General features: G+C 57.0%; 2 protein-coding genes across 5 annotated transcripts; one reads left to right on the forward strand and one right to left on the reverse strand.

The window, feature by feature from the left end:
• Window positions 1-44,210: 44,210 nt before the first annotated feature.
• Window positions 44,211-102,135, forward strand: LOC138381362 (maestro heat-like repeat family member 5). The gene is made up of 31 exons (XM_069465593.1): window positions 44,211-44,290; window positions 51,600-51,781; window positions 52,752-52,897; window positions 53,509-53,637; window positions 55,560-55,719; window positions 58,017-58,069; window positions 64,006-64,113; window positions 64,404-64,520; window positions 65,201-65,320; window positions 66,430-66,576; window positions 67,266-67,388; window positions 68,079-68,158; window positions 68,668-68,840; window positions 69,977-70,003; window positions 70,518-70,675; window positions 71,742-71,846; window positions 73,191-73,326; window positions 73,592-73,770; window positions 76,837-76,986; window positions 77,798-77,952; window positions 89,906-90,059; window positions 91,374-91,554; window positions 96,692-96,836; window positions 97,296-97,413; window positions 98,217-98,360; window positions 99,480-99,656; window positions 100,210-100,365; window positions 100,995-101,117; window positions 101,320-101,422; window positions 101,615-101,689; window positions 102,035-102,135. Exons 1-31 carry the CDS (start codon window positions 44,211-44,213, stop codon window positions 102,133-102,135), a joined length of 4,005 nt encoding a protein of 1,334 aa, XP_069321694.1.
• Window positions 102,136-105,194: 3,059 nt separating this feature from the next.
• Window positions 105,195-113,313, reverse strand: PTP4A3 (protein tyrosine phosphatase 4A3). Of its 4 annotated transcripts, none has more exons than XM_069465941.1 (5): window positions 113,154-113,313; window positions 110,766-110,858; window positions 108,379-108,470; window positions 107,564-107,638; window positions 105,195-105,410 (listed from the first exon to the last, which is right to left on the reverse strand). In XM_069465941.1, the coding sequence occupies exons 1-5, from the start codon at window positions 113,256-113,258 to the stop codon at window positions 105,293-105,295; spliced, it is 483 nt and encodes a 160-aa protein (XP_069322042.1). In that variant the 5' UTR covers window positions 113,259-113,313; the 3' UTR covers window positions 105,195-105,292. The 4 variants fall into 4 exon arrangements, with proteins under 4 accessions (XP_069322042.1, XP_069322041.1, XP_069322044.1 ...); XM_069465940.1 differs by having other exon boundaries at window positions 108,379-108,509; XM_069465943.1 differs by lacking the exon at window positions 110,766-110,858 and having other exon boundaries at window positions 108,379-108,509.
• Window positions 113,314-140,788: the final 27,475 nt, after the last annotated feature.

Consider the following 140,788-nt stretch of genomic DNA (forward strand, 5'->3'; position numbering starts at 1 on the left):
TCAAAGCAATGGACACACCTCCAAGGCCATGGACATACCTCCAACATGTTGGACATGATTCTAACGTGATGGGCACTCCTCCAGTGTGAGGGACATGCTTCCAAGGCAAAGGACATGCCTCTGATGCCGTGGACATGCCTCAGCTTCTGCCCAGACAGGAGCTTCTCTCTTCACCCGCCCCCACCATGGTTGCATTTTCCTCCTCCATTTCTCCCTCCAGATCCCAGACTTCCCTCTCCACCTCTCTTCTGTGGACCCAGGAGGTCTGAGGGTGGCCACGCCTCTGCCAGGTACTGTCTGAGCAGGCAAGTACACAGGCCCCCACCCCCCAGGGAGAGCTGACCATGGTGGCGACCAGGTGGTGAGGGCCACCACCCTTCCTCCAAGTGCATCCGCCATGCATTTTCTCTTTCTCTCATCCCCTTCCCCACTCCTTCTCTCTCTCTCCTAAATTTAAAGGCAAAATGACACTAAAAAGTAAAGGAAATAGCTGTGAGCTAAGTCATGGTTGGTCTCCACTGAAAGCTGAAAGTCGTGCTGGGGAGTCTGCCCAAGCCGGCACAGCAGTGAGACGGACCAGGACTGAGGTCTTCCCTGCAGTGGGGAGATGAGGTGGCCTGGTTCTGTCTGTGGACCTGCCCAACCCCAGCACAGTGCTTGGTGCTTGGGCTCTGAAAAGTGGATAATGCAATCCTATCCTTGTCAGAGGCCCCCAGCTCCCCTGATCCTGGCCCCTTAGCCCCCTCCCCCACTCCTCCCACCTCCTCCTGCAGCCTCACCACGCCCAGGCCAGGTGCCTATGTCTGCCTTTCCAGATAATAACAGACGCCATTTGCTGAGTGCTGAGCATGAGCTAAGGCTTCAAATTATTCACCTATGTTTAATCACCACAACAACCGATGAGCTTGGAATCTAATATTTTTAATCCTCATTTTTCAGCTGAGGAATCTGAGTCTTGGGACATTAAATGAGGCATCCAGTTTACAGCCAGGACTTGTCAGAGCAGGTTCTGAATCTAGGCTCTTTCTGCCCCCAAAGTTTGTTCTCTTAGCCAGTTCCCCAGAGGGAGTATAATGTCACTATCATAAGGCTTATCCAAGCAATAATTTTGCTGAATAGTGCTGTGGGAACACAGATGTGTCAGTTAGCAACTATGGGTAACAACCATCCCAAAACTAAGCAGCTTAAAGCAATAACCATTTCTTTGTTCACTCTCCTGTGAGTTGGTGATTTGAACAGGGCTCAGCTGGACGGTTCATCCACTCCACAGGCTGTAGTCTGGGCTCATGCAGGCCTTTTCAGTCTGCCAGCCTCACTCACATGTCTGGCACTTGGCTGGCTGTGGGCTGGGGCCATGGTGGCAGCTGGGGCCTGTGTTGTTGATTGCCCACCAGGCTAGCCTGGGCTCATGCACGTGGTGATAGTCACTGGGTGCCCAAGAGGGGCAACACAGGGCAAGTCCCAATGCTCAAGCACTTCTCACGCCTCACATTTGCTACTGTCCCATTGACCAAAGCAAGCCAAAGGACCAAGCCCAGATTACAGGGGTGGGAAAATGATGGAGGAGTAGCCAGGTCACATGGCAGAGGGCCAGGGATACAGGAGGGGAGGAATTTTGTAGCTATTTTTGAAGTCTATCACAATAGAGAAGGCAGCAATCAGCCTTACCCAGGGAACTCTGAGAAGGCTTCCAAGACATGGGGACATTTGGACTGAGTAGGCCTAAAGGAAGAGCAGCAGTAGCATTTATTGTCATAGCAGGAAGGCAGAGAATGAATTCCAGCCTCTGACTTCAAACCTCATACAAAATAAAGTCACATAGCAACAAAGATTGCTATTTGCATTAGAATTGTGAGGTGCACAAGCTGAGCGAGTGTACATGGCAGTCCTGTACAATATCACCAAGACTCTGTGACGGCACCAAACATATGTCCTGTGTGCTAATTAAGTATCTAGCCCTGAGAGAGGAATGATAAGTCTCCTCCATTTTCACCCAGCCTAGGTACCAAATCGAAGCCTTCCTGGCTGCATGGCCATCAGACTGCTCTCCCCCCAGACAGATGGTTCTTTGTCCCCTGCCAGGATCCCTCATACTCCAGCAAATTGACGTTCGCCATTAAGACCCACACAGGGGGCCCAGCTCCAGCACTCAGTCTTACCTGCATCATTAGAAAGATCCCCTTGGGGTACTGGATGGGTCGGCCCTCTGGCTCCCTGCACCCCAGGCAGTCAGCTGCCACCTGCAAAGAGCCAGTGAAAGTCCCTCTGGACGTCTCTCCTGGCATCATCCTGCCTTCGCTTATCACGGCAGATGCAGACACTGGGCCGGGTGACCTCCTGGCCTCCCTCTCACTCCAGCCCGGCCCGACTTGCTCAGGACAGCAGGTTCCTAAGGCCAACAGCTCCAGTGGCCCGTGCTGTGATGTACAGCTCCACTGCCCATGGCCAGAACCCAGGCCCTCGGGCCTCTGTCATCCCACCTGCTGGAGGCCTCTGTGGCTATAGTCAGGGCCAGGGGAGAGCCTGTACCTGGAGTCAAAGTCACAGAACCTCAGAGCAGAGAGGACCTTGGCAAAGTCGAGGCAGCCAGGCCCTGTGACACATGGTGAGACTGGGGACCAGGACAGAGGGGGTTTATTCAGAGCACAGAGACAGAGAGCAGAGCTGCGCTGCAGAGCCCCTGCTCTAAGCTGCCTAACAATGCTAAGATGTTTCCTCAGGGCCACCTACTCCAGGAAGCCCTCCCTGGTCTGTCCATCCATTCTTAGTGCCCACTGATGACCTTACCTCGGGGGCCAGATGGTGCCTGACACCTGCATGTTCAGCCCGACAGCCCAACCTGCCTGGGGCCCATCCTGGGCCTGGGCAGGACCCTCTTCTCTCTCCAATATCAGTCTCCAAATCTGTAAAATGGGTAGATACCCCCTGCTGGCCCCACTGGCTGATATAAGGACCTGGTAAAGTGAGATGGATGCAAAAGCCCTTTGTAAACTGGAAAAGGCAGCTTAAGCTGGTACAGTGACAGCGAGGACAATGAGGAAGAGTACGATGAAGATGGCTCTGGAAGGTTACACCTGGGGGACAGAGTGGGTTGCGCTGCCATGGTACAACACATCAAAGGGTGCTGACCCCACACCTTGGCTCACAGTCCCTGAGCCTCAGGATGCCCCCCAACACTCCATGTCCTACATCCATGTGCTCCCAAGGCCTGGTGGGTGCTGCTCTGGCACAGAGCCTTCCAGAATATGCCTTGCCTGACACGCTCAAGGCCCTGTGCCACGGCGGCTCACACTGTGTTGACGTCCCCTCCACCTTGGAGCATCTGTTTGCGTGGCTTAGCCCCACAGTGAGTGCCTGGGAGTGGGCACATGTCCTCTTTGTCTGCACACACACATGCCTGTGCCTGTACATGTGCACACGTGTGCTCACACAGGGATGCACACCTATGCACACTCACCCCCATGTACACATGTGCATACACACACACTCACACTCCAACTCACTTGCACACACACCAGGTCACACCATTAGAATGAAATCAGCCTCCACTGATGTCCCCACGGAGGGGCTGGGGACTGGCAGGAAACATAACTGCAGGGCTCACCGTCGCTCCCCTCTGGCTGGAGTCATGAGCAAGCATTTGGAATGGAAGCTGGGGCCACCTGCCCTTCCAGGCTCCCCAGAGCAAGAGGACAGAGGGACTCCTAGGGAGTGCCCTGCAAGCGTTTGTCGAGTGACTGAATGACTGAGTCTGCTCAAGGGCTGCCACTGAGCTCAGCCCGCTCCACCCTCTGTTCAGACGGGCCTGGCCAGGGCCGTGTGTCCTCCCTGTGAACAGTCCCACCAGCAGAGCACCACCGTGCCAGGCCAGCCACGGCTCTGGTGTCCCCTCTGTCCCGAGGCCCTGGTCAGCTCTTGGCACCCTGGGGAAGTGATGGCAACATAGGTTGAGCATCCCACGTCCAAAAACCCAAAATTCAAAATGCTCCGAAATCCAAAACTTTTTGAGCACCAACATGACGCTCAAAGGAATGATCATTGGAGAGTTTCCGATTTGGGAGTTTTGGATTTGGGGTGTTCAACCAGTAAGTATAATGCAAATATTCTAAAATCTGAAACAATCTGAAACACTTCTCTTCGCAAGCATTTTGGATAAGGGATACTCAACCTACAGGGACAATAGCAGGTAATAAAGCTCAGCGGAATAGCTTGTATGTCCAGACAGTGTAGCGTTTTGACTCGCTCAGTTCTTCTGATGGTTGTAGTTGAGGCCATCGGTGCCCAGGACCACATGCTGTCCTGGGTCACACTGGCAGTGCCCTTCTGCAAGGACCCAAGACCCTAGGCCCTAGGGACAGGCCACAAGTGCTGGGTAGCAGCCCTCAACCAGGGCTACTCAGAAGTCATGACTGAGGTGTCCACTTCCCCACCCTCGGGGCAGGACACCTCTGGGTCGCGTGTCCCACACCCCACATCCCCAGCCCAGCTGAGCTCCAGTGCCCACCGCGTAACTGGCTTGATAACGGCTCCACTGCTGCTGCCTGGGAGGCCTCACATAGCCCAAAATAAACCACTTGCATCCTATTCCTTGCCTCAGAATCTGCTTCTAAGGGAACCAACCAAAGACAATGACTCTCTCAGGCGTCCTTTTGCAGATGGGGAAATCGAGGCATGAAGTGGCAGAGAGGCAGAGTGGCAGAGGTCTCGCAGCCGGGAAGCTGGATCTGAGCCCGCCAGGACTGACTCTGCCCCGCGCTCCGCACCTTGACCACAAGGCTTGAGGCCCACATTAATCAGCACACCTGCCAGATCCGTCTCTCTCCAGCCTCGCAAGGCCGTGGCTAAAATTCAAGTCATCCATCAATTCATGCATTTGTTGATGCTTTTGTGTATTTATTCGACACACACTAAGTGCCACTTCGCAAGAGCCGGGGGCACTGCGCTCACAGTATGCCGCCTTCACAGTGGCAGAATCCACCTCCGCAGCCCTGTCCAAGCTCAGCATGTCCCAAGGAGCCACCTATGTCCTGGTTCCTGAGAGTGCGCACCGGTGTTTACGGAGAGAGGGATGTGAGGGTCCAAAAAGTTTGGTTTAAAAAATGTTGAATGCACTCCGTGAGATACCTCTTCACACCCGCAAGATGGCCAGAACCAAACAGACAGACAATGGCACAGACAAGTGTTGATAAGGAGGTCGCTGCTGGTGGGACTGTCACATGGTGCCAGCACTATGGAAAACCGGCAGGTCCTCAAACAGCTAAACACAGAGCCACCAAGTGACCCAGAAATTCTACTCCCGGGCAAAATAAAAAAACTTTGTCCACACAAAACCTTGTTCACAAATGTTCATAGCAGTGTTATCCCTAAGAGCCAAAGGGTACAAACCACCCAAATGTCCATCAACTGGTGAACAAACAAGAGGTGGTACGTCCATACCACGGAATAGTATTTCATCATAAAAAGAGTGAAGCACCGACACATGGCAGGCCTGGGTGAACCCTGAAAACATTATACCAACTGAAAGAAATCAGACCAAAACAAAAATGTGAACTAAAATAAAATCTTAAGCCCCCCAGCAGACCCAATGGACCCCCTCTTGACCAAGGGGACCCTTCAAGCTGAGCTGCTGGCCATGAGAAGGGAGGTCAGACGTGCAGTGCCATGCCCACTCTCTTTTGGGAGATAGTCTTTGTTACGATAAGATACTAAATCATTAACAGGCCTAAGGCCAAGCATGGCGAAGCTTGACCACACCTGCGGGCCATCCATTTACTCAGCAGATCACTGGCTTGATTAGCAGACATCCTTGTCCTAAGTTAAAAGATTCCAAGCCTTTAGATGAAGCTTCATTTCTTTAACCAATTACAAATCAAAGGATCTTTAACTCACCCGTAACAACCCCCACAGATGTCCTGCCTTTGGGGACCAAACCAATGTACACTTTCCATGTATTGATTTATGACTTTACACGTAATTCCTGTCTCCCTGAAATGTATGAAACCAACCTGCAACCCGGCCACCTTGGGCACACTTTCTCAGGACGTCTCCGAGACCATGTATGTGTCCCGGGCCGGTCACACACATTTGGCTCAGAATAAACCTTTTAAAATTATTTTAGAGTTTGGGTTCTACTTATGTGAACATGTCCAGAACAGGCAAATCCAGGCAATGGGAAATATTAATAGAGTCGGGGTTGCCAGGGGCTCGGGGAGAGGGGGGAGGCCAAAGGCACAGGGTTTCTTCCTGGGATGATAAGAACGTGCTAAAATTGATGGTGGTGATGCTTGCACAACCCTGGGCATATGCTATTAATAAAAACCAGTGAATTGCATTCTAAATCAGTGAATTGTATGGCATGTGAATTTTATCTCAATAATTGTTTTCTAATGTTAAACAGCTTTCTTCAAAGTTAACCAGTTCTCTCCAGAGTTCACTGGTTTTCCTCTCGGGAGGTTCTCGGGGAGCCTTTGCTATGCTGGCTTTGCTCTGACTCCCTGAGGGCTGCAGAAGTTTCCAAGCCCCTCTCACGGCTGGACCTCGATTCCGACAACCCAGAATAAGTGACGGAGGCGGCGACTGTCTCCATCAGTGGAGATTTATTAACCCGAAGGTTGAGGATGCACCCGGGAAAACACAAACCACAGACAACTCTGTGGCTGTTTTTCTGAAGTGGGATTTGGGAGCTCGGTTTTCAAAGGGGATAGGGCATACAAAAGGGAAAAAGAGGAGGGGTGGGCTGTGAGACGGATGCTTACCTTACGTTCTTGTGAGGCCCAGGGAATCTGTGTTGTACGTGAGATAAAGCAAATGTTAGAGGCAAAACGGGAGTGAAGGAAGCATCAATTATGCCGATGTCTCTGGGCAGGTGGAAGAATGATCTTGTCTTGTCTCTGCTCTGCACCTGGGAAGATAAACTTGTAATCACGTTATTAGTGTGGAATTGAACAGACGTTAGTTTTAGGAGCGGGACTTAGCCTGCAGATGCAAAGTTACAACTTGCATGTCCTTGTTGGTGGGAGGCCAGCGAGGAATTTCCCTATGAATGATGTGTGGGGCAGTCTTGCAGACCCGTGAGGCCTCTTCCCTTCCCGCCTGGGCTCTGGCTGATGGGTGGTGTTGGGAGCAGTCTTCATGTGCAAGGAGGAGCCGTGTGACGGGGCCTCCAGGTTCGACCTTCCCTTTTGCATAAGGAGTTGGGGGTGGTCCTGAGATTTTGTTTTCCTTTACACCCCTTTCTTGAGCAGTACTCTGTGCTTCCGGAAGTTCTGGAAGAGCCCTGTTTGAAGCAGGACAATCAGCAGGCCCTGGCACCTCCCACCCTGTGCGCCTTCCTGGGAGTCAGAGCAGAACAGGGACCTTGGCCTCGGGAGGCAGTTCAGGTCACTGTGCAAACAGGAAGCGCCCCATCAATGCTGGCAGCTGTGACTTGACAGGAAAAGAACCGGAAGGCAGCAAGTCACGCGGAGGGGCGGTGGCAGCTGTCTCTGAGCAGTGCGACACGGGTGGTTTTCACCTTCGTCTCCTTGGCTCACAAGTCATCTAACCTTCCCACACGGACAGGTAACAGCAGCCTGACTTCAGAAGCAGGACAGAAAGAGGATGAGGTGGTCCGCGGCTTTAAGGTTTCTTTTTCAAGATCCTGCTCCCGCCAGGCCGTGGGTGCCCTGGGAGCAGGAGGGCTGGGACGGGGGTGAGGCCCCCTGGGGTGCGGACTGCAGCCCCCGAAGAGGACACATCCTCGGCCGAGTGGGGCGGGCAGGCGGGAAGGAGAAGGGACGAGGCGGGGGACATTTCCTGGCTGAGCCTTTTCATTTCTGTCCCTTTCACGGCTGATTTCCGCCTCAATTTGGGTAATTACTCTCTACTCAGCATCGCTTCTTCCCTTCATTCAAGGAGGGGAAAAAACACACCACAATCTCTCTGGGGGGAGGAAAGTCTTTCAGACCCTGCACAGCTGTTCTCTGCCTGGGGGGGATAGTTCTCCAAAGTTACACTGTCCTTCGTCCCCTGAAAGAGCCCGTCCTTTCTCGAGGAAGTTGTCATGGCTGGAAATCCTACGGGCCCATGGATTTAACAGGTCCAGGACTCTGAGCACAAAGTGGCGTTTGACCCCAGACTCACCAGAGGCAGGTGGCAGGGGGGTCACAGTCAGCATCTCCCCTTGCAGGAGGTGAAGAGATGGGTCACAGAGGGGATGTGCCGAGGCCAGCAGCAGTCAAGCCTGGAGCGCTGCCCTACGCCGCCCTGAGGCACAGAGGACAGAGGGCCTATCCCCACTTCACAGGGGTGGAGACGAGCCCGAGAGCCATGCCCAGTGCTGGGCAGGGCAGAGACGGAGCTCAGGGTCCTGCACGGGGGAGTTTGGCCAACAGTTACCAGGTGCTCGGGTGTGGAGACAGACTGGGGACACAGTGTGGAATGAGACCCTCCCCCGCCCCCCCAGGAGCTTACAGTCTGGCGAGGAAAGGAACAGACAGAAATAACAGCCACGCAGCTGGAGCACGTGGCATCGGACAGAGCAAAGTGCTCGGGAGACAGAGGGAGAGGCCTCTCCCAGCCACCATCCTCGGGGAAGTTTTCTGGAGAAGGTGGCTTTCAGAAGGGTCCCTAGGGTGGGCCAGGGTCTCAAGGGCTGATACCAGGGAGGGCTGTCAGGTGGAAGGAACGGCAAAGGCAGAGGTATGGAGGTGGGAAGCTTCCAGTGACATCAAGGGAGGAGGCCGGCTGACCCAGGCACTGGAGGTGGGATGTTGATGGGGGCCCTGCCCAGGGCTCCCCGCGCTGCCCTGCCCAACGCTCCCGTGCTTCTGCAGGACTGTCGTCCCCACCGGGTGGAAGCTCCACGGGGCAGTGCATTGGTCGGTCTCCCAGCTGCTGGGATGAATGACCACAGCAGACCTCGGTTTTCTCCCAGTTCTGGAGGCCAGAAGTGTGAAGTTGGGGTGTCGGCAGGGTGGTTCCTCCTGGAGGCTGTGAGGAAGGGTCTACACCACTCCTCCTGCCCAGCCCGTCAGGGTATCATCGATCCTTGACTCTTCTTGGCCTGTGGGAACATCACACGAATCTCTGCCTCCGCGCTGCGCAGGCCTCTCCCTGTGTCTCTGTGTCTGTCCTCACACGGCATTCCCCTTTCTCTGTGTCTGCGTCTGAGCTCACCCTTCTTACAAGGACACCAGTCCCGTTGGATTAGGATCCACCCTGCTCCACGGTGACCTCATCTTAACTACTCACGTCTGCAAAGACCCTATTTCCAGGTAAGTTCACATTCACAGTTCCAGGGTTGGGCTGCAACGCATATTTCAGAGGGCCACCGTCCAACCCACGCCGGTCAGAGAGCTTGTCCACATCGCTCGGTGGCTCACACAGGCAGCCACATGGAGGGCTCACCACCAGGCGTCTGTTGATTGAATAACAGACCAACTCCACCGCTCCCACTTCAGGAGCCCCGTGTGCAGAGTCGATCGAGGCAGCTGGCAGCGGTTGGAGTTCTGAGCCTTCATTGCACAGGAGGAAAGAGACAAGCTGACGGCGGTGCTGCCCACACCCCTGGGGGGAGATTGCTCCCTGGCGGGCTGGGCTTCCCACCTCTCCTCACCTCCGGGGCCCCTCCCCTCGGAGGACACTCCAGCACAGCTCCTCCAGGGAAGGGACAGAGGCTCACCATGTCACCAAACAGACTCAAACTTCCGAAAAAACCTGCGGATGCTAGAACAGTTCACTTCCTTTATTAATCCGCCAGGAACTGCTCAAGATCTTAATGCGATATTTAGAATCTATTTAACTGAGTAAGAAAACACCCAGCGCCAGAAACGGTAAATAATTGTCACATCCGTCGGGCCTTTCATGTGTGACTATGTTCGTCCTTCCTCCAAGCGGCTCCAGAGCAATTTTCGACTTTTTCTCCCTCCATTTGGAACAAGTCCTCGGCTCATCAAAGAAAGCACCAGCCGTGGGTTTGGGGGGGCGCCAAAGAGGGACCCCTGCAAGTCTGTGATTAGAATATAAGAGGGAGGATCAAGGTAATTAATTTTTTTAACTTAAATTTTTTTTTTTTTTACTTTCCCCATCAGCTCCTGCAAAGCCGTGTGAATTATATCTGCTTATGTAAATAAAGCTAACGGGTGATAACATTAATTAGCAGCATAAAACTTTTGCTCATCCGGCTGGAGATAGCAGGTAGTTGGGGGAGAGGATTAATTTCTATTTTAATTAGAAATTTACATTTTTGGCAGCTTGGCCTCCAGCAGTGAACAATGTCAGTGCGGTGCCCAGTGACAGATTCCAGATCTTTCTAAACGTGCTGGCTTCTGAAAGGGCATTGGAGACGTCTGCCCCCAAAGGGGCATCCCAGCCAGCGTGGAGCCGGCTGATTAGAAACCAGTGATGGATGAGAAATGTCCTTCATGCAGCCGGCTGGCCCTGCGTGGGGCTCCCTGCCCACTTCCAATCTCCAGCGGAAGGGGGTCCCCAGGGTCCGAGCTGTCCCGGGTGGGAGGGGAGGGCAGAGGTGAGGCTGCCCACACCCTGCACCCTACAGTGAATGGGCACAGTGAGGGAGGAAGCTGCAGCAGTGGGGTCCCCAGTCCCAGCCCACCACTGGGAAGGCCTTCGTCTCTGATGAACGAGTGTGGGCTGGAGACCCTGTGCTCCCAGGGGCCCCCTCAGCAAGACGCACCTGGCCAGCCCCACCCAGGTGCAGCAAATTGGACCCCAGGTGATCCTGGTGCTCTCTGCGGCTTGAGAACCCCTGGTCTGGAGTGTGTGGGACCTGGGCGTGCTGTACCTGCACACACATGGGCTGTGCACATGTGAAGGGGGAACCGTGGTTCCTATAGGACATGTGTGTCTGTGTAATGCACATGCCAGCATGTGGAAGGTTTGTGTGCTCTCTGGGTTGTGCACGTGTAGCACTGGGTATGACGGGGACGGGCAGCGGACCTGGAGTTTGCGAGCATGTGTGCATTGCAGGGTGTCCCTGTGTCACGGGGTGTGTGTGGTTACGGTTTGTGTTGATTTGATGCTACAGCATTGGAGAGGACTAAATGGAGGGTCACAACCAGATGTAGAGAAAAATTAAATAGCAAAAGAATCTCTGCTGCCCTGCAGTGAAATATGAGCAGACACGTCCCCAAACCTGGAGGAGGGTGTTATGGGCCAGGTCGTGTCCTCAAAAATCCCTCTATTGAAGCCCAGACCCCCAGGACCTCAGAGTATGCTGTGTTTAGAGACGGGGCCTTTACAGCAGCAGCTGGAGTGAAGGGAGTCCATACGGGTGGCCTGATCCAGTCCACCTGGTGTCCTTGTGAGAGGCGAGCAGGACACAGACATGCACGGAGGGCGGCCATGTGAGGACACAAGGAGAAGGCAGCGTCTACGCACCAAGGAGAGAGGCCTTGGGAGAAACCAGCCCTGTGACACCCTCGGAAGCCACCCTGTGCCTGCACCTGACAGGACGTGTTGCCTCTCCCCTCTGGGTGGGCCTCAGTTTCCCCCTCTGTGCAGTGCCCCAACCCCCACTCTGACCTGCTGGCCCTTCCTGGGTTCGCCGTTCTGGGCGTACAGGGTGAGGGCCGTGCCGGCCCATCCAGCCGAGGACACGCAGGGCTTAAACCCAGCAATTCCCGAACCCCTTCTGCCCTGGCAGCTTTTCAGCACTGACCTCCTGTGTGGAAACCCTGTTTTCGGGTGGCTTCCGAGGGAACGAGGGTATAAAAACCAGTCTGGTGAGGGAGACGCCCTGAAGTCACCTGAGACCACGGACCAGCTCAGCCCAGCCCAGAGCTGCTGGCAGAGGGTCCTGGGGGAGAGGAGGGAGGTCTGGGTGGGCTTCATGGGCAAGGACAATGGTGGCAGAGGACAGCTCTCCACGAAGCTCCCTGTGGGAACTCGAGCCTCTTCCTAAGGAAAACTAACGAGGACATGATCTTCTCATTCCCCCTTAACCCCACTCTGCTGGAGGAGGAGGCGGGCCCCAGGCTCTCATTGCTCAGAGAGACCCTCTCCCTCATCAGAAGCGCCCCTCGTCCCTGCTCCCCGCCGGGCAGCTCCAGCTGGAGCGTGTGGCCCCCCGCCCACAGCCCGGCCGGAAGCCGAGGCTCCTGCAGCTTCTCCCCCACTGTCTGTCCCAGTCAGGGCCAAAGAGGAGGCTGAGTGGAGCTGCAGCAGGAGGAAGGGGGATAGATTGGGAGGAGGACGTCTCAGGCCCCCAGGGAGCCCCGGGAGGCAGGGGAGGGAGTGGGACGGCCACAGCACCCCCAGCCCAGAGCAGGTCTGAAATCCTGCTCGGGTCGCACAGACACGGATTCTCATATCTAAGCCCTGGCCCGGACAGAGCGGGGACCCCGGCCCACAATCGTCCGCCTCACCGGCAGGCCCACGGGGGCTGGGAAGGGAGTGCGGGTGGCCCGTGCCCCTCCTCTGGCTGCCCAGGGACGGCAGAAGGGGAGCAGCCCAAGGCCATGGCCGAGCCAGGTGGGAGGGAGGGAGGCCGGCCCAGTGCTGGACACCCCCCGTGGAGCCACCGGCTTCACCTCCACTGCCCCTGGTCACCGCATGGCTGATGCCCCCCAGCTCGCCAGGCCCCAGCTGGACCCGAGACAAGGGTCACTCGCCTCTGGGTCCCTGGACCCCAGAACTGGGCCCAGGAGATATCAGACCCTAAGAATAATAACAGCCCACGCTGGGCACCTGTGTGGGCCAGGCCCTGTCCCAAGGGCTTTGGAGCCATGGCCTCACTTAATCCTCCAACCACCCGCCAAGGTGGGGTGACTAATGCACCATTTCACAGATGAGGACACCGAGGCCCAGAGGGACAGACCAGGCCAGCTGTGCTGAGACACAGCACGAGGTCTCTGCTCACTGCACCGTCCTCCAGGCATCCTGGGAGCGGGAGGGACCCTGGCTAAGGAGCAGGACTAGCCTTCGTGGGCCGCAGGGCTCATGGGGGTGAATTCCGCTGTCGGCCTGAGTGCGCAGGCTCCAAAGGGCCCCGGTGAGCTGCCCGGGGCACACAGTGGGCCAGGCCGGTTGGAGGTGAGAGTTCAGCACCTAGCGCAGTAACTGATGAATGAGTGAATGAATGAGTCTGCCCCCTCCCCGGCATCAGGCAGACCAGCCCTGGCTCTGTCCCTTCCTCTGTGTGACCAGGCAGTCACCAGACCTGTCTCTCTGGGCTTCCTTCCCTGGGGAAGGACAGGAGCACCTGCCTGGCAGGCCCTTTCGGATGACCTTGAGGACAGGTGGGCAGCACTGGGCACACAGAGGTGCCTCCTGGCCACAGCCCCGTCTGCCCGTCTGCACTCAGGAGCAGCAAGAGGGACCCCAAGTGCGACACCTCCAGCAGACAGCCCCCGCCCCTCCCGCCGCCCCCTCTCGAGGCAGCATATGTTCCCGCAGGGGCAGATCTGGCGCTGAGCTGCTATTTTTGTGCAGCGTGTTCAGCTTTTGAGAGCAAACGTTTCGGCAGCTCTGGCACCCAGCGACCAGCCAGCCCCTGTCCCAGCCCGGCAGGAGAGGAGACGGGAGTGGCCCAAATGCATCTCAGAACCCCAGGAGCTACAGGCTGTGGAGGCTGTCCAGGCTTGGGTGGCCCCACTAAGAGGGCAGTGAGGTTCCAAGGTCAAGGGCGGGACTAGCACAGTAACCCAGTGACCTCATGCAAGCTCCCTTCAAGCCCATGTCCTGGGCCACGTGGCCCCCACCCCACAGCATTCCAGAGCCCCACGTGTCCCGGGCCTGGTGGGTGGGGTGGGAGGAGCAGGAGGAAGAGCAGCCCATCCCTCCATGAGTCTGGGGTCAGGCCACCCACGGGACAGGAGAGAGCAGCCCCGTCCTCCCTGGCTTGGCCAAATTTGCATGTTGTACAAGAGGGGCTGGAAGTAGCTCCAATTGATATGGGAAGATCTGGGGTCCATGGGGTTCCCCCAGGCACAGTCTTGGGCAAAGGCACTGCTAAGCCCTTGCTCAGGAAAAGAGGTGGGAGCATCTCCCACCTGCAGCCACTGGTGCCCGCCCTGAGCCCACCCTCACCATTCCCCATGCGGCCAGTCCTCCTCCGCCTGTAGGCGCCCCATGGGACAGAGGTGGCCAACCTCTCCCCTGCTGTGTGGCCCACCCAGGCCCACCCAGAACTGCCCCCCTCCCGGCCCCCACCCCTGCCCACCCAGCTCCAGTCTGGCCTCCATCCAACCAGGCTCCCAGTCAGCCGAGAGTGGCAATAAGAACACAGTTCCCATGACAACGGCCAGTAAGCCAGCTCCAACGGGGGGGTCACCCTAAGAAATTGGCTCTGCAGAGGCCTGAGCTGCGGACTGGGGTGGGGTTGCAGCCACCTGGGTGGGAGGACCCACCGATGGGGCCTGCGGAGGGCCGTGGGGGATGCGGTCTAGTGGCCCCAGGGCATGGAACGGCCTGGCTGGAATACTTGTGAGTCACCTGGGCAGCCCTGGACAGATCTGTTCCCCCAGAACCTCAGTTTGCCCCTCTCAAAAACAGACATATCGGGACATATTTCATAAGGTTTTCAGGAAGATTATCATTCCCAGAAATACTGGTGCCATTTTTAGAACCTCTGTAAACACCGGGAACTTTATAAACGCTCTGTGGTCTTCCAAGGAGACCTGCAAAGAAGTTGTAATGATCCTGTCTCCCAGAGGACAGAGGAGTCCCGGGGAGGTGAGGAACTCAGGGCTGCTGGGCCGCCAGGGCAGAGTGGGTGCTGACCACAGTCCTCCTGGACACTGTGGCTGTGCCCAGGGCGCACTCTCGTTCCTGGCCGGCCGGTCCTTGGTCATCCCCGGGACCAGGGCTCGGGAGGGCTGGTGCACAGTCGCAGGGCCAGGGCTCAGGCCACGTGCAAGACCATGCCCCAGGGCAGTGGTTCTCCCGTAAAAAAGTGGCCAGTTGGGCTTGTAACTCAAGACAAGGGCACAGTGCTTCCCTCAGGACCACCCTGGCGTGCAGAGGGCGGTGGCATAGCACTTCCGGGGAGCCGGCTCCAGGTGGGGAGTGCTCCAGGTCAGGATTTAGTAAAAAGTGTTTTCCGTGCTTCCTCACAGACAATCATAAGTGAAGCCGGGCGTGGTAGTGTGCGCCTGTGGTCCCAGCTATTCTGGAGGCTGAGGGGGGAGGATCACTTGAGCCCAGGAGTTCGAGGCCAGCCTGGGCAACACAGCAAGACCCCCATCTCCAAAATAGTAATAATAATAATAATAAGATAGTTGTAAGCATAAGCAAAACTGACTGCTGTGGGGTTTTGGCAGGGTTTTTTGACCAATGTGTGAAGAATGCAATGCCTACCTTCAAGCAGAGTTGGGTGTCCCCGCTTTGATCTGTGCTTACGCAAGGGTAACTTCACCTGCCACTGATTGCTTTGGCACCGTCAGTGCAAATGTTGACATAGTGGGAGACAAACATCTGAGTATCATTATGGAAACAGTTTTGACCTTGAAAGTATCTTCAGGGGCCAAACTCAGATGCCCTCGGGCCCCTGCCCACTCTCCTCCAGCCAGGAGCACATCGGAAACATCTAAACCCCGGCTGTGTGGCAGGGTCTTTCCCTGTCCCACCCAGGGGCCATCTGGCTCTCTGCACCGCTCCATGCCGAGGCTGACTTGCTGTCCTCCTGGAGCGCCACCTTAACAGGGAGCCTGCCCCTCCTGGCCCTGCAGCCCTGGGATGTCACCGGCAGCAGTGCTGAGGCTGAGGCGTGAGAGGCAGGAGCGCAGCTGGCCCTGAGCGAGCAGCCGTCCCCACTGCCATGATGACTTTTGCACGTTTCTCGTGTCTTTGTTTATTCATTCCGATACTTAAAAATATGCATTATGGGACCATCAGATGCCGGGCACTGAGGAGAAAGGAGGCGCTCTAAAACCCATGCAAAGTGCCGGGCATGTGGCTAGCCGCCTGGAGCCAATGATGGAGGTGTGGGTGCTACTATTCCTGTGGGTACTGAGCAGAAGGAGAGGCAGCTGTCCCAGAGCACACACAGCCTGGTGTGACAGGGACAGACACAAAGCAGACGGTCAGAGATTGGTGTGGCAAGTGCTGTCAGGGAGTCCTGTTAGGGACCCAGAAGGACACGGAGCCTACCCTGCCGTGCCCAGAGACATGACAGCCCCTGCTGGCTTCTGAGCCGGGACCTGAGAATCGATAGGCGTTATCCAGCGGGGACGAGCAGGAAGGGTGCTCCTGGCAGAGGGAAGAGCAACAGTGAAGGGCTGGAGGAAGGAGACAGCCGGGCACATTCACACAACCCTAACCCATTCCAGGGCAAGTAAGGGGACCAGAGGGTGGCCCAGCATCTCCATCCGTGAGACCCCACACCTTAGATCTCAGGCTCCGGAGCTAGAGTCTAACAACACGCTGGGAGAACGGCTAAGCAAGACACTCGCTCACACAACCATTGACAAACACGGATTGACCACCAGGCACCAACCACTCCAGTTGGAAGAAAAACTCCCTGAAGGAAGAAGAGACACTCATGAACACTCTGGGGGCGGAGGGGGGCCCTCAGGGGCCTGGTTTAGCAATGTCAGCTTTGGGAGCCTTTGAGCAAAGGAGGCCCATGGCAACATCATCGTTCTCTAGGCGGGCTCTTGGCTGTGAAATTAGAAACACTCACTGACAGGCCGGGGTGGACAAGGTGAGGCCAGCAGCCCGGGAGTCAGGGGACCTGTCTTCCTGTCCCAGCTCTGAGGGCTGTGCCTGCCACTTAGCATGGCCCAACCCCTTCTGGCCTCCACCTCCTCTCTGTGCAGCGACAGGTTTGGACAAGCAGGCTGTGCGCTCGGAGGCAGCAAGGGAGGAAGCCCAGGGACACCCATGGGGTTCCAGGCCCTTGAGTCCCTGCTCAAAAATCAGCATCTCTGTTTGAAAAACGTAAATAGAGGATTTATTAAAGAGTTAATCATGTTTATTACTATAGCTTATCTTTGGGTAAAAACTCATAAATATGACATTAAAATATATAATTAGCATAACATTTTCATTAATTTGATATTCTCATTGTTGCCACAAAATGAAAGTAACAGATTGCAACCATAAAGACAATCATCCTGAATGCCCAGTCATTGCTCTGTCCCTGGCACTGATGAGCCTCCGGACAACAGGGGTCAGCCAGTGGCATTTGTGTGCCCCTCCTAGGCACTTGGCCTGCTGGGGGTGGTAGCACCCAATCACCAGGCCCCATAGGACTGCCAATCACAGCAGCCGCTTGGCCCAACAGCAGCTGATTGGTCCAGGGTATAAGCACATGACCCATCATGGACCAATCAGGGACCTTCCCTGGGAGTCTTTTGAACAGGATCTAGAGAAACATTTAACTTTTTCTGGTGGAGAAGCTGTGGGCAGCTGACTACTGCCCCAGGATGAGGCCTGGCTGAAGGGGAAGAGAATGGCCACAATGAACACAGAGGGGCAGAGAGGAAGAGGGAGCCAGCTGGGCCTGCATCTTGGCTTCTCCTCCTCCCTGGAATGAGATGGGTGAGGCTGGAGGCTGGCCTGGAGCAGAGGCAGGACAGACTCCATCATCATTCTCTCCGAATGCATCCATCTGTGCCCAGGAGGGAGGGTCCCTCTCAGCTGAGCTTCCCCAACACCTGCACCCCCTACAGGGGCCTGGGGCATCCTTCCATTGTCTGTCTGCAGACTCCAGAGCCCAAAAGACTGCCACACACCAGCCATGTGACCCCAGGGACGTTACTGCACCTCCCAGAGCCACCACTTTATCACCTGCGAAAGGAAGAGAGCAGACGATGTCTGCCAGGAGTCCTTGGAGGGCTCAGAAACAGGCCTGTGCAGGCTACCAGAAAAGATGCCCGACGATAGTCAACAGGACTCTCCCCACTGCTGCAACCAGAACACAGGTCCCTGAGGGGACCTCACCGGGAAGTGGGCAGGATGTTGTGGACTGAATGTAGGAAGGGGCATCTCCATGTCACACTTGGTGACTGGGAAGCCAGGGATCATGTCTCAGCTACCAGCAAATGAGCCCAGCCCAGCATCTCCTTCCCTGAGGCCCACACCATTATCCTAGGGCCCACAAGGTCTTCCCTGCAGGCTCAGATCCACCATGCTTTCCTCCCATTGGAGGTACCAATAAAGGGAGTTGAGGTCTTCAGTGCACGTGCAAGGGTTCAGTCTGTGAACACGATCAAGGCTCAGCTCATGGCTGGGATCAGGGCTCAGATCATGATCGGGAATTGGGTTAAGTTTGTAACTAAGGTCTCAACTGGTGCCCAGGATCATGGCTCAGTCTATGACCAGGATCAGTCTATGACTAGGATCAGTGGTCAGTATGTGACTGGGATCAGGGTCACAGTGTGTGACCAGGGCCAGGGCTCAGACTATGACCAGGTACATAACCAGGATCGCGCTCAGTGTTTAACCAGGGTCAGGGCTCAGCCTGTAACTGGAAAGTGAGGATTAGCAAGGAAAGAGCCATCCCGCAGCCCGGCCAACTCCAGTATCTGCGTGTGCCATCGGTGCAGCGTCTCCGGACGGGAGATCCACAGAAACTGGCTGTTGCTCCTGACGGCAAACCACACTTGTTTTGCCTGATTTTTTTCCCCTTCTCCTACCCTCAGCCCAGCCAGGCAGCATGGGAAGGTGTAATTAAAAATCAGGTTTGTTAACATGAACACGACGTACATAATATTTAAAACATCCAAGCGCCTTTAACTTGCTACCAACGTGCATTTGCTCATTAAGCAGGAACTTTTTTTATGGAAGCAACACTGCAAATAGCTCTTATTAAAATGCTCAAAACACCATCTGGTCCTTAGCTTAGGCTCCGAAGTGCTGCGGAGGTGGCCCAGCAGGCCTGGAGACCTGGAGTTCCCGGCGGGGCGGCAAGACTGGTTTTCTCACCTGGCCCCCCCGAGCACCCTGGGGTCCTGGCCTGCACCTTCACACTCTCACCCCGCTGCACCCTCATGGCACCCCCATTTTACAGATGAAGAAATGGAGGCAGGAGGCGGGAGACATGTGCTGGGAATCTGGCGGCTGATAAGAGGGGTCTTTCTGACTCCAGGCCCAGGCTCTGTCCGGGGAGGACCTGGGAGGTGGCGAGGAGGAAGGGCCTGGGGCAGGAAGGTGGTCATTGCCTGCTGCAGGGCGTTCACCGAAAGACACCATCCCTGGGACTCACAGGTGGGGCAGGAGCCCACACCCCATATGGCTTCGAAGGGACTGTACCGTGGACAGGACAACCACCCCCATGGCACACTCCAGATGAGGTGGACGGCACAGCCCCCTGAGGCACCCCTGGGGGCTGGGCTGGGTAGGTGCCCTGGTTGGGTGGCAGGAGTTTTTGTGCTCTTGCCATGTCTGCTGGCCCTCAGGACTCCAGAACTGCTGGGGTGGGGCATGGTTGCCAATAGGGATGATGGAGTTCCCACACCCACATAGCTCTGCTCCCCACACGGGGCCTGGGCCAGAGGAGAGGGGGCAGGCTAGCGTTGGCCCCACACAGGCCATGCAGGGTTCTCCCATGGGCCCCCTCATCCTCTCACCAGCTCCCTCTGCCCTCTCTGCCCACCCTCACCCACTCCCAGCTGCCCTCAGTGGCTGGGCAGGCTCCCTGTCTTAGGCCCTGTGCCAGGACAGACAGGAGAGACCCCCACCCACCCTCAGGGGTTTACAACCCCAGGGCAGGTGAAGTTGGCTGGCCTATGTGGAACGCAGGCACCCACACACCCCAACACCCTTAGGAGCATCATCAATCAATGAGGATGCGTGTCCAACTGAGCTAAGAACGCACTTCAGGATCCTTCTCAACACATAACCACAGGAGGCCACACCCACTGCCAGCACTGGTGCATGAAGCCTGCCTGCACCCCAGTGGCATGGGGTGGAGTCAGCACTGAGGGCAGGAGGTCACGACCAGCTCAGCCTAGTTCCAGATGCTTTCTCACCTCACCAACGCTTGGTGACCACAGAGCATTCTCCTTCTGGCCCTGTGCACCCAGGCCCCAGAAACCCAGCCCTGTTGGGAACAGAGAATAGAGAGGCAGTCACACAGAGTGCCACAGCCCTGGGGACAAGCCCTGAGGGACCCCAAGCCTGGGGTGTGGGGAGGATCTTGGGGGGCTTCCTGAAGGAGGTGTGCAGTGTGAGGATGCTGGTCAGAGCCTATCCGAGCCACGGAAAGGTGGAGAGGAGGGAGAGTGGGGAGGTGCTCAGGCTTCCGGGGAAGGGAAGGGAGCAGGAGACTCCCAGTGTCTGTCTGCACAGATGGCAGGGCCATCTTGAGACAGGCCCCGCGGGGGAAACCAGTTCAGGGAGGATTGCAAGTCGCATTTTGCCTTTCAGCCATTTGTGGGGCTTGGAGGTGTGTGCCCGGGAAGGGGGAGCCAGGGCTTTGGTGGGGAAGCTGGGCCACAGCACGGGCCGGGGGAGTGTGACAGAGACAGGCAGGGCCTCAAACAGTGTGTCCTGACTTCTGCACCTCCAAGTGGGCCTTGTGGACACAGATCAGAACTTAAAGCCAGAAAACCCAGGCCACGCCTCTCAGCCTCAGTTTCTTCCTTAGTAAAATGGGCATAAAATGACAGAGCTCAGAGTCGCTGTGACAGAGGGGGCAGGGGGTATGTAGCTTCCAGAACTACAAAGACCTTTGTATTATTTATGTACAAAAAACCACAGTGGGCACAGGCACCCAGAGACACACACACATGCACACTTACATGGATGCATGTGTACACACATGCATACACACGCACCTACACAGACACATGCGTGCACACACTAGCAAGTGGTGTGCACACACATGCATACATACACAGGTGCACGCATGTACACATGTGCAAGTGCATGCATGCATGTACACTGATACCAGCAAACACATGCACACCCATATACCAGTGCATTGCCACATATGCACATGTATGACATGGACACACGTGCACAGGGTACTCAGGGCTCCACACATCCAGCCATTGTTCTCACGTCTCACATGCGTGGCTTCAGTTAGTATTAGCAGACGTCAGACACGACACCCTGATTGTAGGAAAACAACCACCACATATTCCAGTTAATAAACTGATTTATGACATATGCCGATAAAAGTGAAAGCATGGAAAGTGTTAAAAATGAACAACATGCAGAAACTTCCCGCTACATCCCCCTCCATCTGTGCTCGGGTCCCGTGAGGGGAGCCCACGGGACGAAGCCCACGGATTGGAAAAAGGACTTCCTGACAACCTGGGGTTGCACAGCCGCCCACCCTGGAGACGCGAGCACAGATACGAGCCTGGCACACGGGCTCAGAGCAGGGCCTGAGGACTTGGCAAGCGTGGGGCGTCCTTCGCCGAGCCCCTTCCGGGCGATAAGTGGCAGTTTTTAGAAAGTGTCAACTTACTCCCAGCTGTTGTTGCCAAAAAAAGGAAGAAAGAAAAAAAACCTCATGGTTTCAAGGAAACTCACAACAACTTCAGAAAAGCGTGTGAACATGATGGATGCACTCACTCCCCGGAATATGCAGCAGAGGCCAGAGGCCTCCAATTTGTCACATGCATTTTGGAGCCACTGGAAGTGGGCCGGGGAGCTGGGGACCTCTTCCGGGTCTGGCATTGTTCCTCCCCAGGCGACGCCGGGCTTCCTAAAAGGAACCATCTTTTATTTCTCTTTATTCCCAGGAATAATGGCTCTTGACATAAACGACTCCCGCTAGCAATTAGCCGTGATTAATGTAGAAGCCGCTGCAGAAGTGGAGGAAGTTCTGCCGAGAGGGTGGGCGACAATTGCATATTCATGGATTCGGAACAAACATGGGTTTAATGGGGAGGGAGGGGGAGCTCCCCAGGACTTTCTTCAAATCCCTCGGCGGCCTGGGATTGGACAAAGGGCGTGGGGTGGCCGGTGACTGGTGGCAGGGCTGGGGTCAGAGGGCTGAGGCCCACCACGGGGGTGGCTCCCTGTGCACGCAGGCACCTTGAGCATCCAGGCACAAGCCGGCGATGCGTGGGGACACCCAGTCAGTCCTGCAGTCTAAGCCAGGCCCTGCCCTGAGCACAAACACACCCCCTCTCCTTCAATCCACACGATGGTCTTCTGAGGGGGACACCTGTCACCCTATTTCATAGACGGGGGACTGGGGCTCTGAGAGGTTGGGGAGTTTGGCCAGGCCACTGGGCAGTCATGAGGAGCACAGACATTGAAACCAGAAACCTGATGTGTCAATCAAAATGTGTGCCTCAGTTTCCCCAAGTGGGAAATGGAATGATGGGACCCACCTGGTCTGGAGCAGGGATATTCTCATGCGTGCCCCAACCCACCATCGCCTGGGGCCCACAAGAGACCCAGAGTATGCCTGAATGTCCCCACCCTCCTCGGTGCTCCACCCCTCCCCACCTCCACCTGTCCCCGAGATTCCTGTTCCTCTCCCAAGGCTCCACGAGAAGATGCCGGGCTGTCAGCTCCCCTTCCTTGTTGAATTTCAGGGCTCGTTAGTGCTCGGTAATTAAAGGGCCTGGGAAGTGCTCATCACCCCAGCAACAGCCCAGCCATTTGGGCCTGAACTGGGCCACGGCAACTCCTGCCAGGGACAGCCCCCTCCAAAGAGAAGAGCCCACCCAGGCCAAGTGTCAGCAGGCCCATGTCCCAAATGAGAAACCCAAGGGCCTGCCAAGACCCGGGCTCCAAGTGTCCCTCTCCCAGGGTCCTCTGTGCCCAATGAGTCCCCAACACGCCCGTTTGCCTTCACACATGCCCTGGGGCCCTCAGGCTCTAGCGTCACACGGCTCGGCCCTGACCCTGGCACCCTGACCTTGGCACCCTGACTCCTCTCCTTCCTGGAGCTCATATCCACCCCTCAGGAAACCCCACTGGCTCCACCTTCCAGAGGACCCCCGAATCCAGCCCCTTCCCCACCGTCCCTGACACCCCTGCCCCACCCTGGGACAGCCAGTGTGGCCCCGAGTGCCCCCTGCCTCTGCCCCCACCCTAGCTCCGGCCCACAGCAGCACGTGACCTTCTAGATCAGCGTCTCTCCACCTGGCTTTCCTCGTCCCTGCCCCCACCACCTAGGAGCCTTTTTAGACGTGTTTTCTAAGTTCACCCCTTGTGAAACTTTAATACCACAGGGAGCCACGTGTCTGTCGAATGCTGCGTGTGCATCTATGCTCCACACGCGAACAGTAAGACTTCTTCGCCTCCCCAAGAACCAAACGTTCCCCTTGGGAGTGAGACCCCCCTTAGGGATCCGTGTGCTAATGTGTTAACGAGATCATGTCACTTCTCAGCTCTAAACCCACCCACGGGACAAGCCCAAGTCCCCTCAATCAGGTCTGGGCCCCTGGAGCCTCCCTGTGGCCTTACAGTAAAGAGCGCCTGTACCCCACGGCCTGCCTGACCCCCCTGAGACATGTCTCGCAGAGATGGCATGTGCTCCCTTGTGCTCTGCACCCTGCGGGGGGAAGGCGGGGCCCCGGGCCTCACTCCTGCCAGGTCCCAGGGCAGAGAACCGTGTCTGAAAAGCAGCAGGTACAAGGTGGCTATGTGCGGAGGAAGAGGCTTCCTCCCACAAGCAGAGGGACAGGAGGAAAGTGAGCCTCGCTAATGCATCCTCCGTGTGGCGGAGGGTACGTGTTTGCACCCTGTCCCTCCCATTTTACAGATGAGGAAACTGAGGCACAGAGAAGGAAGCCACTCACCCTAAGCCACACAGCCATGCCTGTAGGTCTAAGCAGACACCTAGGTCGGCAGCAGGGCCGCTGCCCAGGCACCGACCTGAGCGGTACCACAGAGCTGTGCCCAGAAGTGCCCAGCTAGGTTTAATGCGCTGCCACCACCCTGCAAAATCTCACTGGTTTTTCCACGAGGCCCCCGCCTTTCATTCTGCACTGGGTCTGCACGGGACACAGCTGGCCCCGCCTGCCGGAGCCTGGACCAGTGGGAGAGGAGAGGTTATGCTGAGGAGGAAACACCGCCAGCTCGCAGGGGCCGGTGTGATGACAGAGGCCCCCACCAGCCAGCCCCGGGACTCAGACGGGGGGCTCAGGGTGTTCTCACCAGCAGTAAATGCTTTGACCCAGAAGTGGCCAATGTCATCATGCCCACCACAGTTGGCCAGCGCTGGCCGCCTGCTGACCCCACCCAGCGCCAGGGCCAGGAGGAGCAGGGGCCCCCGAAGTGCCAGGAGCCAGGACAGAAAGCACTTGGCCAACTACACCAGTGACCACTCGGATCCCATCTGCCACCTCACACCAGACCCCAGGCCCCAGGCCCTGACCGTGGCCCTGAGGTCTTAGCAGGGCAGCTGCCGCCAGCCTCCGCCAGCTCCCAGCCGTCATTGTCATTCCAGCCCCGCAAGACTCCGCCGAGGCTAAACGTGAGCTTTATCTAAAGCGGAGGGACAGAAAGTGGTCCTCGCAGCAACTCAATTAATCCTCCATCGGAAATTCCAACACAATCAATTTGGGGCGCTGACTGACATCCTAACACAGTAATTAGGAACAACTTTCAACTCTGGGCTTCCTTTGAAGATTGTAATTGCAATTAATTAAGCATCCTCTCCGCTCCTGTGAGTCCATTCCTAGAAAACTGGAGCAGGGGCAGGAGAGGGGGGTGCCCAACCCCTGTTCCTGGCAGCCCAGGAATCAAAGGGGACACCTGTCTCCTCTGAACATAGAAGGGCGTGAAGTCTCGGGGGGCAGCTGGGAGGTGGAAAGAGCCCAGCCTCGGGATTCGCAGCCTGCACCCCTGACTCCTGCCCTCCCTCCGGGACTCTGCCTGCACCCAGAATGACGGTGCCCAGGACACCCATCTGCTCAGCAAGGTCACATTGGCACATTCAAAAAATGTTACCTGGGACCTATACAGCCAAGTGCGGGTCTAGGAGCGGGGTCGGCAGTGCATGGAACAGGTCAAAGCCCTGCCCTGGCGGGGCTGCAGCTCCCCTGTGACTCCGGCTCCCGGTCAAGGCTGAGCCGGAGAAACGGTGGGCAGCCTCAGCCGTGCGGAGGAAGCAGGACCCTGGAAGGTAGCCCTGACCTCTGGACAGAGCAGGGGTGGCCAGCCCTGGGTAAAGACAGGGGGACAATAATAGCCACTGTTTACAGGATGCAGTGTGGACAGGTGTCCTAGCTCGGCGAACCAGCTGGTGGAAGCTGTCCACCAAACCTGCTTGTGATGTCGTTTTACAGTCTGACTGCACCTCAGAGAGGTCAAGAGGATTGTCCAAGGCCACACAGCTGCTAAGAGAAGGAACCATCAAGCTCCTAACTCCAGAACTCTCAGAGCCCAAGAGCAGGCTGGTCGGGGAAACCAAGGGCCCCCTTAGCGCCTTGGCCCCTGAGGAGGTAGCTGGGGCAGCCTGCACATGGGGGCGGGAGCGAGGACCATCATGGGGAAGCAGCTGCCCTCTCTCTGTGGGGTCTCCCTGTGCCAGGCTGAAGCCAGGAGCCCATCCTCACGATATCTCTCACAGTCCCCGCGACAGCCCCAGGGGGCTCTGTTACTGTGGCCCCGATCACAGCCGGGCGGACCCTGGGCCCTAAGAGAAGCAGTGATGGCTGAGGTTGCTGAGTCAGCAGGCAGAGGCCCCAGTATTCATGCCAAGTCCTGTCCCCCCAAAGCCTTCACTGTAGCCACTGCCCACCCCACTGGGCCCCAGGGCCCCCTAAGGAAACAGCCATAGTATTTCAGCATAGACCATGGGCTTTGTTCAGAAAAGATGGCAGAGCCTCCTGGCAGTCAGTGGGGGTGAAGTGCTACAAACCAGGACCAGGACCTGTGATTTTAGAAAGAAGGTGTTTTCCCCTAATTTCCAAAAATAATTTGAAGCATCATTCTTACAATTATAGTCCAGGCATCATAAGACTTGAAAGCCCGACCGCTGGAGGAGGCAACAGAACCAGAGAGGAGGGGCAAACTAACTTGAAACATGCCCGAGGGAAGTTAGAACTGAGCACAAATGTTTTTTGAGCATCCCAGCATCCATAGCAAAAAGGGTAATGTGAGGACTACCTGGCTTTCCCTGTGTGGTGAAGGGGGTGGAGGAAACTGAGTCCCAGGAGGGATCGCCCAGGCTCCCATCTAAGGGGCAATGAGCAGTGTGTCTTGATAGCCTCTTACCCTCCAACTGTGGGCCCCTTGAGGCGGGAGGTGTCTTCCTTCCATGAAAGCCCAGGCTCAGCACTCAACATGGCGCAGCACAGATGCTGAGAATACAAATCAGATTTTCAACTGTGCTTTACACAAAAGACAGAGACCCCACCCTGTGGCCGTTTCTGACTATGCCTCGCCTCAGGAACAGAGTGTCTACCTGGAGGGAAGGCATGAGATTTAGCAGAAGTCAACCCTGGGGCCAAACCCAGACCTAAGCCAGTCAATGCATGTCCTTCCCTGGACCACGGGGACTTTTCAGAAGTGGGCACGTGACCAAGCAGAACCAAGGGGTCATGAGGCGAAGCTCCTGGGGCTTGCAGGACATCCTGCTGCTCCAGGTTTTTTGTTTCCAATCTGTCATAGACCTGTATTTTTGTGAGCTACTTTAAAAATAAATTTCTAGAAAAATGAAGTAAAAAAAATAAAAAGTATAAACCCCCAATTTTTTTTATTATACTCTACAGGCACAAAATTGCTCTATCAAAGTGTTACAGAAGTTTCTAAGTGGTTACTCGCAGTTGCTGCTGTTTCGGGGAGGCGAGTGCTCAGCCCCCACAGGGCAAGCTCAACTGCCAAAGGGTTGACGTCCCCGGGAGGCCCTCGCCCAGTGAAGGCAGGGGGTCAGTGATTAATCTGTGGGTCCTTGTCCCTCGAGTGGGATGGCTCCCAGGCAGGAGGCACACTCCACGCTGTCTGCCAGGGGTCCCCAGTGGGACTGACCTCCAGTTGCCCACAGGGTAACTTGCTTTACACCCCCCCCTCATTGCCAGCGCCCTCGTTTTCCTACCTGTGTTCCCACCTCCCAATAAACCACCTCATCCAAATCATGTTTAGGGACTGCTTCTGGGGAACCCAAACAACTCACATACAACACAGGATACATACTACATAATGTTATTGTGCTGTTGTCCTGCCGGGAGTCAGATGCATGAATATTATTGCAACGTAGCTGTTTGTGCATCTCTCTAAAAACTTGAAGAGACAAGTCCACAGGTGGAAGGAGCCTGGGCAGGGGCTGGCGGCCTCCACGGGGGCCTGTGGCAGCGGAAGAAAGAAGTGGAGACCCCTCTTCCACAGCCCCGAGGCTGCCTCCTGCTCCAGAGATGAGCGTTCCCTCGAAACTAGGTCTGGAAGGGTTTGGAAAAACCTTTTCTCCCCACAAGTAGGAAGCTATAAATAACTCCTAGATTAGAAAAGGGGGAAGCTCTGCTCTGACTCCATCTGCACTGAAGTGGGATGTGGCCTCCCCTTGCACACCTGGAATCCAAACTCCCCACGCGAGAGGATGGCTGATCCTTTGGACCGAGCACTTTTCCCTAAAGGCCACTCGGATCCCTGCTTGATGTCCTGCAGGTCAGAAGAGGAAGCCACCAGGGTCATGCTGTCACTGCTCTGCCCTGTCACCAGCAGGCCCACAGCGGAGACAGGCCTGGGGTTTGTCCCTTGCAGAGGGAGACGCACCCAGGGTGGAGGCTGGGTCCCTGGTGGCCATTCGGGGCTTAGCCCCACGTAGGGGAAGCAGGCGGCATCCCTGCTCCCCAGAGCTGGGGAGGGGCCGCAGGGCGGAGACTGTGCCTTGTGGTGACCCCTCCCTGCCGTCCCTCTCCCCACCCATACTCCGTTCCCTCTGCTCTGCTGCCCCCGCTCCTCTCTGTGCCCCCTCCCAGTGTCCCTCTGTCATGGAAGATGCAAGAAGGCTGTGGACCTTGGAGTCAGCACACAGGAAACTAAAGCCCCGCTGCCCGGTGGAGGAGTCCGGCCTTGGCGTTCTGACCCATGGGTTGGGGACCTAATGCCCACCACAGGGCTGCGGCCAGGGTCCCAGAGAGTAGGCAGGGAAGGCGGAGGGCCTGGCCCAACCCACCTTGCGGAAGTCTCTTCCTGCTGACAGCTGCCCTCCAGCCTGGCCAGCTTGTCTCCATGGCCATTCCGATTGCTCTCTTTCATTCACTGAACATTTGAGCCACATGTGGCTGTCCTGGTCCCCCTGCTGCCGGGGCCTGGCCTGGTGACGGAGCTGGGGTCAGAGCCCAGCCCCTGGTTGCCCCCCACCTCTTCTGCACCGGGTCCAGCCGAGGCCTGTGCAGATGCCTGTCCCAGGGCGCGGCAAAGCACCTCAGCCGGCTGGAGAAGCAAAGGAAGACTTTATTCCCACTCAGGGCGCCCAGGTCTAGGCCAGCCTGGGCGCGCTGGCCTCGGGCCCCGCGGGCCCCGGGAAGGCACCGGCGGCGGCGGGGCCGGGTGCCAGCAGGACGAGGCCGGCTGGCTGGCCGGTGCCCGCACTGGCATAGCTCAGTGCCAGGCGCTCCAGGCGCCGCTTGCGCAGGGCCGCCTGTGCCGTGGCGTGCAGCGGCCGCAGCAGCGCGGGGGGCGATGCGCCCGGGCCCCGCAGCAAGAAGTCGAAGTCCGCGCGGTCCCGGGGGTCATAGAAGAGCGGCCCGCGGGCCGGGTCGGGCCCCGGCGGCCAGGCGAAGGGGAAGGGCAGCGTGAAGTCCTCGGTGAGCACGCGGATGGCGAAGTCGTCCTCCTTGCCCAGCGCGCGGTAGGCGCGCCCGATGCCGCGGAAGTGCGCCTCCCAGAGCTGCGTGTCCCCGCCGTAGATGTCCGGGAACCGGGGCTCGGGGCCGGCGGGACCTGCGGGCCGGCGGGGGCCATGAGCTCCACGCGGACGGGCGGGCCAGGGACCACCCTGCGCTGGGCAAGCTGCCCACCCGGACACGGGGCAGAGAGGCAGGCGGGCGCAGAAGTGGGAGACTCTGGATGAGCCTGGAAAGGCAAACCCTACGGCTGGGGGAGGTACGGGCCCCACCGCAGTAAAGGGGCGGCGGGATCCGCATTTGTGCGGGAACAGAACCAGCCATGAAGGGCAGAAAGTCCTGAGGTGAGGAAGGGTGTATATCCCTAAGTATTAATATTAATTGGGCAGAAAGTTCCCTGGTGGGGAGGTGACTGCACAGTTTGGCCACCCTGACCACCAGCAAGCTCCGGCATGGGGTCCCTGCTGCAGATAGTGGCGTTGGGGACAGGAGGTGAAGCCGTGACCCTCAGTTGGAAGTTGATCCTGGTGCTGTGCAGAGATTGGACTGTGGGGCCCAGCCCAGAGGTCAGGTCGGATCCAGGCGAGGGTGAAGGTGAGGATGGGGAACACTCGGCTGGGAGAGACTGAGGGGCAAATGGCCAGGCCCTGCAGACCAAGGTGGAGAGCAGCCTGGGGCCACCGCCTGGCTCCCCCTTGGACACAGCTGCCCCAGGGGTCCAGGGGAGAAGCCGCACCAAGAGGACGAGGAATCAGGCTGGAAGGGAGTTTGGTTTCGGTGCAGTCACAGCACCCTGGAGGACGGTCTGTGGTCCCCAGAAGGAGCCCAGACTGCTGGTCCCTGGCCACACCGTGCCTGGACCGCTGTGCCCAACTCCAGGCCCTTGATTCAGGAGAGACGCCTTCAACGTTTCTGTCATTCGCTCACGCGTTCATTCAGCAGCTGCACTTAGCTCTGGGATACTGACGTGGGTGAAGCAACTATGGGCTGTCCCTGAGCACAAAGTTCAGGGAGGAAGATAGGCCCACGGTGGACGCAGGACAAAGACCGGGCAGCTCCCTGGGGACGGGCAGGACCGGAGGCCGGGCTGGGAATGGATAACCTGTACAAGGCTCAGACCATGGGTTCTCCGGCCCCTAGGAGAGGACAACACTTAGTCCGTCTTGCCCGTGAGGATACGGCCCAGGAAGTCAGACACAGGCCCTGGACTGGGCGATCGCTTTCCACTGTGCCACAGCCTCTGGCTCGAGAGCCTCTTGGTCATGACTCTCTCTCCTTCACACAGACATTCACTGAGCACCTACTGTGTGCCATGCAGGCACTGGACTTGGCATCACCACAGCCATGAGTGACACGGACTTGGGGGTCCTTCCCTCCACCTTTGAGGGCCTGGGCTACTCTTTTACCTTGCAGGAGCCTCCGTTTTCCCTTCTAGAAATTGGGCACAACCAAGCCTGTTCTGCTGCCCTCGCAGATGAGATGGCCTTGACCAACCTGTTCTATCACTGGAGGGCACTTTCCCAAGTCAGCACCTCGGACAGCGCCAAAACAGCGCCTGGTGCCTCTGACCCAGATGGGGATCGGAGTGGCCCCCACTGAGGCTGTGTGCGGTCGTGGGCGAGGCCTGCTGGGCCAGCTCAGGGCCTGTCACTCTCAGCACCAAGAAACCACCTGGGAAGCTGCACCTGGAGCATCTGACCCAGATGGGGAAGGGGTGGTGCCTCCATCTGCTCAGCCTGCCCTGTCCTCCTCGCCACCTCCTCCCTGCAGTCCTCTGGGACGAGCAGCTGGAGGCACAGGGCTGCCCACACCCGCTCACAGCCTCTGACCCAAATAGTGCAGGGGTGGTGCATCATGGCAGTTTGTCCTGTCGCCTGGATGCCTCCTCCCTGCACGCCTCTGGGTGAGCAGCTGCAGGCACAGGGCTGTCCTGGTGTCCCAACCACTGGCCTGGCCTCCCCCTCAGTATTGGCCAGTGGGGTGGGCAGCCAATGGAAGGGTCATGGCGTGTTGCTCTGGGCAGAAGTAAGGAAAAGCTCGGAAGAAGAAGGGAGCTGTGGACGGGCCCCCCGGGAGAGGAGTGTCATTATGGGACTTGCATTTCACCAGGAGGGTTTGGCATGGTCTTGCAGACAGGTGGAGGGATAGGGCAGCAGCCAGGAGGCCACCAAAGGGAGGGTGCCTCGGCCAGGGCAGGGCTGAGAATGTTCAGACTCTGAAGATAGAACCGGCAGGCTCTGCTAATGAGGGGCTGTGGACAGGGGCATGGGAAAGAGGGAAGACATGGAGGTTTGTGGCCTGAGCCACCAAAGGGAGCAAATGCCCTTTCCTGAGCCAGGTCAGCTGGGAGAGTGCCAGGCTGGGCTGGGGTCGAGACTCACTCTCCAGATGGGCACAAGGCGGGGATGCAGGAATGGCTCTGAGTCTGGAGTGGGGGTCCCGGCTGGAAAAGAGATGCCATTTAAAGCCACAACACTGGATGACATCGCTAAGGGCATGAGAAAAGAAAGAGGAGAGGCCCAGAACAGAGCTCGGGGCCCTCTGGACTCAGCAGCCGGGGAGAGGAGGCGGAGCAGCAGAGTTGCTGGGGCAAGCTGGGGGCACGGGGCTTCTGGAGGCCAGGTGTGGGGGTGGGGACTCTGAGTCATGTGCTGCTGACAGTCACGCCAAATGGAGCCTGAGAACTAACCTCAGACTTGCCAGCGCAGAGGTCACTGGCGACCTTGACCGGAGCTGCTTTAGCGAGGCGTGAGGAGAGTGGGTTGAGGAGGAAGTGGGAGGGGAGGATTTGGCGGCAGCAAGGACCCATAACCTGTGTGCGGCTTTGCTATGAGCGGGGGCAGAGAAAGAGGGCGGCCGCTGCGAGGCAAGCAGGGCGAGGAGACAGGACAAATAACAGCGCGCTTTTGTGTGGACAGGGTGACAGTAACAGAGGACGCGTCGTGGTGCAGGAGAGAGGCTGGGGCTTGCCAGAGTGACCACTGAGTAGGAAGGAGGGACTGGGACAGTGGATGGTGGCCGTGGTTGGAGCAGGGGCAGAGTCCGGGACACAAGTGCAGGTGGGGGGGGTGTCGGTGGCGGCGTCCTCCGATGGCTTCGGTTCCTCCAGGAAAGAGGGAGCAAAGCCGCAGCTGAGTGTGAGGACAGAGAGGAGGGTGCGGGCTTCGAGGGAGAGAAGGTGCGAGGCTGCTGCTAGGGGAGGAGCGGCTGGACAGACGGGAACTGCAGTGGGGGCCGCCCGCCGCGGCGGAGGGCTGAGGTCGGGAACTCAAAGTACGAGCAGCTCGGGCCAGCTGCACGGTGTGGCGAGATGGGGGACTTGCCAGACTGGCACAAGAGAAAAGGAGAGGGCCAGGGAGGGGTGTGAGGGGCCCTGAGCATGGCAGAGCTGTGGGCAGGGGTGGGAGGAGGTGGCAGGGGTGGACGACACCACGGACTTCGACTCCCTAAGGGCCTCCAGAGGGCAGCAGCCAGGGAGGGGCTGCAGTCTGGATGCTGAGCAGGCCAAGGGAGTGAGGGGTCTGTGGGGAGGACAAGGTCCTTGGAGAGGAGGAGTCAGAGACAGGAGACAGAGGACCCGACCAGGGCGAGGGAAGAAGTCACGAAGGTGAAGAGGGGGAGCTGGAGAGAGGGTCGTGAGCAGGCACGGGGTCGTCCGTGACTACAGTAGGGGCGGGGCGGGGGATGGCTGCCCCTCCAGAGAGCCAGAGCTGGGTTTTAGCTGGGGCAGGGGCATGATCTGGAAGGGACCCTAAGGAGGGAGGAGGACTCTGCCAACCTCCATGCCCAGGAGTCCAGGCTTCAGGAAGAGAACCAGCCTCCTGCCCTGGGAGGGCTGTGGGACAGCAGGCCCTGGGGGAGCAGGAAGGAGAAGGGCCTTTAGGGGGTGGGTTCGATGCCCCCATCCTGGCCCAGACCTGCTGAACTCTCCTGCTGTGTGACCTTCCGGGAAGAGGGCGTGAGATGGAACCCCAAATGCCACTTGCCCCCTTTTTCCTCTGTCCTTCTTGCCCACATGTGTCTCACCTGGAGTGGCTACTGAAGGAGGGGGCAGACCTGCCGGACCGGTGTCCCCAGAACAGGGGGCAGCCATCTCAGTGGCCGGTCAGGCTTCTGTTTACCTGGCTGCCAAGAGATTGGGGGAGGGGCCTACTGGGAGGACAGAACCTTGCATTTAAAGGGGTCCCACTCTGAAGGGGGTTCCGGCTGGTGGGCTCAGTGGCCTCATGCACTGGCCTCTCGTGGGCGGCCCTGCAGGCCCTCCCAGCACGCGGCACCTCACCTGTCCCTGCAGGTGCTGCCTTCAGGCCAGCGTCCCCTCTGACCCTCTCACTGCACCCAGCAGGGCTTATGAGGCCAAACTCTGGTTACGTCTGCTCACTGCCCCTGCCCGGGGCCATCGGACCTGGCACTCAGGCCTCCAGGCCAGCCCCACCAGCCCTCTGTTCCTTCTGCCTTGCTCAGGCTGGCTGGTGGCATCTCACTGGCCTGCCCTTCCCAGCCTCGGCATCCTACAGGTATTCCCAAGGTCCATGGGTCCCAGGCCAGCAGCCGGCCACCTTCAGCAACTCTGGCAGTCCCTGTGACATGGGTCAGACCCAGCCCTTGGCCACAAAGAGCCCGTGGGGGCTGGGTTCCCCCAAAGCAGACCCAAGCATGGTCGGGAGGTGGAGACGTGATACAGAGAAGGAGACAAGGCCCCTACAGGCACATGATAGTGTGGTGACTGCCGCAGGGCAGCCTCAGAGCTACTTTGCCCACCGGAGGGCGCAGGTGGGGCACTCATCCCTGACCCTCATGAGCACTCCTGGGGAGAATCATTCCCCAACAGGTGTGGCCTGCAAGCAGGCTCCAGGGGCCAGAGACAACCTCAGGCAAAGAAGTGTCAGTGCCCTCAAGGGTCGTAGCTGTGGCCCTGGCTCCCCCTGGGGTGAAGCCCCCAGCCCCACACTGTGCTGTGAGCTAGCAGAGAACACCCTGGGGTTTGAGCCATCACAGGTGCTGGGCTGTCTCTGAGCACAGCCGCACTGACAAATACAGCAGGGCTGCCGTGGGGGCAGGAAGGGGCTTCATCAGCCACCGTCCGAGCCTGCATTTCCACACCTCCACACCTGCACATCTTTGTGCAGCAGCCTGCGCCAGGTGCCCTTCCCACCTCCTCTGCAGTGCAAACTCCTACTCATCCTTCAGGTCCTAGCTCACACTGCCTCCTCCAGGAAGCCCACCCAGCCTGATCTGCACCTCAGACCCCCACAGGCCTGATTGTCCCTCCCATCAGAAATCACCCAATTAGATTTGGTCCCTCCCTTTCCTCCCATGAGCTCTCATATGTCCCAGTGAGGACCCCAGGTCCCACATGACCTCCATCCCTGAGTCCAGGGCCCTGCCCCTCAGGGCCACACCATCTGACCAGCTAGGGCTCTGCTCCTGCTGGGATTCCTTGGGTCAGGTGCCTTAGGGGGGTGAGCGGGTGGGAGGCAGGAGAGGTCTTGGTTGCATGGTGAAGACCCTGCAGTCACTCTGCCTTCTCACCCACTCAAGGACAGGCCCGCCTGGCCTGGCAGTGGAGCTGAAATCCTTCTCCCCCAGATGAGCCTCACTCCATTTCCTCCATGACCTTCAGCAACGCTGGGGTGCAGGAGGGGTCCCAGCAGAGCTGGGGTCTGAGCGGGACACTCACTCACTCTGGGCTGGGCAACCGCATTGCCTCCCCGAGCCTCAGTTTCCCCATTTGTAAAACAGGATGGAAGACAGGCTGCCTGAGGTTAAACTCGAAGATAACGGCACCTTTGAGAATGGTGCAAATGCAACAAAGCAGGTATTCAACCTAGTCGTGAAGGATTCCTCCAGCCTGGAGGGCTGGCTTCCTGGCCACGCCCCGACAGGCTCTCTGTGGTTGAAGAGCCTCGGGTCTCACGGGGAAGGGGCACCGGGGAAGGGGGACCGGGGAAGCCGTCCCAGCCCTGCTCTGAAGTGTAAAAGTGTGCTGTACGCTCACCGCTGTGAAACAACAGGAAATAGAGAATTCCCCTGCAGTCCCCAAGCCACAGCGTGGGGCCCTCCCATTTGCTGTCCCGTGGGGCCCTTCCTCCCCGACGACTACAACTACTACGACGTCACTATGCTGGCATGCCCCATGGCACCGTGCCCGGGAGCATGGAGTAGTTTCTGAGGTCTGCCCAGCTAAAGGTCTGGGCCCTCTGCTGCCTCGGCCCGGACCCACCCACCACGGCAGGAGCACAGCCTGCCCCTCGGACCTCTCAGTCAGCCATGGGCGGGGTGGGGGGGTATTTCCCATCTTCCCGTGCTCCAGCCACACGGGCCACCCAACACCAACTTTCAGGTCGGGCAGCCGATCAACCCCCAGCTCGGCCTGGTGAGCCACAACAAATTGCCACAGACGTGATGGTTTAAAACAGTGTCACTGGGCCAAAATCCAGGTGTCAGCAGAGCCACACTCCTTCCAGAGGTCCTGGGTGGCGGGGGATCCTTCCTTGCCTCCTTCAGCACCTGGTGGCTGCCTGCGTCCCTCGGCGGGTGGCACATCCCTCTACTCTCTGCTCCGTGGCCACACGGCCTCCTCCTCTTCTGCCTGTCGTCAGACCTCCCTCCTGTAAGGACACGTGTGATTGCACTTGGGGACCCCCGGATAATCCCGGATAATATCTCATCTAAAGATCCTTCATTTAATCCCAGGTACAAAGTCCTTTTTTGCCATAAAAGATAACAATTCCAGGTTCCAAGGAGTAAAACACAGACATCTTTGGGGAGCCATTATTCATCCTACCACAGAGACCCTAAAGCAATGATTTGAGGGAAAGAGTTTTTTTTGAGAAGTGACCCCAGGCCTCTAGAGGAAGTGACATTGAAGGTAAGAAGGGTATGCTGTGTGAAGGGAGGGATAGAGGGTCTGGGAAATAGCATGTGCAAAGGTCCTGTGGCAGGAAAAAGCACAAGCCCCTGAGAAATAAGAAACAGCCCCGGAGGCCCTGTGGCTGGTGGACAGTGAGCTGAGAGGAGGGGCAAGGGCACCAAGAGAGTGGGAGACCTGCAGAGGCCAGGGCTCTGCTCCTGCCAGGGGGTCACAGCCTGACATTGCTTCCTCCTGCACCGTGACGTCACCTCCTTCTCCCCCACTACACAATTCCCTCTGCCTGCCTCCTCCAGCAGGACAAGCGGAGGCCCCTGCCTCCCTGAGGGGCAGAGGCCTGCAGGCCAGGAGTCAGGGGTGCCTGCCCAGGGAGGAGGGGCACTCGGGCCGTCTGGACCCACCCAGCCCGGTTGGCCTCCCTAGACCATCCCCTCCTGGGGCTGCCACCACCAGGAGTTATTTTTAAACTCTCATTTTCAGAACACAGAGGAGAAAACCTCTTTCTTTTGCCTTTGCCTTCCTCCCCCTCGTTTTTCTGTGAGAGATTAGGAGGGGGTGGGAAGGAGGAGGGGAAGATGAGGAGTGGGCAGCGCCTGCGTGGGGACCCAGGGTCTGTGCTGACTCGGGCTGCCCCCCACCGTGTGGGCCCCAGAGCTGCGGCGGGCCCCTCCCTGGACGGCCTCTGTAGAGGGACCGGACTGACCTGGGGCCAGGGCGGGCACCGGTCTGCCAGGTGGGTGTCCTCACCACCCCTCAAGAGGAGGCTCGGTCTGTCCCCCCTGTGCACGTGAGGACAGAGGCTGGGAGAGGACAGTGACTCCCCTAGCCGGGAAGTGCTGGAGCCAGATTTAGAGCCCAGAGCCCCTGCTCAGGCCACAGCGGAGAGGAAGGGGCCCGCGTGAGGCCCGGGAGCCCGGGCTGGGATCCCAGCTCTGCTCTCCGCAGGGCTGGGTGTGCTCCGTGGCTGTTGCTTTTGTTTTTCTGTGGTGGGAACACTTCACATGAAATCTACCCACTTAACGAGTTTTTAAGTGCACAATATAATATTTTTAACTCTAGGTACGAGGCTGTAGAGCAGATCCCTGGAACTTATTCTTCTGGCATAACTGAAACTTTATACAGGCTGAACAGCGACTGCCCAGCCCCCAGCCCCTGCAGCCACGCTTCCGCTCTGCTCCTGCGGGTGTGACGACTTTAGGTTCCACAGGTAAGTGGAATCAAGCAGAATTTGTCTGTGTGGCTTATTTCATGTAGCATAAAGTCCTCCAGGGTCATTCCCGCGGTCAAAAAAGGTGGGCTTCCTTTTTGTGTAAAGACTGAGTATTATTCCACTGTGTTTATATACCACATTTTCTTTTTTTTTTTTTTTTTTTTTTTTTGAGACAGAGTCTCACTCCACATTTTCTTTATTCATTCACCTGACCACAGACACTTGGGCTGTTTCTGTATCTTGGCTATTGTGAATACAACTGCAATGAACACGGAAGTGCAGACACCTCTTGGAGATCCCGACTGCATTTTCTCTGGATCCATCCCCAGTAGTGGGATTGCTGGATCATATGGTAGCTCTGTTTTTAGATCGTCGAGGAACCTCTATAATGTTTTCTCTATCTGCTGCGCCACTTCCATCCCTACCAACAGCGCCAGGGTTCCCTTTCCCCCACATCCTGCCCAACGCTCGTTACCTCGCTTTGGTTTTCTGTAATAGCCATTCGTCCAGGCGTGCGTGAGGGCATCTCTCATTATGGTTTTGATTTGTATTTCCCTGATGATTGGTGACGTTGGGCCTCTTCACATACCTATTAACTATTTGTCTGTCTTCTCTGGAGAAACGTCTCTTCAAATCCTTTAATCACTTTTGGATTGAGTTATTTGGTTTTGTGTTATTGAGTGACAGCAGCTCCCTATATATTTTGGATATTAACCCCTCATCAGATACAGGATTTGCAAATATTTTCTCCCATCCCATAGGCTGCCTTTTGGTCTCGTTCCTTTGCTGTGCAGAAGCTTTCTGGTTTGATGTAGTCCCACTTGTCTATTTTTGCTTGTTTCGCCTGTGCCTTTGGCTTCATATCCAAAAAATCGTTGCCAAGACCGATGTCAAGCAGCTTCCCCTACATTTTCTTCTAGGAGTTTTGTAGTTTCAGGTCTTACGTTTAAGCCTTCTGTGGGGGTGTCAGTAGGTCAAACAGGGCCATCGTGCCCCTGGGAGGGGTCCTCTGGGGGTGAGACCTTGTGGCAGGCAGCAGCCAGAGGAGCTGGCGGTAGGACCCACCTGGAGGAGGGGCAAAGGTGCCCACTGGCCCCTCCTGTCACCTCCAGTCAAACCACAGCCTTCACCATCCTGCCTCCCAGGCAGGCCCAGCGCGTTGAGCCAACCACAGCAGGAATAAATGCTATGGGAGGCTTCACAGAGGAGGTGGCCCGGGCTGGGTCTCCAGGGCCAAATAGGAAAGTGCAAGGGGTATCTTTCGGAAGGTGGGGGGTGGGGCACATTCCGGGAGGAAGGCTCTGCACAAACCAAGCTTCAGAGGGCGACCTTGCTGGAGCCTGGGAACCCTGAGGAGTCTGGAGGGGCAGAAAGAAGGGGCCTGGGGTGGGGGGCTGCCCTGCCCTAGGTCAGGCCCCCTCCTCTCTGTGTGGCCCCCAGCAAGAGGAGACCAGCTGGAGCTCTCGCACAGCCTCTGCTCGCGATGGGTAGTGTCCACCCCCCAGGGCCTGAGGCGGTGGGATGACACCCCTTCTGCCCGCCTCTGGCCGGAGGGGACGCCGGCTGAGCAGCACACCCCGCCGGCCCCGCCCGCGCCGGCCCTGCCTGGGCCCACAGCGCCACCTGCCGGCTGCGAAGGGGGGCGGCGAGGCAGAGGCGGGAGGCAGACACTGAGGCCGGCAGGGAGGGAGGAGCCTGCCGGTCCCCACCAAGACTGGTTCCCTGGAAAGGGGTGCCAATGATACAGGGACCTCATCCCCACCCTGGACTTGGGTCTGGGGAACCTAAGTTTGAGACCTGTTTCCACCGCTGACTGCTGTGTGACCACCGGCCCATTCCTGGCCCTCTCTGAGCTTCATCCCAATCCCAGGGTAGCGAGCACAGCTGGCTCCCAGGCTGCTGTGAGATCAAGGTGGCTGCCAGGCAGGGAGCCTGCATCCAGCAGGGGTGGATGTGCTGCCTGGTCCCTAGCCGGGGGTCATGGGGCAGACAGGTGTGCAGCACGACCCAGCCAGGGCACTGCCACCCTGACATCCACCATTTCCAAATGCAGTGAGGAATAGGGGGCGTGTGCAGGGTCAGATCCCAGGTCTCAGTAAGTGTCCCTTGCCTGTGTCCCCTGGGGTGCCCCCTTGGGGTGCTCAGATCCCTCCTCTCCATACAGCCCTACCCCCCCGAACACTGCAGAGACAGAACGCTCACCACCTCGGGCTGCCCAGGGCCTGCCGAAAGGTTCTCCTTACCTTCAAATGCGTTCTCCTAGGGAAAGTCTGCCTCACCGTAACCCAGCACGCTGCAGTCTAAGACGCTCTGGGAGTCAGGAAGGCCCGGAAGGTCTTGGGAAGGTCGGCAGCCTGGGCCTGTGAAAGATTCAGCCTCTGGGCACTCAGCCTCCCACCGTCCCTCCCGCCTCTCCTGCCTCCTACCTGGAGTCCTGAGGGGTGTGGCAGCCCTGCAGGACCCCGCTTCTCACCCCAAGGCCTCACTCTCCACTCCGACGCCACATTCCCAGGGGAGGCGACATGACCAGTAAACAGTTCTCAACCAACTGTCCTCTGACACGCAGTGTCTGCCAGTTCCTGTGGTGTAAATACTGCCACCACAGCTGACATCAAGCCACCAGTGGGATGTCACAGAATGCAGAGCTGGGAAGAGCTGTTCTGTGACCACCACCACGTGGTCTTCCCACCACACAGGTGCAGTAGATCTGAATCCTCTCGAAGGCATAGATCATGGTAAAATACAGCCAGATAATTAGGAAGTGATGCGTTTGTGGTATTTATTGCCTTTGTTTTGAATGTAATCTATTTAGCTGTAAGTTTCTATGACCGTATTTCAAACCTCCTGAAAATTTAGGAATCTGTCTGCAAGGCTGTTTGGGCTGCCTCAGCAGCCACTGGCCAGCACCGCGCAGCCAAGTGACGGCCAGGGCATGGGCTGGAGGCGTGGGAGACAGCTCTCGGCGAACCCAGGGGTCGCCGGCAGCCAGCCAGGCACTCCCACACGCCTGCTCTGGCCGCTTTGCGGTCGGGCTGCCCAGCGACCCTCCTTCATGATGGGTTTATGGACTCAGTTTTTAACAACCCCCTCATGGTGCAGGGAGGATAGAAGAACGTGAATTAGGGGTTTCCAGGCTTGAGCTACTGTTACAATACCGTAGACTAGGTGGTTTTTAAACAAGAGAAATTTATTTCTCACCGTTCTGGATGCTGGAAGTCCAAGGTCAAGGCGCTGGCAGATTTAGTGTCTGGTGAAGGCCTTCCTCCTGGTTCTCAGACGGCCACCTTTTCGCTGTGTCCACACACGGTGGAAACTGCCCCATTTTCCCCAACAAGGAGTGTGTATTAGTTATCTATTGTTGTGTAACAAATGACCCCAAACCTTAGCAGCTTAGAACAACACCGTTTAGCATCTCGGTTTCTTAGGTCAGGAATCCAGGCGTGGCTCAGTGGAGTCTCTGCCTCAGTCTCTCCCGAGGCTGCTGGCGGGGTGTTGGCTGGGGCTGGGCTCATGAGGCTCAGCTTCTAAGCTCCTCCTCGTGGTTTCTCTCGGGCTGGGGAACTGAGGGCCTCATTTCTTCGCTGGCTATTGGCCAAAAGCCACCCGCAGTCCCTTGCCACGTGCAACATGGCAGCTTGTTTCATCAATGGTGCATGCAGGTGGGCAATAAAGTAAGGATGCCATCAATACGGAAGTCATTTGTGTAACGTCATCTCAGGAGTGACACCTGCCGTGGTTTATTTACGAGAAGTGAGTCACCAGGCCCGGCCCACCCTTGAGGGGAGGGGATGGCCCACAGGTGGGGCCGGAATCATGAGGCCCTGTGCCTTCCCATCAGCAGGGCGGGCCTCCTGCACCACTGCAGGGTGCTGTCAGGTGGTGGAAGGGAGGAGACACCTGTCCTGGCACCGTGTAGGATGAACCGCACCTGAGACACGCAGGCCGGGGCAGGGGGCGCTGGGGCACCTGGGCCTCCTTCCTCGTGGGAGCTGCTGTCTTAATGCTGCTCCCACCGAAGCCCCGGCCACGCAGCCAGAGAGACAGGCAGGTTTATCCTGGTTCCGTAGCACCTCACCAGCAGCTCATCTGGAACAGTGCAAGGGAAATGCCATCATGGCTTGCACCCCGCCTCATTCCCCACGCTGGGCCCCCAGCCTCCAAGAACCTAGGTGGGCTCCACACGGCTCCTGCACAGGACTCCCGGGGACTTCCTCCTCTTTCTGCAGTGAGGTTCTTGCAGGTGACGCCAGGCAAGTTGGGAAAACACACTCAGGCTGGCACTCACACAAGAGGCCAAGCTCTGGTGGTGGCCTGGGGACTGGTGGTTCCAAGGGCAATTTGCACCCACTCTGGAGAGGGAGAGGGCTGGGGCTGGCCCCAGAGGTCTGTCTCAGAGGATAGGGGACTGAGCCACTCCTGCCTGGGCTCTTGGCTCAGGAAAGCCACTCAAGGGCAAGAGGGTGAAAAAAACCAAACCCTGGCTATTCCTCCACCACACCTGCCCTGAACACACCCCTGATCTGCACACACCCCAGCTCTGCACACATCCCTGCTCCTGCACACACCCCTGCCCCTGCACACACCCCTGCCCCTGCACACAACCCTGCCCTGCACAGAACCCTGCCCCTGCACACACCCCTGCCCTGCACAGAACACTGCCCCTGCACACACCCCTGCCCTGCACACACCCTTGCCCTGCACACACCCCAACTCTGCACACACCCCTGCCCTGCACACATCCCTGCCCTGCACACACCCCTGCCCTGCACACACCCCAACTCTGCACACACCCCTGCCCTGCACACATCCCTGCTCCTGCACACACCCCTGCCCTGCACAGAACACTGCCCCTGCACACACCCCTGCCCTGCACAGAACACTGCCCCTGCACACACCCTTGCCCTGCACACACCCCAACTCTGCACACACCCCTGCCCTGCACACACCCTTGCCCTGCACACACCCCTGCCCTGCACACATCCCTGCTCCTGCACACACCCCAGCTCTGCACACACCTCTGCCCTGCACACACCCCTGCTCCTGCACACACCCTGCCCCTGCACACACCCCTGCTCTGCACACACCTCAGCTCTGCACACACTCCTGCCCTGCACAGAACCCTGCCCCTGCACATACCCCTGCCCTGCACACACCCCTGCTCTGCACACACCCCAGCTCTGCACACACCCCTGCCCTGCACACACCCCTGCCCCTGCACACACCCCTGCCCCTGCACACACCCCAGCTCTGCACACACCCCTGCTCTGCACACACCCCTGCCCCTGCACACACCCCTGCTCTGCACACACCCCAGCCCTGCACACACCCCTGCCCTGCACAGAACCCTGCCCCTGCACACACCCCTGCCCTGCACACACCCCAGCTCTGCACACACCCCTGCTCTGCACACACCCTGGCTCTGCACACACCCCTGCCCTGCACACACCCTGCCCTGCACACACCCCTGCCCTGCACACAGCCCTGCCCTGCACACACCCCTGCTCTGCACACACCCTGGCTCTGCACACACCCCTGCTCTGCACACACCCCTGCCCTGCACACACCCTGCCCTGCACACACCCCTGCCCTGCACACAGCCCTGCCCTGCACACACCCCTGCCCTGCACACAGCCCTGCCCTGCACACACCCCTGCTCTGCACACACCCTGGCTCTGCACACACCCCTGCCCTGCACACACCCTGCCCTGCACACACCCCTGCCCTGCACACAGCCCTGCCCTGCACACACCCCTGCTCTGCACACACCCTGCCCTGCACACACCCCTGCCCTGCACACAGCCCTGCCCTGCACACACCCCTGCCCTGCACACACCCCTGCCCTGCACACACCCCTGCTCTGCACACACCCTGGCTCTGCACACACCCCTGCCCTGCACACAGCCCTGCCAGCCCAGCTGAGCCCCGCAGCCCCCCCAACCCCCCATTTCCCACCAGCCCTCCTCACTCCTTTGCTCCATCTCACTGCCCTTTCTCTCCTGGCTCCTCCCACCATCACTCCCACTTCTTCTCCTTAGGGATTTTCCTCCTCGTGCCCACAAGGGGACCTGCGCCATCCTCTGCACACCTGGGAGGTCCCCAAGGTGCAGACACAGACATACTCCTCCACTGGCAGTCAGGGCAGGCATGGGAGGGGGAAGAAGGGCGCAAGGAGGGAGAGCTGGGTGCTCTTCTCCCTCCCTCCCCTGCAGTGGCTGCCCTGCCAGGGCTCCAGCCATGCCTTCAGGTCCAGGGCAGTGACAGCTCCCCTGGGACTGGTCCCTGGGTGCCACCCCCTCCTCCCCACAACCCTGCCCACGTCCCTCCATACAGTCCCCAGCGTCATCTGGTTGGATTCAGTTTCCAGCCGGGACCCAGAGACACATGGGATCCTATGATCTCCATTTCTGGGGTCAGGCTTTTCCCTGCCTCCCATCCTCATGGAACCCACCCCACCCCACCTGCTGGCACAGCTGTCATTTACTCTGCAAAAACAGATGGCCACACCTGTGCCCCCTGCTGCCTGTGCATACCGACCCCTTCCTGGTCCTTGCCTGACAGCCCCTGACCTGCCCCCCCCACCTCTGCTGCTCTGGCTTCCTATTGAGCCTCCTGCACTGCGGGGCAGGGGATGAGTCCCAGGGCACCCCAAGTCTGAGCACTGAGGCTGCATCTCCAGACGCTTGGCACCATCAGCCAGTGATGACATCTTGCTGTCATCACTTTGCAGAGACACCTCTGGGCTGGGGCAGAGGCCACGCAGTTTGCCCACGATTCTGGCACTGAAATCACGACAACACCCTGGCCTGCCAGGCACTGTGCCGGGGCCTCACCCCTGTCCTCTCACTAACCCACAGAGCAGCCCAGGAGTTGGGGCAGCAATGCTCCCATTTCACAGGTGGGGAAACTGAGGCGCAGAGGGGTGAGTCACTTGCACCAGGTCGGTAGAGGAGGACTGGACTGCGTTCCAGGCAGCCTGCCCGGCCCCACGTGCTGCCCCAAAGGCCATACCTGCTCCCGTTCTTGTGGCCAGAGAGGGCCCCAGAGACATCCGCAGCAACACCCAGAGGAGAGCCCAGCACATCACAGGTGCTCAGACCCAGGCCAGGAGGGAAGTCACAGCCCCAGCCCCTGGGCCCTGCCATCAGCACAGGGACCTGCGTCCATCAAACAAACGGCCCAAGCTGGACCCACAGATCTCATGGGAGACAACAGGCTCAGAGAAGGAGGGACAGGCCCAAGGCCTCATGGAGGACAAAAGATCGCACATGCATGCACAGACACAGACACACACAGACACATACCGTCCCCAGAACACAGACACTGTCCCTGGAAAGGCTGCTGTGGGCACTGGAACCATTGTGACCTCAGGGTGAGGTCAGGGCCGGCCACAGCGGGGGAGGGGCAGTGTCCAGAGATAGGGCTGGTCCACGGCGTGAGGCCAGAGCTGTCGGTGGGGCCTGTGGGGCCTCCACACCGCACCCCAGCCATGGACAGACAGCATCCTGAAAGGCCACACAGCCGCTCCTCGGCGGGCAGGACGTCGCCAGCCCTGTCCTACAACCCCAGGTCAGCTCAGCCTTGCAGGGAACACAGCAGCGCCTGGGGGACCCCGTCTTCTCCCCACAGAGGCCTGGTCCCCCATCTCTCTTCAGCGCAGCAAGGGACCCTCTGAGGGGCGTCTGGGCTGAGCCCCCAGGCCCTGTGTGGAGGAGGGAGGGGTCCCGCCTCCAGGAGCCGCCTTGGAGGGCTCTGGGGTGGGCCTCACCACGCGGCAGCCCTTGCTCGGTGGCGCGGAGCCGGGAGGTGGAGCGCGGGCGGTGAGGACCAGGGGCGCCCGCACACCTGCTGCGAACCAGCGCGTGGACGGACGGACGGACGGACTGTCCACCTGCTTCTCAGAGCCTCAGCTCTCCTCGGCAGGACGGACATGAGACGACACCCAGTGTTCCTGCAGAGACTTAAGGGAACGTGACTAAAGGAAGGTTCCTCTACAACCTTCCAGGGCCCTGGGGACCACCAGTGTCCCCAGAGACCCGGCAGACACAAACGGCAGCTCCACCTTCCTGTGTCTGACAGGCGGTCAGAGGCGGGCCTGGCCTCTGACCCCCAGCCCAGGGGGCTCCCCTTCCGTGGGGGACCCGGAGCCGGGGATTCCCGGTCGTGATCCCTGTCACCTCGGGCTGTTGCAGGAGCATCTTGGTACCTGCCTGTGAACTCTGCTATTTTGGGCCTGTTGCACTGTCATCCCTCCGAGTGTTGTCAGGCCTGTCTCCCCTGTCACAGCTTGTGGTGGTTCTAAGCCGAGAAAGCACTTCCCGCCGCAGATGTTTGCTGATCGTGTGTTCGCATCGTTTTTCTATTTTTAAAAATACATTTGACTCTGGAGGCCACAGGGGCTGTGACATGGGTTTGGGTGGGCGAGGTAGGAGCCTCGCTGGTGCCTGTGGCCCTCGCCCTGACCCTCGCCGTGCCCAAGGCAGAGCAGGCTCCGGCTCCGGCCAGCAAGGGAGCCGGCAGAGTCAGCACCTGCCAGGCTCGGGCTGGAAGGCCGGGCTTTCCCGGAGTAGGGAAGTAGCTGGTTTTCTGAGAGGCCGCAGGGAGAGACTCCCAGAAGAGGTAAAGTTTGCGTTGACTTTGCAGAGGCCAAGAGAGCAAGACTCGAGGGCCTCCCCAGAGCTGCCCTGGCCCTGAGACCCCAAGAGATCTCAGAAAACATGGCCTCCAGGACTCAGGCTCTGGAGTCAGGGGCAGGTCCTAGCCTGTCCCCATCCTCATCGTCAATGGTGGGAGGTGATGATGAGGCGGGGGGGGGGGGGGGGGGGCAGGCAGGCACAGGTGAGGCCAATGAAAATCAAGGTTCTATCCCTGTCCGCAGGAACCTGTGTTCAGCTGGGATGAGCTACACTATTCTCAGGATGCCTTCATTCATTCATCTCTCATTCATTTATTCAATCATCCAACAGACACACACTGGAACCTATTGGGATGGCTTTACCCAAATGGCATGTCCTTGGCCAGGCCTTACTGACCAGGGGGAGTCCCTGGTGGGGCTGAGCTGACCTGGGATTGTGGGACATGGTTGACAATGTCCTAACCTGTTGAGGTGTGGCTGTGTGGCCTTTTGGAATGCCACCTATCCATGGCTGGGGTGTGGTGTAGAGGACCCCGTCCCTGCTTGACTTCTCCACCTTGTGGCCCCAGCTGACAGTCTAGGGCTTCCTTGTCTCTCCCCCTTCCCAATATGTGAGTCCCACAGAAGAAGGGATTTTTGTATATTTTGTTAACTAACAAGCCCCCTGGCCCTAAAACAGTGCCTGGCACATAGTCGGCACTTAATAAATACCAAGTGAACAAAGGCAGGAAGAAGTGATTCTACTCTGGGCACTGTGTAAGGCTCAGGAACTATATGAGTCTGCATGGGCTGTCATAACAAAATACCACAGACTGCGTAGCTTAAGCAACAGACACTTATTTCTCATAGTTCTAGAGGCTGGGAAGTTCAAGATCAAGACGCCAGCAAATCAGTTTCTGGTGAGGGCTCTCTTCCTGGCTTGCTGACAGCTACCTTCTTGCTGTGTCCTCACATGGTGGGAAAAGAGAGCACCTGGGGTTTTTAGTGTTTCTGATTTTAGCCACCCTAGTAGATGCACATTCATATCCCACGGTGGTTTTCATTGTTTCCCTCATGAGGAATAACACTGGGCACTTTGTGTGTGCTTATTTGCCACCTGTTCATTTCCTTGGTGGATTGTTCAAATCTTTTGCCTGTGTTTTGTTAGGTTGTTTGTGCTTTTGTTTTGTTTTGTTTTGAGAGTCCTTTATATATTCTAGATATAGTCCTTTATCAGATATGTGATTTGCAAAACTTCCTTGAAGTCTGCAGCTTATCTTTTCACTATTTATAGATATCTGTCAACCTAAATACAAGACAGCGGGAGACTTTCTTTAAAAAATGGTATTTATTCATGAACGGCCATTACAATGGGAATATGTGTGCGTATAGTAAACTATGTGTGTATTCAAGGATGTTGGGGTAAGAGGAAGTTTTTAAAGGCAAAATGAAGATGATTACATGAATTGTTTTGAAACAATAATCTTAGCTACAATGATCAATAACAAGGATGACATCAGTCTAAGGCTGAATATGCAGTTGCTGAGCAGATGTCCCTACAGAAGTATTTTTTGTGTGTAAGGTTGCAATGGCCTTTGTAGAAGGCTGTGGTTTTTGCAGTCTTTTGTGATACTTCTTGTCATTAGGCATCATGCATCAGAACCCTCCTTTTATGGCCTTTCTCAGCCCCATTTTTCAGATTTTTAACACATGACCCATTTTGATTCCAACAACCTTCACACATATTTCAAAAACCAGAAGTTTTTAATTTTTGTGAAATCAAATTTATCATTTTTTTATTTTATGGATAGTGCTTTTGGTGTCACATCTAATAAATCTTTAACCCAAGGTCATAAAGATTTCCCCAATATTTTCTTCTAGAAGTTTTAGAAGTTTAGGTTTTACCTTTAGGTTTATGATCTATTTTGAGTAAATTTTTGTATATGGTGTGAGGTATAGATTGGGGGCTATTTGTTGCATGTGTTTATTCAACTATTATAGCACCATTCATTGAATGATTTTTCAATTGAATTGCTTTCACACCATTATCAAACATCAATTGGCCTCAAATGTGTGGGTCTTTTTCTGGAGTCTCTGTTCTGCTCCATATATTTATATATCTGTGTTTTCATCAGTATCACATTGTCTTGATTGCTTAGCTTTATAGTAAGTCTTGAAATTGGTAGTGGTCTTGAAAGCAGTCCTCCAATTTTGTTCTTCAAAATCATTTTGGCCATCCTAGTTCCTTTACCCTCCAAATAAATTTTAGAAACAGCTTGTAGGTTACTACAAAAAATTCTGCCAGAAATTTGATTGGAATTGCATTGAATATTTAGATAAACTTAGAGAAATTAACATCTTAACAATATTGAGTCTTCCAAACCATGAACATGGTATATCTCTCTACTTACTAAAGTCTTCTTGATTTCTTTCATAAATATTTTGTAGTTTACAGTATATAGGCCTTACAATTATTTGTTAGACTTATACTTAAATAACTCATGATCTTTAGCTAATGTAAATGATACATTTTTTATTTCAATTTCCAATTATTCATTGCCAGTATATAGAAGTATGATTATTTTTATATACTGACCTTATAATTTGCAAATTTGCTGAACTCACTTTTTAGTTCTAGTAAGTTTTTGTGTAGCTTCTTTGGAATTTTCTACTTGGATAATAATGTCTTCTACAAATAGAAACAATTTGTTTCTTTCTTTCCAACCTGTATGCCTTTTATTTCTTTTTCTTGACTTTTTGCCTAGACTAAGCCCACAATATAATGTTGAATAAGAGTGTTAATAACATACATCCTTGTTTCTTTCCCAATCATGAGGAAGAAAACATCCAGTCTTCCACTAGCAAGTATGATATATTAGCTATACAATTCTCACAGATGCTCTTTATTGAGTTAAGGAAGATTCCTTAATCCCTGTTTTTATTGTGAATAGATGTTTGAGTTTGCCAAATGCTTTCTCTGCAACTATTGAGATAATTATATGATTTTCTTCCTTAGTCTGTCAATATGATGAATTACATTGATTGATTTTCAAATGTCCAACCAGTCTTGCATTCCCAGGATAAGCCCCACTTAAAGATCATGGATGAGTATTTCTATATATCTTGGATTACTTTGTTAAGAAAGTTTGTGTCTGCTCATGGAAGATATTAAGCTGTAGTTTTCTTTATTTACAATATTTTTATCTGGTTTTGGTGCCAGGGTAATGCTTGATTCATGGAATTGGTTGAGAAGTGTTTCCTCCTCTTCAATTTTCTGGAAGAGTTTTGTAGTGTTGGTATTATTTCTTCCTTAAATGCTTTGTAGAATTCAAGAGTGAAATCATCTGGGCCTAAAGTTTTCCTTGGGGGAGTGTTTTCAACTACAGATTCAATTTTTACAATAGATATATGGCAATTCTTGTTATTTAATTCTCAAGTGAGCTTTGGTATTTTATGACTTTAAGGAATTTGTCCATTTCATCTAAGCTGAATACAGTTATTAATAAAGTTATGAATACTATTCCTTTATTATCTTTTTAATGTCTGTAGTACCTGTAATGATGTACTCACTCTCATTCTTGATGTTAATAAATTGTGTCTTCTCTCTTTTTGTCTTAATACATCCTGCTAGTGATTTATCAGTGTATTCATCTTTTCAAAAAAACACCTGTTAGTTTCGTTGATTTCTATTTACCTACATTTTTACCATTTCCAATGTTCTTCATTCTTTTGTGTAGTTTCCATCTGGTATCATTTTGCTTCTGCCTGAAAGACTTTCTCTAATATTTTTTGCAGTGCAGATCTTCTGGTGATAAATTCTTATAACCGTTGTATGTATAAAAAAGTTTTTATTTCACCCTCTGTTTTTAAAGATTTGGGGGGTGTATAGAATTCTAGCTTGACAGGTTGTTGTTTTGTTTTGCTTTGTTTTTCTTTTGGTGCTTTAAAGTGTTGCTCCACTATCTTCCAGCTTGCATTGTTTCCAAGAAGAAATATGCTCCCATTTTGTTATTCCTTTCATGTGTCTTTTTTCCCTGGCTTTTTGTAAGATTTGCTCTTGGTGATTGGTTTAGGAAAATTTTAATTTGATGTGACTTGGTGTAGTTTTCTTCATGATTCTTTTGCTTGGAATTCATTGAGTTTCCTGGATCTGTAGATCTATAATTTTCATTGAATTTGTAAAATGTTCAGATATTATTTCTTCAAATCTTTTTTCTTTCCTCCTTCCTTCTCCTCTGGGGACTCAAATTCCACATACATAATGCCACCTGAAGTTGTCCCACAGCTCACTGATGTTCTGTTCCACTTTTTCTCTTTTTCCTATTTGTGTTTTTGGATAGTTTCTATTGCTGTGTCTTCAGGTTCACTAATCTTTGCTACTACAGTGTCTAATCTGCTGTATTCTTAATCTAAAACATATTTTTTTATCTTTTTTGTATTTTCTGTGTCTCCCCTTAATATGCTTATGTTTTACTCTACCATGTTGAACATATGGAGTATAGTCATAACAGCCATTTTAATGTCCTTGTCTTCTAATGTTGTCATTTCTATGTTGATTCAGATCAATTTATTTTCTCCTCATTGTGAGTCATATTTTCTTGCTTCTTTGCATGCCTGATACATTTTGACTGGATGCTAGCCATTGTGAATTTTACCTTATTGGGTACTGGATATTCCTATACTTTTTTAATATTCTTGAGCTTTGTTCTGGGACACAATTAAATTATTTGAAAACAATTTGGTCCTTTTGAGGCTTGCTTTTGAAAGCTTCGGTAGGGAGGGACAAGCATCAGTGAAGTAACACCAGAGTACTCTACCCAATGCCCTGTGCATTACAAGGTTTTCTGCTCTGGCTGGTGAAAAAGAAACTCTTCCTAGGCCTGTATGAGCTCCAAAAAGATTGTCCTTTCTGCACCCTTTGGGGTATTCTGGTTCTTTTCCCACACACACTGAACTGGGATGAAGCCTGGGGATGTGGGGAGATCCTCTGCGAATCTCCAGCACTCCGTCCCCGCCACCTGCAGCTCTCTCCTATGACCTGTCCCTGCAAACTCTGGCCACTTTGGCCTCCCCAAACTTCCACCTCCATTGCCTCAACTCAGGGGGACTAATGGGCTTTCTTGGGTTCTGTCTCCCTGTGCTGCAAACTAGAAACTTTCCTGGAAGCTACCCGTGGCAGTTTGGGGCTTGGATTGTTGGTTTTCCATCCCTTGGGGATCGCTGCCCTGTGCTGCTGCTGCCTGGTGTCTGAGAACCGTGGCACTGTATATGTTCCCCAATTTTGGAGCTAAGGCAGGGAGGTGAACTTGGTCCTTGTTACTGCATCTTGAGTGGAAGCAACAGTGTCTCATCATGTCATTTTCAGGACGTTGGGTTCCACTCTGAGTGGAAGGGGGACCCACGGGGGGGTTTCTTAGTGTCATGATCTGACATGCCCTCTTACAAGGTGGGACGAATGAATGCATAAGGTATCGAGAGATGCACTGCCTTCTAACGTACCACAGAATTCACTTATCTAATTTGTTGGCTGTTGTTTTTCTTCCTCACGGGTGTTCCCCGGGTACCTACAACATGTCCCGCCCATGGTATGTACTTGGGAAGTGGGAACTGAGAGTGAACCAGCAGAAAGGTCTGGAAGTGGGTGCAGAGGAAGTCCCCTGCATGGGGACGCTGATGGGAGTTGGGAAGCCAGGTTCAGGCCACACCCCCAAAAGGAAGGACGCCTTCTCTTTCAGCCCCGTATGTCCCCACAGCCCCACAGTCTGAGGGAATCCTTCCTGTAGGAGGAGGGAAGGAGGAAGGGGGAGGGACATAGACCAGCTTGAAGGCGCCCTACATCCCTCCTTGCCTCTGCCCCAGCCCCCCACTCCCGCAGCACCTGCCCTCCCCTCAGAGACCCCTCAGGGATGTCTGGGTGGCCAAGGCAGCCTCGTGTGTGGTCCTGAGGGCCTGGCTCATCCAAGTCAGTGCGAGCGCTGGAGCTGCGGTGCCAGACCCTGAGCCCTGCCACGTCTGTCCCACAGGCACCTCTGTCCCACGGCACTTGCTGGGAAGCCAGACCTCACGAGCCCACAGTGTCCCAAGGCCTCAGACCACAGCTCCCTCCCAGGGCTCAGCCAGTCCAGTGACCGGAAGGGTGGACAAATGGAAGGAGGTTGCTGGACCTGATCCAAACCCATGCTGCCCTCAGTGTCACCTGCAATCGAACCATGAGCACACAAATGCACCCAGATGTGCACACCCAGGACCCCTTTTCCATTTCAGAATCTCCTCCCATGTCTCCGCATCCATGAATGACACATCTTACACAAAGGGACCTCAGGACTCTGACCGCAGGGACAGAGAGTTGCACCCCACCACCATCTTGATCCACAAGTCGCAGAGCAGCCAGGCCGCACTGGTGCCCCAGGAGCACAAGATGTTCATGGAGGAAGCCTACAACTCAGGTGAGGCTCACCAGCCCCGGGACTCAGGGAAGGGGCAGGGTGGCTCCCAGAGGGAGTCAGGTTCCAGCAGTTCCCACCATGTCCTTCCACCCAAAGCAGTCCTGGAGGATGAGAGGTAGAAGGAATCCCATCTCCAGGACTTTGAGGATGTCAAGGGGTGTAGACATGCTGAAGCTTTCAGCAGAGAGCCCAGCACACCTGCCTTGGCCTCTTCATGCCTCCTGGGGCACCTTCCAAAGCCAAAAAATGCCCCATCTCATACCCCACCCTCCCTCTCCTCCCACACCCTCTCACACTCAGAACCTCAGCTTACGCCTGGCCTCCTCCCTGGAATGCTTTTCCCTCATCCAGACACCACTGAATGTTGGATAACTGGATGGAGGGGTGGCGGGATTAATTTATGAATAGATGGGTGGATAGATGAACAGACAGATGAATGGATGGAAGGATGGATGGATGGATGAATTTATGTATGGATTAATAGTGTGTAGATGGATGAATTTATGAGTGGATGGATGGAAAGATGGATACATTTATGAATATATGGATGTTTGGATGGGTGAGTAGATGAATGGCAAGATAGACAAATAAGTGGATGGATAAATGAGTTGAGGGGCAGATACATGAATGGATGTGTGGGTGTATGGGCAGATGGGCACATAGATAGGTGGACGATGGGTGAATGAATAAATGGATGGATGAAAAAGCAGTTGGGTCAGTGAGCGGACGGAATGTGAGCGGGTGAGTGAGGACATGCAGACTTCCACACGCTCCTGCTCCCTATCCGCACCCCAGAAGGGCTCGCTGGACAGTCAAGAGGTCCGGGGCTTCCCATGTGTCCAGTTGTGCAGTCCTCACTTCAGACCACTCCTTCCCATTCCCAGACCTGCCTTCCCTGCCTACCCAACCCTGCAGCTGCAATGTGACCCTCCATGGCCCAGCCACCCTACACCCTTCTTGCCACCCGCAGCCATCTGCTTCAAGATGCTCCGGGACATGAGTGGTTCCGATCCCTTCCACCTGAAGTATGTCTTCAAGAAGATCAAGAACATGGCTCACGTGTCCCCCAACCTGATGTTGGAGACCATCCACGACTATTTCATAGAAAACCCGGAGGTGGGGGCTGTGCGGGCCACTGGGTACAAGCACGGGGAGCAGAGGGGAGGGTTGGACCCCAAGGTGGGCTCAAATCCTGATCCTACATAGAACAGCTAGATAATTTGGGGCAAGTTTCAATTTCCTCATATATCAAATGGGCTGTGTCGGGAGGAACAGTAGACCAACATGTGTTGACCACCCTCGGAATGAGATCGATATTATGATCCTCGCAGATGAGGAAATGAAGGCTTAGGGACAGGAAGTGATTTGCCAAAATTCACAGAACCATTAAGTGGCAGAGACGGATGGCGGGATGGAGGGAAGGATAATGGACAGTGAGGGGAAGATCTAAGCATGAGTGAATGAATGACCTGACTTTGAAGGTGGAATGTCTTTAAATGCTATGGCAGCGCCCTGAGGATAGGGACAAATTTTTATTCCTCTCTCTCTGTATCACCTGGTTTGGGACCTGCACATAGTAGGTATTCACTAAATGGTCCCTGGGGGAATGGCCAAAAGCAGCCACCTCTGACCCTTTCCCTTCGGCCTCCGCGCGCACCAGTCCCCGTCATCTCCTGCACGATCAGACCAACCTGGCCCTGCACCTCCATCTCCTCTGCCATTCACAGATCTCCACCCGGCACAAGTTCCGGCTGTTTCAGGCCCTGGAAATCGTCATTAGATCCAGTGACGTCCTGGACGAGAGCTGGGAGAAAATCTTCATGAAGCTGGCCCTGGAGAACATGACCAAGTCCACGGTGGGCCTTCCCTCCCCAGCAAACAGGCCAGTCCTGCAAGGGCTTTGGGAATGTAGGCGGCTGCCCCAAGATCCAAGTGATGCTGGTGTGCCCAGCCTCGGGATGGCCGGCTGCGAGTCTAACGCATTCCCGGGCTGTGACTCAGCCCCCGGCTCCCCATCTGGGTTCCTGCCCAAAGGAGATTGACAGGCTTGGACTTGAACAGCCCTGCCCTGCCCCAGGCATGCAGTCCAGGCAGCCGCCCCCAGGCCGGCCCATAGTCTCCACTGGTTGCAGCTCCAGGAGATTGGGGACCGGTGGCTTTTATTCAGACCGACTAGGCCAAGGCAGCCCCAGGGTGGACTACTCAATACCCACGTGGCAATCACCAAGGCCCACCGTGGGTCCACGCCCTGGCACCCCTTGAAGAGTGACTAGGCACCATTTAACCCTCTGTATTGTGCCAGGTCTTAATTTATGAATGATGACATGGATAGGCAAATGCCATTCGAAAGGTTTTTAATACTCACGCTGCAACCGAAAGGCACAGCACGCCATACAGGACCACAAAAACCTGTCCCCTGTAGGGATCAGGAAGCAGACAGGAACTATCTGGACTGTGCCTTCAGGACTATGGTGGCAGGAAGTAACTAAGTGGAGACGTCACCTGGGGGCTAAGGGGACACGGGCAGGTCAGGGTCCGTGGCTGGGGAATTGCAATGTGACTTTCACACACCTGTGAGCAAGTGAACTACTTTGGGCGTCCATCTGGCCCTGTGACTCAGCAGCCTTACGGAGAGGTTAGTAGGAATAAGAGATGTCAAGTAGCCAGTAGAGTCTGAAAACGTGGCTAATGCACTCTCCAAACAGGTGTCTATGGCACCCATTCACAGACGAAGAGACCGAGGCCCAGAGCCCAGATGGTGGAGCAGGTGGACAGACTCCTGTGCTCCCCCAGAGAAGCCTGTGAGGCCACCCTAGGTGTGAAGGACAGAGAGAAACTGGGAACAAGGGCCATATCCACCTCATTTCTTTTTCTTTTTAAATTATATTTATTTGCTTATTTATTTAACTTGCCATTGTGGTGTCTATAGGGCATATTTATTAGCAAGCGTGTGGCATCTGGTACAGGTTACAGATCTGTGATAACAGAGAGCCGGGGGCGGGGGCTGCAGGACAGTCGCAGGGTCCTGGTCTGGCTTCAGCCTCGCTGGGGGTGGCTGAGACCCATCATGGGCCGTGTGAGGCTGGGCTGAGGCCCTGGCGGGCTGGGCAGGAGCCTGCAGGAAGCTGGTCGGGGCTGTTCTGTGTTTTCTGCTTCTAAGCTCGCCACGGCCCAGTGCAGCTCCCCAGGGCAGCGCAGGCACTTCTGCAGGTGCCGCAAGCTGGCAGGACACAGGGACAGTGGTCACTTCACCACCAGGTCAAGACCTGCAAAGCATACAATCGTCCCTCACCCTGGGCTGGGGCTCAGTGGAATCCTGGGATCTGCCCCACCCTGGACTCCTATCGCCAGTCAAGGGACCCTTCCCGATTCACTGCCCAAGCTGCAGACATAAAGATGTGACTCTGTCCTGAGATGTTGGGAGCTCCAGAAGAGCGGAGGGGTGGGTGTTGACTAGAAGCTTCAGGATGGGTGCCCTGAGCCTAGGCCTAAAATGTGGAGGCTCTAAAATGGCCTAAGATTTGGACAAACAGGGAGTGGGAATGGGGTTCCAGGCAGGGGCACAGTGTGAGCAGAGGCTCAGAAGCAGGAGGAAGAATGTTCTGGAACCATAAGAGGATGAGGAATGTCTCAGGCTCCCCCAGCCTCAGTTTCCTGTCAAAAAAGGGTTGCTAATAACTGCCCTGCCTATTGGGCCAGACCAGCCTGTGGACCCGCCAGGCCCGCTGGACAAGCTGGCTCTTACTTTCTCCTCCCTGTCCCTGCTGCCCCTGCCCAGGAGCTGGAAGACGCATTCCAGGACGCAGCCGGCAACGTGCTGGTGGCCATCTGCAAGCACTCGTGGCGGGCCGTGGCCCAGCATCTGGAGGCAGAGCTGCTGACGGGCGTCTTCCCACACCGCAGCCTGCTCTACGTGATGGGCGTCCTGTCCTCTGACAGTAAGTCGGCTCTCGGTGGGGGGATGGGGTGCGTCACAGAGAGGGGTCCAGGAGGTGGTGCTGAGGCCCAGAGCCCAGGCAGGGCTGCCGATCTGTCAGCCGTATGATGGCAAAGCAGGGTTGAGCCGCTGGTGATGGGCCGCTGCCCTGAGGACCCCACCATTAGGGTGGGCACTCAGGATGAGGGACGAGAAAGAATTCTCCATACAAAGATTAGGATAGAAAGAAGCAAAAGGTTTATTTTAGCTTCTCTGAGAGAGAGAAAGAGAGAGACAGACAGAAGGGAAAGAGACCGAGAGGGTGGCTCATGCCTGTAATCCTAGCACTCTGGGAGGCCAAGGCAGGAGGACCACTTGAGCTCAGGAGTTCAGGAGAGAAGGGAAAGAGAAAGAGCAGGATATAGCAAAAAAAGAAAGGGAACGTGCCAGCTGGAAGGATAAAAGATTTGGGGTTTTTATTAGGCCGTAAAGGGGGAAAAAAGTAAAAAAGTGATTGCTGCCAGCTGACAGCAAAAACAGCTGTGAAACAGCTGTGTCTGTTTCTTTCATTATGTTTTTTCTCTTCTCCGTGAGGCCGGTTATCAAAGTCCTCGAAATGTGCTTCTGGCAAGAGCTGAGGTGGGGCTCCCACCCCTGCTGTCTGCTTACGGCTCTTCAAGCCTGTTAAAAAATCTCTTAGAAACAACGAGTTAGGCCACAGGCAGTTACTCTTACAAGGGGCTGTTGTGTGATGTGATCTTTCTCTTCAAAGGGGCAATTCTGTACTGTGGGTTTGTTCCTCTTTCTTCCTGTTAGACAGTTTATTGTCCAGGCCATCCTATCACCCACAGCCCACCACCCTTGGCCGTCCGGGCACTCTTGGGACCTCCCAGGAAAGGGCCACACCAGGCCCAGTGGTGCCACCCTGTCTGATGGCTCATGTACTTGCTGTCAGTAGTTCAACAACTGGGCCTGGACAGAACCAGACGACCTAGGAAGGTCTGGGAGGTGGCCCAGGGCACCTCCACGCGCCACTGCTGCATCTGTCCTGTCCCTCAGCCACACAAGGCAGGCAGCACTCCTCCCCCAGACGATGAGGAGACCCATCTCAGAGAGGTGGTGTGACAGGCAGGGACACCCAGTGCCACGTGGCAGCCGGCAGCATCCGGAGCCTGCTTCACAATAGCTGCTGCCTCGGAGCTGCGGGAAGGGCTGCACCGGACAGTCGGGGCCCCGAGGACCCGAGAGGGGGAACACAGAGGAGGGTGAGGGCTCAGCTGGTGCAGGACAGCAAACACTGACTGAGTCCCTGCCACGTGCCAGGCCCTCAGCCACAAGGGCTCATAGTCCAGGGAGGGAGGCAAGCACCAACTTTCATTCACTCACTCATTCATTCACAAGCATGTGCTGCTGTGCTTACTACTGCCCAGCCGGGGAGGTGCTGGGCTGCCATGGGGGCAGCTTGGGGAGCCCAGAGAGGAGAGTGACTGGCTATCCTGGGGGCCTTCAGGGAGGGCTTCCTGGAGGAGGTGGCCAGCACAGGCCCCATCTGGAGGGATGCATAGCAATGTGAGGAGGGAAGCTCGCTCCACCAAGGCCCTTCAGGAAGAGTTGGTCAGCAGCCCGCAAGGGGCTGGGCAGTGGAGGAAGCAGGTGTGGCAGGTCCTGTGATCTGCAGGGAGGCCCAGGCTGGCAGGCAAGGCCTCCCCGGCTGGGCTCGGGAGCCTGGACTCTAAGGCCTGGGACAAGGCAGGACCCAGCTTGGCTTGGCTCTGAGCCCCCTGCCCTGATATGGGCAGGCTGGGTAGAGGTCCCTCTGCACCTGGGATGACCGCTGAGACCCCAGGATCATCCTCAAAGCACCCCCTCCCTCTGAGGTGGGAGTTCCAAAGCCCCCAAAAAGCTTTCCAGTCCCGCCCTAAGCTTTATTTTCCAACTCTTGAGGGGACCCGAGTGTATCCCAAGGGGCCATGTTTGGAGGGGCCCTTCCACTCACCACTGGGGAGCCCCAGGCCCAGAGAGGGAACATAGCCCACCCAGGGTCACACAGCAAGGGCAGCAGGGCCACGACTCCAGTCCAGTTCTGGACCCCGCACCCAAGCCGGGCTCACATCCCTTGAGCTCACTTCCCCCGTGAGCGGGACGGGCAGAGGCAGGACAGTTTCAGCCCGACTCTGGCAGTGTGTCTACGGGTGGGCAGGTGGAGAGATGACTCCAGCCGTGTGTCTACGGGTGGGCAGGTGGGGAGATGGGGTCCGAGATCCAGCCCTGGCTGTGGACGTCAGACCTGCCCCCGTAACCCACCCCTCTCGCCCCCAGAGGAGCTGTTCAACAAAGAAGACAAGGCGAGCTGGGAAGCGCTGCTGGCCCAGGTAGGGGGAGCCCAGCCACCAGCCAGGGGTGAGGGGAGCAAACCAACATGGACCAGCACCTGCTGCAGTGGGGAGAGAGGAGGGGAGAAGGAAGGGAGGGAAAGAACAGGGAGGGAGGGAGAGGGGGAAAGCGAGGGACAGATGAGCAGACAGATGAGCTTGGGGACATGACATGACTTGGCCAGCAGGGCTGGTCACTGGGGCAGGTGGGATTTGAACCTGGGTCTCTAGAGGCCTGGCACAGAGCAGGTGTCCAGCACACACGGGACCTTCCCTTCTGTACTGTGAGCTGGACCTACAACCGGGGCACCAGAGAGGATGCAGAGGCCCAGGCTGAGACCCCGGGAGGAAGGAAGCAGGTCGGGTGGACTGAGGATGCCACGGCCAAGAAGCAGGGCCAGCGCAGGCCCATCTCTGCGCACACCAGGGGAAGGGCCTGCCTGGCGGACAGAAGGGACACCGGGCCCCGGCAGACCTGGGTCTGAGTCAATCGCAGCTGTGCACCCTGGGGTGACCTACTTTGCCTCGTTGTACCTTAGTTTTCTCACCTGTCAAAGGGGGGTGAAAGGACTTCACTCAAGTGGTGGTTGTGAAGATCGCAGGAAATAGCCCATGGGAAGTGTTTGGCACGGTGCTCGGCACGCAGGAAGCCTTTGCTGCATGTTAGTTACTGTCATCACGTACCAATGGCTGTAGCAGGAGCAGCAGCAGAACAGGCTAATCGAATGGAGCGTGGTAGCAGCAGCCACAGCAACACAAGTAATTGATAGACTAAGACAAAAAATTACTGCAGATATAGAAAACTGGAACAGTACAATTAACCAAATCGATCTAATAAAATGCAAATAGAACATTCACCAAGATAGACCGTATGCTGAGCCATATATCATGTTTCAATAAATTTAAAAGGACTGAAACCGAACAGAGTACATGCTCTGACCAAAACACAAATTAGAGTTCAATATTAGATATATCTGGAAAAACTCCAAATGCTGGGAAATCAAACGTCACACTTCTAAATAACCCATGGGTCAAAAAAGAAATCACAAGAAAAATTAGAAAATATTTTGAACTGAAGGATAATGAAAACACAACACACGAAAATTTGTGGGATACAACAGAGAGCAATGCTGAGAAGGAAATTTTGATGCCTATATTAGAAAAGAAGAAAGATAAAATCAGTTATCTAAACCTTCATTTTAAGAGGTTATCCCAAAAAAGAGGAAATTAAACCCAAAGTAAGTAGAAGGAAGGAAACAACAAAAACTAGAGCAGAAATCAAAAAAATTTAAAAAAAGGATAAACAATAGAGAATGGATAAAATCAAAGTAGGTTCATTGAAAATTCAACAAATTGATAAACCCCTCCCTAGATTGATCAAGAAGAGAGAAAACACAAAATACCAACTTCAGAAAGGAATAAGGAATAACACTCCAAATCCTTTAGACTCCGAGTCCAGACACTTCACTGATGAATTCTATCAAAAATTTAAGGAAGCGTGGCATGCACCTATAGTCCCAGCTACTTGGGAGCCTGAGGTGGGAGGATCACTCGAGCCCAGGAGTTGGAGGCTGCAGTGAGCTGTGGCCACCGCACTCTCCAGAGCAAGACCCTGTCTCTAAAACAAAAAATGAAAAAAAAGTTAAGGAAGAAATAATGCCAATTCTACACAAATTCCTTTAAGAAAATAAAAGAGGAAGAAACACTTCCCAAATCATATACGAGCCCGGCACAACTCTGATAACAAAACCAAAGATGTTACCAAAAAAAGGCAAACTAAAGACCAATATCTTTCATGAAGATAAACTCAAAAATCTTTTAAACAAAATATCAGCAAATTGAATAAAAGGATAATACATCCTGATCAAGTAGCGTTTATCCCAGGGACTCAAGGTCAGTTTAACATCTGAAAAGCAGTAAGTGCAATTCAACACAATAACAGAATAAAGTAGAAATATTTTTGATCATTTTTATGAAAAATTATGTAGAAAAAGCATTTGACACAATTCAAACCTATTCATGATAAAGGCTCTCAACAAACTAGGAGTAAGAGGAAACGGCCTCAGCTTGACGAAGCACATCTAACCCTACAGCTAACACACTCAGTGATCAAAGGCTGAACACTCTGCCACAGAGATCAGGAATCAGGCAGAGATGTCCAATCTCTGCACTGCCAGTCAGCACCGCACTGATGCTTCTAGCCAATGCGATCAGGTGAGAAAAAGGAGAAGAAAAAAGGCATGCAGATTGCAACTACAAAAGTAAAAGTTGTTTTGCAGACAATATGACTGCATACATAGAAAATCTTACAGAATCTTAAAAATACTAGCACTAATAATACCTAATAATTGAATTTAGCAAGCTCTCACGATATAAGATCAATATACAAAATTCAATTGAATTTCTATATACTAGTGACAAACAATTGGAAAATGAAAATTTTCTAAGAAATGACAGCAATAAAGATATGGAAGACGCAAAGATAAATGTAACAAAATATGTGTAGTATCTTTACCAAGCATTGTAAAGAGAAATTAAAGAAAACCTTAAAAATGGAGGCAATAAGATGTTTGTGAATAAGAAGATTCAATAATGGTAAGACGTCAGTTCTCCCAAAATTGATTTGTAGACTGAATGCAATGCCAATCAAAATCTCAGAAGACTTTATAGTAGAATGAAATATAACCTATAGATTAAAATTTTATATAGAAATTTTAAAGAACTTAGAATGGCCAAAGCAATTGTGAAAAAGAACAAAGTTATAAGAATTCTACTACTTGATTTCCAGGTACGGCTACAGTAAACAGGACAGTGAGGCGTTGGCATAGGTTAAACAAATAAAGCAGTGGAACAGGATGGAAAATCCAATATAAAACCACACTTATACAGTCAATTGATTTTTTTTAAGGTGCCAAAGTAATTCAATGGGGAAAGGAAAGTCTTTTGAATAAATGGTCCTGGAAAATTTGCATATAAATAAGAAAAAAATGAACTTTAATGCCTAGTGCAAACCATTCACAAAAATTAATTAGAGATGAAACCAAGTCCTAAATGTAAAAGCTAAAACTAAAAAGCATCTAGAAGAAAGCACAGGAGAAAATCTTGTGAACCGTAGGGTAGGTATTTCTTAGGACTCAGAAAGCAATCAACATAAAAAAATGGGTGAGTTGGATTTCGTCAAAATTAAAGCATCTGCTCATCAACTGATATCATTAGAAAATGAAATTAGAAAGCCGCAGACGTGGAGAAGGTATCCAAAATACATGTATCTGACAAGGCACTGCATTCAAAATAAATAAAGAACTTGTACAACTCAGTAAGAAAAAGACCAAATAGTTCAATTTTTAAAATGATCAAAATAGTCACAAAGGAAGACAGTGAAGACCAATAAGCAAAAGCAAAAATGATCAACATCTTTAGTCCTCGGGGAAATATCTATTGAAACCACAATGAGCCACCACTGCATATCCACTGACAGAGCACATATGAAAAATGACAACGCCAAACGTTGGCAAGGACGTGGAGCAGCCTGAAAGCTGCTGGTGGGGTGGTTCAATGGTGCAACCTCTTTGGAAAATTGACATTTTCTTCTAAAGCTAACATATGACCCAGCAATTCCACGTTTAGGTATTTTCCCCAAGAGATGTCCAAACATACATGCACAAAATGACCTACACATGTGCAAAAGTATTCATAGCAGCCTTATTCATCATAGCCTCAGACTGGAAATGACACGTGGCAAGCACAGGAACGCATGCCCTCCCCCAAAGATCTAACATCAATCATCTAAGCGACCACCTCAGAAAACCAGAGAAAGAGGAAGTTAAACCTAAAGCAAGCAAAAGAAATAATAAAAGTTAAAACAGAAAACAAGGATGAACTTCTGATACATGCAACAACATGGATGAATCTCAAACACATTGCGCTGAGGGAAAAAACACCAGACAAACTCATATTCCTCATAAATCCAGTCATATGCAACTCCAGAAATGGCAAAACTAATCTATACCGAAATAAATCGAAACAGTTGTGTGGTGAAGGAGATTAACTAAGAAGGGGCATGAGAGTGCTTCCCAGGGTGGTGGCAATTGCTCTACATTTTGATGGGGTCTGAATTGCAGGGGTCTAACATTTGTTAAAATTCATGAGCTGCACAGTAAAGATCTGTTCATTTCACTATAGTTAAGTGCACCTCAATTTTCAAAATATTTAAAACAATTAAAAATTTGGGGAAGAGATGTGTTACAAAATTCAGAATAGTTTAGATTTTTTAAAAGCAATACGGTACCCACCCTATATATTCCATGAACATCCTTAGCAGGGTCTAGGGAAGCTGCACAATCAACTATGTTTATATCTCTGCTACAGAAACATACAAAAAGTATTCACACTAAGTCCCATAAATCGTGTCATGTCACCTTGGGTCGGCTTTTGCCAGCCAATGATGTTGCTGCAAAGCTGTGGGGAAAAAATGTTTAATTTTCTGAGTTTGGGAATTTGGATTTCAGACAAAGAGCTGGGGTGCTGGTGCATACAGCAGTGAACGAGGACAGGCGAGGTTTGGGGGAGGGGACAGGAGTCCCTGGCACTTCTGGGGAAACTCGGGGCTTCCTGGTCCTTTAGGGCTGCAGGTGGGGGGCCGCCCAGGTCCTGCTGCACCCCAGCATCCTATGAATGGGCCAGGAGGCGGGCAGACAAGCTCACCTAGGTTCTGCCATAAATGAGGAGCAATTTCCATTTAGGGGCCCAGGACTCAAGGCCAGGGAGGGGGTGCTCTAAAGGGTGGTCTTACGCCCAATCAGGCATGCCTTGTGCTCACAGAAAACTTTTAGTATTTATTTAGGATAAATTTCTAGAAATGGAGTTGCTTGCAGAAATGTGTGCATATTTTAAACTTTAATTGATATCGATGTTGCCTTTAAATTGATATTGTGAAAACCTTCAAAAAAATGTAGATCCAGTCATCCTCCCACCAAAGGCTGCTTCCCTGCTGGTATTCAGTGTTTTACCTTTTGCCCATCTTGGCCAAAATGATGCACAACCTTAATTTCCACTCCTTAAATAGTAGCAAGTTCAAGTTTATAGTATCCTCATCACGTGTGTCCTTTCATCATTTTAAAATAAATTGTTTGTCTTTGTCTTATTGATTTATAAAGCATTCCTTATTTATCACTGATGTTAACCCTCAGCAAGAGGTGACAGCAAGAAACAAAACTTTGCTAAATCTTTCCATTTAATTTATAGCAATTTTGCTGAACAAACTTTTTAAAATGTTTATCTTCGCGTTTATCAATCCTTTCTTTTAAGATTTGGGGTTTGGGATCATACTTAGGAGGGGTGTCCTCCACCCCAAAAGCATTTTGGGATCAAAAATCTTGGCATTGTTGAATCGTGGCATCTGGGGATGTTGGAAATAGAGAAATCTTATAATCATTATAAAATCATGTGATGTTAGGAACAGAACTCTCAGGACCTTATATTTTGAAGGAACATTTCATTCATTCATTTGGTCTCTCATTCATTGATTGAAAAAAATCAATGTAGTATTGATATCTGCCATGTGCCAAGCACTGGGCCAGGTGCTGGGGATACAGCCGCGAATGAACCAAAGTCTTGCCTTCTGGTGCCCACCTGCAGAGGGGCACTTGCTATGTCTGTCCCCTGCTCACTGCTGGGGACACAGTCAGGACTGGACTCTGCAGCCTCCCGGGCTCCGGGCTTTCCAGACTCACCTAGAACATCTCCAGGGAGGAAATCTTGAGGAATGAGTTCCCCGTCCCTGACAGCAAACAAACAAATAGGAGAGCTGGGTCCTGGAGACTCAGAAGAGGGAAGGGATGAGGGGGCGATGGAGTGAGGGCTCGGAGAGGCCAGGGTGGACCCCTGCCCTCAGGTGGAGGAAGGGCCAGCTCCACCCCGCCCTCCTCTGCTAACAGATAGCCGTCAAGTCGGTCCCGTTCCTGAACACAGACATGTGGGCCAAGGAGCTGCTCTGGGCACTCACCAAGCCCAGCCGGACCCAACAGGAGCTGCCCCCAGAAAAGGTAGGACCCCCGTCTCTCCTGAGGCAGCCCCTGCCTGCCCCACACACAGGCTCAGGGGACTCTGTCCAGAGCATGCACAGGGCCCTGGAAAGGAGCTGGTGCACCCCAGAGAAGCAGGGGACTTGAAGCCACACCCTGCTGCACCACCAGGCAGAGGCTTGGACAGTCCCAGAGCAGGGTGGTGAGGGTGTCTGCAGGGGACAGGAAGCCCAGGTGGGTGGGGCCAGGCTGCTCAGAGGAGCCCATCAGAGACAGGTCAAGTTCCGGACAGAGTGCGAACCCTCCCACAGGCCTTCCTGTTCACCTACTACGGGCTGATCCTTCAAGCGGAAGGGAACAGTGCCACGGTCAAGACACACCTGCGAGGCCTCCTGGAAATGTCCCACCAGTGGCCCAAGCAGAGGGAGGTGAGCACCCAGGCTCCATCCTGTCCCCACAACTACCTGACCCTGGCCACGGGCTTAGCCTGATGGCTGGTCACACACTGAGCCCTAAACCTGATCACAGACTGAGCCTTCTCCCTGCTAACACCCTGATCCTGACCCTGGTCATATACTGAACCCTGATCCTGGCCACAGACTGAGCCCCAATCTGGGTCATAACCTGGGTCCTGCCCCTGGTCACAGCCTGACTCCTGGCCTTGGTCATACACTGAACTTTGACCCTGATCACATAGGCTAAACTCTGATCCTAGTCCCAGCCTGATCCCTGACCCTGGGCACAGACTAATCCCTGATCTCACCCACAATATGGGTCCTCTTCCTTCATGCCACATGCATCTCCTCATTCCTAGCCCTGGCACAGGTCTGCCCGGAGCTGGTGGTGAGGGACGATGGGGCTCCAGGCATCTGCCTCTGCCTCCTGCCTCCTCTCAGCCCCCCACCAGTCCCCATGAGAGAGGCCCCCGGGCTGGGCTCGGAGTTGCATGTCCTAAAGGCTGTGGGTGGGGGTGGATGCCCTGTGATCCTGGATGAGTCCCCAGCCCCCGTCTGGGCCTCGATTTTCACACCTGCCAGGTGAGTGGCCAGGCCCAGTCCTGTGACCCCGGGGTCCCCTCATCAGTGGCCCTGGTCCCCCGCTCACACAGGGCATCGCTCTCACCATGGGGCTGGCTGCAGTCCAACACCTGGATGATGTCTGGGCCATCCTGGAGCAGTTTGGCCGGAGCGCACCCATCAAGTGGAGCCTCCACAGCTTCTCCCAGAAGGTACGGGCCCGGGGACCTCAGGGACCTTGCCAAGGGGTTCGGACAGCAGGACGCCCAGCCTCCATGAAGGCTCAAGCCTCCAAGCTGGGACTTCTGGGGCAAGGTCAGGAGTGTGGCTTCCAGTCCCACCTCTAACCCACCTGCAGTGCGGCCCCCCTGTGCCTCAGTTTCTTTCTCTTGGATTATAATTCCTCCCTCCCTGGCCTTTTGGGGAGTGCCTGGCACACAGCGGGGCTCAGCAAGGACAAGCCTAGCGGTGCCTGTGATGGTGCTGTGAGTTTATCGGCCGGCCCTTTGGCACTGACCTCTCCAAAACCTGAGACACAGGTCAGAGAATAGCCTCGTGCCCCGCTACAGACAGTAGACGGCAGCACAGCCACCCCCTGCACTGCACCCGATAACTCCTGCTGGAGGAAACAGTGCCTGAGACTCACCTCGGGGGGCCCCAAGGACAAGCGAGGGGAAGGTGGCCACCCACGCCACCCCCGGGTCTGGGTCTGCTCGTAGCTGACCCCTGACAACTCAGCTGGGGCCAGAGACCTCAAGGCCCCGCAGCCAGCAAGTGGCAGACCCTCAGAGGGTGCCTAGTCACCAGTGAGCTTAGGTGACTTCAGGGCGGGGGGATGGACCCACCCGGCCCTTCCCCCTCGCTCTCTGGGTCTCACCCAGAACCAAAGCTCCAGTTGTCCATTTCTCTGGGTCAGGCATGACCCTCCCAGGCCCCCAGCAGCCCAAGAGGAGGGCTGCATGCCAGACACGGCCCCGTCCAGCAGGAAGGGGGCAAGTGGGTGGGGATGGGCCCTGGGCTCCTGGGGAAGGGGCTACCTCAAGGAGGGGAAGGTGAGGGCCTGGATGCCGGCCAGTTCCAGCAGAGCCAAGTGCCCTGCATACACCCAAGTGGCCCTAACAAGTCCCATCCAACCCCCAAAGAGCCAATTCCATTTCCCCGTTTTCCTGCTGAGGTCAGTGGGGGCCCACCACCCCTAACCCCTCAGGACACCCTGCCTCCAGTGCCCTACCAGGGCCCAGGACCTCTGCTCACCACTCCCAGAGAAGGGGTCCGCAGGGCCCTGACACTCCTTATCTGCCTCCCCACCCCCTGCGGCCAGAACTTGGAGGACCTGCGGTGGAAATGGGCCAGCAGCACCATCCTCCTCGCGTACGGCCAGGTGGCGGCCAGGGCCAGGGCCCACATCCTCCCTTGGGTGGACAACATCTTGTCGCGGATGATCTTCTACTTCCAGTACAGCTCCTGGGTACGGGCCCGGGGCTGCCCTCTGGAGGGTCCCAGCATCCTATCACATCCCCCCGGGACTGAGTCTGGACTCCAGCCCCGCAGGTCCACCAGCGCACCAGAGTCGGGGCCGTCTGGGCCTCCCAGGGCCTCAGAGCCGCCCCGCCTTCCGCCGGTTTCCTGGCTGCCCCCTTCCCTGCTGTCCACTGAAGTTCTCTGGGCATTTAGGGTGGCTCCTGCCCCCCAACGTCTCCTCTGGGAGCAAACCATGGGTTTCCCTTTTCGGGCAGGGGGTGGTGGATAGGGACAGGCTGGGGTGACTCTGTCATGCCGTGTTGTGACAAGCCCCTGGCTCCACACTCTGCTCCAGGAGCCTCCAACCCAGGTCGCTACGAGGGCCCCACAGGGCTGCTTCTGCCCCAGGGTGGCCACAACGCAGCCCCAGGTCACAGCTGCGGTGGCACTGGGGCTCAGGGCTCCCATGTCTCGAGAGACTTTCAGGCACTCTCCTAGTGTTTAAACATTGCCACTTATTCACATTTGTAAACAAAAGCATGCACACCCGCCCCCAACAAAAGCCCCTACATGTGGGCCCCCACTGGCGCTCCCTGCTGCCCTCGGGTCACGGCCCCATGCCCTCGCTTTCTCCTGCGCACCCCCACGCTCTAGTCCCTGACACTGTCCCCCCTGCCCCGGCCCACCTCTTGCCAGGACGAGACCCTGAAGCAGAGCTTCCTCACCGCCGTCCTGATGCTCATGGCAGCCATCAGCCGGGGCGAGGGCGCCCACAGCTACGAGTTCTCCCAGGTCCCCGAGCTGCTGCAGTGTCTGATGGTGCGTGCCAGGCCCGGGCAGGGGAGGGTGGGGCATGGATTTCCAGAGCATGCCCAAGCCCCTCACAGGCTTTCGCACCTGGGGGCACGTGCATGTCCCCCATGTCACTTTATTCCTACAGGGACCCTGAGCTGGCTACGTCCACCTCACAGGGGGTGCAGCTGAGGTCAGAAAGGCCAGCGCCACCCATTGTGCACACGCTGACCTCGTTGAGGGCCCAAGCTGTGGTGCTAGAGGCACCACGGGTCCCCCAGGGTGGTGGAGGAAACACAGGCGTGACTGGGCAGTTAGTTACAATAACCATAACAACCATGCTAATAAAAACATTTCCTGACTCCTGCGGGGACCCAGACACTGCTCTGCACGCCTTGCTTCCTGTGCAACACGTGTGCAACATGGCCGTGTTATTTATGAGTAGTCGAGGCTCGGAGCAGTTTGGAGGCCTGCCCGAGGGCATGCAGCTGGTACAGGGTAACTGGGATTTAGACCAGACCCGTCTGACTACAGTGGCTTTGCCGTGTCCTCTAGGCAGGGCAGGTTCACAGAGGCCCCCCGGTGGGTGAGGGGCTGGAGCAAAATGCTGTGGTTCCCGGGGCTGCCGGGCACCGAGGTCTTCGGGCAGATGAGACCTGGTGTCATACGTGGGATGGGCGGGGCCTGAGTGGCTCAGCCATCCCCTGGGACTTGCAGGTTCTGATGGAGAAGGAGCCCCAGGACACTCTGTGCACGCAGAGTCGCCAGCAGACCCTGCACATCATCTGCAGCCTCTGGTAGGCCCCCAGCCCCACGCAGGGCCCCCAGCGCGGCAACAGCAGCCTCTCTGCTCGGGCTTGGTGCTGGCCGGACAGCGAGGTGGGGGGAGGCAGAAGTTGAGATGCGCCCCAAGCCGCGAGAAGGATGGCATGGCCGTCCACGTGATGGGGCACAGCTGGGGCTGGGCTGAGGTTGGGACGCTCCTTAGACATCAGGTGAGAAGCAGCGGGCAGCTGGTGACGTGAGCCTGGAGTTCAGGGGCGAAGCCCAGACTGGAGACACAAGGTTGGGGTGATCGGCACCAAGGAGCTATCTAAGGCCAGGGACTGAAAGGAGAAGTGGGCCAGGAGCTCACTGCGGAGGCGGGGCGAGGCTGGGGAGGCCAGCGCGTGCAGCACCCCCGTATGGCAGAAGGCTGGGAGTCCGCGGGGCAAAGGCAGGCGCTGCCCAGGGCTGGCGGGCTGGTTTCACGGGCCCCTCCGCAGCCCCCAGCCCCTAGGCTCACCACCCTCTGTCTTCCCGACAGTAAGCTGAGGCCACCCCTGGACTTGAAAAAGAAATCGCAGCTGCTCTCCACCTGCTTCCGCAGCATGTTTGCTCTGCCACCGCTGGAGGACCTCGAGAAACACTCCTGCCTCTTTCTGGAGCCGCCCAACATCAAGGTGTGGCCCCTGGCACCTGCACCCCGAGCCAAGAGAGGCCTCTCTAGCAGGACACTGAGCTCTGCCTGCTGCTCACGGCTTGGGAGGGCAGGGTCCCTGCCATCACTCCATGCCCCCGGCTGGGGTCCCTGGGCAGTTTCTTAGCTGCTCTGAGCACCTGCGTGTTTGCCCACCTGTGATGGGGATGATGCCAATAGAACTGGTGGCATCGAACACCAGGCGGCTGAAATGAGCCACTGGGAGCAGTGCCTGAGGGGCACGGGTGTTCTGTACGTGGCAGTACGCGTGGCCTCCCTCCCTCTGCCGACCGGAGAGCGAGTTGTGCACCAACATGCTACGTGGCAGACCAGGCTGGAGCTTTCCCCCAAGCTCCCCAGCAGCCCAGGGGAAGCAGAGAGGAGGGGGGATACCTCTCTCTAAGGGATGAGCTCCCCATTCTCATAGGGGTCCAAGGGACCCAACTCAGCCACGAAGTCCTTGCAATACCTGGGGCAAGTCACCTTCCCTGCAGGTGGGCTCAGTCGCACCATGCAGCTACTCAAGCTGGTCATCCGCAACCCAGGCCTCGCCTAGCCCACCCTGACCCCTGGGAGGCTGGAGGAAGAAGCTCTGGGCTTGCTGTCAGCGCCCCTCGCCAGACGCCCACATTGTCACCACCAGGAGGCATGTATGGCTCGCAGGGTACAGTCTCTGCACCCAGCCTCTGAGTGCCTGTTGCAAAGGGCAGGGCAGCTGGTGTTCACTGAGCACCTACTGTGTGCCAGCCCCTCTAGATACTTTACATCACCTTCCCAGTAGTGACCCAAGGGTGAGGAAACTGGCTCAGGGAAATGAAGCTGTCTGGTGGGAGAGTCAGGATTTGAACCCCACGCCTGCCTCCCAGGCTGGGTCCAAGCTAGAACTGAACAGATAAGCACTTTCGATGGCGGGGGGAGAGAGAGAGGGGTCCCCTGGGCCCAGACACCCTCCAGAAGGGTGGTGTCTGCCCCCCCAACCCCACAGAAGTCCAGAGTGCCCCATGACCAACTAACACAGTGACACTGCAGCTAGCTCACCAGAGAGCAACACTGGTGCCAGGGGTTCCCGCGCTGGGACCTGGGAGCCTAGGGCTGGGGCTCCTGCTCACTCCCACCCACTGCCTGCCTCCACCCACTGCCTGCCTCCACCCCACAGGTGGGCCTGGCTTCATGCTCTTCTCAGGTGAGGGAAATGGCTCAGAGAGGGGTAGCGAGTTCCCAGGGCACCCAGACAGGGAGTGGCCCAAGCCCCAGGGCTCTGCTCCAGGTGGGGTGTGGATGGGAGAGTGGACAGGGATGTTTCTGAGGTCCCCTCCCTCCCTGAACACACGTGGCAAGCAAACCAGTAAAGATTGGGGACCTGGGGTGCAAGACCAGCAACCAGAGCCGGCTGCATCACTCGCAGGGCCCGGTGCAAATTACAATGCCGGCCCTTGTTTAAAGCTTACTGAGGATTTCCAGATGGTGACAGCAGAGCATGAACCCAGTACAGGGCCCTTCTGAGTCCAGGGCCCTGAGGGACTGCCCTGGTCACCCGCCCTTGAAGCCAGCCCCTCAGTGGTCCTGCACGCCTCCCTGCCCAGTGTCCACGTCTGCCTAATAGGGCACGTGATGGCCGCTTTGTGGGCAGGGGAGTGAGCTCCGATGGGGGCAGCCTGGGTGTGCAGGCAGTAGGCACCATTCCGGCCCTGTGGCAGCCCCTGGCCCTCAGTCCACCCTGGGCTTGGCGTTGCCTCAGCCACCCCTCCCCTCGGCACAGTCCCTGTTCAACAAGACCGCGGAGGCGCTGGACCACATGCTGCAGAGCTTCATCACACTGAACCCCACGCACAAGGAGCTGCACTTCCTGCTGTCGGTGAGGCTGCAGGGTGCCAGGTGGGGTGGGGGCAGGGCCCAAGGAGGGGAGGCTGGTTCTGCAGGAAGGTCAGAGGTCAAAGCCAGCAGGACTTCACCCTGGAGCCCTGAGTGAGGACTGAGGCGTCCTGGGCAGAGACGGGAAGGGGAGGGCCCCCTGGGCAGAGGCAGGGCAGGGCAAGGTGAGCAGCACGGATGAGGCCAGCAGGAGAGTAGAGGGGGCTCCAAATGCTGGAGAGGGGAGGGCGCAGGGGGAGCGGGACTCAGGGGGTTGGGGGGGCCAGGGCAAGAGCTGGTCAGCAGGGGCCGGATCTCAGCAGGCTTGGGGGCCTCGTCAAGCAGCTGGGTGGGGGTGAGGCAGGACTCCCAACCTGGGGTGCCCAGATGGAAGTCGGGGGCAGGAACACAGACAGAGGAAACTCCATCTGCAGGTCCCTCACCTTGAGCCGCAAGGTAGCATGTCCGTCCCCTGGGAATGCCAGACACAGACCACAGCTGTACCAGGAGAGGCAGGGGCTGCCACCAGTGATGTCACATATGTTTTTCTGGGACATCACTGGGTTACAGAATCTCCAAATACCATACATCCTCATCCACTTCAGAATCAAAACTCTAATCCTATATCTCCTTTAATAAGAGGCTCAGATTTGGCTTAATGCTATTCAACATAGCAGTTTCAAGATGCCTTTGTATGCTGTTGTAATGCTATGCACATATTTTGTGCATAGAAAAGCACCATTCTAGAAGGGGGTGCATGGCACAGAACAGGTTAAGAACCAGGAGCCTCAAAGGGCTTTGAGCAGGAGGGGACATGTCAGCTACAAAAGAAGATGAGGACTCCTCCTGTGGCAGTATGCCTGGGTACAGAGGGATTGGCAGAGGGACAGGGAAAGCCAGGGGGCAGAGCCCACTGGAGGGTGGAGCCCAGGTGGGTGGGCGGGGCCTGGGCCAATGGGTGTGGCCTGGCTGATGGTGAGCGAGGCCTGGCCATCTAAGGCCGGGTGCCAGAGTTCCTGCTGCAGCACCGACCCCCAGAAGCCCACTCCCTGCCCCTGCCCGCCCCGCAGCACATGTACATCTGGCTGGCATCGGAGAACGCGCACGAGCGGCAGCGGGCTGTAAGCAGCTGCACCAGCCTCCTCAAATTCCTGAGGCACAACCTCCACCTGGACGTGAGTACCCAGCTCGGCACCCCACACCCACACCCCTGCACTGGCTGGGCCCCTGCCCTGGAGCCTGCCGGGGCTCGTGGAGTTCAAGGCCCCTGGGCACCTGCCTCTAGGACAGGGTGGGTCCCTGAGTCCCCTGCAGCCCCCTCTGGGCTCAGGCTGGCAGACGCCCAGGTAGTCTCCCTCTTTCCACGTGGGGAAAGAGGCTGGGGGCAGAGGGGAGGACCGGCTCAAGGCCTCACAGCTGGCCCTGACCATGACCCAGGAGGCTGGGCTCTTATCCACACACCTTGAGGCCTCAGGCAGGTGTTTCTCCTGTTGGAGCCTCACACCTTGAGGCCTCAGGCAGGTGTTTCTCCTGTTGGAGCCTCACACCTTGAGGCCTCAGGCAGGTGTTTCTCAGCTCTCGCCTGTAAAATGGACGGAAATGACTTCTCCTTAGAGGGCTGCGGCGGGAGCCAGAGGAGGTAGAGGCTGTGACAGGGCTCCTCGCCTGTGAGGCCTGCATCAGAATGGGGGCCCGCCATGCCCCCACCCGCCCATACCCCAGGGTGGGCCCCCCCAATTTCATGGTCCCCACTAACCCCAATCTGTGGCCCTTGGGTTGGGTGAACATCAGCAGGTGCGGAGAGTCAGTGTTTATCAGCCCAGACCAGCATCTACTCTTTAGGGAGAGTCGGGGAGACAAGGAAGTGGGTTCCACACCCTGCTGCCCAGCGGCTGCCTGGTCCAGTGGAGGCAGGAGGCAGAGTGCAAGGGAGGTGTAGGGAGGAGGAGGAAGAGGAGGAGGACCCCTCTGGATGGGCTCAGGGTGGCTTCAATTCACTCAAAGTCCATTTCTACACCACTTGGCCGGGGAAGGCAAGCTTAGTAGTTGCCTTGGGAGCAAAATTCCCGGGGGCACCAAAATATCCGTAATCAAGATAAATCATATTTTAATGTGATGTTTTTAAAAATCAAATCAGCAAATGATGGTCTAGGGATAGGCCACTTGTATTTGTAAATAAAGTTTTATTGGCACCAGGGCCAGAGTTAGGGTAAGGCCAGTGGGGCGGGGTCATTGCAAGTGCGGGGTCAGGTCCTGTCTTTGCTAAAAATGTTGAGACTTTGTTCATCCTGGAGTTTTTTGCATTTCTTTTGATTTTTCTAAATATTGCATTAAAATGTTATTTCCCTTGATTTCCGAGGTTTTGGCAACCCCTTATATTTTGCCCAGACCCCTGTCCCGGCCCTGCCACACAGTTTGAGGTGATGGCTTCTGACGGAGCGGTGCTGGGGTGAGGGCATGGCGGGCGGGGACTGTGTGGGGGGCTTTGCAGCCAGTGGCTCCCTGTACTCTCACCACAGCCAAAGGAGAACTTCAAGCGGATTGGGCAGCTGGTGGGCATGCTGGGCATCCTCTGCCAGGACCCAGACGGGGCCACCCAGCGCGCCAGCCTGGAAGGGATGGGCCATCTCTACAAGCTCCTGATGTGCCACAAAGGTGAGCCTCCCCGGCCCCCATGGCACACCCATCTCCCACCATAGGCAGCCTCAGGAAGACCCACACCAGCACCTCCAGACTCAAGCTTGCCCCAAATCTGTCCACAAACACAACCCTGATCTGAACCATAACCCTATAATGGCCTCACCCTGAGCCCCATCCCCAAACTGGGGCACAGGCCTGACCCTACCCTAACTCTGCCCTGCCCCAACCTAGACCCCAAGCCCACTGTTGCCGGCTCTCACCCCACCCTGCCCCTGGCCAGCAGGAGAAGCCCCACAGGTAGAATCGCAGATCCCCAAGAAGCTCTCCCAACCCAGCGAGGATGAAGCCCCACTCTGGGGCAGTGGAGACCAGAGGGCCACTCCTCCACCCTCCCAGGAGACGGCGTTCCCAATGGAGGAAGACTGCATCTTCCAGCTAGGCAGCTCCCAAGTCATCAAGGTCAAAGCCCTTAGGGTCCTGGGCAGGGCCAGGTGGGGGGCGTGGCCAGAGCACACCCCTAGTATCTGGGGGTGGGGGATAAACTCGTCCACTCTCTCCTGTGTTGTTGAAGTGGAGCCAGCATACGTTGGATGCCTGCCATCCTCCAGGGGCTTCACAGACATTACCACACCCCTTCCTCAACTCTTCCGACCTTCCCTGGACTGTTCCCATCTCCTGTTGCAGCCCCATGTTGTGATTTGAATTGTATTATCTTCTGAACATGAGGCTCAGGGTGAGGGGGATGTGGGGCGGGTCTTCATGGAGCCTCCTCAGGGTCACCTAGGAGCTGATGACCTTTGTCTGCCATGGTCAGTGTTGAACCCTGGCTAACAAAGACCCCTCTACTCGGCTCTCAGTCCGTGCTAGACCTTGAGCACTCCAGGCTGGAGGTGGGGTCTCACTGCGGCCTGGTGGTAGAGCTGGCCTTCAATAAACACCCATGAAATTGAGCCAAGTTAAACCAAATGATGAAGAAGTGGCAGCACATGGCTAGTCAGTGCCCCTGTGGCACTTGATCCAGTCCCAGCTGACTCCAGAACCTCTGCTCTTGGAAGCTGTAGTGAGCTGTCAGAGTGCTGAGGCCCATCTGGAGAAGTGTAGTGCGGAAAATCTAAAGCCCTGGGGCCAAGACATCCATTGTCTCTGCCCAGCAGGGGAGCACTTGGCCTGGCTGCAGTTTATGTCAAAGAGCCGGGGCAGAGGCAGGGCAGGGCAGGAAGGGCTTCACTGGCTGCCAGCACAGTGGGATCAGCAGTGAAGGACCTCAGAGCACCTGGGCCCTCAAGGGGTCTCAGTAACTAGGAGCATAGAGTCCAGGACCTGGGAAGGGGCAGCCTGCTCTAGCCTGTGTGGCCCCCTCCACACAGATTATGGGTGTCCAGTTTGGGCTTTCCCTGGGCAGATGGGGGTAATGAGAGGGGAAAGCATTAGAGGGTCTGCTAATCATGGGATGGCAGATGTGGGAAGGGTTGGGTAGCAGAACAGACACTTTGGCCTGGTTCTGGTCCCAAGTTTGTCCCTGATTCTTCGTGTGGTCTTAGGTACACTACACCTTCATCATCATCACTGCTATCACCACCATCATCACCACGACCACCACCACCACCATCATCACCACCGCCAGCGCCACCATCATCACCACCACCATCACCTCCACCGCCACCACCTTCACTACCACCACCATCACCACCATCATCACCACCACCACCATCACCGCCACCACCGCCACCACCACCACCACCACCATCATCACCACCACCATCACCACTACCACCACCATCACACTACCACCACCATCACCACCATCATCACCACCACCACCATCACCACCACCGCCACCACCACCACCATCACCGCCACCACCATCACCACCACCACTACCACCACTGCCACCACTACCACCACCATCATCACCAACAATAGCCTCTTCACCATTACCACACCATCACCATGACTACACCATCATCACCACACCATTACTATGACCCTAAACCCTCCTCCCCATCATCACTGCCACCTCCATTTCATATTTATTCATGCCCTTGATTAAAGTAAGACACCTCAAAAATCTTTTTCAATCCTGAGATTGTAGTATTCTGGGATTCCAAGACTCTAACTACCATTCCAAGTTGAATTTCTTCATAAACATTCTAAATGCTAAAATTCTAACCAGAAGTTTAACATTCTAGCAAACAATTTTAAATTTAATCTTATAACAGATGTTCTAACCAGATTTATAATAGCCTAATATGCAAAAACCAAAGTTGTTACAAACTACAAAGATTCCATTAAAATTACGTTAATATTCTAACCAATATACTAATAACCTAACATTCTCACATTGTACCCAAATTTAAAATTGTAAGATTCAAATAAATATCTGTATATCCATTATTTAACACTTATTTTTGTATTCTAACATACATAGAAACATCCTAACAGACTTTCAAACATTGCAACAAATAACCTAACACACAAAGAAGCATTTTACCACCCTAACATCCTTGCAAAGTCATAATTTTCTATCAGGCTTTCCTCTTATATCTCCGGCATCAGCATCCTAACTTCTCCTGATTGGCAGATGCTGAATCCACACTGTCCAATAGGACTTTCCAGGAGGATGGATGTGTTCTAACTCTGTGTTATCCAAGGTAGTCACTACCCACATGGAGCTTTGAGCACCTGAAATATAGCCAGTACCACTGAGGAACTGAGTTTTTAGTGTTATTTAATTAAGTGTAAATTTAAATAGCTACATGTGGCTGGTGGCAGCAATGCTCACAGTCTTTCCAGAAGGTTCCCACCTGTGCAGCAGTGTGATCTGGCCCAGGACCTCCGTCCAGGAGGCTGCAGTGTAAGGCTGTGAGGCAGGGATCAGAACCACCACCTTGCATTTCCCCGAGAGGCCCTTCATTACCGCTGAGCAGCTCATGGTCTGGCGGTGAGACCCCCCCCCGGACCTTGAGAGCTGCTCCTGGGGTCCAGAGCAGAGTCAGGGTCCTGCAGTGGCTCTGCTCTAGGTACAGGGGCCCTTGGTCCCAGACCCAGCCTTGCCCATCACCTCCACACTGCTCCATGGCCAAGGGCAGCTCGTGCACTTTCTGGGCTTGGGGTTGGTACAGGTGACCTTGAAGATCCTTCACAGCTATGAAGTTCACTTTCTCTTTGGTTAAAATGCTCATAAGGAGGAAAGGGGCTGGCAGTGGGGGAGCACCGCTGGTTGAGGCTGGCAGATGAGGAAGCCCTATGAGGGGAGGGGAGGAGGTTGGCTGGGCCACCTGGGTCCCGGGACAAGCTCCAGGTCTGAGTGAGGAAAAGAGCCCTGGGTCGTGGTTGCCTCCGAGATATGTGGAAATGGCGGGCTGAAAATCACTGGACATGTGCTTGGGGACCCGGAGAGTGCTCAGAAGGCTGGATGTGCCAGAGACTTGGGAGCTGGGGCAGAGGAGAAGGGGTGACACAGAAGTGGGGGAGGCAGGTGCCGGGGGCCCAGAGTGACGGCTCTGCCCACCCCCACTGCTGCAGGAGATCACACAGCATCTCACGCTGGTGGAGCTGAATGACCTCCTCTGGACGACCATCAACACCCTGGGCTCCAGCAGCCCCTTCCGCGTGCAGGCGGCTGCCGAGCTGCTACTTGCTGTGGTCCAGGAGCATGGGGCCAAGCTGCAGACCGTGAGGGCGCTGGGGTACCCGCGGAGGGCCGGGCTGGGGCAGAGGGTGGGCCCAGCAGTCAGGCTCTGGGGGCTCAGGGCCTTGGGCATGATGTGGGGGACATAGGTCCCACCTAGGCAGCAACCAGTCTGAGGGATTCGAATGAATGAATGAGGGAGGGCCCACACCCCGGGTCCTGGGTGGTGACTGCGGTGTCATGGGGCACACACACCTCGGTCCAGCAGCTGCTGCAGGCCCTGATGTGGGGGTGGGGTGGGGAGGAAGGGGGGGACACAGACCAAACCCTCATGGAGGTGCCATCTGAAGGGGGTGGCAGATACGCAGGCAGGCTTCGGCAGGACAGCACAGCAGATGCAAAGGCCAAGGGGGGACCTGGGGCTGGGCAGGGTGTGCCCCAGCACGAGGCTGCCTGATGCCAGTGCGTAGACAGCTGGGCTCTGCAGGGATACTGCACCGGGGTCGGGATAAGCCAGACAGGCACACAGAAGGCAGAGAGCTCTCCGGGCACGGGAGCGGCGGGTGCAAAGGAACGACATTCAGGGGGGCCGTGTCTGAACCTTCCAGTGACTAGGCAGTTGGGACAGAGTATGAGGACCTCGAATGCCATGCAAGCTGTGGGGACCTGCCTCCCTCAAACCAGGACACCCTTTAGACCAGGCATCCAGGGCAGGCAGTGCCTCCCCTGTCAGACTGCTTGGGACAGGACCATAACTCAAGGGGCTTCATGCTCATCAGGGCAAGAAAGACCCCCCACTGTTAGGGCTCCCAGGCCAGAGCCGGCCTTCCCTCAGGCCACCCCCTCCCCACACAGGTGGCCAACATGGGCCGGGCCATCCACCTCCGCCTTTGCTCTGTGCGCATCCCCCAAGCCAAGGAAAACACCCTGCGCGCCATCACCCTACTGGCCCGGAGCCACACCCCCGAGCTGGTGGCGACCTTCCTGGACTTCTCCATCCCCCTGGACAGGTATCCGGCCCCACCCTGCCCCACTGCCCCCTCCATCCTCTGCCAAGCAGGGTTCGGGACCTCTGCCCTCCAGCTGCCTAGGACTGGGTGCAGGGAGGGAGCCCACACCTGCTCGTGTACCTCGCACCTCCTGGGGCAGGTGCTGGGGAGGCACTGCTTACCATTGTCCTATCCGTGCTCCCCATGAATCACCCTGCCCCAGCCTCGACCACCCTGTCACCTGATAGAGAAGGGGCCCAGGATCCGGGGTGCTCCCGGCAAGACTCCAGCCAACACCAAAGCCTCGCCACCCATCAGCAAAGACCCCTCTGTCTCATCCTCGTCCTCCAGCATCTCTTCTTCCTGCTCCTCTGAGGACCCCCACAACCCCCAGAGGCCACCACCGTCCTCTCAGACAGGCCTGGCTTCTCTCCCACAGCCCTGGGTACCCTGGGCCAAGAGGTGGGCTAGGGTCCTCGGTGCTGCTCATGGCCCAGCCTCCCCAAAATCCTAGCTCTGAATCCTAGATCCTCGGTCTATGCCACCTGCCACCCATCCACCACACACCCGCCCTGGGTCACCCCTCACTCCTTGAAGAGGTAGCTCTTGGTCAGGGACACCCTCTTGCTCAGTCCACCATTTGGACTTTTGGGGATCTCGCCATCCTTCGCTCCTGACTTCTCTGAGCCTGGATCTCCTCTCTCCCAGCCACCTTGTCCTCTCTCCTCCCCAGCTGCCACTCCCACAGCCATGGCCTCTGCGTGGTCATCACGAGCTTCCAGCATCTCCGTGCCACCCCCAGCCACCTCCCAGCTCCCAGCTCCCAGCTCACTCCTGCCCCATAGCCTGCAGCCCACTGCCCTGCCCACCTCTCACCTCCCCCACCTGTCCTCACCCACCTCCCCCCTCCTCCACCCTGCATACACCGCACATCCCTGGCCCCCAGCTGCCACACTTGCCTCCGATTTCACTAAAACGCAGGAGCCACAGGAAGAGGGCTCGCACAAGCTTCTGGCCCCCAAGCATTGTTTCCAGGAAGATTTCCGATTTCCATGTGGAGGTGCCCTTTTGTTTCTGTTAGTAATTTCTAGTGTTATTGCATTGTGATCAGAGAGTGTTGTCTGTAATACTTCTACTTTATGGAATTTACTGATCTTCTAAACACGTTTTGTGACTGTCCCATGGACACTTGAGAAGAAGGTGTGTTTTCTATTACCAGGTGTAGAGTTTGGTATCCAGGCGTACCTCGGAGATATCGCACGTTTGGTTCCAGACCACCGCAGTACAGCAAGTCACACAAACGTGTTGGTTCCCCAGTGCATATCAAAGTTATGTTTGCACTGTACTGTAGTCTACTAAGTGTACAATAGCATTATATCTGAAAAAACAACATACATACCTTAATTTTAAAAATATTTTCTTGCTAGAAAATTCTACTGATCACCTGATCATCTTTAGCAAATCGTATCTTTTTGCTGGTGGAGGTTCTTACCTCGCTGTTGATGGTGCTGACTGATCAGGTGGTCGTTGCTAAAGGCTGGGGTGGGTGTGGCAATTTCTTAAAATAGGACAACAATGAAGTTTGCCACATCAATCGACTCTTCGTCTTACTAAATATTTCTCTGTAGCATGTGATGATGTTTGATAGCATTTTACCCACAGTGGAACTTCTTTCAAAATCGGAGTCAGTCCTCTCAAACTCCGCCACTGCTTTATCAACTAAGTTTATGGAATATCCTAAATGTCATTTCAACAGAGTTCACAGCATCTTCACCAGGAGTAGATTCCACCTCAAGAAACCACTTTCTTTGCTCAAACGTAAGAAGCAACTCCTCATCCACTCAAGTTTGATCATGAGGTTGCAGCAATTCAGTCACATCTTCAGGCTCCACTTCTAGTTCTAGTTCTCTGGCTATTTCTACCACATCTGCAGTGACTTCCTCCACTCAAGGCTTGAACCCCTCAAAGTCACCCATGAGGGTTGGAATCAACTTCTTCCAAATTCCTGTTAGTGTTGATATGTGGACCCCCTCTCATGAATAGTGAATGTTGTTAATGGCATCTAGAATGGTGAATCCTTTCCAGAAGGTTTTCAGTATAATTTTCAGACGAATCACCATCTGTGGCAGCTGTAGCCTTATGAAATGACCCCTTGATCCATGGGCTGCAGAACGGATGTTGTGTTAACGGGCATGAAGACAACATAATCTCCTTGTACATCTCCATCAGAGCTCTGGGGTGAGCAGATACGCTGTCAATAAGAAGTAATATTTGAAAGGAATCTTTATTTCTGAGTAATGGGTCTCATCAGTGGGCTTAATAAAATACTTAGGAAACCATGCTGTAAACAGATGTGTGTCACCCAGGCTTCGTTGTTCCATTTCTAGAGCACAGGGAGAGTAGATTTAGCATCATTCTTAAGGACACTAGGATTTTTGGAATGGTAGATGAGCACCGGCTTCAACTTAAAGTCAGTGGCTGCATTAGCCCCTAACAAGAGTCTGTTCATTGAAGCTTTGAAGCCAGGCACTGATTTCTCCTCTCTAGCTATGAAAGTCCTGGATAGCATTTTCTTCCAACAGAAGGAAGAACATTGAACATCTGTTCTGTAATGCAGCCACCTTCATCAGTGATCTTAGCTAGAGCTTCTGGATAACTCGCTGCAGCTTCTACATCAGCACTTTTTTTTTTTTTATTTCATCTTATTGTTATGGGGGATACAGAATTGCAGGTTACATATGTTGCCCATGTACCGCCTTTCCCCCCAAGACAGAGCTCCAGGCGTGTCTGTTCCCCAGATAGTGCGCATTGCACCCATCATTTCTACATCAGCACTTGCTGCTTCAATTTGCACCTGCATGTCACCAAGACGGCTTCTTTCCTGAAATTGTATGCACCAACCTCCGCTAGCTTCAGACTCCTCTTCTGCAGCTTCCTCACCTCTCTCAGCCTTCAAAGAATTAAAAAGAGTTAGGGTCTTTCTCTGGATTGATTTTTGGCTTAAGAGAATGTTGTGGCTGGTTTGATCTTCCACCTAGAACACTAAAATTTTCTCCATGTCAGCAAGAAGGAGAGTGATTTCACTTTCTTATTGTTCATGTGAAGCACTTTTAATTTCCTTCAAGAACTTTCCCTTTGCATTCACACTTGGCCGACTGTTTGGCCCAAGAGGCCTCACTTTGGCCTATCTCACCTTTTGACATGCCTTCTTCACCGAGCTTAATTATTTCTAGTTTTTTTATTTAAAGTGAGAGACAGATGACTCTTCCTTTCACTTGAACACTTAGAGGCCATTGTAGGGTTATTAATTGGCCTAATTTCCATATTGTTGTGTCTCAGGGAATAGCAGGACTGGAGGACAGGGAAAGAGACAGAGACGGGAATGGCCAGCGTGTGGAGCAGTCAGAACACATTTACTGGTTAAGTTTGGCATCTTATATGGGTGCGGTTCATGGTGCCCCAAAACAATTGCAGTAGTGACATCAAAAGTCACTGATCACAGAGCACCATACCACATATGATAATCTTGAAAAAGTTTGCAATATTGTAAACATGGCCAAAATGTGACACAGAGGCACGCAGTGAGCACACGCTGTTGGGAAAATGGTGCCGACAGACTTGCTCGGTGCAGGGTTGCCACAAACCTTCCGTTTGCAAAGAAGCACATCTGCAGAAGGCAACGAAGTCAAGCACGATGCAATGGGGTGTGCCTGTGTGTCCACAGGTTTCCTTATTGTGGTGTCTGGGTTTTCTACATCCTTAATTAATTTTCCTGTCCTCTCGATCTGTCTTGTACGGAGTGTTTGTTAAAGTCTCACTAAGGAAACATTCCTGCGTTTCGATCCATGTATCCTTCCAACTCTTGTAGTTTTATTTCATAAAGATAGTTGCCCTGTTATTTGGTGCGTCCAATAAGTATTCTACTTTCTCTATGAATTGTGACTTTTAGCATTAAAAGGGACCCTGCTTTGACACACTTAATGTTTTGAGGACTTGGATTCTACTTTGTTATCAGGCTCACTACTGCTTTTTAATTTTTCCATTTGTCTAGTATGCATGTGTCCATCTCCTTGTTTTAACCTTTTGGAATCCCTCTGTTTTAGGTGTGCCTCTTGTATACAGCATTTACTTTGTCTTGATTTGTGCCTAATTGAAAATCTATTTTTTTAAATAGGTGAGTTAAGGCCATTGATATTTATTGATATGGTTGAAGATTTTTTCTTTATCTTTAAAATCTAATCATTTTACTGAAAAATGTCTCAGAGTTAATCATTCTGGGTTAATTTTCCCTGGTGCCTGGTACGTCCTTTGTTTATAAAGAGTTAGGTCTTTTTGTTATTGTTAATTCAGAAAAGTTTTCTTGTTTATAGTTCTCGATATTAATTCTGTTCCATTGATGGTTTTCTTCCTCAGGGACTCTAATAATACAAAAACTCTTCCTTGCTTGCCTGTCTTCCATTTCCCCTACTCTCTGACACTTTTTCCTTCTTTCAATTTTGTAGAGACAGAGTCTCACTCTGTTGCACTGGCTGGAGTGCAGTGGCACTACCATAGCTCACTGTAGCCTCCAACTCCTGAGCTCAAGGGATCCTCCTGCCTCAGCCTCCTGAGTAGCTGGGACTTCAGGTGCGCACCACCATAGCCAGCTCATTTTTATTATTTTTCGTAGAGAAACAGGGTCTCGTTATGTTATCCAGGCTGGTCTTGAACTCCTGATCTCAAGTGCTCCTCCCGCCTCAGCCCCCCAAAGCTCTGGGATTACGGGCGTGAGCCACCGTTCCTGGTATCTTTTTATTAGTTTCCTAAAGTCACATTCATTCTCTTAGTTGTTTTCCTTCCTTTTCTAAATGCCTCTTATTAAATTTTCACTTGAGTCTTATCTTTCTTGAACACCTTGTAATTTTTCCTCATTTCTAAGATAATTTTTTCAGCTCTTTCATTTCTTTCCTGAATTCAATCAACTGTCTTTTCAGTTCTTATTGGAGTTTTTTATCCTTTTTTCAATTTATAATTTGGGGTGGTTTTTCACATCTTTAAATGCTTATTTGAGTATATTTAGCTGCATTTGGAATAAATGTTGTCTTAGGGTTTTTCCTGCATCATAATTGTTTTTCAGAGGGTGTTTCCTCACTTTGTGTGTGTTGGTCTTTGTTTTCTGGTTTTTTGCAATAACTCTATGGATATGTTAATTTCGTTCCGTTCGTATTTGTGCTCTTGGAGCGTTTTATAGGATTTCAAGTTCAATGGCACCCTCTTCTGTCAATATATCAAAGTCCAGATAATTTAATAGACTTTCGGTTTTGGTGGTAGGCAAAAATGTGCCCTCCAATTGTTTGGTTCTCTTTTCCATTGCAGGGCCCTAAATATTTCCCTCTTACCGCTTTCCCTTTTACCACCCAATTTCCAAAGGATACTGTCCCTTTCTTTTTTGCCCTTTTCTCTCCCAAAAGCGGTGCACTTTGAAGACCACCCTTCAAATTGGACATGCTTTTAAGTCCATTCTCTAGTTGGTGCTCTGAACTACTTGGACTTCTCATTATTTTTTTTTTTTTTTTTTTTTTTTTGGTGTTTTTAAGACTTAGCGTGGACTTAGTCTTCCTGAAGGTGGTTTGTATGACCTTTGAGCCCTGTCGCTAGATTCTCTCTCTCTTCTCTCCCCCCACAGTGTCTCTCAGTCTGCTTCAACTGCCCCACAGCCTCGTGGTGGAGCGGGCGGGGGTGGGGTGTGAGAGATCGCAGGCTGCCGTTGGCATTCTTTCACTTTTTGCTTATGGTAATTTTGAAGTGTGGGCATTCTCTGTATTTATGCTGAGGTCATAGGTTTAGTGTAGTTTTATGTTTTCCTTCTTGTTCTTTGTTGTTTTTCAAGGAAATTTTGGGAGGTGGAAACCTAGGTGACAGGCGTCATCTCCAGCTACCTAGAAGTTTATAGTTGTTTTAATTGTATCAGAATTTATTTCTTATTTCCTCAGTTCTAAGGAGCACATTTTTCACATCTTGACACTTATGAAATAGAAGTGGATTTTACACTGACGGTGCCTTAACCTGAATTTGTATAGGCTCCTGAACCGTCATCTGGGTGCACTGCCAGCACAACACCACTTCAAAATAAAAGTCTCTGCTTGAGATTTTTGGGCCACACTGGTGGTGTGAATTCAAACATCAAAACAGATTTGCAGTTCAGATTCCCAGGAGATCCCCTCCTCCTATCCAGTGTGCCGATTGAAGCATGAAGGTTTTCTTGCTTTTTCTTTCTGCAGGGCAGAGTTCTGTTTGTTTGTTTTAATCGCCCTTAAATTGTACATGCTGCCCTTTGGACCCCAGCTCTGTGTAGGGGTCTCCTGTTAGCCTCCCATCTTGGCCAATTTTTCTTTCCTAAAGGCACATGCAATAATGGTGAGGTGTATCCTAAAAGTAGAAACAGAGTTGTACAATATGTACTCTTCCAAATCTCCTTCTGTTGTCTTGCTTCTTTTCCCTCCCACATTGCATATTTACGACTCATCCTAACATGTTGCAGTTCATTCATTTTTGTTGCTATGTAGTATTCCATTTTGTGAGTGCCAGTTATTCTTTCTCTGTAGGTGGACATATGGGCTGTTTCCTGTTTGGTACTGTGATCAGCAGTGCTACTGTGAACTGCTTTTATACACATGCTCTGCTGCACACAGGCACTCGGTTTCCACGATGTGTGCACAGGGATGGAAATGTCTGGACTATAAAGCTATGCATACATCCAGCTATGTATACATCCAACGTCAATATATGATGCAAATGTCCTCCAAAGAGCTTGCTCTGATTCACACTCCCAGCAGTACTTTTTTGAGAGTTGCTGTCGCTCCACATTTTCACCAACACTTAGCATCAACTTTTTAGCCAATCATCAACATTTTAGCCAATCTGGCGGTGCTATCAATCATACTGTGGGACTTATTTTCACATTCATGATTAAATAATGAAGAAGTTGAACGTCTTTTCATTTCTTTTTGGCGATTTGGTACCTTCTTCGGTGATGGGCCTGTTCAAATATCCTAGGCTGCATGGGATACTACCACATTGTCTACCACCACTGGTTTCCATGCCCAGCTCACTCCATCTAAGGTCCACCATTCCTTTGCTTTCCTTTTTTATTTTTTTATTTGCTTTCTTTTGTTAGTACTGCATGGTAGGCCTCTTTCCATACTTTTGATATTTCTACATTCTTTTGTTTTAGACATATCTTCTGTAAACAATATTTAGTTGAGTTTTGTATAGCCTGCCAATCTTTGTCTTTAATTGGAGCATTTATTCCATTTACATGTAATATAATGGTTAATATGTTTGGGATTGGATTTATCATCTTTACTCTTTCCAAAAAAAATTAAAAAATAACCTTCAAAATTTTCAATTGAATTAACACACTGCCAATTTTAATGCCTTTGCTGTTTATTTTAATTCTATATTTTTTCATCTCACAAGTACATATTCATTTAGAATTGTCCACATTTCACTACTTTGTTCTTCATTCTTTTTTAAAGCTCAACCCTCCTCCCTGAGACCATTTTCCTCTAGTTTGGATCTGCTGTTAGTAAATGCTCTCAGCTTTCATCGGAAAATTTCTTTATTTCACCCTCAATAATGAAAGACATCTTCACTGGGTGTAGCATCCTAGGTTGGCACTTGTTTTCTTTCAGCGTCCGGAGATAACATTACACTGTCTTCTGGCTTCCTTTGCTGCTGTTGGAAAGCCAGCCGTCACTCTGTTGCTCTTTCAAAGGCACAATGTTTTATTCTGTGACTAGTTTTACAGTATTCTCTTTAGTTTTTTCAGTTTGGGGGATTTTTTTTGTTGTTGTTTTGTTTTGTTTCTTTGTCTGACCTGTCACTGTGGTGTGTCTAGGAAAGGATTTTTGTTGTTGTTTATCCTGTCTTGAATTCCTATGCTGGAATGTTCTGATTCTGGAAAAATCCCAGCCATTATCTCTCCAAATAGTGCTTCTCCAGCATTCTCTATCACCTTCCTTCTAGGGCACTTATTAGACGTGTTAGATATCTCACTATATTGTCTATTTTACTAATACTCTGAGAGTCCTACAAGAACAAAGATAACACTCAAACTGGCTGAGGTGAGAAAAGTTTACTAAAAGAACTTCTTGCCAAGGGTAAAGTTTAATGTGCCTGATAGGGCAGGTCCAGTCCCTTGGGAATAGTATAATAAACACTGCTGAGTCATTACCACCTCCTAGACATGAAGGGGCAGGCAGTGGGAGTCCCTCCAGAACTGAGAGGGGATGTCTTTATGGAGAGGCCACCTGACAGATGGACACAGCAATCCTTTGGCCACCAGCAGAGAGGGAGCCTGGGGTATATAATAAATACCCTGGCTTCACTCCACTCCCACCTTCTGACCTTCTGCCAATGTTTGCCATTAGCCAAATCAACTGGAAGCCAGAGATCAAGGGAGCCTCTTGATGCAGTCTGTACAGGTCCTGAGACACACGGCAAGACAGGGAATGACAGACACTACTAGATCTGAAGGGGCAAACAGAAGATATCCAGCACAATTTCTTATACCTCTCTTATGGATTCCAGTATTTGTGTCCTCAGTGTTTAATTCTGGATAATTTCTCTTGACCTATCTTCCAGTTCACTAATTTTCCATCAACCATGTCTAATATGATATTAAATTTTTTCATTGAATTTTTTTAAATTTCAGATTTGGTATTTTTCATTTCTAAAATTTCTTTTGTTCTTTTTCTAATCTGTATCATTTGTAGATTACCATTCCCTGGAGACATTTTTAAACTTATATTTCATTTCTTTATTCCTGGTCAAATAGTTGTTTTATAGTTCATGTCTGATCATTCTAATACCTGAGTTGTCATCAGGTATATATCGTCTGTTGTTCTTGCTATATGTCACCTATGGAATCTTGCTGCTTTGCATGGCTGATTATATTTGTCTATGTACTGGATGTTGTTTGGGGAGAAAAAGTAGGAATAATTTGGGGCCTATAATGAAGATATTTTCCTCCACAGGGAATTTGTGTTTGCCTCTGCCAACCACCTAAAGATGCTTCAGCCCAAGACTACCTTAAGCCAAATCCAAACCTGCGATTCCCTGGATGCCCCCAGGCAATTCAAACCTGGCTGAAATTCACCTGGGTTTTTTCACATCCACTCCAGCATCCCCCTGGAAGTGGTAGAGGGTCTCCCATTAGATTAACTACCTTGTGCAGTCTCTGAGCTTCAGCGTCTATCCCTTTATCCCACAAGGCTGTCAAAACAAAGAATCCAATTTTCCAGGATTGTCAAATGCCCTCAAGGCATATCAGTAGTTTTCCTGCCCCCTATCTCTCAGAGTCATCATATTCCCCACATATTGGCCTTTCTCCAGCCTTCTCAGCGGAGAAGCCAATTCAAGTAACTTAGTGCACCATTACTGGAAGACAGGAGTCTTCCCATTTCTTTATTTTTTAACAGATTTGTTGAAATACAATTCACATACTATACAATTTGCCCATTTAAATCATATAATTCAATGATTTTAGTATATTACATTATTAATTTAGTATTTGTCATAAAATATATATACCATAAAACTTGCCATTTCAACCACTTTTAAGTGTACGATTCAGTGGCATTAATTATATTTGCAATTGTTGCACAACTATCACCGCTATCTAATTCTAAAACTTTTTATCACTCCAAGCAGAAACTCTGTAACCATTAAACAATAACTCCCCATGCTCCCCTCTTCACAGCCGCTGGTCACCTCTAATTTACTTTTGTCTTTATGAATTTGCCTATTCCAGATATTTCACGTAAGTGGAACCATATAATATTGTTCCTTTTGGGTCTGGATTCTTTCCCTTGGCATAATGTTTCCAAGGTTCATCCGTGTTGTAGCATGTATCAGAACTTCTTTCCTTTTTACGGCTGAATAATGCTCCATTGTATGTCTAGACAACATTTTGTTTATCCATTTATCTGTTGATGGACACCTGGGTTGTTTCCGCCTTTTGGCCATTGTAATAGCACTGCTGTCAACACTGGCATACGAGTGTATGTTAGAGTTCCTTCTCTCAATTATTTTGGGAGTATACCTAGGAGTGAGGTTGTTGGGCCATATGGCAGTGCTATGTTTAGCTTTTTCAGGAACTGCCATACCATTTTCCGTAGCAGCTGCACCATTTTACATTCCCACCAGCAATGTATGAGGTTTCAGTTTCTCCACATCCTCGCCAACACTTGTTATTTTTCATTTTTGGACTGCAGCCATCCTAGTAGGTGTGAAACGACATATTGTGGTTTTGATTTGCATTTCCCTGATGACGAATGATGTTGAGCATCTTTTCATGTGCTTTTTGGCCATTCGTGTATCTTTTTTGGAGAAATGTCTATTTAAGCCCTTTCTACATTTTTGAATTGGGTTGTTTTTTTGTTGTGAGTTGTGGCTCGCATTCCTTCATAAGCCCACTTGGCTCAGACTTTCTCCACTGCCGCTGCAATAACACTATTCTTGTCAAGGTCACCGGTACCCTCACGTTGGGGGCAGTTCTCTGTCCCCACCAAACGTGACCTTGTCAGCAGAATTTGGCTCAGCCAATTACCCTCTCCTCCTGGGAACACTTTCGAGCCCTACCTTCCAGGAGCCCACTCCCCTCCCTCTCCCGCTACCTCTCTGGCTTCTCCTTATCTTGCTATTTTTTGGCCCTGAGGGGTTAAGCGACTTGCCCGAGGTCACACAGCAGCACAGGGCAGAGTGGGGATTTGAGCCCAGGCCCGTTTACACCAAAAGCCCACGCTTCTCAGGCGGGTGGGGACTATACTTTAGAATCTCCTGGAGTCCCCCAAGCTGTTGTGCCCACCCAGCCAAGGGTCAAACGTGCCTGGGATGGCTTCCCCAGGGCCTTAAGTGTGGCCCTCCTTGAATCTGTCTTAAAGCAGGTGTGGGGACTCAGTCAGCCACCCCACTACAGCCCTCCCAGCCCCTGCCCCATCACTCCAGGATCCCTTATGCCCCTCAAGCCCCTTGTACCCAGCACTCGGGCCCAAAGACCATTTAGAGCAAAAAACGGCCATGATGGTCACTGACATCTCAGGGCAGCCCTGCTGCCCCCTGCTCCCTCAGGTCTCCCAGGGTCATTCCTGTGGACCAGGTGCAAAGGCCACAACCCTGCACAGGCCTGGCCTCCAGTCACAAGACAGAGCCTTGATTGGGGCAAGCCTCCTTTCTGCAGCCCTCAGTCTCCCGATCTGCAAAATGGGCACAAGGACACTGTACAAACTGCAAGCTCTGTGCACATACTGTCACGACCCTTAACTTGAAGCAGGTTGGGCTGGAGGACCCAGACCCCAGCAAAACCAGGACTAGGAGAGAGTAGTCAAGGAAGCCTTCCAGAAGGAGGTGACTATGGTGAGCCCTAAAGGCTGAATGGGAATTAGCCAGGTGACAGGGAATGCTCCAAGCACAAGGCCTGCAGGTGTGGGGGCCCAAAGGCAGGAGACGGGGAAAAGTCAGGCAGAGCTGGAAGCCAGAGAACCCAGGTCGGAGGTGACGGCTTTGCAGATGGCTGGGGCTCTGGCCACAGTGCCTGGGAGCCATGGAAGGTGACAAGCAGTTGAGCAGTGGGGACACAGGGCCAGATTAGGCAGCTCTGTTTGGGTGAGGAAGTGGAGGGGAGACCCTGGAACTGGGGAGACCCAGTAAGAGGCTGCTGTGGATGAGAAATATGCTCAGGGACCAGGGGCCGACTGTCCCCAGGTCACTCTTGTCCAGCCCCACTCCTCGTGCCCCTTCCCTGACAGCCCACAGTGCTCCTGTCCACCCCTTGGCCCCCGCTCCATCAGGGTCCAGCTCAGGGCCCAGCCCGGCCTCCACCCTGGACTCCATGCTCCTGGCACCAGGCCCTGGTCACGGTGGCCTGCTGGCATGGCTGAGCCAGGCCGGCCTGAGCTGCAGCCCTGCCCTCACGGCCCCTCTCTGCCCACAGCAACGCCTTCCAGCTGTGGAAGGCCCTGGGGACCGAGCAGCCGGTGAGCCACCTGGTGCTGACCATGCTGCTGACCTGGCTGCACAATCGGCCCCTGCCTACCGGTGCCAGCGACAGTGGCCCCAAGGAGAAGCCCTACCTGCGCTCGCTGGCCGTGAGTCTCTGCTGCCACCCCTGGACCCCAGGCGACATTCAGTCAGACGGTGGTGGCACCTGGAGCACCCACTGTGTGGCAGGCTGCAGAAGCCCAGCCCAGCCCCAGCCAGGAGGAAAGGGCCCTGGAGCAGCCCAGCCCCCACTTCCTGGCCAAGGCTCCGCCCCATCTGTGAATCAGGACAGTGTGTCAGTCCTCAGGGGCTCAGTCCTGTGGTGTGTGCCAGGCCTCAGAGGGGGGCTCAGGTAGAGAGGAAGGGAGAGACTCGAAGCCCCTGCCCCATCCCTGGGCTCTGGAATCGTACATTCTTGAGGAATCTTAAGGGCTGCGTCCTGCAGCCCCGCCCTCCTGTAGGAATCCCTGCCCCAGCCTATCCCATAGGCCCAGCCCTGCTTGCTCACCCCCAGGAGCAGGGAGCTTACCTCCTAACGCAGCCACATCTGTCCCCCTCGGCTGGACTCTGCAAGGCAGCAGCTGTGCCTCCAACCCTGTTTGGAACTTTCCAGGCTGAGTCCCTGCCCCAAAAGTCCCCTGAGCAGAGGCCCAGAGCTCACGGTTGCCCCCCACCTGGAGCCCCCCAGACAGGCTGCTGCCTGCAGCAGGGTGTGGTGATGACTGAACAATGGCAGCAAGGGAGAGTCCCTCCCCCAGCCCCCAGCCCCCAGCCCCCACCCCAGCAGAGCAGTGCAGGGCTCAGACCAACCCAGGTCGCAGCAGGGTGGCCCTCCCTGCGGCCCACTGTGCCCCCAGCCCCAGCCCTCCCCTGGTCATCGCTGCTCCGTACTGTCCCGCACCCAGACAACATGCTGGACTGAAGGCGGCTGCCGCACTGCAAGCCTCGGGGCTGGAGGCTGCTGTGGGCAGACCCTGCCTTCCAGGGCCCTGCTGTGTGCCAGGCACAGCGCTAAGGATACAGTGGGGACCATGCAGCAGCAGGACCTCACCTTCAGGGTGACAGAGTGGAGGGGCGAGACACCAAGCATCAAGCCGTTCAGATAGTAGCTAAATGCAGAGAGCAGATGTCAGGGTCCCTGGGTCATGGTGGGAGGTCTGCAGGGGTGTGGGGCGAGCAGCATCCCAGGCAGACAGCAGGGAGGAGGCGGGCTGTTGAGCAGCAAGGTGACCACAGTGGCAGGTCCAGAGGGTGTGGGAGAAGGCCAGGCTGAGTCTGCAGAGGTGACAAGTGCTGGGCCTTGAGTGGGGGACATCATCTGGGCACTCATCTTGGGTTTTGTGGGACAATGGATCAGCACCCCCTGCCCCATGGCCCCTAGGGCTTGGGAGCCTCATCCCTGCCCCTTCTGCCCCCAACAGGCCATGAACACACTGCACGAGCTGCAGTTCGCCCGAGAGTTCAAGAAGGCGGTGCAGGAGGCCTACCCCGAGCTCTTCCTGGCCCTCCTCACCCAGATGCACTACATCTTGGAGCTGAACCTGCCCGAGGAGCCTCAGCCCAGGCAGCAGGCCCAGGGGGCGGCCACACCCAGCCCCCAGAGGTAAGACCACATTGCCAGGGGCAAAGATGGTGTGTTAGCCTCCTAGGGCTGAGTGACAAAGTACCACAAATGGGTGGCTTAAAACCACAGGAATGTGTTGCCTCACAGTTCCTGAGGCCTAAGTCTGAAGTCAAGATGGCAGCAGGGCCACGCTCCCCCAAAACCTGCAGGGGTGGAGCCTCCCTGGCTTCTTCCTGCTTCTGGTGTCTCCCAGCAGTCCTGGGTGTTCCTTGGCATGAAGCTGCATCACTCTGATCTCTGCCCCATTGTCACCTGACTTTCTCCCTTGTGTACCTGTGTCTAAATTTCTCCTTTTTATCAGGACACTGGTCACTGGATTAGGGCCCACCCTAATGACCTCATCTTAACTTGATGACATCTGCAAAGACCCTAATTCCAAATAATTCCAAGATCCTAATTCCGAATTCGCAGACACCTTCGACATGTCCTTTCTAGGGGGGATACAGTTCAACTCACAACAGTCATGATCCCAAACACCATCCAGGGCCAGGGTACAGTCAGTGCCCACAGAGCAGCTGTGTCCTGTTCACTCATCACCTGAGGGCACTTACAGCAGAGACTGTCACAGCCATACAGGGACCACACGGGGACAGCACTTACCAAGAGTAGCCAAGCAGTGCGCCACATTACCCCAGTGTGCTCCTTGTAAGGATTCTGGAGATGAATGTCATCTTCCCATTTTACAGATGAGACAACTGAGGCTCAGAGAGGGTCAGAGGCTTCCCCTGAGCCACACAGCATGTCCATGTGGAGCTGGCCTAGACAGCAAGGCCCCACCAGGCCATCACTCACCCCCTGGGGACAGACAGCCTTCCAGCATTTCACTGGTCCCTGGCACATGTTTGTGTAAATGTCATGGACTGTCACCCGCCCCCGCCTGTCATACTCAGGCTGCAGTAGGGCTGACTGCCTTCATCTTCCCTCTGTACCAGGTCATATTTCCAGAAATCCAATAAGCAAGTCTTTAAAAACCACTGGGGCCAACTCTTTTCATTTGTTTGTATTATGATGTGCTTCACGCAATTTGTCAGTTTTAACAGCTCTCCCCAAGGCAAGTGACTAAAAAAAGTCACTTCTTCTCATCTTGCCCCTGAATTCAAATGTGCATATAAAGTTCCTTTTTTATTCAGATCAACCATGCAAAATGCATGAATCTTCCCTAATAAGCTAATAAACGTTCTCCACCAGGGCATGGGAGGGTTGGGAGAAAGCAGTGCTGAAGTCCTCCTCCGTGCTGCTCCCCCTTCTGGCTGCTCTTCCCCAGGGACTCTGCCTCCCCCAGGACTCTGCTCACCTGTGACCTTGCTGAGGCTTCCCCAGCCACCCCAAGACAGCAGCCCCATCAGTGGCCTTCCCATGGCTCCGGGCTCTCTTCTCCCCACTGCACCATCACCATCTAACATCTGTTGTCTGCATTGTACCTGGCTTACTCCCTGCAGCTCACAGATCAGAAGGTGCTGGGGAGCAAGGACATCTGTCTGTCTCTCGGGCTCCCCCATGGATCAGGGGGCTCTGTCTCCCCTGGGTTCCCCCATGCAGTGGGGGCGTCTGTCCGTCTCTCCTGGGGCCTGTGAGTAGCTTTCTGCCCAGGCCCGCTGGATGGAGATGCCCAGGCGGTGTGTCCCTCTGCATTGGCCCCTGCTTTCCCGCCGCCTCGGGGCAGGTCCGCCCAGCACTGAGGCCCCACAACAGCCACGAAAGGAGAAACTCTCCCCCGGACATGGTCCACTGCCTCTGATTGGCCCACCTCGGGTGACATGCCCACCGATGAACCAATCACCTTCGCCACAGGTACCTGTAGGGCTCTGATTGGCCAGGCCTGGCTCCCGCGCCCTCCCTGGAGCCTCACAGGACCTGCGCCGCCTTCCCCGCCAAAGGGGCCGAGGCAGTGGGCGGTGACTGTCGCCACCAGCAGTCAGGGGCCATGGGGAGGCTGGCGCCTGCCAGGGCGGCATCACCCAAGTGTGTGGCGGTGGCGCAGGGCCTGGGGTCGTGTGCCAGGCTGTTGTGACACCGTCGAGGGGCCGAGGGCATCGGGCCCCTCACTGCTGAGCAGCCCACTGTCTCTGAGCCCCCAGCAGGGTGGAGCTGACACAGGGCAAGGGCAGCTAGGCGAGTCTCGAGGCGTGGTGGGACTGTCCTGGCTGTCCGAGGGCCCTGATGTCCCGCTCAGCTGGGCCGCCTGGGACCAGCGAGTGGGGTTTGGGCAGGGCACCCTTCCCCCAGTGGGGCTGCATCGGAGCTGCCAGCCCTGCCTGCGGGGCGCTCCCTCCCCTTGGCTCCTGTCACTAGCAAAGCCCTTTTCCTCAGAGAGGTGACCCGCATGGGTCAGTTCTCAGCTGGGTCTTCCTCCAACCAATCTCCATCCTGCCCCGCAAAGGACTTCTTGTTCTCTCACTTCATCCATTGTGGGCTGACACTCCCTAATTCTCATGCGGTACCTCATTTCCCTCTATTTCAAGGGCATTCCTCATGCTCACCCTCCGGTTATCTTCAGTTCCCTCCGTCCCAGGCCAAGGGGCAAAGGCTTGTGACAGAAAGAGGAGGAGGGACTTCACACCCATTAGGATGGCGGCTATCAAAAAGTGAAAATAACAAATGTTGGTGAGGATGCAGAGAAACTTGAGCCCTTGTGCACTGCTCGTGGGAATGTAAAATGGTGCAGCTGCTGTGGAAGACAGTATGGAGGTTCCTAAAATAATTAAATATGGAATTACCATATGACCCAGTAATTCCACTTCTGTATTTATGCTCAAAATAATTGAAAGCAGGCACCCTGAACAGGCATTTGCACACCCATGTTCATAGCAGCATTATTCACAGTAGCCAAAAGGTGGAGACAACCCAAGTGTCCAGCAATGAATGAATGGGTGAACAAAATGTGGTGCGTACACACAATGGAACATTATTCAGTCTTAGAGAACAAGGAAATTCTGACACCTGCTACGACATGGATGAAGCTGGGAGACATGACAAGTGAAATAAGCCAGTCACAAAAGAGCAAAGATGGTATGATTCCGTTTATATGAGGGCTCTAGAGCAGTCAAATTCATAGAGACACAAAGTATAATAGAACTGTGGGTGCCAGGGGCTGGGGGAGGAGAGAATGGGGGTTAGTGTTTAAGGGAGTTCAGCTTAGGAAGACAAAATAGTTGTGGAGAGGGATGGTAGTGACGTTTGCTCACTATTATGAATGTGCTCAATGCCACTGAACTGTACACTTAAAATGGTCACTTGTACGAGATGTGTATTTTACCATAGTTAAAAAGGAAAGTAAAACAGGAAGAAGAGGAGGAGATAGTGGCGGGGGTGGGGGGGAGGATTGGGGAGGTGGGAGGCTGGGGTCTGACTGGCCTCAGGGAGCGAATGGGCTTCCCCGTCTCTTTCTCGGAAGCCTTTGCCCCCTCTGGGGCCAGGCTGGGGACAGGGGTTTGGTCGAGTATAGGGCAGCATCACTAGGATGCAGAGTGTCCAAAGAGGCTGAAGGAAGGGCAAGACCTTGGGCCCAGGAGGATGGTCCTTCCACGGCTGGGCGTGGACCTGAGGAGCTCCATCTGCATGGATCTTGGGGCTGCATGTGGATTTCAGGATACACATGTCCCTGGGCACTGCCCAGGGGTCCTGCGCTGGAGGTGGTTTTAGGTATTAGGGACCTGCGGGACGGGGGTATGGTTCACCCCAGGAGTTGGACAGGGAGTCTCAAGAATGCTCAAATCAGCTGAACGTTATCTTCCTGGAGCCCTGCTGTGGCTACAGGGACAAGGCAATCATGAAGGGCGAGGAATCCTGGGGCCACAGGACCAAGGTGGCCAGAGTCCTCACAGAGCGAGCAAAATGCCATGACCCCCAAGCTGTCTTCTCCTGAAAACCATCATCACTCTGTGGCTAAGGCCAGTGACCTGGAAAATGCTGCCTCTTTTTATGGCACAGCTTGGGGCGGGAGGACAAGCCAGCTGGCATTTGGATGGGCACCATCGGGGACTTTCACAAAATGGCATTTCATCTTTTGACACTCAGTTTTGCAAATCTGCTTGCCTGGTCCAAGCTGACAGCCTCATTCCAGGGCACGCTCACACATCCAGGGTAATGCGCCCACGGCAACCAGGCAAGGGGTGGCTGGAATGGTGACAGGCCAGCAAGCCAGGGTGGCCTTGCATTTCCCAGGCCTGCATTCTCAGGCTTTCTACCTGTGTCCCAGGACTGCGCTCAGTGCCTGGGGCAGCTCATTGATGTTTCAGTTTGGAGCCAGGGCCCAGCTTGATCCCAGTTCTGTGCCTTTGACCAGGCTGTATGACAGGACATGTCCCCTCCCTAGACTGCTCCCTCCTCGGTGGCAGTGGAGTGGCAGTAGAGAGCTACCTGAGATGGACAGGTGAGCACCTCACACAGCTACACCACGCGCCATCTGCGGTGTTCTTTCTCCATCACACACGTGCGTGGCCAGTGCAACAGGGTTACTCCGTGTCATCTGAGAGCAGGGGGCCCGTCCCAGGAGTGGCATAGGGACCCTTCTCTGAGCTTCCTGAATGCCATACACCCCCAGCTCCTCCTCCCTCCCCAGCCGCCCCCCTCTGCATTCCTCACCCTTATTTAAGTGTCATCCCTTGAGGCCCAGCCTGACCCTCTCTACTTAATGACTTGGGAGACCCCCAGTCCCCAGATAGCTCCACAGCTCTCACTCCAGCCCTGTCCTCCGAGCTTCAGCCATGTAAATGCAGCCTCAGTGCAAGTGTTGTCTCCTCTAAGATGCTCCAAAGGCACCTCCCGCTCACTATGTGCCAAACCCACAGCGAGCCTCTCCACAACGCCTGGTCCCTCCCCTCCCTGGTCGGGCACCCCTCTGGTCTCTTGCCCAAGCAAGGCCTGGGCTCTGGGTGGGCTCGTGCTGCCTCCCATGCCCAGGACAGCAACCCCCACGTCCTGGGCCCCAATATCCCGTGTTGAATGAGGGCAGGCATGAGCCAGCCCCAGGGAGGCCTCGGGACATCAGGCTCTGGAGCCAGGGCAGGAGCCAGAAGATGCCTTTCTATCTGGGGCACTGGGTGTCCTTCCCATGGACGGGGGGGCCCAGGTGGCCGCTCGTGGCCCTGGGCGGGCCCTGACCCCCTCTGCTTGGCTGCAGCACATCGCTGGAGGCACTGAAGAGCCTGCTGTCCACCACGGGGCACTGGCACGATTTCGCCCATCTGGAGCTGCAGGGCGCCTGGGAGCTCTTCGCCACCATCCACACCTACCCGAAGGGTGTGGGCCTCCTCGCCAGGTATGGGTGGGCTGAGGGCAGGTGGGGGGATCCTGGGGGCCTGGTGCATGGACCACAGTGATGGGGCCTGGGGCCTCTGGAGCCACCTGCAGCCCCCAGGGCCTGCCTGTGAGCATGACCCTTCAGACTCACGCGAATGCACACAGCGGCCCTCCGGCACGGGAAGGCACTTGCCCCCGTGCCCAGGCACAGGCACACTGCCTCAGAGCCTGTGGATGCAGGTGTCTTCCCCCAGTCCCCACCCTGGCCTGCACCTCCTGGGGACAAGGGCTATACTTGCCTCTCTCTCTCCCCCATGTCCAGCCCAGACCTGGCACGAAGTGCCAAGGGGCACAGGAACAGGCTCAAAGAATTGTCCACCCACATCAGGATACTCTTGGCCACTCGGCCCCCTAGGTTGGGTGGTGGCAGTGGGGTGGGCTCAGGGCAGTGACCACAAACCCAGGCCTTGTCCTCCAGGGCCATGGTGCAAAACCACTGCAGGCAGATCAAGGCAGTTCTCGGCCAGCTGCTGTCCAGCCTGCATAAGAGCCAGCAGGAGCGGGAGAGGAAGGCAGCCATGCTCATCCTCACTGAGGTAGGGGTCCAGGTGGGCCTGAGCCACCATCCTCTAGCCTGAACCCACAGCTGACCTCACCCTGAGCGGGGTGGGGGTCACCCAGGCAGACCCCTCACAGCACCGCCTTCCCGCCCCAGCTCTGCAGGGGTATCCACCGTCTGGGGCTCCTGGCTTGCCCCCCACTTCTAGGCCCCCGTCAGCCTGCAGCCTCGGGGGACCTGTGTCTCCACTCCCTCCTCCCTCGCTGCACAACCCCTGCAGAGCTGAAGGGGCACTGTAGACTCAGTCAGACCCGGGCTCAAACTTCAGCCCTGTCCTGCCCTTGTGTGATCGGGGAGTAGCGGGAAGGGGATGGTCAGAGCCTGACACGCTAGGGTGTGGCCAGCTTTGCAGCTCTGAGCTCTGGGCAGTGGCAGGGCTAGAGGCAAAGTGTGTCCTTTCCAAATGGACCAGTCAGGGGAACCCAAATCAAAGCCTCACGCCGGCTCCCACCCCTCCAGCAGGTTGCCTGGCCCCCCTCCAGGGGCTGTTTCCCCAGGTGTCCCATGAGCCAGGCTGTTGACATACGTTGGCCCCAGCCTTGCAGTGGGACCTTAGGCAAGGCCCATTCCCTTCCTGGGCCTCAGTTTCCCCACATGCACACTGAACCAGGTAGGTTTCAAATGCTTGTAACCCAAGATATCCAGAAGGGTGCTGGGCAACCACCATCCCCAAACCCCCACCGAGACCCTGGTCCCAGAGCCCCACCCCTTGACCCAGATACAGGCTCCCCAGAAAAGGGTGCTGAGCTTAATGGCCTGCCCTCCTGGGGGCTGCCCCAGTTCCTCTACAGCCCTGCCCTGCTGGAGGTCCTCCCCAAACAGGCTGCCCGGACTGTGCTGGGGCGAGGCCTCAGGGACCCCAGCCCCGAGGTCCGCATGTTGAGCCTGCAGGGCCTGGGGAACATCCTCTTCCAACCAGACAAGGTAAGGGCCGCAGGGGCTGTGGCTGGCGCACACCCCACCCAACAGAGCAGCCAGGTGCAGCAGGTGTGGACGAGGCCCTCTGGGCTGGAATCCCAGCTCTGCCACTACTTCCAGTACTGTGGATTAAGACACTGGCTCCACTTCTCTGAGCCTCAGTTTCCTCGTCCATAGAATGGAGCAGGTTATGGGAGGGGTGGAAGTTTCTAATCCCTGGGGACAGAGTCTCCTCCACACCCAGGAGAGAGACGAATCCTACTACAGACTTCCAGGTGCCACTGAGGAGCCAGCCAAGTGGCTCCCAAGCCTGGCCCAGAGAGAACGTCCTCTGAGAATCCTATGGATGGGTCCCCCCAACAAGCCATTGTTGACTTACCTCTACAACATATATCCTCAGAAAGTGTGTGTTGCTGTTGAATGACTCACTTGCTGAAAATGAATTTAGTATTTTAAAACCAAACAGAGCTTAGGAAGCCGGTAAAATTGATTTAAACTTGTTTAAAAGTTGTAAAAAATCACCCAGGTCTGCACACAAGCCATGGATAAGGGGCCCAAGGTCAGGAAACATCCATTTGCCAACACATTGCTTTCTGACAATCCATCTAGCAAATTTAGGAATGCACTGCCAACAAGTGGAGCAGACAGAGTTGGCTGAAAATAAATTCAATTTTTTTTTTTTTTTAAAAAAGAAGCAAAGTGTAAAAATGGAACATAATGGTCATTTGCAACATAAAAGGTCTGGAGCCACCACCTGGTGCACACAAAATCCCCCTTGTGGGAGAAACCAGTGACTTCAGTATGGGCTATTTGACCAACTCTGTCCGGTCCCTTCCCCGGACTCCACCTGACCCGTGGCCAGGCTGGGAGTGGGGGAGGGCAGGGTGGGGTGGAGAAAGGGAGGGGTGGCCCAGGACTTGGTGAAGGAAGGAACCTGGACCCAATTAGTATTGAGGTCTCTTGTGCAGGCCTCGGGGCTCCTGGGGGAGCACGGCGCCCCATGGTGGGCAGAGCCGCCAGACGCACAGCTCCAGGTCATCCCGGGCAGGCCCCGGCACATGGGGGCAGGGACAGGGGTGGTGGGGCCTGGCGCCTCCACCCACCACCCCCTCCCGCCGCCCCCAGGGAAACCTGCTCCGCAGGCAGCTGCCGTTCTTCTTAGAAGGATTCTTCCAGAACAGTGAGACAGTGGTCGTGCGCATCATGGACACCGTGTCAGACGTGCTGCACCGCCTTGGCTCTCAAGGCACAGGTGCCCAGAGCCTCGGCGTCGCCATCAACGCCCGCTCATTCTTCGATGACGTGAGCGCGACAGGGGCCTTCCTGCCCACGCCCTTCCTGCACCCGCCACGCACATCCCCTTCCTCCACCGCGGGGAGCCCCACTACCACCTTCCAGCTATAGCCGGGAGGCGAGGCCCAATAGCGCCTGGGTGTGCACCCGGGCAGAGGTGGACCCCGTATGCCAGGTGTCACCAGGGGCCTCCGCCCCTCCTCCATGTCAACATTCACTCTCTCCGGCCTCGCCGGTCCTACAGCTGACTGCCCAGATTTCTTAACTTCATGACGTATCATTGTTTTTCCTTCACTGGGAAATTAGGGGGCTAAGTCCACCCCCAGGTGCACTCACGGCGCTTGGGTGTCAGGACGTGATTGTGGGTATGAGAGAAACTATGCCGTGTCCTTGGGGAGGCTGGAACCTGGCCCTGCCAGCTCTGACTGAGGGGAGACTTGGAGACTTGGCCCTGCCCTGGGACCCCGGAGCCCCACCATGTGGTGTGGGGTCCCCCACTGGGTGAAAGCTGGGTCAAACCCCTAAGCAGGTTTGGCTGTGGCTCTGAGCCCTTGCCTTGCAGGAGCGGGACAAGATCCGGGCGGCAGCCATGGCACTGTTTGGAGACCTGGTGGCAGCGATGGCAGACGGGGAGCTGAGCAGCCTGCGCACCCAGGTGCACCAGAGCATGGTGCCCTTGCTCCTGCACCTGAAGGACGAATGCCCAGCTGTCGCCACGGTCAGTGCCCCCCTGCAGGCAAGACGGGCTGGCAGGCCTTCGCCCTGGCCAGGGCTGGGGCCCACAGGTGGCCAGGGACTGGGCAGGCAGATGGCAGGAGGGCCGCCTGAGCGTGAGGGGTGCTCCACAGGGCCGCAGGTGGGCAGGCAGAGGGTCTGGCCACCAGCACCCTTTCCCGGACCATCGTCAGTCTGCTCACACATGTACACACATGTACACACACATGCACAGCAAGGCCGTACTGTCTGTTCTGCTCACTGCTGTGTGGCAGTGCCTGGCACGTGGTAGGGGCTCAGGCTGTTCGCTGAACTTGTTGAATATGGATTGAGTCCACCCGCCGTGTGCCAGCACCAGCCCATGCAGCCACCACTAGACACAGCTCAGCTCCCTGCCATCAAGGAGACAGACAAGCGGCAGCCAGTTCCAAAGGAACAGAGAGCTGTGTGCAGTCCAACCCAAGGCAGCCAGGGTGGCAGGGGACGTGTTCCCAAGGGGTGCAGCAGGAAGGAGCCAGGGCACACTGGCACAGCAAGCTGCCTCCAATGCCCACCAAAGCCTCATGGTCTCTGGGGCACGGGCCTTGGAGACATGGGGTGGTGGGTGACCCCCTCCCCTGTCTGTCCCCACAGCAGGCCAAGTTCACCTTCTACCGCTGTGCCGTGCTGCTGCGCTGGCGGCTACGGCACACCCTCTTCTGCACACTGGCCTGGGAGAGGGGCCTCAGCGCCCGCCACTTCCTCTGGACCTGCCTGGTGAGGGCCCAGGCCAGGGGACACTAGGCTATGGTGGGATAGGAGGCAGGGCAGGGGTGGCAGGCCAGGCTGGCTGCTCCCCATTCGCCCATCTTGGACACACCCAGGGCTGGGGGAGGTCGGGCAGGACTGCAGATCAGTGGTCTCTCCAGGGCCAGCCCCCCGGCCCCAGCCAATGATGGGTGTGTCCTCCTCCGGCCAGATGACCCACAGCCAGGAGGAGTTCAGCATCCACTTGTCACAGGCCATCAGCTACCTGCACAGCCACCACCGCCACATCAAGATGTGGGCTGCACTCTTCATAGGTGAGAGAGGGCCTGCCCCTCCTGAGCACTCCTGACCCTCACCCACCCCAACCCACCCACTGTCAGGAGAAGAAAGGTCGGGGGTTGAGGGGGGCCTTGGGGCTGAGGAGGCGTAGGGGTGGGCCTGAGCCCCCCAAGGAGATGGGGGGAACCCCCATCCACTGGCCAGCTGCTCCTCCGTCTGTTGCACAGGTTATACCATCTGCCACCACCCCCAGGCTGTGTCCCAGATGGTGAACAACGTTGACTCCAACCTGCTGTTCCGCAGTAAGCAACCCCCTGCCCTGTAAAACCCTCCCCCCACCCACACCCTCCCCCCCCAGCTCTAGTGCTCTAAAACCCATTCTGCAGATGGCAAGACTGAGGCCCCAGAGGAGGAGGGGCTTCTCCAGCCCCTCCTCAGGCCCCATCAGGGCACCTGGGAGAGGGCTCACACCACTCCACAACTGCTGGGGGCTCTGATAAAATAAGGGGCCGGAAATGGGCGGGGACGATGAGGGAAGGGAGTTGTCCCAGGCTTGGAGTCGGAGGAGCTGGGGTCAGGGCAACACCCTGCCCACCTCCCACCCAGGCCAGGCTGGGGTCCCCTAACTGGTCCCTCCTCTCCCGGAGCTTTTGAAGATCTCAAGAAAGACCCGGAGCCTGGCATCCGGGAATTCGCCACCAGGCAGCTCTCCATCCTTCCCAAGGTGTCGGCCAGACCCCAGCAGTGACCTCCAGCCGTCCTCCCCCACCCTCTCCTCCTTCCCCTCAACCTGGTCGGTCAGCCCTGCCCCATCTGCCCACACAGAGTTTGTCTGCATGACATTTTTCCATTTAAAAGAAAGATCTAGATTCAACAAAGAAGTGTTACACCTGTTAGCTCCCTGCCCACCAACCCGTGGGCCCCTCTGCTGTGACCAAGCTAAGCCCCAGGAGGCACTGGCAGGACTCCAGGACAGGAGTAGGGTCAGACCCAGGGACAGAGATGGGATCAGCTTGGTCGGCATGACCTGAGCCCAGCCGAGGCCTGTGGTGTCTGGGCCTGGCAGGCGCTGCAGGGGCAGCCTCCACCCCGGAGCATTCCCCAAGGTGCTCACTCGGTCTGCAGTTCGTCTCCAGCTTGGGCGCCACCACGACTGAGGGGCTAGCAGTGGGGAAGGGCACCCCCAGCCCAGGGACCCCACTGTCTCCCTCCACCCCTCCATCCTGCTTACTCCGGTCAGGGCTGGCAGCAGGACCTTCCCAGGGAGCCTGGCCCACCCTGTGGGGCCTGAGGCAGGGGTCTTGGCTCTCTGAGCCTCAGCTGTGCCATCTTTAAAACCCCTTAGGAGTCTAAATCCAGAGGAGGCTCCCCCTAACTCCCAGAGAGCCAGCCGGGGACCTGTCCAACCTTCAGCCAGGTCCTTCCCCCTCGGCCTGGGTTTTCCCACATGTGAAATGGGCAGATGGGCCCTTCCCTGGCCTGTGGGCCCAGGGAGCACCTGGAGAGACCCTCCCCACAGAGCTCTTCCTGGGGCCTCACCCCGGGCTGTGTCTTTCTCCAGACCCCAGCCAGGCCAGCCAGCGCCCCCCCAGCAGGACAGCCCAGAGAGCCCACCCCGTCCTTCCCTCCCTCGGGCTGCACTGACCCTCATCCACAGCTTGGCTGGGGCAGCTCCTTCCCCGGGAAGCCCTCCCCGACCTCCCACACTGCTCACCCACAGGCCCAGCTCCCATGTCCCCCACGCCAGCCCTCCTCAACTCCCCCTCCCAAGGCGGAGCACCCCACCCTCTCAAGGGTGGACCACTAGCCTGTGAGCCCCTCGGGGCAGGGCTGCACTGCACAAACCTTGGATGGTGGATTGAAAAATACAGCGACCTTCACCGAACACAGAGTTACTGAGTTCCAGGCGTGTTTGAGGAAAGGAGAAAATGGCCATGGGTGGAGCTGGTAGCCCCTCCGCACAAGAACCCAGGCGGCAGGTCTGGGCCGCCTCACCCATCGTCCGTCTCCGAGGTGGGGCCGCCGGAGAAGGGGCTTTCGGGAGGTTTTGCCTTTCTTGCATTCACCCATCCCGTCCACCGACCTCCTCGGGCACCCGCCGCAGGCCCCTCCCCGGCTGGAGGCTGGGGGAGCAGAAGGTGCCAGAGCTGTGTCCCGGGCAGGGGTGCGGTCCGCCCCGGGAGTCGGCTTGCTGGTTCCGCCCGCTCACCCGGCGCCTCTGAGCAGTGGCCGCCTGGCCTGTCCTCTGGCTCATCCTCCCTTCTGGAAAGTCTGTCTTAGCAAGAGCATGGAGCTGGGGGGCCCAGGCTCGATGGATTCCTGGACCTGACACTGACTTGGAGATGGGGAGGGGCCTATTCCTACCGGGCAGGGCCAGCAGCCTCTCAGGGCCTGGTGGACAGTAGGTGTCCCATCAGCGACACCAGTGCTATCAGCAGTCCAATGCCAGGCCGGGGATGGAGGGACAGAGCCTGTGTCCCCTGGGGTCACCCTCCCAGGACCCCAGGAAGACACAGCCCACCTGGCCACCCCAGGCCCCTGCTATGAGAGTGGACAGGACGGCCCTGGTGGTGGGCAGCTGGTTTGTGGGGAACAAGCCCCTGATAAGGTCTTGCCTTGCCACCTGGGCACGAGGCTCACCCTGGCCCGTTTCCTCACCAGAGAAAAGAGGAAAATTATTTCTGGGGGGATGGGTGAGAGGCCCTACTCTAGGGCAGGTGTGGGGGGATGGAGGGTGGGCAGCCAGGTGGGGGGCAGCCTGGGCCCCTGTTCTGGGACTGAGGCCCCTGACTGGGGCAGTGACTCAGAGAAGGGGCCAGTAAATCATCTGGGTGGTGTCCCCAGGTGGTGACAGTGCCTGGGGGAGGGGCCTGGGGCAGAGACCACCCACCAGCCTCCACACAGGCAGCCTGAGCCACCCTTCTCCCAGGTGTGGCCCCACCCTCCTCGCACCTCTTTTCTCAGCCCAGGGTGGGGCACGGTCCCCCAGAAACTTCACACACAGGCATATGAGCTTCATGGTCCATGGCCTCAGGCAGGCCCCCTCCCCAGGGCCTCCAAGCACACTCAGACCCAGCCCCAGGCACCCGTGTGCCCTTCCTCCCTGGGCTGACGGGATGGTGCATCCCTCCACCCTGACCCACGGTGCCCGAAATCATCCCACCACCACCGGCTCCCTTCTCTGGGCCTCTGAGGCTGAGATGAGGCCACCCCACCGGACACAAGGCCCTGAAAATGTACCCAGCGAGCCTCACCTCCTAGTGCCCCAACCCCAAAAGCCAAACCGTCACCAGCAACTCAGTCCAGAGACTTCCCAGCAGCCTCTAAGTCAGGGGTGCGGGGCCCGGCAGGGCCACCAGGGGGCGCCATGGGAGCCCCCGCGCAGGGGCGGCAGGTTCCGGGGACAGCAGCCTCCGCCGGCCCCAAGGCTGCCGTCCACCCCACCCACGCCCGCACCCCACTCCACACACAGGCACGGCTCCTTTTTTATTGCCTTAGAGGGTCCGGAACACCCGACTGCCCGGGATCTGGTAACAAGGTGCCGAGAACAGGTCCGGGTGAGGGGCCGCGGAGGAGGGGCTGGGCCCAGTGGTTAAAAAACACACCCCCACCCTGCAATAAACAGGCCAGAGAGGAGACCTGCCGCGGTGGCATCGAGGATGCTGGCGGGAAGCCAGGGAAGAGGGGGCCCGACTGGGCTCAGACACGCAGGACCAGGGGGCAGAGGCAGACGTGGGAGGGGCCGGTGGGGGGGCCGGCAAGGGGGCACACCAGGGCCGGTGGGCCGGTCGGACTCCACAAGGAGGGGAAGGCCAGATGGGGGCCGGCCAAGGCACAGAGCCCCTAGGGGCGGGCCGGGGCAGGGCGGGGCCACCACAGGCCCCAGGCCTGGCCAAGGTCCTGAGCTACATGACGCAGCATTTGGTCTTGTGCGTGTGTGGGTCTTTGAACCGCAGTCTCTGTTTAGGCCGGTATTTCTCCAGGTAGGTGAGCTGTTTGCTGTTGATGGCTCCTCGACGCTTCCTGGGAAGATGGGGACAGGGATGGGGTCATCTGGCCCCAGCTGGCCAACTCGCCTGCCCCAGGAGCTCGAGGCATGGAGTGCAGTGGGGGCAGCGGGTCTGGTGGCCAGCAGAGTGTCCTTGTGGCCAGCAGAGCCCCTCCTCCCTTGGGGCCTTTGCCCGGCTGCTCCCACTGCCGGAGTCCCCTTCCCTGCGGTCACTGGTCACCTGCAGCTCACCCCTGCTTGCCTTCCAAACTCACTCACTCCTCCAGGCTGACTTCCCCAGGCTCCCCGGCTGGGGACAACCCACCGCAGGCCGTGACGTCTAAGAGGGCCCCAAGGGTGGGGCCTGGGCACTTCCACCATCAGGGGACGGGCGGGGGCTGCGAGCAAGGCAGGGCTGTGCACAGAACTCAGGAGCCAGAGTCCTGCCTTGACCCTCCCAGCTCTGCCACCCTGGCCAAGTCCCACTCCCTCCCTGAGCCTCAGGTTCCTCATCTGTGAAATGGGATGGTGGTGGTGGGACACAAGGGGACCAAAGGACCGATGGTAAGCACAGGGCCTGGCACAGGGCAGCGGGACCAGTGGGGTCATTGTGGCAGTGAGCTGCTTCCAGCTCCAAGACACCAAGAACCTGGCCTGTGAGGTCACACTGTTCCTGCCACCTCACCTTCACATATGTACCTGCCCAGGGAGATAGGAGACGCTTCCTGGAGGTGACACTGCAAAGGAGCCTGAGACACCCTGAGGTAACAGGACAAGTGGGGGCCTAGCACTTCTGGAGGCTCATCAATCACCACCTACCCGTGGACCTCAGGTGTGACCAGACTCTGGCCTCAGCTGGGTCCCTGAGCAGAGCCCCTACTAACCATATCAGGCACACAATGTGGGCAAGAAACAATCACTGTTGTGAGGCACCAGGGCTTGTGCCTGCCTGTTTCTGCTGCACGGCCCAGCCTGCCCTGACCGATGCAGCCTGGAGCAGAGGGAGCCACGCAGCAGAAGCCACGGAGGTTTAGCAAGGCGTGGGGCAGGGACAGCCACAGTGAAGACCTGGCAGCCAGCCCTCCCAGAGCCACACCAAGGTGCACTGGGAGAAAGAGAGTGTGTTCACATCTGTGCTTGTGTGTGCATGTGTGCGCTGGCATGTGTGAGTGCGCATATACAGGTGCACAACTGAATGTGCATGTGTGTGCACCACCGGCGTGTGCATGTGTGCCTGTGTCCATGCATTCGTGTGTGCACACAGCCACCTGCGTGTGTGCACGTGTCCGTGGGTGCGTGCGTATGCGTGTGCACATGGGCCCCCCCAGGAGACCTGAGCGCCTGCAGGCACGCCCTCTCACGTGGACACACAGGGCGGGCCGGCGTGGCTGGTAACAAGCCTGCTTCAGGAACGAAGGGATGGCTGTGCCCGGCCAAGGCCATCTCAGGAGCAGCACAAGAGCGTGTGTGTCACACACACACGCGTGCACGTGCACGCAGCAGCTGGGCTGGGGCAGGCCTCCGTGTGTAGCGTCAGTGTGCCTGCGGACGCGGCCCTGCTGTGCCTGCCTGACTCCCCCAGGACTGCTTTTCCTGGGAGCAGTGGGCAGAGGGGAGCCCTCCCCAGGCAGGCCACCCAGCCACGCAGAGGGGAGGGGGGCCTGGAAACCTCTAGGGGGTAGGGCGGGAGCAGCGGGACTCGGGGGCAGCTTCAAGAGACACCAGCCCGCGTCCTCGCCCTATGGTGGGCACGGCGCTGTGGGGTGTTCAGGGTCTTGGTTTACGCCGAGGGGCTGGGCTGGACGGCTTCCACAAGTCCTTCCTCCTTGAACAGCGAAGCGAGTCCCACCGCCACGGCAGGATGGCGGGGGCCTCAGGAGCTCGTGTCTGGGAGGGCAGGAAGGACGCGCTGGGCCAGCGGCCCTCTGTGGCGGTGAGCAGAGCAGTACCCACTGTGCTGCTGTCACCACGGCCGCCATCCTCTGCCTCCCGGCTGTTCAAAGACGCTTTGGGGCTGCCTGTTTCTGCAGCCCAGCCCAGCCCGTCCTGACCGATGCAGCCTCGGCTGAGGGCACAGGGCAGAAGCCACGGGGTGCTGGAGGGGTGTGAGCCAGCAGAGGCCCTGGGCACCAGGACCTCTCGCCTGGACGCGGGGATCACAGCCCACCCTCCCCCTCCAGGCACTCACTGTCGGATGAACTGGATGGCGTCTTCGTACTTCATCCCGCTCTCGATGAGGGCCAGCGCCACGAGTACCGGAGCCCTGGGGACAGACAGTAAGGCTGGGGTCATCTGAGCCCACATGCCGTCCCCCTGACAGGCCACCTGTGGAAGACGCAGGGCATGGGGACCGAGGGGGCCCACTGCCCTGAGCTCCACAATGAGGGCACTGGCTTGGAGCCAAGTCAGGCTGCCTGGGCCCAAATCCCAGATCCCGCCTGTCCCTACTGTGCAACCTCCGGTGGTTTGGGCAACCTCTCTGTGCCTTGGGCCCCTCCCATGTAAAATTCGTTGGCAGGATGGGTAAACAAGGGAGCACAGGTAAAGCACTAAGCTCGGGTCTGGCCTGGGGTAAGAGCTTGAAACACACTGCCATCAACCCTGCTGGCTGGTCCTCCCTCTGCAAATGGGGGGTGGGGTCCCACTGCCTGGGTCATTTCAATCTAATCCAGGCTGCCGTTCCTCCTGCCTCAGGGGTCCAAGGCCCTGGGAGTGTCCCTGTGTCTTGGGAGGTGGAGCAGCAGCTCCTTTCCTGCACAAGGTACAGGGACAGTTTGAACCGCAGCAGGAGGGGGCTGGGTTAGACCTGGGGAAGGACTTCCTCCTGTGAGGCTGTTAAAGGACTTGTCTGGGAGCCATTATGCATGGGCCTCTGGGAAGGTCACGGGGTTGTGAGCTCCGGACCCACATCCAAAAGCGAGAAGGTCAGACCACCAGATACCCAGGCTCAAGCTGAGCTCACGGCAGCAGCGCCTGACGTGGGGAGCCCACCCCACCGCTCACCGTCCCAGGCCCGCCACGCAGTGCACGGCCACGCAGCTGCCAGGGTCCTCGCAGAACTTGGACTTCAGCAGGCTCAGCCAGTCCTCCACGACCTTGCCAGGAGGGGGAGCCCCGTCGTCAAATGGCCAGTCCTGCAGAGGGAAGCAGCCCGTGAGGACCCCGACCTGGAGGTGGCCAGGAGAGGTGGCCCCAGGGCTCAGGCTGGCTGGGACGAGACACGGTGCTCTGAGAGAGGCAGTGGATGCCAGCAGCCCCCTAAGGTGGAGGCACGGTTTGGCCATGAGTGTCCCACCATGAGTGCCCCATGGTGAGTGCCCCAGACTCATCATTTCCTGCTGACTTCAGTTGTTCTCTCCTCCAGGAAGCCTTCCTGGACCACCCTGCCCCTTTCTGAGTAGCGCCTCCTCCACAGCCCATGAGCCCTGCTACCTCCACCCCATTGGCTCTGGGGTCGCAATCCCTCCGCCTGCGTGCCCATGGCAGCCTGAGAGGTTTGAGGTCAGCAGGCCCAAGGGGTCTTGTCCTCCACGGTGGCACACGAGATGGCTGACACATGCTTGTCTGCGTCCCCAACCCCCAAACACGGCCACACAGCTCAGACACTGGGAGGAATGAAGAAAGGGCAGTAGGGTAAGGCCGTATTTCTGGAAGCAGGACTAGTCAGTAAAGCCTGCGATCTTCTAGTCAGGTGTCCTGGGAGCAGGGGGTTAATTTGGTTCTGGAAAATGAGCCGCACTTCCCACGGGCCCCCACCGCCCTGGAGAGGCAGGTGAGGCGAGCCTGAGTCTGCGTGGGGAGGGCTCAGCCGAGGGTGCGCCGCAGTGGGGACAGAGGCCCTTCCGCCTTGGCGAGGCAGTTCACGCAGGGCCAGGGACTGCTCCACAACTGGTGCCGTGTGCTACCAGGCGTGAGCCCACAAGGGCCCACTGAGGCTGAAAGGCAGCCCTCGGGGTCGCCTCATCCCCTCTCCGGCCTCCAGGCAGGGCAACTCCTGGAGGCAGCCTGTCTGCACGGCTGCCCAAAGTCTAACCCCAATCCCCCTGCTGCAGTGCAGGGAGGGAGGGTCTCTGACGTGCCCTGTGCCAAGAGGTACTTACACGCCATCGCCTCCCAGCCTTCCAAGCACCCACACTTTAAGATGAGGAGCCTGAGGCTCAGAGTGACCTGTGGGGCCACAGGGCTAGGAAGGGGCAGAGGCAGGATGCACCCAGGCCTGTCTGGCCCCAAAGCACCAGCTCTTCCCACCACTCCCAAATGGCAAGCAGTGGCCTCTAAACACAGCGATACCTGTCAAAATGGGGCCCTCGGATGAAAGGCAGTGAGGAAAGGGTCCTCCACACTGAGGAGAAGAGACAGAGGCCCAAGCACAGCGAGGCAGGGCCTGCCGCACACTGGGCTGGCCTCACTCCCTGCCCCAGCCCGGGAGGGGAAGCCTGCGCCAGGGGAGTCGCCGGCCACCAGGCTGCGCTGGACCCCAGAGCTGGCTCCAGGGCTCTGGCTGCTGTGGCCCGTTCCACAGGGACATGGCAGCAGAACTGCCCTACCCTCCACCTAGACTTGGGTCCCCAAGGCTGGAGGAGCCAGGGAAACGGCCCTGAGGGTCCCTCCCCACAGCCTCTGCAGGGAGCTTCCCAGGGACCTGCTGCCCGGCAACAGGGCCCCAGACGCCAGGCAGGAGAGGGAGGTAAGCCTGAGACGGGCCCAGGCGTGGAGGAGCCAGGCAGCCTGCATGCAGCCCCATGGGGGCTGGCTCTGCCAGGTTCTCGCGGGGAACCAAGTGCACACCCACTGCGCCCCAGCAGCCCCGTCCACACAGGGGGGCCCTGCTCTGCCAGGCAGGGATGTTAGAGGTCATAGCCCTAGACTCCAACAGGGAGCGCACCCAGCAGTCAGGACCATAACTGTGTGCCACCCTAGGCCGAGGCTCATGCCTTCCCACTATGTGGCCTGACCCAAGCCTCAGTTTCCCCAAGATGGAACCACGCAAGGGCTGCTGTGAGGCTAAGACCCCAGCATGCAGGAGGGCCCAGCTCTCAGGAGCTGCAGCCGGGCTAATGCACCAAGTGCAACCCCTGCCCTGCAGGCTGGCCCAGGCCACACCAGAGGTGGAAAATGGGATGCAGAGGGGGTGAATTTCTCTGGGTCCCACGTCCTGACACTCAGCCTGTTCCCAATGTGCCCAGACACATGTGGCCCAGGCACAAACAGGCTGCAGAATGGCTGGTGGCACTAGAGAGGCCACATGTGCCTGCCCCACAGCAAGGAGCACAAACCCACTGCCCAGGCGGAGAGGCGCACCCAGGCTGAGAAGGGCCGCCCAGGCCAAGAGGGCCCGTCCACCCCACCCCCCAGGGAACAGCGGTGTCCCAGCGCCACGCAGCTCTCACCACCACAGTGATGCCGTCCTTCTCCAGCGGGGCTTTGTCGTAGGTCACTTCGCACACGCGCACCACGGTGGTGGCCCCGTATTTCTTCAGGTCCTGGTAAGGGGAGGAGGGAGAGGCAGGCTGGCCTGATGCTGCAGAGATCAGGGGTCAGGACCCACTGACTGGAGCCCCCAGGGCAGGGCCGTGTCCCCTGGACCAGACAGGAAAGCTCAGATGCAGTGAGCACCACCTATGGTGGACCCTCAGGCTCAGTGACTGGCCAGGGTGGCATCTGGGGCTGGAAGAGCCTTTCCTGATGCCGCCGGGCACTTGTCCCTTGGCCCAACAGCACAGAGGAAGGTGTTCCCACCTACAGCCACTGTAATTCACAGCTGGACAGCTGTGACTGCAGCTCTCAGCACACTACCTCCCTCCTCTGTGGTGCTCAGGACACCCAATCTTACCAGCAAGGCCCCATTTTCCAGGCAAAACTACTGAGTCCCCCAGAGGGAGAGGCTCCCCCAGCCCACACATGGGCCCTGCATCTGGGCAGCCCCCCACCGGCAGGCCAAGCCCAGGAGCCCTTCAGAGTCTCCTAGGGACAGGCCTCAGCTGGCAGGGGGCCTCAGAGCAGGGGGGCAGGTGCCCGCTCAGATAGCCAGAGCCTGCACACCAGTGGGGAAGCCCACACTACCAGGGAAAAGGTCATGGTCACGCACAGCCAGACAGATATTTATACCCCACTCCATGCGGGCCACGTGCAGGGGATGTTCCCACCCCGACCTGCTCCCTGCAGCTATTTTGGGAGTGGTGAAGGGATCAGTTGCTGGGTCTTGCTGATCATGCGATGGGGACACCGGACACAGGGAGGCCAAAAGCCAACTATTCTAAGAACACAGGGAGTCGGAGGAGGTGCCAGGCTCTGAGACCATGGGGGTACACCAGAGTCCCTCTGTGTCCTCAGCAGGGGCAGCTGAACCCTCCCTGACCCTGATCACACACTGAGCCCCGATCTATTCACATGCTGAGCCCTGACCCTGGCCACATACTGAGCCATTATCTTAGTCATATACTGAGCCCTGATCCTAGTCATACACTGAGCCTCAACCCTAGTTACATGCTGAGCCCTGGTCCTGGTCAGGCACTGAGTCCTGATCCTGTTCACACACTGAACTTAGATTCTGGTCACACACTGAGCTTGGACCCTAGTCACATGCTGAGCCCTGATCCTGTTCACACACTGAGCCTGGACCCTGGTCACACACTGAGCCTTGACTCTGGTCACACACCGAGCCCCAACCTTGGTCAGACCTAAAGCCCTAATCCTGGTCACACTCTGAGCCCTGTCCCTTGGTGACACACTGAACCCCAACCCTGGTCACATTCTGAGCCCTGACCCTGGTCACTCACAGTGCTATGCTTACCAGTCTTGCTGTCATCTCAAGGGTCTCAGCTGTGAGACGGGGCAGACATCCTCCATAGGGCATCTGGCTCAGTGACCAGGTGCCCACTGCCCCTCTCTCTCTAGTTTTCGATGCCCTCTCATACCCATGTCCCTGTTTAATTATGACAAGTCCATGGTGACTTATGTTGCAAAGGAAAAAATAGAGTCTGAGGCCACAAACGACCCTGCGCCTGGCTGCAAGCTCTGCAAAAAGCCCTGCACTCGACTGCAACCTCTGCCGCAGCCTTGCGTAGCGCAGGCTCTGCACACAGCAGGGAGCGCTGCAGGGGCCCGGCTCCCACAGGAGGCCACGTGGACAGCTCCAGGTTCGGGTCCCAGCACAGGTTCGGGTCCCAGCACAGGTTCTGCCAACACTTGTGGTCACGTGTGCTGGAGTTGCGGAGAGCTGGTCTCTCTGCTCCTGGCTCTCCAGGGTGCGGTGGCCACTACCTTGTGGCCACTCCCTCCGCACACAAGAGATCTGAGCCCTGAAGCCCCCAGCCCAGCCTGTTCTAACCTGAAGCCTGCCGAAGCCCGAAAAGGCTTCCTGTGGCCTGGGCGGGCCATGGAGCCAACCTGCACACCTCTCCCCTTCTGTGTAGCCCCTACTAGGCAGCAACTTCTCACATCAGGGCCCCCCTCCCTTCTTGCTCAGCCTCTGCACGGGGGCCAAAGGGTGAGCAAAGGGCTCGGACGGCCCCAGCCATGGCCATGTCCCACCAATCAGAGCCCAGCCTGTTGCACCCTCACTTCCCAACCTCGCACTAGCCATGCAGCACACAGTCCCTTCTGCTCACACCAGCCCTCCGCAGGCCCCCCCCCCATGGAACCCAGGTGAGCCCCCAGGACATCGTACGTCCCCCCTCAGGATCCCATGAGAGGATCCATAAGCAGTGCGCGGCATTGACTGCTCTAACCCCATCCCACCAGCTCTGGCCTATCGACCCCACCCGGCCCCCACTCACCTCAATGAAGGTGCTGAGGGTGGCGTTGGTGGGGTTGTGCGTGATGAGGAAGCGCATGTTCTTGTAGCTCACCTCCACCGGGGCGGGCCGGTTCATCCGCGCCATGCTCCGCCCGACCCGGGATGGGCAGAGCGGGGCCAGCGGGGGCTGGAGAGGCCGGGGCCAGGCCGGAGAAGCCCCACCAGCCCCCAAAACCAAGCAGAATGAGATCCCTGTGCTTGTCCAAGAGAGGGAAAAGACTTAAAAAACTTGCCACCCCACCCCGCACAAATATTGTGCAAATACTTGGGAGAGGGGAAGGAAGCTGCCCGGTATTAGGATAATTAAAAAAGAAAACTCAACTCTTTAAAAAACAAAGGGAACAAAACAGGCCCCCAAAGTGAAACGGGCAGCTCCAAACTCCTGTCTCTCAGAGCTGGATAATTATAAAGGGGCAAAAACAAAAATAACAACAACCAAAAAACTTCAGCAAAGAAAAAAGACCCAAAGTGAACCCGGCCACCGGGGCAGTGTCCAGCGCTGGGCCCACCCCTGGGGACACCCTCTCTGCATCAGTGGCGGGCAGACAGCCCCCTTAGCTCAAGGGCGGGCCCCAAACTCCCAAGGACAAGGAAAAATGAACCGATCCAACTCCGGCAGCCTGGGGGTGGGGTCGCAGGCAGCGGCCGTGGCCGCTGAGGCCTCGGATGCACAGGGCCTCTGTCACGTTACCCCATCGGGGTACAGCAAGTCCCAGGAGTCCTGGAGGGGGCCAGGGGTCTCAGGCTGCAGAGCCGGCCCTGGGCCGGGCAGCGGAGGCCATCGGCGGGCGAGGGCGATGGTGGGGGCTGGAGGCGGAGGCCCCCTCTGCAGCAGGCGCGGCGGCGGCGCAGGGCGCAGCAGGACTCAGAGCGGCCCCGAGGCCCTCTCCACACATCCCCACCGGTCAGCGGCAGGCAACGAGGTCTAGGGAGGAGAGAAATGGTCAGCAGGGGGTCACCAGGAGCCCCAACTCCCACCCTGAGCCCACAGTCACGGGCTTCTCCCGGGGCCCTGCCCGTGGCCACATGAATGAGTGACCTTCCATGGCCTCAACTTCCCCACGTGAGAGCACGAAGGAGGACAGCTCCGACCAGGGCTGACCCAGGGGCCTGAGGTGATGGGAAGCCACCAGGACGTGATGGAGGGGCACGGAGGAAGAGGGGGATTTCAGGGACACACATGCCCCCAGAAGCGTGCTGCACCCCAGTGCGCAGATCACGGGTCCAACTGTGGTGACAGAGGCCAAGCCCCACGAAGGGCTGAGCCTGGCCCCTGCCCAGCAGCCCGTGGGCAGCAGACACCCCACCCCACCCCAAGTCAGTGCCCTTCTCCTCTTCAGATGCTTGGCCCCTGCGGAATGTCTGAGCCCTGGTCATTCTGGGGCGCCCGTCCTCAGGGAAAGGGGCTCAGGCCTAGCTGGTGCTGCCGGGGTACACTGGAGTTGGGGCAGGGCCAGGAGCCACCCTAGCCGCCTCTTACTTTGTACAGAACGTGTCCTGCCCGTCCCTGTCCACCCTGCCACGGTGGACCCAGTGCGCGCACGGGGCCGGCCAGGTACAGACACAGGCCGGGCTCTGCCCTCCCAGAGCTCGGAGAGGCAGGGACAGACCACAACAGCCAAAGGGCCAGCCACTAGGTAGCCAGGAGTGGGGTCACCCTGTGACAGGGTCCTGGGTCTCATGACCCCAGAGGTTTCGAGCAAGGGGGTCTCAGGAGCACGCAGCCTCCTGCCCACCCCACAGCAGTGCTGGGAGACCCTGGGCATGCCACTGGCCTCTCTGGGCCACAGTTACCCCATCTGCATGATGATGGGACAAAAAGATAACCTCAAAGCCCCCCGACCTCAGCTGTGACCCAGTGGTGAGCAGACCCTCCAGCCACTGGACGCAACCCAAGCCCCACCCCGTCACTCCTATCTGCTCATTGTCCCTGCCTCCCTCTCTCTGCCCGAGGAAAGGCCACCTCATGGGTGCCCCCTGGCATGGTGCTCCATCCCCCGCCTCCTCTTACCTTTGCCCTGCCCCAGCGCCCCTGCTCCAGCTGCCCACCAGGGAGGCTGGGCCTCCAGAGCCTCAGCCTGGGTGCAGGAAGGGCACGAGGCTGGGCCCCCGCGCTCAGAGCAGCCGTCTCCACCGCTGCTGGCCAGGAGCTGTGGGCACAGGCCCCCCCTGCCCAGGGCTGCGGCTGCGCAGGACGGTGGGGGCTCCTCAGTAGCCTGCCCGCCACACCCTGGGCAGTGGCCAACACTCACAGGCTCAGGGCAGGCGCCATCTCACACTCTGTCCCTCGCATGGTCCTGGGAGGGTTACGATGGAGGGACCCCAGAAGGAGGCAAAAGGCAGAGGGAAGGATTCCTGTCCCTAGCACAGCCAGCCCCCACTCTGCCCTGCCTGGAGCGAGCACAGGCTCTGAGTGCAGGTGAGGAAAGCCACCGGGTCCCAACAGCACACAAACAGCTGGGTCCCTCCTGGGACGGCAGAATGTCCCCAAGTGCGTGTGTGTGTGTGTGTGTGTGTGAGTGCCTGAGCTGAGCTCATGTTTACAGAAATAAAGAAGAAAAAGAGGCCCAAAACGCCACAGCACTGGGGGGGGGGGGCTGACCCACTCTCACCACTCACAGCTGCTGGGGACCCGGGGAGACCCCACAGACAACAGCACATGCCTGGCTCTGCTGCCTGGTATCCCTGGACAGGTCCCCGGGGCTGAGGGTCGCTGGGCAGGGAGGGGGCTCTGAACCACCCCACATTACTGCCCACCTAGGGCCTGAGGATGTCACACGTCTGCAGGGATCGGGACTCAGACTGGGCTGCAGTCAGGGCTCAGGGCTCAGGCTAGAATGGGGTCAGGGATCCAGGCAGAGGTTGGACCAGGCTGGGCTGGGGTCTGGCCACACACCCCATTTGTCTCTGCGGTCTGGGGTCTCCAGCCCCACGCAAGAGCAAAGCAGTGATGTCCCACCCTCCTGCCCCACATGGCTAAACACTGCCTGGTGGCCACTCCCCAGAGAGGAGCCCCATGCACCCCACGCTGCCCAGAGAGCAAGGGTTAAGGGGGGACCTCTAGCCCCATGGGGGCAGGCAGCTGGCCCTCAGAGCCGGTGGTTCCCATGGGCAGCCCAGGCCCGTCTGGCCACCTCCCAATCCCATCGGCTCCAGGTCTGGGCAGAGGCAGAATCCCCAAGGCGAGCAATGAGAGCTCCCTGCAGACCAGGCCTCAGGCTTCTCATCTGTGAAATGGGGACAGGCCGACCAACCCCCATCAGCTGTGAGACTAGCCCTGTTTCAGCTTCTCTGCTGCTGCCAGCCTCCACCCCACCCCATCCCACCCCTGCCACAGAAGCCCTGCTGGACCTGCAGCCCCTCCTCCCCTCTTGCCCTCCAGCTGCCATAGTGCCATAACAGACCCTCTCGTGACCCTTGAAGGGAGGGCCCATCTCTGTCCCTGTGCCAGATGCGGAAGCAGGCCGGGAGAGGCGAGAACATTCTCCCGGCACTGGCCAGACCAGGCGCCCAGTTAAGTGAGTTCTTCAGCCGCAGCTGTAGGAGGCAGGAAAACATTGAACCCCAGTGTACCGAAGAGGAACCCGAGGTTCAGGGAGGCTACTGCCCTCATTCCCGGTGGCACTGTGGGTTAAAAAGTTTGAATCCTCAGGCTTCAGAGAGGGGCCCCCCGTTACGCTCCTGGCAGGGCTGGAGGCCTAGGGCTCAGTGGGGTCTCAGCAGAGAGGCCAGGCAGCTCCATGGGAAGTGCTGGGGTCGGGCAGGCTGGGGGCCCTGGGCCAGTCGGGGTGGGGGCACAAGGGGGCTCCCCACCCAGCCCGTCGCGCCCGCCCAGGCTCACCCGCGCCTCCGAGCCGAGCCAGCTGCCTGGGCCAGGGTCTGGCGGGCGCCCCCCCACAGCGGCAAGGGCTCCGATGCCCGCGGCCTTGGCCTGTGGCTATTTATAGCGCCCAGTGTCACGTGGGGGGTGGCGACCTGCATGCGACCCAGCCTGGGGGTGGCTCCCACACCTGCCACCTAAATATAGCCCGAGGCAGACAGAAGGACCATGAAGGAGCCGAAGCACCCTCGGAGGAAAAAGGCTGACCCGCTGCTGCCCCAGGGCACTGCCCTGCCTCCCTCCCTAGAACCTTCCAGGCTCCCACGGCCGTGGAGAGGAGGGGGCTGCACAGGTTCCCAGGCCCACAGAGCAGGGGCACAGCGCAGGCAAAGGCCTGGAAGGAGCACGCCCAGCTCTGGAGACAGAAATGCAGGCACCCCTGGGGGGACGCATTAAGGCGCTGGCACCAACAGGATGAGGGCGGCCCTGAGTGACCCCGTTCAGACCCCTGCCCAGCTCAGCAGCCTCACGCACTCCTCTGTTTACAGAGCCCCCTGCATCCACCCCGCTATCGCCTGCCACATACAGGTGAAGAAACTGAGGCACTGAGAATAGCAGCGCCTCAGGGTCACACCAGCAGGCAGGATTCAGCTAGGGATCTATCTCCACATCCCACTCAACCGCCAAGGCCCCGTGCAGATGCCCCCTCTCCCATGAAGCCCTCCATGATACCCCGAGGGTCCTGGCCTGCCCGCACCAGAAGGGCCCTGGCTTTGCCTCCAGGACAGTGTCTGGGAGCTCGCATGCTCCCCAGATTATGAGACCCAGAGCAGAGCCTGGTATCACGGTCAACTGGGTACCTGCCCTGCACTCAGGGACCCTGGGGGCAGGGCGGAGCAGGGTGGGTAGAGCCCCCAGCACACAGGGTCCTGGAGGCTTTGTCTCCCTGGGAACCCAGCTCACAGGCAGCCTGGGCCCAACAATCAGCGGTTAGTGCCTGGGGTGGGGGCAGGTAGAGGCAGGCTGGCCGGGGTCCCTGCCAAGAAGATGGCCCCGTCTCAAGCTCCCCCCACATACACATCCAGAAAGCATCATCATCAACCCAGCCTGGCACAGCCACGTTTGCAAACTCCACTCCTCCCGCCACCCAGTGGGCAAGCTGGCCAGGGAGTGCAGGACAGGGTAGCTCGTCTAGGCTGGAGGGCGCTGCAGGAGCCCCCGCCCAGGGCATTCCGAGCCAGGTAGCCCCGCCCACCAGCTCAGGGGGCCCCCACTGGTGTAAGCTCCCTGGCAGGTACTCCTGTGGGTTCATTCAGCACCAGGGGCAGACCTCGGCTTCTGACTCCCACTCCAGTGCTCTCAGCCCACCACTTCCAGCACCTTCTCCTTGAAAGACCGAGGCGGGAATTGGTCAGCTCTCGGCATTCACTGCTCTACCAATCTCCCACCTCAACTGCTTTCTAAGGACTGACAGACACTGCATCCCAGGAGCAAGGCACTAACACCAGCCACAGTACTGATAAAACACCACAGCTCAGAGAAGTTGAGCAACTTGCCCAAGCCACACAGCCAGAAGCAGAAGAACTGTAGCTGGAGCTGTTTTGCTGACCCCAAAAACCTGCTTGTCCCAACCCCAGCCCTCTGGGAGAAGGAACCTCTAGGGCAAGCTGCTCCTGCCACCCCAGCCTCAGTTTCCTCATCGGTAAAATGGGTCTCTTAGTGAAAGGTCCCATCAAGCTCTGTGATGCCGCAACCAGGACAGAGAGCCCGTCACGCTGCTAGGGCTGGAAATGTGGGCCCCAGCTTCCTTGTTCCCCCCACCAGGCCCCACTCCGTTGCCCGGGGCCCTCTGGCCAGGCCTGGGGGGCACCTGCTTCAGCTGGCACAGCCCCAAGCCTTTCGGAGAAGTCTATTTATACTGGGGCAGGAGCCGTTCCTGGAATCCTCCCAGAGTGAGCCCAAGTCCGCCCATTGCTAGGGGGCCAGGAGGGGAGACCCAAGCAGGCCAAGCCCACGCCCGGTCCCCTAGGAAACTTCCCAGAGCCCATATGCCTCCTGCACCAGCAGCCCAGAGGGTCCAGCCCTCAGCCCCAGCCCCTGCCACCCCTTCTCCCAGCCCCTGTCCTATCCCCTGTCCCCCGGGCCACATGCCCTTTAGAGCACAACATCCCGCCCCAGGGAAGACATCCCTGACTGGAGGAGGGACTGAGAGGGCCTCAGTTCCACCCCACCTCCCAAGCCCTGGCACCAAGAGGGCTCCCACTTGTTTGTGGAAGGAACGAATGACCCAACGTTCTGGGCAGAGGTCCAGATCTGGGAAACATCCAGAACCCATCACAGAATCTCAGCCCGAGATCTGGAGGAAACTCAAAGGTCACCCACGCCACCTAATCCCCCAGTTTGCATACCTCTGGTGATGCGGAGCTCACTACTCATTGGCAGCCCTTGTGCCTTCTGCCTTCGGGCAGCTGCCTGAATTATCCGCCTCTCTCTAGTGCTTCCTGAGCACTATTGCTGGGACGGGCAAAGCCCCCAAGTAAAAGAAGCCTCAGGTGGCAGCTGATCCAGATGACAGAGTGGTCAAGGAAGGCTTCCTGGAGGAGCTGGCCAGAGGGGAGGCGGGAATGCTTCTGCTGTCTGGAGTCTCACATCAGGGCTTGACCCACTGCCCCTGACTCCCTGTGCAACCCAGAGAGGGAAGCTGCCTTCTGAGGTCGTGCCAGCTCCAAGCCAGGCACAGGGCGCCTGGACTATGACCTGGAAGTGCAGCTGTTGGGAACAGGCTCCCCACTGGGCAGGCACCTGTTCTACCCGCCCCCGCCGGGGATTTCGAGACAAGTAGGCTGCAAGGACACTCCCCTGCATGTAGCCACTGCCCCTCCGAGGCCACACAGGACACCCTCACCACACACAGCTTTAACACACACTTTCCAACCCAGGTGGCCCACCCCTCCCAGGACACCCTCACATGCTGCCAGCCACCAGCACGGCTCAGGCAGGCTGCGGCCCCGCCACAGAGCGGGGGGCTATAACTGCCACCTCCATGGGCAGGCACGAGGACAGGCACCTGGCATGTGTGTGTGGGGGCCAGGCCAGGCTGTCATTAGGCCGGCCGGGTACTGCACTCTGGGGCAAAGCAGCGGAGTGAGGCCCACCAGGCACCACAGGTGTCCAGGACCTCGTGCCACTCAGACCCTGCCAGGCCCACCCTGAGCCTCCCAGCCTCCAAAGGCACCAGGAGAACCACCCCCGTGATGGGTAGAAACCTGACCCCCAGGAGGTGCCTCCTATAAAGGGACCAGAGGTGCTGGGGAGGAGCAGGGGAGGAGGGAGAGGACAGCGAGGAGTGCCCATCCTACTCACAGGGTGGCACCAAGCCATGATGCTTGGGACCAGTCTTTGGGCTCACACAGACCCAGGGTCAGACCCAGTGCTGCCTGTGACCACTTCTTCCCTCTGTGCCTTGGTTTCTCCCCCGTGAAAGGTACAAGCCCTGCCTTACTGGGGTCTCAAGGGGACAAAGGAGGCAGTGGGTACTAAGAGCTGGAACACAGGGCCTCTGGCCACCAGGCAGCAGCTCAGATGAGGAAACTGAGGCACAGCCAGGGGAACTGGACCCTCAAGTATGCGAACTTGAACCCTCCAGGTGTCCCTTCTGCCACCCCATGAGCCCAGGTGGCAGCAGGGCAGGAAGGCCACCTCCCTTGCTTGGGGACCTGGGATGGGGGACAGGCATGGGGGCTGTCAGTGGCTGGGAAGGCATCCCAGGAGCCACTGCTGACCAGGCCACCTGTGATATCCCATGGTGCCACACTGGCCATGGCTCCTCCAAGCATTCTGGCATGTGGGGACAGCACCCTGGGGCTGCCCTCCCCTGCCCAAAGCCCCACCGTTCACCCCACCACCCCCGACCGGCATGCCCGCCCCCCACACTGCCCTCACCCTCCCTGAGGCTCAGCACTGGCTGTGCCACCTGCATACTCTGCTACTCCCAGCCCAGACCTCAGGACTCCCGCCGAGGGGGCAAGGGGAGCTGGGCATTCATTCATTCATTCGTCCAATTTGACAAATATTTATTAAGTACTTGCCAGTCCCAGGTGCTGGGCTAAGCTTGGGGATACAGGGAAAGAAATGCACAGAACAAGCGAAAGCCTGCCTTCCCTGTCCCCTGTCCCCTGTCCCGCCCTTCCAGGTCAGCTGTCCAGCAGCCCCACCCCCATCCTGGGAAGCTCCCTCCCAGATGTTCACCATGCGTGGGCCGGACAACCACAGTATCGTGTCCCCATATGCAGGCATCACTACTGAGTCAGGGGTCACTTCATCCCTGGAGCTGAGCTACTTGGGCTCCTTGAAGTGACCTCACTTCAACCTGTGCCTCAGTTTCCCAGGCTGTCATGTGCAGGGTTAGAATGTAGGCTCAGAGCTGGGACACCCCCCAAGGCCGGTAGACCAGGTTCCAGGGTGTTCAGCCCTCCACTCCCCCTGTTGTCACCCTGCCATGGGCCCAGCCAAGGCCCCCACCAGCTGCCTCCGCACAGCTGCAGCCGGCAAGCGACCCCCTCCCGTGGCCCAGCGTTGAGCCATGCAGATCCCTGCAGCCGAGGGCCCTCTGGTCCCACCGTGGCCCATTTCCTCATGCTCTGGCTCAAGCACCATCTCAGGGAATTGTTAACCTCGGACAGTTACTCTCTGTGCCTCAGTTTCCTCATCTGTAAAAAAGGATGACAATAGTAACTTCCTTACAGAGTTACCAGAAATAAAAGAATTAAGTCATGAAAAGTGCTCAGAACCGTGCCTGGGACAGGTGCTCAACCAGAGTGTTGGCTGTTTGTGTCACCAGTCTGATCCCCGTACCCCAGGAAGGAGCACGCTACCTCCTCTCCTGGTCCTCCAGTGAGGAACGGGGCAGTCGGGTCTGGGGCCCTCCAAGGCCACAGTGCCCTTGGCGCCCTCCTCCTGTGGGCCTGGGTCTCAGGGCCTCACACCCATGTTGTTATGCCCCCTCCTTCCCAGCATTCCCGACACCCCCAGGCAGCTCAGGACCCCAGCGTAGAACCAAATAGGGGAGCACAGATTTGCCTCGCAGGACACCCACCTGCCAGCCCTGCCCCTGCCATTGAGAGGGGAATCTTGAGGGGTCCCTGGGTGCCTCCCCTCCTCCCCAACCTGATTGGGGTCACCCACGCCCCTTCTCTCTCTCCCACTCCCACCCAACCAGCCAGCCCACACTCCCAGCCAGGGCAGGTATCAGGGGATGTACTTGTGTGTCCTTGTCTCAGACAGTAGCTCACTTTGAATTTGACAAAGTGTGCATCCCACCTCCAGCTTAGACCAGTCTCGGGATCAGGGCCCATCTCATCTGCCCACCCACACAGTACGCCACTCTCCCACAGCAAGGCTTGGCTCAGGACTGAAGATAGGATGGGGGCCCCGACCCTGCCGCTGCTCATATACCTTCCATGGCTCCCTATGGCCTATAAAGCCAAGTTCCGGCTTTTCAACCTGGCCCGCTGGCCCCTCCTCCTCCCCTAGCAGGTGGGGAGGTGAGAGGAAGCTGTAGGATTCACAAGTCCAGGCACTCTGTCATCTCTGTCCAGAATGCCCCTGAATATTCCTCACACTCAAGACTAGGCCAGGGACCCTCCTCCTCCAGGAAGCCCACAGGTGTCCTCAGTGCCCAGGTCTCCCCACCAAGTTTCCATTCATATGTGTACCTACCAGGCACCCTCTGAGATCCAGGCCCCATGGCAAGCACTGGGCGGGGGTCAGGGTGAGCAAAGCCCATGACCCACCCTCAGGGAGCACTGTCTGGGAGAAGGTCAGTGAGGGGACACACAATGGCTGGGCAAAGGACCAGGCAGAGTCACCACAGGAGGGAGCAGTCACAGAGGCCTCTCTGAGGAGGTGGCCTTCAGGCAGAGACGCTAGATCCCCCCGAAATGTGGCATGGGCTCCCAGGGTGGGGACTATGTCCCACAAGAACAGCACATACCAACATTTGTCCCCACTGGCGGCTCAGGGCCCTTTCATGGCCATGGTTCCATCACCCCCGGAGTTTAGCAGCCTCACCGGGTGCTGCAAGGATCAAAGGCTGCACAGGGTCTACACCCCAGCTAGAGAGGTCCTGGTCAAAATCGGCCCCTCATGCCAGGGCAATGCCAACCATAGATCCACGTGGTTCTGGTCCCACAGCACCTCCAAGGGTGCTCACATGACTGGCTGGCCCGGCGAACCCTGAACCACGCCTGCGGTCCTACAGTGGCGGTTCACAGTCCCCCTCAGTGAAGGGAGGCAGGTGATAAACCATGCCTCACTGCGTGGTCACCCTCATCTAACGACACAGGACACAGGCAGAGGGGCTCAGGAACCACCCCGTGGTGGAAGAAAGAGGCTGAGACCCGCCCGGCCCCCAGACCCTGCTCTGCACCGAGGTCTCTCCGCCTCCTGACGCTGCGGCCCGAGGGTCAGCCCCCAGCAGGTGGGAACACCGAGGGGCCATCGCGGTGGGGGCACACCATACACAAAGAGCCTGGAAGGATGCGCAGTTCCAGCCCCGGTTCAAGCCATCTGCTTGGATTTTGCGGGGAACAGGTCCCACCGCCAGGGCGGCGCCCTCGCCCCACCCGACGCAGCAGCGACCATGATCTGGCCGCGCTCGGGGTCTCCTCCGGCCGCCCCCGCCCAGGGCCCGCCGACACTCACCGCGGGCGGGTCCTCCGCGCTCGGGCGGCCGCGCCTCGCCGCCCGCTTTATGCCCGGCCGGCCCGCCCCCGCGCACGTCAAAGGGCCGGCGCGAGCCCGCGCAGCCCCCGCGGATCCGGCGAGCCCTGGCAGCCTGTCCGGCGGGGACGGGGCCCCTCCCGCGCCGCGCTCCGGGGCCGCGGGGGGCAGGGCGTCCCCAGGGCCCTGTAACCGCGGGAGCCGGCGGGAGGGGCAGGAGGGCGGCGCCAAAGCCAGGCCTGCAGCTGGCGGTGGGGCAGCCTGGGGGCTTCCCGGTCTCCGCTATCTCCCCCTGCCTGCTGCCGTCAAGGAGAAGGGTCCCAGGGCTCGCTCCCTGCTGGAGGTGGGGGCGCCTCACCACACCCCCGCCCGTTCCCACCCTCTCACCCAGAAAGAGTCCCAGCCCTCTGCGGCGCGCCCCACCTGAGCAGCCCCTGCGTCCTCCCCAGCGCGTACAAGAGTCCTCAGGACGCTCCCCTCCAGGGAGCTACCCAGGTTTGGGGCTCCCAGACCCTCAACTCAGCCTGTTGTCACCATTTCCTCCAGGAGGAAGCCCAGGGAGACAGTGGGCAGAGCAGCTGCTTTGCAGACCCCACCCAGGACCGGCTCCAGGCTCTTCCACTAACCCCCAGGCACTAACACGGTTCCTTCCGCAGGAAGCGGGAACCCCACCAGTGGGGGAGGGGCTGTTCCTGCCTCCCAGGGCCAGGGTCACTTGCCCCTCCCCCATCAGGATGCTGCCCCAGCCCTGGTGCTATCAGAAGGGGTGGAGCCCTCCTCCCTCATCCTGTAGGGAGTGTGGAGGGTCTCAGCCCAGCCCAGCTCAGCCCCCAGGACTGTACCTCTTGTGCAGAGAAAGCCCACCAAGAAGTCCATGTTTAGCCCTGCTCCCCGCAGGGGAGCAATAGAGGCAAATCCTATCTGTGAGAGAGGCCTCCACCCAGCCACCCCTGCCTGGGCACCGCCATCCACACACCCCTGACTCGCCACCGGCCGCCTGCCAGCTGCCCACCAACACCCCACCCCAGCTGCAGGCCTTTCCCAAAGGCCCAGCAACTAGGTTCCCCTGAGCCCCTGCCAGTGCCCAGGCCCTCATTAGCCATCCACTCAGCCACCTTGCCTGCTCCTCAAGGCACCTCCCATGGCCCCTGCCAGGTGCTGTGACTCACATCTGCCCCCAGGCCTCTGCTCCTGCTGTGCCCTCTGTCTAGCTGCCCTTCTTTCTCCCTGCAGGGCCACCTCTTCCAACCTCCCCCTGCAGGAACCCCCCTTGCCCCAGCTGCCTTCCACCACTATGCAGCCCCTCTGTCTAGGGCAGTCCCAAAGGCCAGGTCTCTCTGGGGTCACCCACCAGGCTGGGCTGCCAGACGACAGGGCCACGCCCAGTCCCTCTTGCATCTCCCTGTGGGAGGATACAAGCCTCAGGAGATCACTGCACACAAGTGGACTGAAGGTCCAGCGAGTGACAGGACGTCTGCACAACAGGGGACCAAGTCAGTGGCTCAAAGGGGACTTCTGGTCCCATGCTCATTCCCACCTCCTGGTGTGACTGAGAACCCGGTGTGGCTACTGCCCAATGCGGAGCTCTGCTGAGCACACACCAACATGCACACACAGAGATGTATGTGCACACACATGCCACAAAAAGGATGACCAGACCAGATGCCTATGCCAGGAAGATGGGGACCCTGTCACTTGCGGCAGCCTGGCACCACAGTGCCCACCAGACACTCCAGGGTTACCAAGACCTGCTCCTCCCGCAGCCCTCCATGCCCACCAGTCCACGCATCCATCTTCCATCTTGCCTGGAGATCCTCTGCCCAGGCTGGAATTGGGATTGGGGAAGATGACCTCTCCCGCCCCCGCACTGCCAGGGATTTCCACACCAAGATGAAATGTCCAGCTTGTTGGGGTCCAGAGGCTCTGCCTTCGTACCTGGAGGGCTGAAGCCCTTGACAGAACCTCCTACTGCAGACCCTGGGCCAGGCACTGCCCTTCTCTGGGGCAGCCCAGACTGGTCTTGGGACAGACATGGCAAGACTCATGGGCGTTTCCAACACCGCGTCCTTTGATACATGCAGGTTCCCATGCCACACGGGGACAAGAGGCCCGCCACCTGCATTCACACACATGGCTAGGTGGCCCTTGTCCCCCAGCCTCCCTGTTTGTAGAGCCTCCATCCCGGAGTCCTGGTTATGACATGATGGCAGCAGCTCCCAGTAAGAGCGGGTACCATCGGAGTATGGGGTGCTGGGTCAGGAATTCTAGACAGGAAGCAGCTTTAGAGCCTGCCCTGGCCTCGGCGTCAGGCCTGCGTGCCCACAATCCCAGCACTTTCCTCCTGGGGCCCATTCAGGCTGCTGCCAACTCCTGGCACCGTGCCACCCACGGCTCCAAGGCTCCTAAAGGCCAGTGCCCAGAAGTGGGCGTAGTGTCCCAGAGGGCATGGAGTTCCACAGGTCCACTTGGAGCTAATGGCCCCTGAGAGGGGCCTCATGCTGCCCCTGCCCCGAGCCCCTGCCAGGAACACAGTGGCCCCCAGGAGGCCCAGCAGAGGCCCCCGATCTGGCCTCCCCAAGAGATCAGAGCCTGCCCAGCTCACTAGGCAAAGGCCCCACCCATCCTGTGCCACACACGCACACATGCACACACATATGACCATCCAGTGGACCCTCAACAGACACGATGGACCCAGGGCAGGAGCCGAGTGGGTTCTGTGTCCGTCCAGAGGGTCCATGTGGCCTAACAGCCCCTCTTGCTGGCTGGAAAGAGGCTGCCCAGGAAGGTCCTCACCCACCAAGATCAGCCGGAGGCTCCAGAGAGGTCCTCATCAGGAAGGGGACAAGGCCAGCATCGAGTCATGCCCACTGGGCCTGGCGCAAGCCTCCCCCCAGATGCCCACCAGGAGCTGCGAAGTCCCCCCATGCACTGCTGTGTGCCTCTGGGCCCCTCTCCTGAGCTCTCTGGGCCTTTTTAGTCACCAGCACAGTGTGAGAATTATGAACCCATCACAAGGTAAGAAAACACAGGAACCGCACCTTGTAACGCCGACATAACTGTCACAGAGGCCGACAGGGTGGGGGTGGACACGTGTGCTGTGCGGAGGGTTTGAGCTAAGCCCCTTTTCTGCAGATTCAGTGGGATTCAATGTGCCTGCCTGGATCGAGCCAGGCCGTGGGCCAGCCCCTGTCTACAGAGAAGCGGCCACGGCTCTACCTCCGGGATCCCTGGACTTTCCTGGCCAGTACAGGGGACAGGCCCCTGAGGGCCGTCAGCATGCAGCCCCTCCCTGCTGCTGCTGCTGTGCCCTACGCCAAGCCCAGGAGCAGGGCTGGAGCCCTCCCAGCACCCACGAGGGAGGAGGAGTTCCACCCTCAGGCAGGGCAGCCAACGCCCCACGCCCACCCAGTCACTTGTGCACACTTCGGTGAGGAGGAGGGGGCTGGTCTGTCCCTCCACGGCAACACCCTATCAGTGGGGTATCCAGGAAGCTTGTGGTCCCTGAGGGTGGCTGGACCTTGGGGCATCATGGTGTGGTGGCCACGTCTACTCACCACCACCCCCAGAAGCCCTGGGCAGGGCAGCAAATGTGTATACTTCTGCCGTGTCACAGAAGAGGAGACTGCAGCCCACCTGGAACCCAGGTCCGTGAGTCAGCCATGGCCCGAATCCCTGCTTAGACACTGCCCAGCTCACCACCCCCATACACCGCACAATATCCGCCCCCTAAGCCCAGAGTCAGGGCTCATGAAAGGAGGGGAAGGCTCGAGGACCCCTCTGTGTGATGGTCTCACACGATGCCCTCAGCACAGGCCACCCCCTATGTCCATCCCCAGAGCAGCCTGGAAGGCACCCAATTTATGGGTGAGGAAACTAAGACTTAGGCCACACAGTGACAGCTCTGAGGGGCTGAGCGAGGGTTCAGAGCCAGCCCAGGGTGGGCACTTTCTATGTCTTTTCTCCCTAAAACAGCCAAGCCCTCCACTCCCTGTCAGGGCTCCAAGGGACCTGGTCACCCAGCTCCTGCTTCAGTCCCCAGGATCCCCCCTGCCCCGCCCAGAGCCCAGGGCGCTGGGTCAGGCAGGCAGGAAGAGGTAGCCAGGGCCACTGGCCAAAGCCCTGGTGGACACACGTCAGAGGGGCCTGCAGGAGCCGCGGGAAAGAGCTCTGACCTGGCCTTGGGAGGCCGCGTCCAAAATAGCCAACCCCAGCACGGTGAAGGACTCAGCCAGGCGCACGTAGGCCTCTCGGCCCCGGCCACTGCCAAGCTGGCTGCAGAAGGTCACAGCTATTTCTGGGCCAGCCTGGTGGTGAGACACAGCCCTGGCACCCCCAAAGATCCAGGGCACAGGGGCAGCCGAGGCCCAATGAGGCAAGTCTGCCCCCAAGACACGTGGTGGAGGGACCCAAGTGGCCACATGTTCCCCAAGGTGCCAAGAGCCTGCTGGGGGACCCTGCACAGGTGGCCTTTCCTCTCTGAGCTGCCTCCCTCTCAAAAAGCAGACCCTGAGCTGTGAGTGGGTGAGTTTCACGTTCGTGCCACTGGCATTCATAGGCCACCAGGACGTGCCAAGCCCTGTGCTGGGCACTCTGGTAGACAAAGAACCAGACCTGATCCCTGAGACTCAAAGAGGGGCTCAGCAAAGGGGCCTCTGCCCACCATCCTCAGCTGCTCTGGACACAGGCGGGGAGGGTCTGTCTGTGGCAGGGAGGCGCTGGGCACACACACCACACGAACCCGCCCTGTGTGCCCACGCAGGCACCTATGACAGCCCACACCCGCAGTGGTGCCAGCACTGGCTCCTGCTGTGAGCAGCCTCCAGCCCAGGACTCCTTTTGCCCCATGGGTCAGGCCCTCCCCTTCAGCTTGCAGGTACCAGTGACCACCTGACAAATGGGGAAACCAAGGCTCAGAGAGGACATGAAACTCATCCCATGGCCCCAGGGTAGAGCCTCAGTGCAAAGCCGAGGCCAGCATGCTCTCTGGGGGCCCCCGGGGAGGGGACAGCTCCCTCCCATCATCCCGAGGCCCAGCTCATATCTGCCTGACTAGTGCTCAGCCTGTGGCCACTGTCCTCAGAGCCCACCCACACAGAGGGTCACCAGCTTGGGAGTCTGGCCTGCTTCCTCTCTTGGCTCCCCCACTGAGAGGTGTGTGACTTTGGGCATATCCCCCAACCTCTCTGTGCCTCAGTTTGCTCATCTGCAGGGTGGGTTCACTGGAAGGCTGTCCTTCACGGAGCTGCCCTTGGTGCTCTCCTGTGATCCGGAGGGACATTCCCCTTTCCAAGAGGCCTTGCCCGAGTCCCCAGAGCACTGCTGCTCTGCCAGGCACCCACAGGGGCTCTGAGAGGACACAGAGCTCCCCAGGACTCCACACTCAGGCTTGTGCTGTGGGTGCCAGCACCCGAGAGGACAGTTCCCCAGCAGGGTGCTTGGGACACTCGGGATTGTGTGGAGGAAGAAATCCCGCAGGACTTCTTAGAGCCTTTATTCCTCCACAGACCCAGGATCTCCGAGCAGGCTGGGCATTTCAAAGTGCTGTGACACCAGGGACCAGCAATGAGGGTGCCTCACAGAGCCCCACCTGGGCCACAGCAGGCTGGGCCATCCCATGTCCCCGGTTTCCCGGCTCTGAGCATCGGAGAGCCTGGGCCTGCACGACTCCTGTTCGTCTGTGTGGCTGTGACCACCTCTCTGAGCTGAAGCCTCGTCGGCAAAATGAAACTCAAAGGCCCAGGCAGTGGCTCTGCAGGGCAGGCAGGCAGGCCTCGCTGGCTGCAACGGTCCTGACCCTCGGGCCTGGCCACCTCCCCCTACCCAGCCTGCGTGTCCCCATGCTCATCACAGCCATGATAACAGTGGCTTGAGGGTGGAAGATTAGCTCATGGCTGCAGGCGTCGGCCACGGTCACAACAGCCAAGACCCAGCCAGACACCCAGCCCCGTGGGTGGCAGGGAGGCACCAGCCTCAGCGAGGAGAACCCCCTTAGCAGGCACCACCGGGCACCCAGCCATGGCACCTTCACCACTGCCCTACAGACCCCTCACCAGCCCTGGCCAGCCCTGCCGATGCCTCAGAGCCACCTTCCCAGGCAGGGCAGGAAAGGGCCTGCGTCCCACCATGTGTCCTGGGAGCTGGGCATCAGAGCCCAGCATGTGGGCACCCAGAGAGCCTGCACCGCCCACCTTGAGACTTGGCCAGCTCCCAGGAAAGAGAGACAGAGCCCTCAAAACCAGATGACCCGAGGGAAACCCCTGTTCTCCCAGGCATCCGGGACACAGGCCCCCCTGGGAGGGACCAGAAACCTACGTGCACTTTCTGAAGGGCCTCGGCTCAGAGCAGTCCTTCCAGCCTTGGCCTGCGCCCAGCCCTGCTCCATCTGATGCCCTCCCTGCAGCCCCTCGGGGACTCTGGGCATTGCTGTGGGTGCCCAGCAGGGGCAGGCGGGAGGGCGGGCCACAGACAGCAGGCCGGCAAGCAGACTGGGCTGGGTGCAGCACTGGACGCTCCCAGCCCTCCCAGCCCCACCCCCAGCACACACACACCAGGAGCTGCCACCTAACAGCTGGAGCTGCGGGGTGGATCTGGGGGTGGAGGGAGCCCTGAGGAGCTGGTGTCTACCCGACCAGCCACAGGGCCCCCAAGGACAGCCCCAGGGCCGGGAATTGTGCCCTATTTGGCAGTGCTGTCCCGGCCATTCACACGGGTATGACGGATGCTGCGGCTCCCAGGCCTCCTCCCACAGGGCCGGCTGAGGACTCTGGAAGGCAGCTGCTGGGCAGCACCTTGGGGACCGGGAGGCCTTGGGCTGCACTTCCTTCACATTGAGGCCCTGGGTCTCCGCAGGGAACCCGCCGACCAGTGGCCCCTACCCTCCACAAGCAAATACCCAACAGGACACTCAGATGAGTAAGGAAAACAGGTCAGGGGGCAGGAGGGTTACAGGCAGGGGAGGGTGGGGTGTTTTACAACCTTGTCTCTAAGCTTCCACTCCTTCATCCACTCAACAAAAGCTAGCTGGCTGCAAGGCACCCTGCTTGGGGCAGCGGGAAGGACCTTTTCATTCTAGTTCCAGCACCCACTGAGTTCCCGCCATATCCCAAGCACTGTGCAAGCGCTAGTTTCACTCTCCTCCCCAGGACGCTGGAAGCCCTGGGGCGGAGTCAGGGTACAGAGAGCCTGCTCAGGCCAGACGCTGTGTGGGCAGGGGGCTAACTTATTGTTTTTCTTAGTTGAGATAAAATTCACATAACATGAAATTCACCATTTTAACCATATTAAAGTGCACAATTCGGTGTTTTTTAGTATATTCACAGTGCTGTGTAATCATAACCACTTCTAATTCTGGAATAGTCCCGTCATCCCAAAAAAGAAACCCCAGATCCATCAGCAGTCACGCCCCTCCCCAACCCCAGCCCCTGGCAACCACCCATCTGCCTCTGTCTCCGTGGATCGGCCTGTTCTGGACATTTCACGCGAATGGAATCGTGCGCTATGTGGCCTTCTGCGTAGGCCCTTCCACTTAGCGTGGTATCTTCAAGGCTCACCCATGGTGTAGCCCATGTTGGCGCTTCATTCTCCCTGGTTGGCTAATATTCCACTGCATGGATATGCCACATTTAGTTTGATGGACATTTGGGTCATTTCCAGGTCTGTTTTGATTATACTCTCAGGGACTGAGCCAGGGGGCTGTGCTGGACGTCGCCGGGGAGGGAGTGTTACGTTTCACAAATATCCACAGCATCTGTTCTGCTGAGACCCCGTGGGGTACTGCGGTGTTGGAGGTTTAAATCCTACCTGCAGGGCCCTCATGGAGTCCTGACCATGCACCCACGTGTGTGAGGAAGTCAGAGGAGTGAGGAGGGCAGGAGGGGGGCCAGGGCTCCAGGCTCCTGAGGAGTCCAGGCAGCAGTGTGGGCAGGGGCGACACAGGTGTGCAGAATCTGGGGCCCCTTCCTGGCCTGTGCTGGTCACTGAGGGAGGATGCTAGGCAGGTCATGGAGGGAGGGAGGTCCCAGTGGCCAGGCGGGGTGGAGAGGGTCCCAAACTGATACCCTGAGGGCCCAGCCCACTGCCCTGGGGGAAGCCCAGAGGTGAAGGCGGCATCCGAGAGGGGCTTTCAACAAGGGGAAAGATTTATCGAAAGCGTTTCTTCAAGTTAAAAACACGACCCTAACACATACAGTGAACACAAGTCAAAGATTTATTTAATTCGTTTGGTCAGAACGGGCAGGAGACGAAACTGGCTCAGAGGAGAATTCCCGGGCTGTTTACAGCCTGAGAGAGACAGCGCCCGCTGGATTGAGCTGGGAAAGATGAGACAGAGCTGGGGACGTCCCGCGGGGCAATGCAGCCGTCGTGTGGGCACCTTCTCCACCAGACGACATCCGCCTGCACCTCCACCCAACATCCACATCCACACATGACCTCACTGAGTCTGCACGCAGTGGGTACAGACGTCCGCGAGACTTGTCTTAGCAGAGCCAACAGAGCGAGTGGAGGGAGCTGGGCGTCCCAGGCAGGCTTGGAGGCCCGGAGGCAGGAAGGCCAGCGGAAGGCCAGCTGAGGACTCCGGGGAACTGCTGCCCTGGAAGGCAGGCTCCTCCGGCTCCGCAGAATGGCTGCAGGGCGTGGACAGTCTCCACAGTCCTGCATCCAGGCGGAGAAAATGGAAAGCCCCCAGAACCCCAGGCCGTGGGTGGCTGACAGGTTAGATGGTGGCACCAGGGCGCAGATGCTTGGAGCCCCTGCCCCAGCATGGGGCCGCTGAGGGTGACCAGGAATGTCGGGAGCATCTGCCCAGAGCCAGCCCCACCCGGCATCTTGGGTACCCTCACCTCTGCCCCCTACTTGGTAACATCTAAGGTCAGATCATGGTGCCCACATCACTCAGTAGCCTAAAACCCTCACCACCCTTACGGCCTCACTCAACCTGCTCCCCCCCGACCTCTGCCTTCCTTCTACTCCCCACTCCTCTGCCCCAGCCTGCTGCCTCCCAGCTGTTCCTGCCACTTGGCAAGCGTGGTGCTGCCTCCAGGCTTTGCACTGGCTGTGCCCATGGCCTCTGTCCCTTCATCCATCCTCCTAGGTTCAGTGCCTGCCAACACCCCACCCACCATCCTGCACCCATGCTGCCGGCTTCCTCGGTCTCCCCTCTTGCATCAGCTCCCTGGCCCCTCCCCCACAGAGCAGAAATTCATAGCCCCACCCGAGTTTGCCTTGGTTCTCAATAGGCCCGCACACAGTAGGTGCCCAGTAGATGTCTGAATGCATTTACCTGTCCTGTGAGAGGGAGGCAGGGCAGAGATGACCATCCCCAGCTGACAGGTGAGGGCGCTGAGGCCCAGGCAGGCCTGGCCCGGATCCTGCAGCCAGTGAGGGTGAGAGAGAACCCGCTGGCAGGCCAGTTCCTTCCCACCTGAGCCCTCCCAGGGCCTGGGGGCCAGTTCAGCAAGACAGTGATCAGGGCACCTCATGGGTGGACCCAAGGTCACTGCTTGGATCGTCTTAGGGAAAACAGGCTCCAACTTCAGGGATCCAGGAGGGCCTGCAGGAAGGAGGGTCTGCGGGTGCCCTAACCAAAATCGCCCAGGGAGCCCCCAAGGAAGACAGGACATGCCCAAGCACCCAGAAAGAACTATGGGTCACTTCTGCATGGGGGCTGCACAACCAGGAGTGGGGCATGCAGGACCCGAGGGCCCCAGGGTCCTTACCCAGCCACGTTGCTCCCACAGGAGGCCAGGGTCCAAAATGGTGCCAGGCAGTCCCAGCCCTGCAGTGGTCAGGGAGGTCTTGCCTATTCCTCTGGGCAGCCCCACACCCAATTGCTGGTGACTTGTCTGTCCACCCTTATGGTCATGGACAGCAGATGGGGTGTTGACTGATCCATGCTGGGTCTCCAGCCGCAGGCACAGGGCCAGGACTGTTGGTTAAAGTTTGTGGAATGAAGATTTCTACCATTTTAAATTACTTCTCAAATGCTCCCAGCAACGTAGCAAGCTGGTGCTCAATGAGCTCGGCCACTGGCAGTGATAGTAATTCTCACCCTATGGGCAGTTGTCCAGGGAGCAGCAGGGAGCTCAGGCTGGGACAAGCCCATTCAGGGCTGCAGCACCTTCCTCCATGCCAGACCCAAGGCTGCCTCCTCCTGGAGGCCCTCCAGGGTCCCCAAGGATGGAGTACCCCACCCTTCCACAAAGACAGTGCACAGTGGTCCCGGGTCCACTCACAAGGTGTCCTGGACACTGACCTGTTGTCCCCTTCTAAGCAACAGCACCGGGGGTGCTCTCCAGACATCACTGCCCTGTGCAGGCCCTGCCATTCTCCTCGCAGGCCTGACTCCTTGGTCCCTCCCAGAGGGGACCATCCCCACCCTCCTGCTGATGTGCTCAGGAGGCCTCAGGGATGCCCTGTCACCATGGGGTCACCTACCTAGGACCCCTCCTGGCTCCACACTGTCTATCCAAGTCACTCAAGTCCCACCTTCATGGAGGCCCACTCCCCAGCCCACACTTACTGAGCACCGACTGGATGCCACGGCAGCACCCTGTCCACGGGAGCTTGTGAGGGAGGAAAGCGCAGCTCCTGGCATGACAACGAATCTGGCCACAGCAACCCGGTGGTGGACCTCATGGGGGCCAGAGTCCTGAGGACCCCAACTCCCTCAACAGCACAAGGGAGAAAGAGGCCCTCAGCTGCTGGGGAGCCCCTGGACCCTCCAACGCAATAAATACCTCCCATATGCGACCCAGTTTCTACCCCCGGACCCCCCCCCAGAGGGGGAAGGGCCGAGAGGGTCCTATCTTGTCCTACACCATCAGTAAAGCACAATATGACACTGTTCAATGTCATTTCATGACAACAGGGCCACTGTCTGTGTGAAGTGTGCACACTCTGCCCGCGTCTGCGTGGCTTCTCTCCGGGTACTCTGGCATCCCAGAGATGTGCACATGTGGCTCACTGGCATGTCCGCGTTGTCCCGGAGTGAGTGTGTATGTGACGTGCCCTGCCATGAGCTGGCGTCCTATCGTCCCAGGGCTGGTACCCACCTTGCACCCGCCACCCGCCACCCGCCACCCCGAACTGGCATAAGCAGATGGGAAAAGGAATGAATAAATACAAATTATTGTCAAAGCATACAATAATCATAAAAGTGTTTGAAAGCGCTCAGCGACCCCACCACATGTGGGTTGTTTTTGAATTCCGTGGTAGGAGGTGCTCCTGACAATTTGCACTTTGCAGACACTTATTCCTTCATGTAGCCACGACAACCACCGTCATCTGTTCAACTCACTGTTCATCAAAAGTTGGGCAACTAGCGTACTTGTTCTTATTAGTCTTTCTTAAATGTATGTATAGCTCACATTTATTTCAGTGTTCAATGTGAGAAGTGTTTTGGGTCTTTATTTACAAGTTTGGTGATGTTTCTGTGACCAGGAATATGCCGTAAGAACTACTTAACTCTTATTTATATCAATTAGCCCGTGGTCAAATTGGTTTCATTATACGTTTCAATTAAGGTCACGGTTTCCAAGAACCTGTCGATGACGCTGAGGACCTACTACACCCAGGAAAAGGGCCTGGGGTTCCTCCCCAGGCTCTGGACTCTCAGACCAAGTGCTCCCCCGACGCCCCTCGGTGCTCCCCCCATTTCCTTTCCGCAGTCCGTTCTGAGGCTGCACGTTCCCAGCACGTTCTGTTCTAAATAGTATCTTGTGACAAGGCAGGATGGAGATGCTGATGTGGCTCAGACTTGGGGTCACCCTGGCTCTACCTGGGTGACCTTGGGGAGGTAGCTGATCCTAACTCCTGTCATTCCCTCTGAAAATAGGGGTACCCACCCCCAGGGCTGCTGTGAGGCTGGACCACAGAGCAGTGTGCCTGGTGCACTTGGGACCAGCCGGTGACCCTCCTGGGACACGTGTGGCTGCCTGTTTTTACTGACCTATGCCTCTGGATCGTCTACCCTGCCCCCCCACTGGCTTGGCTGGCTGGCCAGGCCCCCAACAGACGCGCCTCCGCCACCAGTGGACCTCGGCAGCCCCGGTTCTCACGCTCACTTCCTCACTGGGAGGGGGCTGGGGGGACACTCGCCAGGCCCAGAAACCCCAACAAGCTCTCAGGGAGGGCTCTGCCCCTGAGGACTGCAAGCCAGAGCCTTCCAAAGGGGAGAGGGGGGGAAGAAAGGGAGGGGAAGGGAGGGAAGGGAAGGGGGCAGGGGGAGAAACAGCGATGAGAGAGGGGAGCAGGAGAGATGTGGGAGGTGGGGGAGGGAGGAAGCACCCGGGCTGGGGGGCTGCTCTGTGGCCTCCCCTGGCTGGCCGGGACAGGGCTTTCTCGCCCCTAGGCCCACCCGACTCCTGAAGGCAGGAGGCTTGCGCAGGCACGAGGCAGCCAAGAACACAGGACACAAGGCTCCACTGGGGCCAAAGTTCCTCCTAGGGCCAGGCAGGCCCAGCTGGCAGTGTCCGTGGGAACAGCCCCAGGCCCTGCGGCCACACTCAGGCCAGTCAGCGGGCACTGGGGCTGCCACAAATGCCAGGGCAGCTGGACACGTCCCAGGGGGCAGAAGCCAGAGCCCCGGAGCCTGCTCTAGGCATGTCTAGGCCTACAGGTTGATCTGGGGGGCCCTGAGGGAACCCTAAGGGAGGGGCCAGAGAGCTGGGGGAGGTGGGGGTGGGGGCCTGCAGGCCCACAACCACCCCTGCTGGCACAATCCATGCCCCCAGACCCTGCCTCCTGCTGGCTGGGTCAGCCTGACCCCACACCCTGCACTCACATACCCACCTCTCCCAGTGGCCGCCAAAGCTCCCTGAGCCCCACCCTCTTCCTGCACCCCTCCCCCACCTCTGCCCCCAGCCCCACCCACGGTGGTTTGTGTAAGGTCAGAGGAGGTGGGGGGGCAGGGCCTGGAGCCGGAGGAGTGGCCCTGACATCACCCAGGCCACCCTGGCTAAAGCCTCCTCTGGGGTCCCTAGGGCAGGGGTAACTGGCAGGGTGGATGGACAGATGGACACTCCACAACTGCCTTAGTCCATGCTCCAGCCCACACCCCAGTGGCCCCCAGAATGCCCAGCTGCTCCCCAGGCTCCCTGCCCCCCACGCTCCAGCCCGGGACTCCACAGCATAGACCCCCAGCTACTGGCTGTCCTCACAGGCCCAGGCCCCTTGGGACAGCCCTTCCGGTGACTTCCTGCCAGGGAGGCGGGGGAGGGGTCAACAGACCTCCAGATGGCTTCCTGCGGCTGGGCAGCGTGGGAATGGCCCAGCTGGCGGGAGCAGGGCAAGGCCTGCAGCACCCACTGCAGACAGAGCCCCGCCTGCCTGGGCCTCCGGCACCCCAGAGAGAGGCCCGGATGCCCTCATCCACAGAGGAGACACTGAAGCATGGACAGGCAAGTCACACCACTGGCCAACAGCAGGGCCTCCTGTCAACTAATCAGACACAGCACCCCCAGGCCCCCACACCTGCAGGCTCCTGTCTGGCCTCATCTGTGAAGGACAGGACAAAAGCTGCCCTGGGCCACTCTGTGGGACTCGACGTACACCAAGGCCCCCACCTTCCATCCCAGCACCGCTACTTCCCAACTGTGCCACCTGAGCAGGTGCCAGCCTCAGACACCAGCTTCCCCGACAACAGCTGCCACAGGTCACCTTGAGGATTAAGGAGGTACCCTGGGAAAGTTCCGCTGCTGTCCCAGAAGAGCACCAGGACAGTGCTGCTGTGGGTGATGCTGCTCCATCAGGCCCCGAACCCCCGGGAGCCTGCCTTCACCCAGCCTGCCCCTCCTGGAGCTTCATGCACCCCTCCCTCCAAAGCACGCCACCTCCTCCCAGAAGCCCACCCTACTTGGCAAGGGAGTCCCCTTCCTGCCTCCCCACGACCTGTCTTGGGGGCACATGCTCCAGGAAGGTGACTGCTGTCTCCCGTAAGTCCTCCTCTCCCATGGGACCCCCTGGAGTCAGGACCACCCTCTCTGCCTACTGCCATCTCCCATACGGGCCAGTGCAGGCCTGGGCAGCCCCCAAGAGGCCTGCAACCCCCACCACCCCACTACACAGCAGCCAAGACAGGAGCAATGAGGGTTGCGGGAACACAGGCTGGACACTGTCAACCCTCTCACCCAGCCCAAGGTTCTGTGGATGGGCTGTAGTGAGTGAGCCTTCCCCAGCGCCCAGACGCACGTCCCTGGCTGTCCACAGCCTCGTTTATAAGAGCCCATCACAGGGTTGGGAGGTGGCCAGTTAATAAACAAGGGCCCATCCAGACCTAGAGCCCAGGGCCCAAGGGTGCCATCGGGAAGCGGCCCACAGTTCACGCTAAGGGGAGTTTCAAGTGAGACGCAGAACACACGCAGTCCGTCCTGCTCTTGTGAAATTAAGCATATGCCCAGAAGCCCAGCGCCAAAGCAGTTACGGGTTTCCTGGGCTATGTGAATTACTATAACAAACATCGCCAAATCTACGATTAAAACCTTAACTGCATCGTACGCATGCTGCCCCTCCCCTACCAGGGCTCCTAGGGGGGCCGGGCAGTGCTGCCACTGCAGGTCATCAACCTGCCCCAAGAGCACAGCCCTGGCAGATAGGGAAACTGAGGCACCCATGGATGGCCCTTGCTGAGGTCACGGGCCTGGGAGAGAGTAAAGGATGTGCCTGCCATGATCCAGTGCGTCCGTGGCAGCCGTGGGATCAGAAGCAGGTAGCCTGGCTCGGGTGGCTGGGGCTCGGCCATCAAGGCTGCCAGATTTTCTCCTGATCCCCCGTTCCGTCTGCTGCGGGGTCCAGTGGTCTCCTCCAAGCTCCCCATTCTCCAGATGAGAACACTGAGGCCCAGGGATGGCAGGGGCAGGGCCAGGGTCATCCACAGAGGCTTGGCAGAGCTGGGGCCATGCCTTGTGGCTCCCTAGGGCCCTGTGGAGGGGACAGGGAGGTCACTGTGGGAAGGGACAGCCGGGAGCCCCGGGCACCCCCTGAGCTCCGTATGACAATTCCCAGCAGATGGGCCTCTGGGCAGCTGGCCAGAAAGAAGCAAAGCCCAGGAGGAAGGACCTCAGCAGCTGACCCCGGATGGGGAGATTAAAGGAGACAAAATGTTTGCCTTGGCAGGGGGCCCAGGTCAAGCTGAAGGAGAGGGGGAGACAGTGTTCCAGGCACCAGTAGAAGATGGCAGGGCAGGGGCACCAGGAGGAAGGGGCATCCTCTCAGGGGTGGGGACAGAGCAGACAGGCAGGTGAAGCCACTGTGTACAGCAAAGGCAGTGACGGAGACCTGGGGCAGGTGGGCAGGAGCTCTGGCGGGTGGCAGGGAGTCCTCCGAACCCTCCCAAGCCTCTTCCAGGAAGCCTGAGTCACAGGGGCTGGGGGATGGGGGGCAGGGCCAGGAGAGCGGCTGGGAGCGCCAGTCCCATGGGAAGGGGATGGGGACGGGGACAGGGATGGGGCAGGGCCGTCCATCACCTCCTCCAGCTGGGCCAGCCCTGGCTTCGGGGTCTCCGAGGCGGGTGAGGACGAGGCTGTGGGAACAGGCTCCTGCAGCTCCCAGGAGGGGGTGGGGTGGCATGGCTGGAGACAGTGGGTCCAGCCCTTTCTGCAGAAGGGGAAACTGAGGCCCAGGAGGAGAAGAGCCTCCAGACAACCTGTCACCAACTACAGAGTCCCCTGGGCAGCCCAGGCCTGGACACCAATGAAACTGAGGCAAGAGTCTCCCCAGCCAGACCTCAGCACCCTCACCCCGATTTCCTTAGCTCGGGAGCCCTGTTCTAGCACCTTAGCCCTCAGCCATGGGCCAAGGCCCCCCGACCCCCAGTGGTTTGAGCATTGCTCTGGAGCCTCCACTCCCAGGACCACACACAGGGAACTGCGATCCCACAGGCTCCACTCCATCCCACTTCCCCTGCTCTAGAACATTCCACAGCCCCTGCCACCCCCTCCCCCAGAATCAGAGTCAGGGACTCAAACAACAGCCTGCTGTAGCCTAGGGGCTCCCAACCTCCCATCTGCCCACATCAGTAATGGGGGCTCCTGTGGGGGTCAGAATCTCCCAGTGGGTGTGCACCTCAAACAGCACCAAGCCAGCAAGGGTGCTTCGCCAATTTACAGCCACAGACCGGGTCGGCCTCTCGTTTGCAGGTGCTGAATGGAGACGCAGGGGGCTTATGCCCATCCCCAAGGGTCACCCAGCAGGAGATTCAGGCCCTGACCCACCTTCCAAACCCAGCCCCACTCAGCCTCTCACCCAGCAAACAACTCCCGAGCACCTGCTACGGGCCAAGCCCCAGGGCTCAAGGCACAGTGGCACTCTTCCCTGCCGCCCCAACCCCACATCCTCCAGGACCAAGGGCTCCAGCCCCGCATCTCCAGGCAGGCCACCTCCTTCCCTGCTCGGCCTGCACTGACCATCCAAGTCCCACACCCAGGACTCATCCACGCACAGCCGGGCTCTCAGCAGACACATAATAAAGGCCTGGCAGACCCAGCACACAGAGGCAGTTAGTGGCAGAAGACCCGCGAATGGGGACAGGAGGGGTAGGTCCAAGTTCTGGGTGACTTTTTCCCAGACCCCCTTCCAGCTCAGACAGGGAAAGACAGCATACTCCCATGCCAGCCGTCCTGAAAGACCACTGCCTTTGAGAGACAGGGACACTGGTCCCAAGAAGGCTGGAACTGAGGCAGTGTCCTTGCATCCAGACACCCATCCCACCACCTGCCTTGCGGGGGTTTGTGGGGGACAATGCACTGGCTCCCTGGGCTCCTAAACGAGGCTTGAGCCAGGGAGGCCACTCGCCTAGCATGGGGCAGCCAGGCGGCAAAACAGTCATTGTACCGTGCTTGTGGCTGGAGCCCGGCGTGGCAGAGGCACTTCCTGGCAAGACCCCTTCCCTCTCCCACCCAACTCCGACCCGGGACAGGCCTCACAGGGACCAACCAAGACGGGGTCAGGAAGGGCCTGGCACACCCCAGCAATCACCGTCCCCTGAGCCCCAGCTTCCTTGTCGTCAAACAGAGCTCTCACCCCTGCCTCCCAGAGCTGTGTGGCCGAAGACACTCTGGCCCCTGGGGAAGTAGCCGGGG

This window comes from Eulemur rufifrons, chromosome 3 (genome assembly GCF_041146395.1).
Source record: "Eulemur rufifrons isolate Redbay chromosome 3, OSU_ERuf_1, whole genome shotgun sequence".
NCBI classification, from domain to species: Eukaryota; Metazoa; Chordata; class Mammalia; order Primates; family Lemuridae; genus Eulemur; species Eulemur rufifrons.

Excerpts from the sequence above, each read along its gene's own strand:
- PTP4A3 (XM_069465940.1), bottom strand. The coding sequence starts at position 113,258 with ATGGCGCGGATGAACCGGCCCGCCCCGGTGGAGGTGAGCTACAAGAAC. Across the intron at positions 110,859-113,153 it reads CCCTCAGCACCTTCATTGAG|GACCTGAAGAAATACGGGGC; the intron begins GTGAGTGGGGGC and ends TCCCCTTACCAG. Across the intron at positions 108,510-110,765 it reads AGGACGGCATCACTGTGGTG|GACTGGCCATTTGACGACGG; the intron begins GTGAGAGCTGCG and ends TTCCCTCTGCAG.
- LOC138381362 (XM_069465593.1), top strand. The coding sequence starts at position 44,211 with ATGGACAGACAGCATCCTGAAAGGCCACACAGCCGCTCCTCGGCGGGC. Across the intron at positions 51,782-52,751 it reads GGAGGAAGCCTACAACTCAG|CCATCTGCTTCAAGATGCTC; the intron begins GTGAGGCTCACC and ends TGCCACCCGCAG. Across the intron at positions 68,841-69,976 it reads TGCACCCCGAGCCAAGAGAG|GTGGGCCTGGCTTCATGCTC; the intron begins GCCTCTCTAGCA and ends TCCACCCCACAG.